Below are 121,140 nucleotides of genomic sequence, written 5' to 3'. Positions count from 1 at the left end.
AGCACCCCCTTTCTCCCCCCAGCCTTATTACAGAAGGCTACATTTGCTTTGTCTCGTTGTCTCCCATCAGGGTATTTTAGGGGAGGACATATTGCGTGCCCCCCTCTGCTACCTACAGTTCTCCATCTACAGTAATTGCCCTGCTTAGTTTTATTACTGCATCTGTGACTGTGACAGCTCAATCAGTGGATTGCCCTTTCATGAGCACAGCACCCAAACAGTGCTTTGTGTCCGTCTGTCCCCATTACCGTTTTATATGCATGCACACCTGCGGGCAATTTTCCCCTCCAACTGGCTCCAAGGGTGTTTTAAAAAATAAAGCATTTCCACTGTGCTGAAGGAACCAGTGTCATAGTTTGAACAAAACAATAGTGAATGAAAGTGTAATTGTTTTTCTAGCAAATTAAAAAGGAGACTGCCTGTCTAGATAAACTAGTGGAATGTTAAACCCAGCCGGAGTAATGTGGAATAGTTTTGCATTGATTTCCATTAAGACATGTTTTTTCTGTACTTCTGTTGCTAGTAAGCTGTGAAGTCAGTCCGTGGAATGTGTTGCACACACTTTACAGTAGTGTATTGTTTCTGTTTACTGTTATTATGCAAAGCCTTTCATCACAAGCATCATAACTGCAGCTTTCAGGACATTCTTAACAATTTACTGTGGAAAATCATGTGAAGTTGTCATGGAGACACTCAATGGTGTGCGAAATGTCATCACATATGGTATAAAAAGCTATTATTGCACACCATATTTAAGTCTCTTTTGTTAGTCAGCTGTGAGAGTAGTATTGACGATATGTAATCTCTTGCCTGATATTAAATCCTATATATCCACCTTTATGTCAAAAAAGAACAGAAATTGCATTACACTTCATGAACTGAAAAGTATTGTTTGCACTTGTTGACTCTTTCAAAACCTCTTCATCATTGTAAGACCTGGCTAAAAACATATTTATTCTGCTAAAATTTTAGGAATAAAGACAGGATAGCAAAATATCTTTGTAAAATCCAGCACTTGAGATGGAGGTGAATCTTCAGAGGGTTTTCTTTTTTGAATGGCGGCTGTATTGCACCTGCTGGCGGCACTCTCCATCACAAGTGAACCACCAACTTTGAAGATCTCAGAGGGAGCAGAATTAATAAAAAAACACACTGTTATTTCTCTTTTTCTGTCTATTTCCACCTATAATGTTTTAGATAAATATAGTCTGTCTTCATTGAGCTTTACCACAGTTATCACCAGTGCCTAAGCCACACTTGCCAAGTCAAAAAGGTTTTGATTAGCTGTGAGACTGTGTTATTTCCATTTTCAAATGTTACCAAATAACACTGTGGTGGATGCATATCTGTGAGAAAAGAAAAGCCCTCTTCTAAGCAGGAAATGGCTTAAACAACTGGAAATATGACTTCCTAATGAATCAAGCCCGGACCTTTGAAGCTGGCACAAATCTGCCCAATTACTCCCACGGTGACCTGGGATTCAGGTAATGAGCAAGGTTCTGCACCGTGCCATTATAGGCAATATGTTAAACCAATAGAAATCATCAATGCCAGAGCTTTTGAAATTCTGTAAAAGCTCCTCTAATCAAGCCTTCACAGACAAACAGAACAGTACTCTCACTATTCTCTCCAGATGAAATCCTCCGACCTGGCAGAGGAGGAGGAAAGGAAAGAGTTGGTATAATGCCCTCCGCCCGCTTTTGTCTTTCTGAAAGGAGGCAACTCATGTGTTATTAACATAAGGTCTGTTACCTGAGATTGCTTTCTGTCTGGCGTGACTGAGCGGAATATGAAATGAGCTTCTGATGGACACAAGGCCATTCTATCCCCTTGTGGGCCATTCATTGCTTTCAAGCCATGCTTTTATTCTTCCCCTTCTTCTTCAGCACTCTTTTTGTCCACAAAAGCGTCTTTGATGCAATTTATCCCAGGTGCTTTAACCCTTGATGGAGCTTCTATAGAGGAAAATAGAGCTGCTACAGAGGAAGAGGCAAAGATCAGCACAAACCACTGGGAGAAACTTAAAATAGCAACTGTTTTGTCTGAAGGTGTGGATTGGATTGAAACAGGTGATATGAGAAAAAAAAACTACTGAACCTAAAATGATTTTGACATCTGACATTTTCAGAAGTAATTTGGTGCATAAGCATGTGTGTAGACAGTGCTGAGTATTGAAAAATGTCTTATCATTTTTAATGTAGAAATGTACATGGCCATTTCACAAGAACAGTGGCCAAATAGCTAACAAAATGGTGCAATAATGTGTATTTTATTATAAAAATGTCCACTATTGCAAACAGACAAATGCTGCTGCAAACTGTTTCACTGTCAGAGCCACATAGACAAAGTCCTTGACTTGAGGTGGCTGTGAATGTTCATTGTTTCATTTCATCAACCCCCTGCCTTTGCTCTGCCAGATGTTTTGTGGCCAAAATGTGCTGTGTAAAAATGTTTTTGCTGTCACAATGCAACCGTTCTGAAAGGGATTTTAGGGTAAGGGATTAGGAATTTCACTTTTAAAATTGCCTTCAACAGAACTGACTGCTGGACTCTGAGCAGTTTGAATTACATGTAGCAGTATCACCTCAGAGGGTGTGATAGCTTCTAAGTATCGTAGTGATGTGTCTAGCTGAAAAGTATCCACAATCACAGAAAATAATGCAGTGCAAAAAGTACAATTTATGCATGGATAATATGATAGAAGCAAATAAAACAAGTAAGAAAATCAACCATTGTTGTTGTTGTAGTAGTAGCAAAGCATCCATAAAACATGGATTTGATGGTATTGGCCTAGTCTATTATGTAATTTGGAACTAATCATAGGGAAAATAGAGACATTGTTCAGTTGGTAGTTAGTTAAAATATTTGCTAGCATAGCCTAAGCAGTCTTTTTGTCAGTGCTCAGCAGGTCATCTGAATACACAACCATGTAAAATGTATCTATAGGCAAGCATACAATTCAACAAATATGGAGAATTAAGTTTTCAACAATGAATTAAAATGAAATTAATATTACTTGGCTTTAATTTGGAGCTTTTTTTCATTTATTTTTTATTTTACACTTTTTCTATAATGAATGCCCAACCAGAGGGTTCTTCCAGGAAATTCTTAGAAAATTATTAGGGAATTATTTTACACACCCATAAAATAAAGTGTTACCATTGGAAATCAATGCTACTTTTTGGTTTCTTGGTTGGCTAAAAAATGTCCTCTAAATCTGGTACTAACTTGAGGCAAAGACTTTCTTCAAATGCCAATAATCATATATGATTTGCGCTTCATTAAATTGACAGTGGGCATTCATAAAATGCTGCTATAAACTTCTTTATTGAAAAAAAGGCCAAAGGTGTGATTGCTGGAAGCAGGAAAATATGGATAGGAAATATGGACTAGCAAGCTTCGGACAGATACACATCAAGCAAATGCATCTGGAATGAACAACAGAGTGAAAAAAATAATATTACAGGACTGTGCTACAAAGTGGATCAATAGAGGACAACAAGTGCTGGAGTACTGGCTTGATAATCGCTCCAGCTTTCTGTCCTTGACTCAAACAATGGTCCCTCTCTTATTTGTCAAAGGACTTCACCATGGTAACTAGTGCTGGCAAAGATACGGGAAGGGGCTAGATTTCCTTTGCTAAATAAGTATGTGTTTGAATAAAAAAGAGACCACTGAAACATATCACACATTAACTCATAAACCCAATTTTATTTATTTTTGAACCTTGATGCCTCTATGTCCCCATACAATACATTCAGTATATACATTTGGCCATGAGGGACTGTACAGAGATATGTTATAGTACTGCATACATACGTGGCACGAAAATGTACACAAAGGAAACTCATACATGCCACTTTACCTCAGTAAAGTGATCGACACGGGGCAAGTCAATGGCTGATGGTTGCTTACACACACACACACACACACACACACACACACACACACACACTTTAAGACACTTCTAAGGGAGGAGAAGGGCTCTTTCAGGTTCTCATAATAGAAATATACGAATGTGAGTGTGTGTCTGCTGATTGCAGCAAATCCCTCCCCGTCAGAACAACTTCCCCTCTGTCTCCCCCTTATTCTCATTTTCCCTTTTTTTTCCAAAGCTAAGGCCTCTCTCTAGGCAGTGTGGCCGTCTTATGCAGGCTCTTTCCTATAGTGGAGTAATACTCATCAGCAGCAGTAACTAAATAAAGAGCCTCACTGTCAACATTTCATCACTTAGACAGGGAACATTTAGAACATAAAGGATACATCACACATATAGTTTATTTCATTTGCATTTCTTCTTAGGATATATTCTCTCAAGGAAATACATAGGTCCAAATCGACAACATGCTATTTCTTAATAAAGCTGCAGAGGTTGTCTTATCACATGAACAGACACCCTCATATGGCATACTTAATCTGATGACAGCAACATCTGTCTGATAACTTACTGCACCAACAAAATAAACATCTGTATACATCCCACTTTCTGCAATCTATTCTCTTCAACTAATCAGGTAATTTTGCTGATTACATCTCTTCCTGGTGGACATTTTGTACCATCATATTGGTCATAAACATTTGGTGGAGGCACACACTCCAATCATTTTTCCTTCAATGACTGCAGTTCAGAGTTGCATAGCACAGAGCGGAGTTATAGCCAAAGCCAAAATGTATTTGACTTTGTATATAAAGTGGTCATGCTCACTTAAGTCAGTTTCTAATTCCTTAATGTCAGTCATTTTCAGCTTGGACCAAAGCCCCCCCCCAAATTTTTTTTTCCATTTTTACTTGGATTTGCTAATTAAACCACAGAATTTTGCAACTCATAAGACTGACAAAGGTTTCCTCTGAAGAGGCAGTTTGTCACAAGTCATTAGACTCAGCTTCTTGTAACTGGTCAGAGATATTCAATGCTGCTGTGGGCTGAAATATTATTGGTTCTGTTACAATAAACTACAGAGGGCAGAACACAAGACAGACACTGAAATTTCTAGGAGTTGCTGAAATAAAATGTGGTTAATGAGAAAATACAAGAAGAAATTTAAATGAATGAGTCATGGGGCTGAATTCTAGTTTCTTGAGTTCAGGGGAGAAAAAAAAAGGTACTGACAACCAAAGAGGTTCAAGCAAGGGCTGCCAGTTTGTACCAGCAGGGTAAAAAACACACCGGAACTCAGAGTCTGTGCACAAATTCTCGTGTGCATACATATTAATACCGTACACATGTTGGACACATGCATGCTCACTCACATTCACACATGTATAAACATCTGGTAGTAAAGGGTAGATGATAGAGAGATTTTAATGCGAAGTGGAAGCATGACAGAATGAAGGTAGGTGTTTTTTTCTGGTTCGGCCAGGCTGCGCTGTGATTGGTCCGGGGGAGAATATGTGATCGTCTCTCACGCGCGGCTTGACAACCCTGTTGGTCAGGAGACGCCGTGACTCATGTCTCAGAGTCAGGCCACCGAGGCAAACGTGCATTTAGCAGAACTTGAAACAACAAAAATGCAAAGCACCACAGTAAAAGAGGCTGGAGTAGTCCCAAAAAACACTATCACATCGGCACAGAACAATGAGGGCGAGGGGGTCGACGGGCCATCACAAAGGAGTAACATATCAGTAATAATTACCCCAGAATAAATTACAGTCACAGAACAATCGTTAAAAGCAGAACTGGAAATCAGCTGATCTTGCGGACTGATTTGACCCATGCATTATAAGGCATTAACCAAACATTTGTTACTGACATCACACAGTATCATATTAGTGACTATACATACAATTGCTGATCTGGAAAATCTGCTTGTGTTTTCATAAAAAAAAAATCTTGGATTAACTTTATTCAAAAAATCATATTACTAAAACCGATGATGCAATTTTAAGGGAGTTGGGAATGTCGAAGGGAGAGCAGATCGATGTCTGCAATCCCATTGTACCTATTGATCTGCAGATGGGCGAATGAAATTGATTTTCTGAGGTAGACAATGCAGACATATTTCATTCTCCCGATGCAAAGCCATTCTAAGGAGGGGTAGCGGGGCTAATTTGGTCCATTTGGACAGTCTCTGGTCTCTAGCCTCAGCCAATTGTACTGTGTCAGATGGGTTGACCCATCCATCATGATCTCCTGCCTGTCTCACCACTATGGTACTTACACTGTCATTGGTGTGATACACCCACTCAGTGATGGATAGCAGACAGCATGCACTATGACAAGATAGAGAGATCAGTCTGCACTGCTCACAGGCCTGCTATTTCCATGCAGCTGGGGACACACCATTCATACAAGGCCAGTTTATTCAATATCCTGACCACTGTATGGGGCCCATGTGGACAATTTACCTCAACATGCCTCATAAATGTCTCTTCCCTTACACGGCTCTTACAATCTTCAAGTCCCCTTACGAACAATTACAGTATCAACAGAGCCTAACCAAATGAGCAAAGTCAAACAAACTTGTCCATACCCAATTTTTCATGATGTGCACTCTTTTTGGAAAAAGGTACAACATATTATAATAAAAGGTACACCCCAGTGACAAATGTTACATTGTTGTACCTTTCTTTTTCTTTAGAGTGTTAAGTGCTAAGGGAAATCAGCTCAAGAATCAATGAAATGATGTTCAACAGATCAGTCAGTCTGTGATGTAATGAAGTTGGTGTTTGTCATAAATACAATAAAATAAAATAATAAAGACTTCTGCAACATTGAGTCTGTATGTGTAAGATAGTATGCAGTAGGCCTTCAAAAACAGGTCTGGAATCTGTTGGCCAGTGAGGTGAGTCAGGATCAGCAGTTTTGGGATGCCACTGTTCATCTTCCCATGAGCCTAATGGGCTCTGTCCAGAGGGACAGGAAGCTTGGAGCCACAGGGTGGCCCAGTGGGTACTGCAGGGGCCGACGCCTGCAGGGGACCCAGAGCACTATAGTGTCCTGATGGCTACAGGGTAGAGCAGGGACATGTGTTCGGCACCCTTGATGGGCAGCTTGCGGCTGGAGTAGAAATGGATGATCTCAGGCACGCTGTCAAAAGGGCAGCTGTTCTGGCCCAGGATGTACTTGTTCTCCTTCGTCCGCGACAGCTTCATGTGCATGAAGCCCTGGCTGCTTCTGGGGACAGAAGAATACAAGAGAGAGGGGCCGAAAACATTTAGTTAGTTCCATAAAAACAAGACCAGGAGTCTGCGTTTGACATCATATATTCTGAAGTGTCAATTTCCATCTTCAATAGCATGGAAATAAATTGTTTGTGTAAAACAAGGTGAAACAAGAGGCAATAGCGACACTAACGGTTGTGACCTAATGCTAATGTCAGTATCATGGATATATTAAAGCTATAGTGCATAGTTTCTGTCGCCCCATGAGGAATTCAAAGTAATGACAACAAAACTGTTGGCGCGTCCACATGATACAAGCCTTCCGTGATCGGGCACAGCCCCCACCCCTTCTTCCAGTTGCTAGTAGCCAAGGAGGACACGGAGGATTAAAAAAAAAACATGATGGACTCTTCAGAAGAGGTAATTATCTTCACTCGAGTTTCTGCGTGGGAAAGTCGCCGGACGACACAATCTTCTGAACATAGCCATACTGAGAAACACAGAGAGAGTTGTGTGGAGCTGATAGTCTTAATTAGCTTTGTAGCAACTCATTTGGCAATGGCTTGAATGTAACAGACGTTCATTAATATCAAAAAGTTACGCAGTAACACCGAAATTCCACCAACTGCGGAAAGGCTGTGGATCGGCTCCGCTGCGTGTCGGCTCCGTGCTCCTCCGTCCTTCAATACCCACCGGGTCCAGATTTGTTGCGTAACGGCTGCAGCCATGACTGACAGCTGTAGTCACGAGGACCCACAAGATCTTGCGAATTCATGTAGAATAGAACCACAAAACCAACAACTCTGGATGTTTCCATCCAGAGGAGTAGAGGGGAAACAACTCTGTGCTGTGTTTTCAAGGTGTAGTGCAGGGAAATATGATCCGCCGTGAGCACGGTGTATTTTATTTTGAAAATTAACCGGATGTTTTATTTTGTTTCTGTGCACGACTTCCTGTCCTGCACAATCTAAAACTGCGCTGAATTTCTGCGGAGCTCTCCGGTATCCGACAAAAATAGAAGCTCTGCGTATCTGCTCCGGAGGGCTGCGATCGCTGCGAGAGCTGGGACGGAGTCAGGACACAGCCGTTCCGCAGTCAGTGAAAATACACACATCGACTTTAATGGAAACCTATTGATCCGCAGATATTACGCAGTTGGTAGAAATTACCCGTAAAGCTTTAAGAGAGCTGGATACGGCACTGCCACTAAGCCTAACTGCCAATTTGCCCTAGTGGCCATGAAAAAAGTCCTCTGTGACCCACATACACCTTAATAAAAGACACTTCTGTTTTGAACTTTTGACAAGACACCTTGAATGGCAAGGAAGATCAAGTATTAGTCTTTGCATTAGTAACTTTTAAAACATGGAGGTTTTAAATTTGTAAAACTTTCCCCTTTCATGTGTGTGATTTCATACCAATGTAAAGTCTAAATGCCAAGCAGGGCCGCACAGGTGGGGGCCAGTGGAAGAAACACTAATGCGCATGTGCAGTGGGCCACACAAAACGTGGAAGCAAACCCAGAAAACTTGCTGTTTTTTTGTCAATGTCACCATCTTATTTCCTATAGCGCTAAACACAAAGTAGAGCTGAGGCTGATGGAAATGTCATTAGTTTTTCAGGTTTTCATAAACTAAAGTATTGGGGAAATTTGTATTTTTGACCTGATGGTGGCACTAGAGGAAAGGACCCATCATATGGGAACCATGAATGTCTCAACCAACTTTTGTGCCAATCCATCATGTCGATGTTGAGATATTTCACTGGATAAGTAAAAACGCTAAAATGACAAGTACTGTAGGAGTATCACAAAAGTCAATGGGATTCATCCTGGAGGAACCATGGACATGTGTACCAAATTTCATCGCAATCCATCTAATAGTTGTTGAGATATTTCAGTCTTGACTAAAGGGGTGGACCAACCGACCGTAACTGCTGTGCCTGGAGCCATGTCGATTGCATGGCTAAAAACCAATTTAAAGAGAAAAGTATGTCAGAAGCCTGAATATATGGGGAACTCAAGAGATCGCCCCTCCTTGACAGCTCCTTTCTCATTTACTCCTGTGCAGTAGTTGCTCCCTACAGTACGTGACAATGTTCTGAAAGCTGGATTACCCTTTGATAACTTTGACGCTGTCTGGGGAGGAGACTAAAAGGCAGGTTGCTTAAGGTGCTGGGTTTTACATGCAGAGCATAAGGATGAGGCTAATGAACCCCCAGGATAAATCACTTAAGCTACAGCAATAAAAGCACAGCAAATTAAAAGCTCCCTGTGTGTTTCTTGGGGCTTTCGATCAATACATTTTACAGCTTGCCAGTAATCTTCCGCTTTAAAATAGAAAATTACTTTTTTGGAGTTAAGTGATGCAAACAATAACCTTTAGTAAGGGACTGATACAAAACTAATGACCCCTATATCCTGCTGTAAATATACTGTTTTGATAAATCTGTCTTTACAAAAATGCATTAGCATAATATTTTTTTCAATCAGCAGCTAATGCTTCTTGCAATTTATGACTGCTGTAGGCTCAAATACGATGCACTCATATTGCTGCAAGTGGGCATTATGACCTGTCATCAACATAATGTGCAACAGTTCATTCCAGCTCACTAAACTCCCACTTACTCTACTTTATATCTCTTACTTCCCTAATCTGAAATGTAACCCGTGTTGCTGAAATGCAAATAATGAAAAACATGGCAAAAAGAAGGATAATAACAGAAGTTTTCCATTACACTGGAGGAAAAAGAGGAGAAACCCCCCAAGGATTACCATTTCTCACTAACCCTGGCTGTGACAAGCAGTCAAACACATCAGGTAAGCTTGAGAGCTCTGGCCCAATTGACTCATGGGGCCAGTAAGTGTTATCTGCAATATGCATTCTGTTTGTTCACAGATGGTGTAGAATAGGACTCTCATGAGGACTGTACACAAGCAGGATAAATCTGTGCAAGGTGTTAAGTAGAAGAGATATTATTTATTCTCATTATCAACAAAACTATGATGTGGCAACACCATTTTGACAGACAGACATAAGCATGCATCTCTGTTTTGATAAGATACAGTGAAAACAGGCTGGTCAAGAGTGTTGATGACTCTGAACCATGCTCCTCTTTTTCATGTAAATTTGTTTTTGTTACTGACTATTATATGGGTTTGTGAAAAGTCAATGCCCACTGTAAATGTATGCCCATTATGTGTGATGAACAGAAGCAAGAAGTGGGCTTTAGGCACCTTATATGTAAGGCAAGTCCATTCTTTACTTATCTCGTAATTGCATATGTAAAGCCTGTGGATGTGTTCTCTCCCTGATGCGCAGAGAGAAACCGGCACAGAGATATCACTGAAGTGGAAAACAGCTTAGAATGTACAGGGTTCAATAAAGGGACATCCATCAAGAATAACAATAAACGGATATAGTGATTCCTTCCTGTGAGGTTATGTTTTATGTCAACAGATGAGACCAATCCTTTTCTTTATATATGTGTGATTATTATTGTTATTACAGAAAATGAAAATCCTACGCAGCGTATATGGCAGATGATGGAGAATATTTCAAACGGAAATGTTAACATACTTTTTTATAGGTGAGCTGAGGTAGAAAGCTGCAGGCTTGCTGGGCTATAACTGAAGTAAACACAATTATCAGACCATCACCTCATTGCCTCTGGCCTCTGTATTTATCCATGTCATTAACAAGTTCATCATGATTTGAGGAGAGCTGGACAAATTTCTCTGGCCACAGGTCTACAGTCCTATCATTCTGCAAGTGGTGCCAGGAGAGATCATTTTAAAATAAATCTTCCCTGCAAAGTGCATTTGATGAGTCTTCATGTGGAGCATTGGGAGACTGGCGTTAGGTTACACAGAGCCACACTTAAAAGGCAAACACATCAATAGAATCATTTTTAGATTCCCAACTGATTTTCCAGTCAGTGTTCATGGCTGCTTATCACTTTACAGTCCTGCAGAGACAGAAACCAGGACAACAGAGCAATATGGCAGGGCTGTTGATAAAATGAATATGGGGCTTTTTTTGAGAAGACGGGCCTTTGTGGTGTTTCATATGCATGCGTTTGAAGTCTTCTATTGTCTAATCTGGATGAATCTCACTAGGGAGGTCTGCTGTCCTTGTTTATTGAGGTTTATGACTTTGATTTGAACCCTGTAGTCCTCAGAGCAGGAACAGCCTGACAGCAATCACAGCTTATCTCCACCTTCAGCATATTGGATTGCTCCATGAATGATGCTGTCAGTGTTATGAATCTGTGGCACCAGAAAAGGAAAATCCATCCGCCAAAAGCTAATAATCCTTGGTAGAAGTGATGACCTTTTTAAGCATTACTGGTCATCAGATATCCTGTTTGCCTATTATTTCATATGAGCACAAATTGAATGAGTCTACCTGGGATGAGCCAAACCATTCAGTAATACACAATTGATGGAAAAAAAAGGATGTAGTTAGTGGTGTGAAGCAGGCCAAGAAGTTTAAGAAACAAAATCTGCCATCTATATCCAATGTGGTTAATGGACCATAGAACACTGAAAAACTTGGCTTTGATTGGTTAAAATAAGCAGCAAAGTCAGATTAATATTGCTTTTGTGTTCTAGACAGGTTGTTTGTCTCGTCTGCACCACATAAAGGATATCTGATTCTTTTTCTGTCTAAACAAAATAAATAAAAAAAGACACCATAAAACCATGACATGTCTTTGGAAGAGGAGTTAAATTGCAGATGCAAAAACATTTTGGTTGCTTTTTCAATCGGCTATTTAGTTTCCCCTTGTCTGTGTTGTGGCATCAAACAGGTTCTGTTAGATAAGATTTTCTCCTTTCACTAACAATGTCTCTTCTCAGCCAGTGGAAACACGCTGTGCAGAGCTCTCTCTCGAGGTGAGAAACAGGATGATACTGTGCTCTGACAGACTTGTGAAGGGTTTAATGTGTTTCAAACACCTTGAAGGGTTTCTCGTCACATAGAGAAAAAAGAGGGAAAATGAAGGGTGGAGGGGTAGGGGGAGAGGGGCAGGTGAACAGAAGAAAGGTTAGGAGGGCAAAACAGACTGAAAATGCTTTCCGTCAGGCCACAGGACTCTTGAGGCTGGAGGTCTTAGCGACGTCTGTCTTTATCAATAATGCATTACACATACGTGCCACCTCATGCCCTTATACATTTTTCAGCAACCTCAGACATGGAGGATCCTCACCTTGGGTTTCTACTCATTTTCAGTGGCAGCAGGGGAGACAGGCTCGTGTGAGCAGGCTAAACTCAAAGAAACCTCTACCTGCAGTGTGGTGGCACCTGTCATTCCCACCAATCAGCCTGCTGGCTGTTTTCTAGGCTAAATCCGATTGATGCCAAAGGCAAAACATATAACATTCTGTGACAGCCAGGAGCTGACTTACACAAGCAAAAAACTGCAAGAAACATTCTCTATGTGAATGTTTTTACCCTCTTTCTCCTTCTGCAGGTGCTTTCCTGCCAGCTATTTAGCTAGCAAATGCTACAGTTGGCTACGTTATTACAACAATACATCTTACCACTCCAAGAAATCTTTCTAATCTTTTCACTTATGACACAGACCAAGAACAGACTGAGGTCCAACATGACAGTCACCTCTGTGATGTACATTGAATCTCCACTACAAGACCTGGCAGCAATTATTCAGTCCACATCCCAGCATCACTGTTCCCATTAGAAATGATACTTACTGGTGAGTGCAATTTAATGATAGTGATATAATCATCTTGCTACAGATTCAAATGTACAACACAAAGTGCTTAAAACTCATTACGATCTCTTAAACTAAAAAGCTCATGGCCCAGGACTATATGCATTTTTCCCCATGTGGCCACTGGCATGAATGGTTTGAGGGTCAGCTGTGGGATATGAATTAGTGTAACTACTGTACATGAATGTTAGTGAGGCCATTACTGAACCAGAAGTTTAAAACGTTGTTTCACCACACACTAAATCAAATAAAACTTTTATTTTAGATACAATATCTTATTACTGCCTGTTTGACTTTAATATGTGAACAAAATATTCAGCCATACAGGTTTCAGCACTTTGCCAGTGCCTTCTGGTCTTCCTCGCCAAAAACTTTCATTCAATATAAAGCCCCCAGCATTAAGTAAGCACATTTTCACCATAATAGAGATATGGATGGATTAATTCTCTCTAGCCTTAAACAAAATATATATAATTATAGGTTCATGCTCCAAAATTGAACTGGTTTATTAGAAGTGTATTAATCAAATTCACTCCCTGAATTATCACTCCTTATATCATCATCCGCCAATAGCAAAAAAAAATGTGTTCTATCTACATTGGAGATATTGATCTCTGTGGTGAATATAAGGTTTGTGTGTGTGTGTGTGTGTGTGTGTGTGTGTGTGTGTGTGTGTGTGTGTGTGTGATTCTGAACCATATATTCTGGTCTTTGTTTGCACTATACAACTATTGATTATGTATCCTCTGCTGGCTGCCTTGGATGTCCCTTTTGGCCATAGCTTTTTTGAGTACTAAATAATGTATTCCTACTCATGCTATCTAAAGTGATATTATTACATGTACGTCCCTTTTATCTGAAAGGAAAATTTAATTGGCCTGAAAATCTTTCTCAGTAACTTTATATTCCGGTAAATTAAAAGACTAAGGCTTCTAAAAATAAAATAAAAAATACAGTGTATAGAACTCTACCAGTCATAAATGCATTTGGTCTTTTTAAATTGTCTGTCAGAATGTCAGTGTAGCAGGTCTGTAGCTCTGCAGTTAGTAAGTTAAGTATTTTTTTTTTAATGAGTAAGGCAGAAAAAGACACGCAGTCACACAAGCATAAGCAGATGATCAGTAACTGAGACAGGACATTAGACAGATAGTCACCTATACTAGCATGAAGATAATTATAGCAGGGAAATGCATTATGTTTCCCTGCCAAGACATATAAGCCTCCAGCAAGATGACCAATAACAAAGGCTAATCAATGTTTCTTAGCATATTATAGTTTTATCTAACCTGAGGTCGCCTTGGAGCTATGGCGATTTCTCTAAATGTCATATGGTTGAGCCTACCTTGAAATGTAAAATGGACTGTATATAGGGTAAATGTGAATAGATCATTTGTCAGCAAAGTTATTAGGTTTTTAAAGCTGATGGCTCAAGCTAAATTACCAAAGTTGACTTTGGCAAGTTTTCAGAGGGCTACACATTTCTGGTTATGATTCTGACACCTGGTACTTGCACCTGGCAGTGAAAATCATAAAAAAAAAAACATAGAAGGAGCACATTACCGTCAAAAGAATGTGATGTGACTTCACCGCAGGCCTTCAAGCGGAAGTAACCTCTACCAAATGTCAGACTAGCCTAAACCAATCAGATTGGCTCGTTTGAACCCTGTGTTGGATGCGGCAGGGATCAGGGGGCACTGATGAAGGGCAACATTAACTGTGTTGTGGGCACATCAGCAAATGAAGGAGCCGACCTGTCAGAAGGGTTACAGGGGGGAAGTGGAGGACAAGGGGCGGGCAGGATGCAGGTGGGAGATAGAGGTCTGAAAGGTGAAAATTATTATCATATTGAAAAGGCAGAGTCAGCAGACTATTGGGGCACAGGTATACAAGGACCTTTGTAAGCAAGATGTTAGATTGGTCCACAATGTGTACTCCACCAGTAAGCATGTGTAGCTGCTACACTTCTGTGGCTCCACGAGTCTCTGGTGTGTGTTTTGACACAGACAGTCGGAATGTGTGTATCTGATAACACTGTTTGTGGCTTGTTATTTAGGAAAAGAAAGCGTTGTCCTTACTTAAGGGAGAGGGAGTAGTCGTTCTTGCAGGTCTCGCTGTTTCTCACCAGGTAGCTGGCCTCCTTACACAGCCGGAGCAGAGACTCTGCATCTGTTCGGCTGATTGCGCCATGGTACCAGCTACAGTGAACAATAGGAAAATAGTGATGAGAGAGAAGAGGAACAAAGGAAGGGTTATAATGAGCAGAAAACTGAACAAATGAAATGAAACAGCTAAAAGTGGTGTATTTGAAATAAATTGCAGTCATAACAGAGCAACACCGAGATCTGACTCACAACTGGCTTTCCAGGGGCATGGTGGGGTCAATTCGCTCCCCGAGAGAGGAGCTGCAGTGGTCTAGTGAAGTCATTTTGGTGTTGACCAGACAGCCACTGGAGTGTCGCTGCAGCGGGCGGGTTTTCCCCTCCTTGGTAGGCGACATTCGAGACTTCTCCACGTTATCAAACTGGACTGTAATAAAGGAAAATGCAACAGCTGAAACATTTTATTCGGGAAGACTACAATGGGTATTTTTAAAAACAGTGAGACCCTTAACAGCTATGATAATGATACAGCACAGTCCTGTCTGTATACTTCAGTTAGACTTCAGGTTAAGGTCACTTGGAAAAGCTTGTGTGCTTAACAGGAAGAAGACATTTTGAAATATATCTACTAAACTAGAACAGAGCAATGAGGTGTGTGTGTGTGGGAACAGAAATACACACACACACACACACACACACACACACACACACACAGTGTCACGTTGTGTAACTCATCCAACTGAAGGACATGTACATACAGTGGAGGAGGCATAGATCAATCCTTCCACACTGTGCACACATCCCAGTAACACAAAGTACACACACGTGCCTACATCCTCCAAACAACTCAAACAACCACAAATCTGTAAATACACCCACATATGTTACAGTATGTGTGAACATGTATATTCTTTAACTACACACAAACATATGTGCAGAGTCATGCAAACAAGCCCAATTGGAAAAGTCATATGCAAAAATACGCACCCCCTGCACACAAACCCACTCACAGGTACTGCAAGTTAAACATTAAACTGGCTTTTCAAAACTCTCACGGTCAACATGGACATGATAAGCTGTCTTGGCAACTTCACAGGGAAGTGTTTGATGGTATGTGGGGGCTGGAGGTGACCTGTGCTCATGACGTGACTAGTGGAGGTCACTGAGCAGCTTCACAGCCAATCAGCACACAGGAAAATATTTACCTTTATCCACAAAAGCTAACATGAGAACAGAAGAGAACTAATTTCCACAAGGCCGAATGAAAGTGAATTCTCACTTCTGTCACAGAGTTATGGAGGCCAAAATAGTGAAACATTGGACGGTGGAGGTTGGAGTCACACTGTGGTTATCTCTGTTTGTGCGTACATGTGTGTTTTAGCCATTTTCCCTCTGTCATCCATCGCTATAATTGATGTCATAGCACCCTTGGCTCTGGAGAGACCCATTTAGAGCCACTGATACGCCTCTCAAGCAATAACAGCAACAAGTATATGACAAGCTTTAGCTGGAGATGGCTGCTTAGCGGGCTTAGGATCAACACATCAAAGCTGAGACTTTCAAGGAAGGAGTTAATGTAGTATGAAGCTCACAGCCAGCGCCTCTGATCGTTGCGTCTGTCTTTGCAGCTCTCGGTAATGGCCATTCTCGCGTCTAGTGTTTAATTACCTGGGCTGAACATGGCAGGTACTTTACAGACAGACAGGCACTGTGATCTTGACAACATGTCGATGGAGATTGGTCTGTCTAGACTCTGTATTCCAGTCAGAGGATTCCATTACACTTACAGTTTGTGAGCTCGCCAAGTGTTCCTGTTCCAGACTGAGCGGGAGGGCTGACAGTATCAATCAATCAATTTAGGCGAAACGAGACAACATCATGTCAACAAATTTCATTAAGCTTGTGGTCACCTCAAAGTGGGGCTAAACAGGAAAATATAGGATCTTCTGTAGATACTATAAATGTAACAATACATTTGTTGACACATCGTAAACCTAACCAAACCTTTTGACACATCGTTGACATGTTGTGTCTACTATGAAAGTAAACAACAAAGTAAATAACAGTAACTTTCTAGTGCTAACAGCCATCGAGAGAGATTCCTATAATTAAAAGTTGTCTAGAGGTATTTTGAATGGACCAAAAATATTTCTACTGAGACAGTAAACCTGTAATAGTGCTGCATCCTGAGATCTTGTGATGACACTATTTAAATAAAAAAAAAGAAATACTTTACTGGAAATTCCATTACATTTCCAAGAGAAATGTTGTACTTTTTACCCCACAAAACGTAACAGCTGTGTTACCAGTTACTTTACTGATAAAGATTTCACATAAAAACATATGACCAGCTTACAAAATACAATACATTGTTATAGATTAACCCAGTGGTTCTAAGTTTGTTTGGCTTGTGGCCGCTTACTAAAAAAACTTGTTTTTTGGTTACAAATTTGTGTAGAAGAGCTTTCCTACCCCCATTAATCATCTCTCATTAAACAACCTTATTGTACATTAAGTAGTTAAAACTAGCTCCATGTCACATGCTACAACAGTAAAATGCTGCTTACACATTGATGGATCAGTATTAATAATGTCATATATGGCAATATATAAGCCAAATGGCCGTTGTTTTTTTTTCCACCACTGACTGTAATGGAATATGATCCAACAGGTAAGGGTATTGAGACAGAGTGCTGCTGTTTCAGCTCTGACCACCAGGGGTTCCCCCTCATCTCCACTCAGCTGCATGTTGAACTTGCTGGCCTTGAGCTCACTGATGCATTTCCCTAAACATAAACTCATGGAAATGATTATTCCAAATGACTCCGCCTACCGTTGTTATCTTGGCCTCTGCACTTTTGTTCGTTATAGGGCTATGGCCGAGTCTTAAAATGACAGCAACAGTGTAATGCTGCATGACGGCTGGGTAAACTGTGGCTCTAACCTCAGACCTGTGGAAGACTATGAGCTGTAGCTGAACTTCCACAGGGTATGATGCTTGGACCGTTGGCAGTCAAATTATGTTCCTGTGTTGCATGTAAGTCCACATGACAGACATCATTAGTTTTCTACTTTTTCAGTCCATTCGAACCACATGCTGACTGGGAATACAGTGCGAGTAGGATGAACATACAGTATATGTGTAAGGGTGAGAAATAGCGTTTCCATGGAAACTGACCAAGGGAATGAGGGAGATGCATGTTTGCCCGGGCTCATCCCTGTCAACGCTGACAGATGACAAGATGAAGACGCGGCCAATTGCTCTCTCTCCCTCCTTCGCTTTCAATTTCTCTCTTCCTGTTTGCATATGTCCTCTTTTTCTCCCCCTCACCTTTTCTTTTGATCTTTCTATCTCAAACACTTCCGTCCTGTCTCTCTATGTCTCTGGGTCTTTTCCTCTGTGTTTTTGTTTGTCAAGGACAGAAAAAGATAGTGTGAAATGGACTGTGGAGGAATGTCTTCTCGTCTAATAGGAAAAAAGGAGAGAAAGAGCACTAGCAGCTTTGATCTGTTATCTCCACTGTTTCTGATGGTCCTAATGCAGGGCTATCAGTCACTGATTATGTCTGATCCTTCATCAAAATTGTTTAACTTTATCTCTGTACAGTATAGGTCCATATACAAGTTGGATGAAATATGCACTTTGAACATAACATGTTTTTTTTCAGTCCACCAGTGATCTACACATTGAGGCTGCTAAAGTTATCTGCTAGTGTTGCATACGGATGAATGTTGCTGTCTTGGTTTTCCCACACAGTCCATCTCTCAGTCTATCTACAGCCCACTCAGCCATCCGCCTGACCTTAGCTTTTCACATTTTCTCCATTCTCCTAGCACACCGACTAATTCCTATACTTCCCCAGATTCAACACAATCAGAGCTTTATTTGACCTTGATTAAACTCTTTTTTCACTCTACCTCCTAGCAAAAGTTGAGTGGCTATTCTCAGAGGAGCTCACCTCATCAACCTTCCCTGTCAGAGCGGAGTCTTTTCTACGGGTAGAGTGCATCGTTCTACAAAAAGAGTATTACCCTAAAGGGAGAGCCTCCAAACTAAACAAAAGCTATCATTTTATTTGTTCAAAGGTAAATGAAACCATGTCTGCTTTGATTGCGAGCCATCTCACTGACACTACAGCTTCAAACTGTTGTGGAATTATGTTTTAAGGCTGAATATCAATGGGAGAGAGCTAAACCCATTCCCCTTTCATTATCCAGTGCACACAGACGAGAGGGTGAACACACATACACACACACACACACACACACACACACACACACACACACACACACTCTCTTTCCCATACACGCACAAAGACACATAAGTAAATGTGCAGGGGCATCTGTGTGTGTTATCAGTATTGTTGCTTGTAAAGCACAGCAAATGGAATCTGTGTATCAGATTGAACTGTCAGTCAGATGGTGACTGATGGCTGAATGGCCTGCCCCCCTCAAACACATAGCTTCCTTTAGAGAGCTCTATAAAACCCAGAGGAGGGAGAGTGTGTGAGAGAGGGTACTGATTGGCGCAGACACAGATAAACACAGAGGTCAAAATGACATTTCCATGATTACACTGCAATGTAATTCAGAACAGCACAGCACAATACACTAGACAAAATAATGCCATGAGATCATGGAGAGAGAGACTTAATAGTGGCCATCAAATGCCACAAAACTAAACTTGTCAATGACCACAATATTCAAAACAAATAAAGTAAAAGAAACACCAAAGATGTAGTTACAAAAACGTCCATGAGGCTTCTGAACAACCTGACTACACCCACCTCTCCTCTGCACACATTCCTGAGCAAATTTCTCTAATTAAGCTGGCTAATTAATTCTCATTTACTAATGGAACTCCTATCAAAAAGGATGACTAGTCTGAGGGGTGAAGTGTGCCATCGACCGCTGTATTGTTAGGTGAAAATTAAGTCTTCTAGCCAGGACGTATGAAATGATTAACAGGTCTGCATCTCATTAAAATGCACTGCACACTTAAAATAGTGTTTAGCGTGGTATGACACCCCAGTAACTGGCAGCTTTAAAAATCACTCACTTTTATGTTGATATCAATTATGTGCATCATGAACTCAAATAATGATTTGTTGGACAGCTTTTAATAATGTATTTTTAGCACATTGCTGCTAAATCTAGAAGTTAATATCTGATGATTCCACCATCTAGAAATATGCTTTCTTCTTTTACATTTCAAGACAAAGGAGTGACCCTTCAAAGCTAGTTTAAATCTGGAAATCTTTAAATTACTTCTTTTTTTTTTTTTTTTTTAAGTCTTAAGATTAGATGAAGGAGAAGGTAAGATAAATGCTTTAGTGTGTATAATTAATGCATGTCAAAAAACAAAAGCGAAAAGCTCTTCATTATACTCAGAGAAAAGTGCCCTCAATTTATATGTAGATGTAATATCTGCCGTGTCAAGCCACACCGAAATTTTGATAATGAGGGCTGGACGGTTAAGGCAGATATCCTTGAACTGTAATGGATATTGTTTATTCTTGATCTATATTAGAGCAAGCCACAATAGCCTTTACATACATATACATACATAGACTCTTAGCTATTTACCCTGGGCGAGCCAATCTGGAGCATGTAAACAGTCCTGTGTATAATGGATGACTAATGTCTATTGTGTTACTGTGGGTCTGCCTGTACGCCGAGGTCAAGAGAGTGTATTGTAACTGTATTCACAGGGGTCCCGGAGGCCAACCCCCCTGTCTGCCACAGTGGCCTTTGACCCCAACGATGTAGAGTGGGGCCATACTGGCTCAGACAGAGAGAGGATCACTTTACAGCTGGATGCCAATCTTAAACCCACTGACATCACAGAGGGAACCAGAACCTTTCCCATGGATTTATGGATATAAATCAACTCCTTGCCCTGTCCTCGCCTATAGCACACAGTGGTGTCCTCTTACATGGTCTCACTCTAAGTCTTCCCACTCTGCCAGGGGAAATCCCATTCTTGGCATTAGTTCTGCTACATGTCCTTCTTCCCCTCGGGTAATTACAGCAGTCAGGAGTTTGAGTATGTAGAAGGGCTTCAAAAATCACCTAATGGCTTGATTGGTTGAAAATATGCGATTACTTGTCCATTGTGTTTTGATAAAATGGTAAATATGGCTAAACCTGAGGTGAAGACACTCAAGTCAAGAAGTGAAACTGCCTCAAATTAGTTTGATTTCTCAATTCATGTAGAACTGTGGAGAACAGCGGGCCAGAAGGACATCTGGGACGGTTATGAGTATGTTGACAAGAGGAAATGGGGGTCACAGCAAATGGCAATTATGCATGCAGAAAACAGTTTAGCACAATTAAAACTAATGAGCCTTCAGCCCTAAAACCTGCACAAGAATTAGTGATTTTCCGCCACATGTAATCCAGATGGAAAAGTGCAGTACAGTCATTCCTGAGCTACCACCTAAAGTCATATTACACAGTGCTTCTAAAAGATGTGAGCTCTCTCAGTAAGTCATCACTGACAGGTTAAGTAAAAGGGGACACTTTCACATAATCATAGACTGTGCCTCGGAACTGCTGCTGTTTTGTAAGGATGATCCAAAAAAACTGTTCTGTTTCCAGTTTATATAGGAAACCATATTAATATTAGTAAGTTGTTTTTTAAATTTCCCCTTAAAATGTCAGGGCACAACAATGTGAATGTAAAGGTACAGATATGCAACACATCAATCTTACATGCTACTGATTTAGGGAATGCATACATACTCAAACTGTTCCTTAATGAAATCATATATATTAATGAAATCATATATATATATATATATATATATATATAACCACATTATAGGGAGTGGATGGATGGAAGGATGATGGATTAATGGACTGACAGATGGAAAGGGGGGGTGGTGGGGGGAACTGATGGGAAAAACGCTGGACAATGTGAACACCAACACCCACCATGGTGGTGCTGGTCACAGCTTGTCTGTCCTGGTGAGGGCTGAGCTGTCTGCGAGGGAGACTCCAGCTCCTCCACCAGGGGAGGGCTGGTGTTGAGCTGCCCGACAGGAGGGGGCCAGGGTAGGTCCTTGATCACTTTAATCTCTACTGCAAGTGTCGCCCAAGGCACCAGAGGAGAGATGGAGGGAAGGAGAGGACAGCAACGAGAAGCATAAATGGACAACGACAAAGGGAGTGAGGAAAGAGAAGTAATGACAGGAAACAAGAAGGAAAACAGAGAAAAGGAAGAAGGGGTAAGTGAAAAATAGATAAGAGAAGAAGACAGTTTTGTGATCCAGGAATAAGCAGTAGCTAACAGGACTGAAAAAGAAGCAAAGTTAGTTCACCAGTAAGTAGGGTTGGGTTCTGATAGCGGGTGCCATATTGGATTTGGTTCCAGGTTGGTTAAAATATCTGGATTTCTAACTATGGGCTAATGGTCAAAGGTTACTTACAGATTTTAAATCTCAACTTCAATTAGGGATTTGGGAGGACTCAATAACTAAATTGCATAGCAAATTTGAATTCTATAAAATGCTATTAAACCCCAACCCTACCTGAAAAGTTGGGCCCTCTGGCCTCTCTTCCCCTCTTCATTGGCTCTCACTCAACAATCCTCACACTCCTGACTGAAAAACAGAGTGACTAATTTAAGTCTCAGCAGATATAGTGTCAATGCAAAGTTCTCAATCCTTACTTTTACAAGAAGTATGAAATGATGTATGACAGACGTTATTTAAGAGACAGGCCCAAATAATACAACCTTGAAAGTGTAGACTATAAAATATAAAGCTGCCTTGAGATCAGGTACAGATAGTCACTGATTCAGTACATCAGCATACACTCTGCTGTTACTCATAGTGCTGAGTTTGAAAAAAAGACTTTAGGCCTCTATATTAAGATAAACAACAAGGTAGACAATATCCTTCACTGGGATGTACAGTCAGAGCAATCCATCCTGGCAGTGGACACTCCCCAGGCTTTGCCCCTTAAATAATGTATGCCTTATGTCCAACCGGGGCATTACTAGGGTAAATTGAGGGCCCTTGCAAAAGCATATATGTCACTAAACAAGGGCCACTTCTTAAATTGCTGAGGATAATTAATAAATGGGAAGGAGAGAGGACTTATTTCATAATCTTTGAAAAAGCTAGCATTAGAAACCAAGGCTATTAAAGAAACATAGTCCAGCAATAGTCGAAAAGCTGGAAGTCAAAAGTGTTATGTGTAATTTGATAACTCTTTTTTACATAAATCTTCAGAACGGATCTTCCAGTGAGGAAACTGGCATTGCTATTAAGAACATTTTAATGTCACTGTCCATGGTGCTGGAGATGTTACTGCTTTATATGAAAGTAAGTACAAGGAAATAAAATTAGTGACTGTGATTTCAATAATCTGGGTTGCTACTTATAGTAGACAATGCCCTTAAACATGAATTAAGAAGCTTCAACAACAGTGGAAGTTCTTATAAGCTTCTTAAAGGTGCAGACAGAATAAATAATTGCTCCTCTAATTAGCCCAGGAATAAATGAAGCAAAAACCAACAGAAACAAAAGTACATACAAATACAAGAACAAAATAGAAAAAGATAGTAAAACTCACAATACAATTCCAATTAAAATGTCGAGGTGGGCTTCAGCCCGATCTAACTTTAAAAGAAGTGAAGGCCAAAAACTCACATTCTTTATTAAATGACATTGCCTGCTAATGATAAAGATTGAAATGAAAACATGGGATAACATTGGCAAACCTTCAGTGGTATAGCCTAAACTTAAAAGCTTAAAAGCTCTGATTTCATCAATGTGACAGCTATACTGCACATCAGTCACATCAGTCATGTAAGGGCGATGGCGGCCTTGTTTGACTTAGGAGTATGTGGGGTTAAATTGAAGAAAGAAGCAACAGATTGGCAGCAAAGTAAATCAGCCAGCAGATATTGAATACAAGGTCACTTTGGGACATCAATAAGTTGTCTCCACAACCTGGGTCTTATTTCTGTAGTTTTGGTCATCACTGCATTGGTTATAGTAACATTTACTCTACAATAATTACCTACAGTAGAAAATGTTAATAACTTTTAATTAAAGGCTCAAGATTTTCAAGTCAGTATTTACCGCTGAGTTTTACTTGAATGACAGCAATTATTTTTAAGTAACACCTCTTTAAAGAGAGTTGACTTAGTGCTATTTCAGCTAAGAGGAAAAGAATGCAGCTGTCTTCGAAATCATTAGTGTCACTGTGTTGTATTGGCCGGTATACAGCCTTGTTTTCAGTGGGAGGATGAGCATAATCTTATGGACTTGTTTGTCTTCTACCCTGCAAGGAATTGCAGCAGTGGTGGTACAGGACATGCTAATGAGAAGCAATATCTGCAGGCTAAATGAAGGAGGAAACTGGAGAGTATTCAATCCAACAAGCAATTAAATAGCTGGGCCCGTGGTGTCAGGGGGCTAATCTAGAGAAAGGTGGCTGGAAGGAGGAGCTGCTTGCTGTCTACCCTGATGGGAGAGATGGGGAGGGCTTGAGGGTGGGGAATGGAGACAGAAGGTCAGAAACTCTGGAAGATAATATAACTTCCACTACTTTGGGGTGAAGTAGGGGACTCTCTTCCTATGAGGTTAAAAGCCTAATACTCATTTCACATTGCAGATTAGCGTGTAATTGTTTGGGGAGCAGAAGGCTGCCTCCACACTGCAGCCTCACTGTGAGACGATTTGGGCGAGTGTGGCTCAGATTTGCTTGGATGCACAGCTGAATAATAGCATTTAGCACTGTTAAAATTAAGGCAGGCCGATTCAAGAGCCAGGTGTTTTTTATACTCTGGGTGACTGGAATCTCCCTCACGTTGTAACACATTTAAATGTACTGCTAGCCCCAAGGCCTTGAATAATCATTGACTCTATTTGCCATCACCACGCATGGATGAGTGAATCTTTACACCTGAGGACTAACGCCAGGGACACACAGTCCACAAAACGCTGCTTCGCTTTACCGCATTTCACGACGCTTCCACGGCCAGTGTGTTGCTGGCGTAAGATAACAACAGCAGTCCACTAGAGCTAATTTACACATCATCCCTAAAGGCTCACCAAATAAACCTGTTTACAGCTATATTAGCTGATTTAGATTTCGATTGATTATCAACTCTGTGGATGGTAGAGTGAACAGGATAAGTGTTAGAGACTGGAGGTGAATATCAGGTAGAACATGTACAGTAAGTTACGTTCAATATGATGTCTAAGTCATGTGGCTTTCCTTTGGTTATTATTTAAGTTGGTAAGTTTGTTTATTGTAAAGCACTTTAAGCAAAGCCTGTGAAGCAGAACACAGAAGGTCGCTGTCCAAATATTAAATACAATTAGGCTTTGATTATTGTAATCATTGGCAGCAGTGTTCAAGACACAGACATCACATAGAGCCAAATGTATGAGGACTAATTCTGAGGGAATATGTAAATACATCCAAAGATTACTAAATCTTTGTCATCTCATCTGACTGCATTTGGATCAATATGTCATCTCTCATTTGCATAATCCTTAATCCGTATACATTCACAACACCTACTGTTGACATAGGAATACAAGCTTTTATCAATTCAAAATCGACAAAGGACACGCCATTCAAGTTAACTGCACATAGTGGTCATGTTGGGACTTTGAATTGGGACATTTCAAAACAATGGGTGTCGTCCATCGCATGTCCTGCTTGCTTTGGAAATGTGTGATGTTGGCAGGATGTCACATGGACTGAACACCGCCAGGTTGAGCACCAGTCTGTAAGCTTAAGTGCTGTAAACGCTGCAGCTGATTAATTATTTGTTTCACAACCTGTATGTTGACTACAGTTCATCAAAATAACCAGAGCATACTTGAACAATGGACAAGGGTTCCTTTTTATCTGTGTTTACCTTCCCTTTGTTCTTCCAGGAGCAGACCGTATTTTTAAGGCCAGGTATTTGTTTACCCAGGCTTTTCATTAGCCCATGGCACTTCATCACTGTAAACAGTGCAGCACTAAAAATCACCAGCTATGCTTGTTTCCACCAACGCCATTTAATTTAGTTCTGCTTAATTTGGTTGGCTAATTGCATGCATATTCAAAACAAGCTGGAAGATTGCAATGTTTATGCTGCACATTATGAGCACAAGAGCTTGGAAAACAAAACCAGCCTCTTCTGAAGACGTGTTTGTTCCATCGGCACCCAAATCATTACAGATAACAACTGTGTAATGCTCCGGGGGAACTAAAATGCCACCTCGTAATTCTCTGCATACTGTATCAGTCACATTATACGGTCCGGCTCTCTTTCAAAGCAGAAATCTGTTTTGAAAGACTGCGTGTTTGCATTAAAAAATGAAAGTGGCGAGGCCTTTTCCCTGCTCTTCTATCAGGAGAGAGAAGGAAGAGATGCGTTAGTGACGGCCGGCCAGCAGGAGCTTCCAGGGAGGCTTGCTGGAGGAGCGCTGGGTTTACAGTGCTGTTGTGTGTGGCCAATGTGTGTGAGTGAAGATAAGACCTGTGGCAGCGCTCAGTGAAAAGGGGGAAGGACACATTTGAGGCTCATGGAAGAGGGCTGTCAGTAAGGTTATCAGCAGGGTGTTGCTGCAGAGGCCAGGGAGACAGAGCTGAGGAGTGACGGACAGCGTGGGGGAAACCGGATCAGCCAAGCAGAGAGAAACAGAACCATGGCACTCACAAAACAGCTGGCTTGAACCCAGGTGCAAATAACCAGCGCAGGACTGTAACTGAATCAATTATTTATTTTAGGACATTAGACTTAAGCCTCAGGTTTCTGGGTCGTTAAGCCCATGAAGATTCATTAAAAAACCATAAAGCTCCCCAAGACCTGAGGGAGCAAGCGACAGCGCTTTCTCTTATCTCCCGTGTTGAATGCATGGTACCCTGCTGGCCGGGAGTGCAAGTGAAAGGTGTTAGTAGCAGGTAACAGAGGGCAAGGAGATTAAGTGACAATGGCTCTTGATCCCACTCCTGCTGTGACGAGGCTCAGATTTCCGATGACGGCGTGTCCATGTCTGGGTGTGTGAGTGAGCGCGCCATATGACGGACATGCGAGCACACTTTCTCTTGCCCTCACATGCAGGCTTCTTCATATGGTCAAATTCTAATATGTCTTTCTCACTCTTCACCTCAAGGCTCATCCATCACCTACTCAGCAGCCAGGAGGGAGGTAGGAAAGAGGCTGTGGTGAGTGTGGGTTCAGTATAGAGATGTGGGTGAGGAGGGGCAGCAAGGATGAGTGATTAACCAAACCGCAAGTACACAGCCCCCCAACACTCTAACAAGGCAGGGAATTTACATTCCATTGCATACCTGTCAGGAGATAGCACAACAGTGAATAATAACACCAGACCAAGTGTTGTGAAGAGGCGAGCGAGCAAGCATGCAGGCAGCGATAGGGACAGCCGAGGAAAAAGGCCTGTAGCAGGGAGCATTAACTCTCCCTGCCCTATCATTAATGAAGACAAATAGTCTTTTATGTAGATAGCATTACCATGTTATACCATGGTGGCAGGCATAGGCAGCACTTGGTACTTATTTAATCCCTTCCCACCCTCTTTTTTTGTGTGCAAACACTCCACAGCTTAGTATGGCTGTGCATCTTTTTTTCATTATCTGTTAATACTTTGTTTGCAGACACTTTCATTTCCCACATAATTGTTGGAATATAAACTGTGAAGGTTTTGATTAGCGCAGAAAAGTGCCCCTGAAATCCAAACGGTGAGCAGTATCATTAGTCATTGATATTGCACTGCCATAAAGTGCTTTAGCAACTATAGAAACCAAACTGAGGAAAACTGCTCTCTAGAAACCAAACAGCACATGGAGCTATAGTTAGGCTGACGTTAAAACAGGCTGTCTGCCCACATAAGTGCTTGAATCAGGCCTGAAATAGTGACCTGGGGACATGCCAGCATCACCACAATGTAGCTCAAAAGGGCAGTCAGCTGTCAGCATTTTAACCGTTTTTAATCCAGCTACTAGCTAGCGGTAGGCTAACGTTAGCTGCTGACGAGTATAGTGTTAACTAGCGTCACGTGCAGCAATGTTTCTGTTGCCTGTAACGTCTGTTTCAGAGCATCAGAGAAAAGTGCAGGCATATCAGTGGCACCAGAATGCGGCACCGAAATCCGCGTTGCTATTCCTGCAGCAGCAGGATGTGTTACGAGGAAGTACGGCAAAATAGTAGCCTGTTAGGCACGACGCAAAGCTGAGTGAAGTGAAAATAAATGAATAAATGGTGGTATGCGATTAATACGATTAAAAAAAATTAACGCATTATGCTCGGCCCTTAATCGCATCGCGATTAACGCGTTAATGCTGACAGCCCTAGTTAATACCCATCATAAATAGTTCGTTTATGTCATATGTCTATGTATTTTTGATCATCTGAGTATGAAAATTAAACCCAGGTTGAAATAATACAAAATGTTTTTTTTTAATTCAATTTGTTGTTACATATTTGTACATTGTGTTGATTTGTTTTCAATTTGCACCCTTGGTGTGTAGCTTAAAAATGACCCTCACATCAAGCTTTTTTCCAAATACTGTATACTCTTTACTCTACTATATACTCTATAATGACTTTTCCTAAAGAAGACTCCAACAACAACAAAACAGTTCAGGAAATGCACCTCTGATAATGCTGTTACCACCAAACCCACATGGCCCTGGTTTGAGAGCAAAACTATCTAGTTACAGGTTCGACTAAAGAAAGTAAAGTATAAAACTCTTAATCAACCATGAAATCCAATCCAACCTGGATTACACAACTACTTAAGCAACCAGACCAGACCAGATGTCTCAAGCTCTAATTTACAGTAAAGCCCATGACCTCATGACTCCAGTCTAAAGTTTCATAAACCCCAAGTAACCCTGCCTTGAGTATGGATAAGACAATTCAGTACTACCACTGTGAGAAATGTGATACCAAAGATTTAAAGTTTTTATGGCATTCAATCAATTCAATCAAAATTCATCAACATGAGTTTTGTGAAACAGCTGTTCCGCTTGCCAGATTGCACCCAATGGTCCATATAGATGTTTGATATGGGGAACTCCAGGATAAGACAAGGCAAACCTGGCAAAATATGACAGTAGTGCCAGGAGGGATAAGACAGAGATGACTGGTAAAGTGGGATTGTCACAGTCCTAAAGCACTGGCTCACAAATTGACTTAAATACTGAAGCAGTGTATAATTTGACATTGGAGGTAAGCTGGTTGCAAAGATCAGAGCCTTGTGTGCAGGCACAAACGCTCAAGCCTTGAAAGGTGGGAAACTTTCTCTAAGCCCCTTGATGTCTACACTGACACCTGCCAGAGAAACAAGCCTGTGTTGACAAGGCTTGTCCCAAAGCCGTCTTTCTCATCATTCTTCCCTTTTCTGTCTTCCAAATAGTGGGGAATTACTTCTGCCTGAACAAAACACAACACAGAATGAAGACATGCAATAAATCAAAGGACTTTTTAGACTGCAGCTTTCATCTTTGAAAGACACCTTAAAGACTTGTCTCTCCAATTCCCAGCTAAGACTTTGACATCCAATGGAAATTAAATTAATCAGCTTCATAAGAGGGACGCTGTCTGTAAAAGGGGGAGTTGAAGGAAGAATGTGTTAGTAAATAGCGCCCTACACAAATTCTTCTGAGTGCTGCTTGACAGAAAAATAATGAGGGAGAGGAGGAAAGTGATTAAGAATGCAGCATCCCTTATTTAACTAATCACAGGCAGAGGCAGAATGGTGTGACTCTTATGAAGACCTCAGTGCCTAGAATACACAGAAGTAGACAGGAAACCGAAATTAAGCGACACAGAGAGATGATAAAGGAATAGACAGACCTATGTTATGCATTTACATACAGAGAGTTTGAGCCTGCTCTGCCAGAACTGTGTCCATCTGAACATGTGATTGATTATATTACTGAGTTTTAAAGGCTTCAAAACAAGACAAAGATGAGTAGTGATACTAGCTTTAAGTACGGAGCTACAGTAGAATAGTAGAGTGTACGCTCATCACCTGCAGGTATGCACTAAATACTCTCTCAAGCCTCTTTTTCTTCTTCCTCAAATGAGATTAATGAGCTTCCTACCATGTAATACCACATAAGAGACTTCACACACACTTAAACATATTACATACTACATTGAAATCCAGTTCAGCACCATATCTGTATCTCTCTCCACCCTACTACTCCTGCTGCTGCTGTCACTATGGCTCACCTGACCTGTAAGCTTTCTTTTATTATTTTAGGCTTTAGGCGTTTTCTTCTAACTTTGTGAATGTCATTTCATTGTCAATCATTCTGTCACAGAAAAAGAAGAGTTGTAGAAATCATTAAAATCCTCAAACCGCCTCAAAATAAATGTCCCAAATCATCTCTCACCGAGTCCAGAGTGAGTCCATTTTTAACTACCCATCAACAGCAAAACACCATTGGGGATTGAACTCTCTTGCATCCTCTACTTCTAATCAATTTTGCTTTATTGAAATGCCATAAATGCAATTCACTGTTCCCAAAGCTAACAGAAGGGAAATTAAAAAGAGAAATACAATAGAGGAATACATGGAAATAAAAAGAAAAGAGAGTAAAATATGATTAAATTATAATGAAGAAAATGTCCATTATTTTTATATTGCGTGTTGCTCTGTGAGATTACATTTACACTTCTATAAAGCTCAATCATTCTTCCAGGTGTAAAAAACTAATCACAAACTTGGCAAATTATTTTCCCAACTGTATTCCACAATGAGCCTGCATATTATTAATGGTGTCTTTCATTCAGCTAAAGAAGAAAAGGTTCATTTACTTTTTCATGTGGAATACCTAGCGCTGACTTAGGCATGAGTCAGGTTTGTGTGCAGAACATCTCCATAGAAGTAAATACAGTATTTTAGTGTTTTTTAAACTGCAGTGTTAATTACCACAGCACCCTTAGAGGCAGAGGAGTCAACATAGATTTACTCACCTCAGCCCCATGCCCCCATCACCCCATCCCTCCTACCTCTGAGCACCAAGAAGTGTTACTACACTTGTTACACTCATGTGTGCACTGAAAGGCTGATTTTCTTTAGTCCACTTCAAGCACTAGGCAATCACACTAGTAGCATCCTGATGATGTCATTCTAATCAAGATGATTTGCATTTAAAGTGGGTGACCTTTTCTCAACATACTGCTAGATTTGATTTTTATGGCTCGCATGACCATTTTGGCAGTGTAACCCAAACTTACGCTTGCTAATAACCCACAAAACATGCTTATGACACCAATTCTTAAGGACAATTTTAACCTGTGTGCTGAGGATTTAATCAAGCAATATTCAGTGCAACTTAAAAAGGTTGAGGCATCAAAGTCTAAAATGAATATACAGACAGAAAAGAGACACTCCCCAGCCCCGTCTCCAATGGTACCTGTGAGGGATTTAGAGGTGCAGTCCTTTCCTCCATGGGGACCTGATCCAGTGCCACTTACAGAACCCTCGTAGCTAATGCAGTCATAACAAAGCAGAGCTGTTCAAGGATAAAAAAGAAAAATATAAAGAGAAAAGGGGCGATGAAAAATAGAGTCATGGGTTGCTGATTTCCTTTATTATATCAGTTAAAAGGCTTGGCATAAATTTGGGGTGCACTTTTTATATTCCAAAGCCGTATTCTTTCCAGGAACAGCCCTGTTTGATGTTATGGCTGTGTTAGCCATGCTGAAGCTCTCAAACCACAGCGACTACCTGCACCTACATGCACCTGCACAACCAATCATGCCCCCCTGAGCAGCATAGGTATCATCTTAGCTTAAACAGGCAGCAGTGGGATCAAAACAGCAAACAGTAGACTGGACACCTGCAAGTCAACTTAGCGGTGCTTTAACAGAGGAGGAAAGAAAGAAGCGTTAGCAGATAGTTTAAAGCAGCAGCAGCAGCAGCAGCAGCAGCAGAACCCTCACAACCTGACAGAAGCCAAAATCAGATTTGTTAGAGCTTGAACAGCAGACACCTAGGTTAGTAAAGCAGAAGAGAAACAGTTTTAGAGTTTATTGTGTTAAAAGCTTGAAATGTACATAAATTAGACAACCCTTACAGAAATGCAGTCATCTCTAAATTGGATAAGTTTACATAATGCGATTCACTGTCTGAGCTTTTGACATCAGAACTTATGGTATGTAACAGAAAGAGCTGAAGGACTTTGCAAGCAATATGAAAAAGTTCAAATGTTGTTGGATTAGGATGAACAGATCTTGTTTTTCTGCCTATTTCAAGAACAAATGTACTCCTAAAATGATTCTGCAAGAAACAGCAAAGAGGTTGTGTATTTTTTCCCACAAAAATCTGTTTATTCTATGCAGTAGAATGATACTGTTTTTTTTTTTTTTTTTTTAGCTACTTCTCCTTGTGTCATATATAATGTTGATGGTTATTTGTGTATCGTACCTGCAAAGGCTTTGGAAATCCTCTCTTTCTTCCACTCCCAGGGCTGGTCATACTCCTCAGGGGGTCGCTCGTCATCCTGGGGCAGCCGGCTCTCTCTGGGGCAGCGCGAGCGCTCAGGGTCAGAGTCTCCGCCGTTCTCGGCTGGCTCATACGGCGTGTCGTACAGGGGCAGCTGCCTCCCCGGTCCTTCCTTAGGTCCTCGCCCACCAGATCGTATTTCTACAAACAAGGAGAAAGACTGGTCGTTAATGCTGGGTTTCTGTAATAAAACTTTATAGTTGAAAACGCCGCTGCGGGGCAAAATGCCGTCAGCATATGAGAAATGAGGATTTATGACAGTAGATGCACTTAGAAAACACTAAAGCAACACATTTTTGTAAAGCCTGACTTGCACATTTCTTGTATAACATATGATGAATGTGTGGTGATATTTCAACTGATTTGACTGGGAGACAAAATAGCATTCTTGTTGTTATATGGCTGAATTCACAGCCAATGACAGTTTAAAGGCTAAAGTGCACTAATAGCATTGCCTATCAGGTTAAAGAGTGTATTTACTTTGCTCTATCTTAAAATGAGGAAGCAGCTAAAAGCCCAGCAACCCTGTAAGTTGTTATGGCTGGTAATGAACAATTCCTGGGCATGGTGGAGTAATCTGACAATGGGCAAAAAGGAGACACAAGGTTAAAAAACTTAAATTGCTAAATTATAGGATGTTGGTAAGTTCTTGTGCTGAGGAAACCAACTGTCCACTGACGGCCAAAAGTTGCCTCAACGAAAAAGTGAACGTGACTTGGGACCTCATGTTTGCTTCTTATAAGGAAGCTGGATGTATCACAGTCAAACTGTAGTCTAAACGCATACTAACAAAAGTTAGCAAGGCATTGCAAGGCTTATGATATCAAAAGATGGCTACAGATGCTACAGGTTCACAGGCCTCTCAGTAACATGCATGGGTGCTGGTCATCTCTCATCCTCATTTTATATCTCAAGTGTAAATCCCTTACCGGCGACGGTCAGGACAAAAAGAAATCTGCATGTTGATAGGATGTGCGAGCGGTATATAAGGTGCTTCCTAGATGTAGTGAATGATGATGACTGTTTTCTGTTGCTGAACTGATGACAGAACGGGGAAGCAGAAGAGAGTGTTGAAATGAGGGGAGAAGAAGGGGGCCTGGGGGGCTGAGCACCTGCAAAAGTACACAGTGTAACCTCCCTGAGTACAGCAAAATCACACAACAGTTATGAACAGCCTTGCCCCGGGCTACACATGCCTGCTCTGTCAGAAGAGAGGTGAAGAGAAAGCATCAATTTCCTTTCTCACCTTGTTCCCTCTATGCCCCTAAAAATTTGCCCTTATTTTGTTATAGCACTAAATCCCCAGAGTTCCTCTTAACTCAGTGTTAATATTCTGGCTAGTGAACTATGATACATTGCAAAAACATTAAAAGTGAACACTGAGTATCATTAGGCTTGATGATATTTATTAAGATCAATGTTTTTTTCAAACAATAAAAAAAACACTAGCAGTCCCTAATGGCTACAATGTTCATTACAACCCAAATTACTAAAATGTTAGGAAAACCAAACAATATACTGGTGACTTTGCCTTTCTTAGAGCCTTAGCTAAAAATGTTTGTCCTGAGGGTGCTGTTAGAAAAAGGGCCTTCCTCCTGGCAATCTGTGCAATTGTTGCCAACATGTCATGCTCTGGACTAAATTGTTGTGTGAGCTGACAGATAGACCAACTGACTGACTACCAACAAGCATCAGCATACTGAAGCCCTGTCAAATTCCTCAAGATGGACAATTTTCATATAACTTTTCAAACCTGAGATGGAGGTAGGAGAGACAATCTACGCAACAACTTGAAGTACAATCTCTCGAAAGCAGCTCCTTTGCAGCGTGTGCCACTCAACCAAAGATGGACTGCGAGGAAGGCCTCACAGTGCCAGAAAAGAAATCGTTGGACCAAAAACCTACTAGTCTCTCAACGTGGTGGGGATTTTATCTATCATAGTTGTTCGGGCAAAACAAATTAGGGCATAATGGCATTACACTGTGCACACTTCACACAATGAAGAAAGGCTCCTCAGTACATGCACCAGTAAACAATCCTGGAACATTTCCACATCTCTGGCTTGTCTGTTGCTGGATTTTTGAAGTGTCCACACTTTCTACTGCATACATACAGTATATTTATGAATAAGACAGACACTGCCTCGAAGGATGCCTGGTCGTAGTAGGAGATATTTAATCTCATACTGCGGCCAAGTTATCTAAAATATTTCAAAAGGCTGTAAAAATGACATTGTAACATATCAAACTGTTAACTAAATAGGACTTTTCCCACATACATTTTGCACGTACGTTGAGAATCATGAATCCAGTGAATATATTAATGTTTTTGTTTTTCCATTTATGTTATAAATCTATTTAACATCACCTGACCTAAACTAGGATGCATGCAAACCCTTTTTAATTCTCCATGTAAGGAGGTAACACAGACCTAACTCCTAATGAAGCATTGTGTCCTTGAGAACTCTCCTCTCCTTTATTTGCCTCCGCCTCTTCCTACTCCACCTCCCCTCTCCAGTCTCCCTCTACTCATATGAAGTTGTTAGCAGCCTGCACCCTTCCTCCTGGGCCACATGAAGCTGTTAGTGGCCAGCACCTCCATAGAGTAATGCAATGTGAAGTGAATGAAATATTATGCCATACTACTGCATAATTGCCTCTTAGCCCAAGGGAGCTCTTGCGGAAAAATGAGCAATGCGTTGAGCCTAATGGAGCTACATGCTGGTGGTGGTGGGAGCGGAGGGGTGGAATGGGGTGAGGCTGCCAGGTCCCGTATCTCAGCGTAATCCTGCATTAGGCAAACTCACACTTTGATCTAGCAGTTAAAAGACTTGGTATTACGAGATCCTGGCATGATTAGGTCCTACCTTCCCTGCAGAAGAACAAATAGCTCTGGAAGAGGTTGAAATAAGCAAAGGGAGGATGCCAGAAGAGGTAACATGAGAGTGTGATGAGAGGAGGGTATTAATGGTGGGGTGGTGAGTAAATCTTGTGGGAAGAACCCTTTAATTGGAGGCACGTTGCCTTCGATAAACTGCTGCAGTGGATTGAGACTCTCTGCTCGCTCCCAGGAATGAGGCCTTGTGTGTGCAGTTAGGAGGCCTGCTGACTTTCTTCCCACTGTCTTTTTTAATTTCTTTCCTCCTTCCAACCTCCCGTCCTTTCCTCCTCGTTTCCCTTCACCATTTACTCTTTTCTTTCTCTCTGTCAGCTCCTGTTAAGGCATGCTTGGTAAGCTGGGTGGGGACACATCTGTCTAGGTAAATTACAGTGATTGGCATGACAGTGGGGTTGCATGTTGCAACACAGCTGCACTCTATCTTCTGTCCTGACCTCTACCCTCTGTTTAGGGTCACAGGTCAGCCACCACACCCTCCCTTGATAATGTACGTCCCCCTCCCCGGATGTCAGAGTTCCTGTCCAGATGCTGCACTTCCTCTCCAATGCTTTTTGCCCCTTGCCTACTCAGCCTTTACAACCCCTACATTCATCCCCCCCAAAAAGCTTGCAGTATTTTATAAGGTGAAGAACAGAAGATATTTCAAGACCATGGCTGCAGCTTGAAAGAATGCGCTCCAAATCTTTAGTGCTACAAGTATTTTAAGAAACAATTATACATTTAGAAAGTGTGCCACACTCCACAGGGTTTCAACAGTCATGTAGCAGCAGCAGCACTGACCGCAACCATCTATTTAGTGCCACTAAAAAAGATTTGAAGCAAGTGACAGATCCAAATCGTCCTTTTCTTTGGTTCATGAACTAGAGAGAATACTCCTTTGGGAGAGAGAGGAACATGTTCCTTGCAATATATCCAGGGGGCTCCTGTTCCACTTACAAAAGGAGCCCTCTGGGCATATTATCATGGCAGTGCATGGACAGGCAGAGAGCACTGGATTAAATCAAAAAACATTAACAGCAACCAACTTGGCAGCTGCATCCTGCTGCACATAAAGGATTGACCAAGCCATCTAGCCCTCATCGTCCAGACCACTCCTGTCTTACTCGTCCTCCCTTTCTATTATTGCAAACCAGTAAAATTTATTGCATTTGCAAAAAAAAGCAAACAACTGCATCAATGTGCTTTTATTGCAAGGCTAAAGCTTCAAATACGTAAAGGGAAAACACATTTATCTGCCTCTCTGGTTGACTGCCTCCCACCCACTCCTACTGAGCTAGAGAGAAGTGCTGTTGCGAAGCTCTTGCAGAGGCACAATGAATATCTGGATTTGATTGAGAGGATCTCTTGTGCACTAGTGAAGGATTAAATGCGATTGACTTTACACCCCAGGAAAACAATGGCCAGAAAATACCCAGGCTTCAAGGATTTGCTCTGCCTGCTCCCCAGGCTAAGTCACTCTTTAGGAAAACCTGAACCTGTGCAGCTATTGTCACTTCAGAGAGCCTGCAGAGTGCCTCCAGTTGAAGAGTATGACAAAATATCCATGAGGGAGATGGGTATCTGAGTATACATTATAACAAAATACTCTGCACTGTTCAATGTTTTAACAGATAAATGATGTAGCAGACGCTTTCTGATTCACACACTTTAATTACTAAACGTAGGCCTTCGTGCTGACCTGCTCATTAATGCTAATGCTAATGGCGTTTTCACACATGAAAGTCCGAACCAAGGTCCGGACCAAGGTTCATGTTTTTGTTACATTGTATACATTTGATCCGGTAAGTTTTGGTTTCACACTGCAGTTATGCAAGCGCACTAAAGATCTATACGTGACAAAACTACGTCATGCCGTCATCACATACGTGAGCTGCGTCGTTAGATGCTTATAATTGATTGGTTTGTAGACAGGCTTCCCCGTCCTCTCGTATCCTCTCTCTGTGTTGGAGTTTTTTCAGCTGACTGCTGCTCTCCCCTACTGCCGCGGCTCTTTTGGTTTTGTTGTGATGTTGAGAAGCAAGACACGGGAACTTTCTTTCTGGAGAATTTATTCAGAGACAAACGGAAACCTACACTGTACATTTACTACCACTTAAGAAATAAACTGCTGATGTATTCTCTGCTCCGATAGCCGACAGCTGTCTGCTCTGACTGCGTTCACCGCCACTCTCTCATGTAGGCTAGCCTACACACTAAGCACTGAGCTATTCCTTAAAGGAGCTTCCCCGGTCTTGTAACACAAGGAGAGCCTGCCAGAGCTTCTTGTATTTGGTCCGAAAGTCCGAACCATCCAAAAAATGCTTTCACACTATAAACGAACCGGACCATGGTTCAGTTTGGTCCGGACCGAGACCACCTCTTTTTATCGGACCAAAATTTGGTCTTTTGATCCGGACCGTGGTCCGGGGGAGGTTTCACACCTGTAATTTTGGTTCGGATCAAACTAAAAAGTCAGAAAGTCCGGAACAAATGAGTTATGTGTTAAAACAAAGATGTATTTTAGTAAACTTGGCCCAGCCAGGCTTGTTACATGACAAAGACACGTTTAAAAAGGCTAGGGGATGACTAACAAAGCCGCTGCTGCAGGGCTCATATGTAGCAGTGAGACTTTTCTGTAGCTTTGATTTCATTCTGTTTGATTGCCAAGGTCTGTGAAGAGCGAACAGGGTTGATCTCACGGCGGCAGTCAGAGATTTAAGCTATATCGGGGGCCACCCACAGGTATTGTGTGTCAGTCAGAGAGCTGGCTGACAAGTGAAGGTGTTTGCTCCTTGACCCGTGGCAGCCTGCTGTTGAGTGTCATTCCGCTTATTGAGTGAAGCTGAGAGGAGCCTCTCGCCGCAGACTGATCCCCAAAGACCTCTGGGAGAATAGTTACGATAAGCAAAGACAAAACAACCCTGTCTTCTTTGTGCTCACATTTCGCCCTAATTTTGATTTCTATGTCATGTCTCATAGTGTTTCAAGGAACAAAAGCAGCAAAGACAAAAGGAATAAATTAGCGTGTGCTTTTGTCATACAAGTTGTTTTTTTTTTTACAGCCTGCACAATTTCAACATTTGATTTGATATTTAGAGACAATTTGTAAAGTCTCTGCATTTAATAAGCTTTGATTTTTAGTCATGCTCCTGTCTTTCTGTAAACATGACAGGTTTTTCCATCTGCAAGGGTGTGTGTGTGCGTGTGTCTGTGCTTGTCTGTCTATGTACTGCTGCGTCTCCATCAGCCTCCTGCAGACGGAACAAAAGCAGCCATGCCGTTTGTTCTCTGAGTCTCCATCTTCCTCCTTGTTCACACTGTGCCAAGCTTGTGGTGGGTACACTCCGAGGCCTCTGCCCGCCTGCTACATATATACATATACTTTTGGAAAGCCTGGAAGCCAAAGCTCATCCATGCTTGGCCCAGAGAGGAAAGTATTTTGGGTATCTCAGTAATATTTTTGGGGTTGTTCTTTCGTATAAATGCCTTTCTGTTTCAGCTGGAAGCCTACGTTTTGACTGACAAATGACACATGGTGAAAGGCACTTGTAGGCAGACCCACAGAGCTGGGTCACCTCTGTGAATTATTGTTAGGAACTCTATCTAAACGATATTTGAAACAAGCCAAACATTTTTATTTATTTGTTAATGGACAGGATATAAAAACAGAAACATTAAAAAGAGTTAAAGATTGTGCAGCCAGTCGCATGTAATATCCGAGTGAAGGCATGCCTGTGTGGGTGTGTGCACTTGTGTATGAGTAAATGTGCTGTTCCCCCAGATGGCCGGAGGGAATAGAAGCTGAAGAGTGTCTTCCACAACACGCTGACATGTATATGGATTCATTCCCTTACTGGAGCAAGAGTAAGCCTAAAGAGACAAAATAAACAAAGCAGAAAACAAGAGGGAGGCGGGAGGTGACGGAAGTAAGCCAGACAAAGTAACAGAGACAGAGAGAGGGGAAGAGAGGAGAGCGTCGGAAGGAGACTGTGGGGATGTATGAAAAAAAGAGACAAAGAGCGACAGCGAGTGAATAGAAAAAGGGAGGGGAAAAATGGAAAATTAGAGACAGGCAGGTGATGCAAGTTTGTCACAGAGGGAGAAATAAACAAAGAGACTGCGACAGGAAGTAGGGTAGAGCGATGGGAAGAGAGAGTGGGAGATACAGACACAAGAAGAGAGTGGCAAGACTAATATATATGCACAGCAGTGATGGGCTCTCCATATGCAGCAGATAATGAACACGCCTGATTTGAAAGCTCACTACTGATGAAAATAACTGTTAAGTGACTTATGTGGTGCAGTACTTACAGACCACTGCTTCTACGTGCTGTAAACTTTATAACATTAGAAGGATGCTTTCCAAATCATTTTCATGTGGCAACACTTCAATGTAGCGTTCTTGGTTCTCGGTGTAATCAATGTTGCTTGTGTCTCTGACTTTCAGTAAGAGGAAAGCCATACTAAACTTATATACACGCATTACATTAAGGCTGGTATAAGCAGATATAATGTTTAACATCTTAGTTTAGCATTTTGGCATGCTGTCAATAACAAATGGGAATATCATTAGTTGTGCAGGTATTTGGGAAGAAACCAAAGTTTTGGACAAACATTCATTCAACATACATTCAGGGAATCAAACGGTTGCCAAGATATTTCAATAAAAACCAAAAATCTCAACCTATCAAAACAAAACTTATATTAAGTAGATATGTCACAGGACAAGTGAAATCCTTGACCTGCTGTGGCGCTAGATGAAAAGTCAAAAGATTTTGGGGCATCACCAAAATCTTTTAAATTCATCCTCTAAGGAAGTTGAATATCCTCGAGCAAATTTGATGGAGATCCATCTCATAGTTCATATTTCACACGTCGACCAGGAGATCAACCCTACCGACAGACTGACATTTCCATCGCCTGAGCCATGGCACTGGCATGGCTAAAAACAAGTTGAATTCAGCCATTAAGAAACAGCATGAGGTCAAGATAAAATTGAGAAACATTGAAAGGATGGCTAATTAACAAAGGCAGGCATCCAGTAATGAGTAATTAACTGGATTTGCTGTTTAGCATGGGGATGATGTAACACTGTTGTGGGGGAATCTCTATGATTTGATGCTGCCTTGTTGTGTAAGAATGGCAATGCCTTACCTATGTAACTGCCTTTTCACTGCAGGGCCACTGCATGGACGCTGGCATTGATCCTATGCGGGGCACAATCGCATTACAGCTCGTTAGGACTGAGGTGAAAGCTCATTAATAGGAGATAAATAGGGACAGCGGCTTGGAAAGGTGCCCGTCTACCTACATGAATCACAGAATAGCCCTCGCAGCTAACTCATGCAGCTCTGCAGTGAACAAACAAAAAGACAAGCAGTAGATCAGCATAATGACAAGGCGACAAGTACAGATGCAATTAGTCATTCGCTGCCGTCGATTGCACTGCAGTAATGGAAATTCCACTTGGATTACAGTCAAACACACAGAAGCGGGAATCTTTTTCTCGACACGCAGCGAGTAGGACTTATTGTGAATCAGTGACAGGATGCTTGGCTGATGCTGTTGGATGCAGAGGGTCCTGGAGCCTTGTGGGAGTGAAGCTATTTTTCTGCAGGCTGTGGTTCTCAGCTCTGCTTGCTCTGTGGCTATTGTTCCTGAGCTGAGATAAGACTGTCGGTGGATTAGCAAAGAGTGCACCCAGAGTTCAGGTTGTGTATAGCTGCTGGAGGGAGAATACAGCATGGGAATGGGATTGGTTCTGGGAAGGGAACTGAGAAGAGGAGAGGAGAAAAACTGAGGAAATAAGAAAGGAAAGGAAAGGCGAGCCAGCCGTGCCATTGAGTGCCTCTTGTCATGATGCTTAAATCTGCCTGTGTGATCACAGAGGAGGGGGACAGGGGAGTCTGATGACACGTGGATGTGGCTATGATGAATAGTCACTTCATGCCCCCACCCCATAGGGGGCATTTGCCCATTAATGGTGATAGGCCTCTGGCAAAGACCCACTTGCGCCCCCACCACTTTGCTGCTTCAACCTTCAACTGGCTCATATTCCCCCAGGGGATGTCAAGACTGCTCATCTACTCTTCTCTGTGGGACAGAGAATAGAATTGAGAAAGAGATGACATTGTGCCAATTTGTGACACAAGGGGAGCACTGTAGCAAAAGCTTTAGTATTATACAGACATGGGTCGGACAGAGGTCATGTATGTAAGAACAGCGACCACAGACATTTGCGTTTTAGCATTTAGAATGCCTGAGCAAGCAGTGTCTTGGTTAATTATTAAAATTCAACACTATCAGTAGCTCCTGGGGGGAACTGAATTTGGGATCTTTCAGCACAACATCATCCTGGTGCTTGGATTTCCAACGATTTTCCCTAAACACCCATCTGCAAAGCTCCACCACACAGCTGTACACTTAAATAGGCGCCTTGCTGCGAGTAAGTAGAATCTCATACTTTTACTTTATCCCCCCCTTTTTTTGGTGTTTTTCCTTATTGTGTGATAATCCGATAATCTCTCCCTGCAGCACATCGATGCAGACAGAAGCCGCAGCCGAGAAATCTGTGTTCTATCCAAGCTGAGCGGAGCTCACAGTCACTGTGCTCTCCTTGGGCTGTCTCTCATTAGCGGAGATGGATGCGTGCTGAAACGCTGACATATTTTACTTACAAACTGGGTTACAAACAGAGGACAGTAGCAAATCTTTTATGGTGGCAACATTACACAACCTGAACTATGTATGACCTCAGTTTTACTATTTGTAATATGCCAGCAAGCCTAAACTCTAGAGGCTCTTATAAATACACCCCACAAGCACTTAAAAAATAAAGAATAATGCCACTCATACTATTCCTGAACTTCAAAGTCAAGGCTCATTATCAAGCATAAAATGAGGATGAAACCGTAGCAAATAAAAAAAAATTGTGTAACTAGTTCAATATAGAAGCATAAATATTCATTATGTCAAAAAAATAAAAGAAAAGAAAAAGCAGTTGCATCACCGGGCTGAAAGGGAAGCAGATAGGGAGACGCTGGAACGCTTGGTATTGATTTGTTCCCTTTATCCAAGAAGGCTACTTTTGCTGTAGCAGCATTGTGACCTGTTTACCAATCCTTCCAGTCCACAGGACGTGCATGTTCTCATGCATTAGTGGGGCTCGGGCAATGCAAATAGTTACACAGCAGTGACCTCGCTCTCGTTCTACGTGTGTGCTGTTTTGACCTTCCGATGAGTGCAGCCTCTTGGTAGGCGCTCCCCACATGACTATAGGCGGAGAGGGTAAATACAGTAAGGGTGGATTAACACAGTAAGCTGTTAACAGTGTTTACACGACTGTGTGTGACCTAAACCTGGTCACCCGGCGTATAAAACACAACATGACCGCAAAGAGATTAAACAATGGGAAACACTGACGGCACTTTGTACCACAGGAGAGGTTGAGCCTCAACTGGATGTTTTACAAAGGTGTTGTTAAGTCAGGGAACACTGACAGATTTATGCGAGGGGCTGCCACGCATCTGAATTAAAATGCAACATCAGCCTTCCATCACTTTATTAAAGTCCACTTTTGCAAAATATGGTATTCAACTTTTGAAATGTTAAAAAGGCAATGTGTGTTCTTGGCTCACAAAATGGTTTAACTTCTATAGACTGGAGCCTCTTTATGTGAATATAAATATAATGAATGAAGAACACACAGTGTTTTGAGAATCAGGCATTTCACTACCGTTGAATTACATTGTTTTTGTCTGCCATGACACACCATGTACCTTAATGCAGACTTTTATTCAGCTTGTGCCTCTATAAAAAAGTACAGAATATGCAGCCAGACAAGTGGCTCCAACTGCATATTGTGAAACTGGGTAATGTTCATTTGTTTTTCATGTTTTATGTTTCTAACATAATGCATGCAAGGCAGTTCTACATTGCTCAAGGTCTGACATCCACTGTGCCCAGTCCGGATATGAACACTGCAATTAGCCACAGTCTAATTAAAACCTATCGTACAAGTGTTTGGCCACAGCCTGAGGCTGTATTGTCGTTTACTCCAGTTTAGCTTCATGTGCACAACATGCAAGCTTACTTAGGCATAATGATGAATATGATACACGTCACCCCACTTCTGCTCTGTCTAAACAGTGTCTGTCCACTCTGGTTCCTGTCTCTGTGTATCTGTACTGTACCCAGTGAGCTGCACAGGACTAAAAGTCTGAAGTGCTGGAGTGTGTGTGTGTTAGTGTCTATGCTGTCTGTCCTCTTCAGCCTCCATTAGATCAGACATCCAACAGCCCAGAGAGAAACGTCTGGAGTCCAGTCAGACCTCTCAGCTCTGTCCAACCTGATTCCCTCTGACAGGGCAGACGGAGAGGTGCAGGCATGTGACATATCATCTACAGTAGCTGTAACGTCGCCACAACCTTACAAACAAAACTATGGCAAGCATACATAATATGAAGGCCATTACATACTCAGATAGGTGTAAGCAAGTTTTGCTTTTGTCTTTGCAACCAAACCACATTAATCTAAACAAAAACAGGGCATCAGGCAGAGATGCTACTTTCACGTGTCTGTGTCTGTCAGTGAAACAGAGAAAATAAAAGGTCCTCATACTCATTTTCATGTGTCTCACCCACATGCCAACCAGTTGGCACAAATATGCTAACCAAGCAGACCTGTCGTTATACACTGTATACTATACTGTACACACTGGAAGAACGGACACCGAGTAGCAGATGGTCATTTGCATTATTTTCTTCTGCACCATTGTGGCTTTGAGGACATGGGAGATATGCAGGGTATTGAGTTGTCACAGAACTTTACCCACTTCCAAGGTGCATGGAGAGGGGAAATAGTCTGAAGAGATCATCCTGATGACAATGATGAAAGGGCACAAGCCAAAACGTGTTGGTCTCACAATAGAATCTTTATACTACAAGTGTTGCTGCAGTATGGCAGCTATGGAAAACCTTAATGCTCTGGATGAGCAGGATTTTAGAAGCTTGTCTTATATAGTTTTTTTGTCAAAAAAATCAACATGTAACGAAAAATCGTTACAAAAGTGTAGCAAAAAACAATATTCAGCATATTGGTTTTCTAGGAACATCCTTCCCATGCTGGTTATTATCTCTCATTTGTTCACTATAACCCTGTCATAAATATTGCAGAAGGCACGGGACAGGCATGTATTGAATTTTTGTTTTTATTAAACCCTTCCTGTTGTCATTCATATTATTTTATTACATTGTCCTACCCTGGCATTTTGTGGTTCTTATAAGATACTTGATTGATTTGTCATACAGCATACAATCTCAACATCTAAATTCTAGATCCCTTGTTGGCATTTAAGTCAATATTTCACAACATTGCATGGGATGATGCATAATTTTTTTTTACAAGGGATGCGTTTCGGAAATTTCATTAGCTATTCATATGGATCTCTGTTAATCAAAGGGCTTTCAAACTCATGGGGATGGTTTACATATCAATACTGCTGAGCACCTGTCCCTGAGGAGTAAACAAGACACAAGAGCAAGCAAGAAGAAAAGATGTCATTTTGATTGAAACGACAGGAACATGTGTACTTACGGTGACATAAAACTAAAGAGAAACAAAAACAAAACGCAAATCCTGCTGGGAATGTTGGTGACAGTTTGTAACAAAAATCAAACATCAGTTCAGCCTCACTCCAAATGAACTTCCTAATTCAAATCTTCTTCAAATTTGCTTTATTCACAGTCTACAAAAAGCTGTCCCAGGCGAGCTTATTTTCCTTAATGAGTCAACCACACAACAAAAACTCCAGAAGACTGAATAACGAATGCAAATTACCCTAAGAGCGCGCTGTAAAAAATGAGCTTTTGTAAACAAAACTGATTACCAAGGAAAAAACAAGATAGAATGTAAACCTTGACTAAGCTAGTTCTATTACTGGCTAATGAGCAAATCCTTTAACACCTCCTGCTGTACTGACATTCTTACACAGTATAGTACATACAGTAGTTTATACACTGCAGGAGTGGGGCTGGTTTAGAGGTGGCTGATTGATGGTGTGTGGGAATTAGTGTTAAAGATTTTTGGCTTATTCCACAGTGACCTCAGATTAAAGCAATGCTATGCCAATATAAGCTCGTAATGGGATAGTCTTTGTCACATTTGCATATTTAATTTTCAAGGCCGGATCTCTGTGATTGCTTCTGGAAATATGATGTATCTGCAGCAGAAGTCGGATTTCTGTCTTCTCTTTTCTTCAATACTGCTTATTTACACAACTGTTCCCTTTGGATAACATTACATTGTTATGTACTATAGAGTTTTTTTGTCACTCATGTTTGTCATATATGTGAAAATGTTAACACCTGCAATACTCATCAATGTCATACCAATAACATAATATTCATATGATTGTGTTGGGCACAGTGCAGCATTAATTATAATAAAAATATGCCACTGGAATCATAATCATGTAATAACCTCATCACATGTAACACTTATCGTAATCATAAAAAAGGTAGAAAACATTGAAAAAAAAAAAAGTTGGGGGAAAAAAAAAAAAAAAAAAAGCTATCAGATAAGATCCAGGAAAGACAAACACAGCAGCCTTCATTAGTGCCCATAGCTGAACAAGGATTACACAGTAATAATCCTATGTCAGTGTCTGCTGTGCAAGGCCACATACCTGACTTTTATGACGCCTCTCTGTTGGCTGGGCCCCAGGCATGTGGCTGCAGCGTGCCACGTGGGCTTCTCCGCTAACCTCGCCAGCAGCAACAGCAGCACCGCTAGTCGCTCGGGAACCTCTGCCAAAACATCCGACAGCGTGCCACTGACTTGAATAGCCTAAGTCCCAAAAAAACCACTGCTAATGAAACTACGGCTTAGAGAGGGATCTCTGCCAGCACAGTGTTTTAGGAAAGGCCGTGTCACTGTAGGAGAATAGTCATTAACATCTGACTGGAATCGGGCTTGGGAGTTGCATGGCAATGTCCCATAGAGTATCTTTGTTCCCTGCATTTAAAAGTCAATGTCAATAAAAATGGATGATGCTGAGTGAGTAATCTTTGCCTCATCCCCTTCCCGGATCCAATAACTTGCTACTGCTAATGTGGGAAAAAAAAAAAAATCACAGCAGAAGGTTGATAAGAATGCCAAGCTATGGATCACACCACTGACGTATTAGCAGAAGTTGAGGTAACACTACGTCAAGAGAGTCAAGAGAACTGCTTGCTTGACTGTGTCATTAAAGGTGCTCTAAGCGATGTTGGGTGACATCACTTCTTGTTGACGTTCGAAGTATTGTCAAACAAAACGGAGGCTAGTTCGCCTCCCCCTCCCTTCCGAGCACTAACCCCCCAACCCCCACCCCCAAATCCTTCTTGTCATTGGCTGTCATTCTTGTTATTGGCTGGAACACTGTTAGTTATGTTTCGTGGTGCAAGTTGGCGCAGTTTGTTTTTGTTGCTGTTTGTGGATCCTGGGCTGTCTACAGAGACCGCATTTCTTTACAGTGTGTTCAGGGAACAGGCAGCTAGCGGATAGTGAGGAGATGTTTGCTGTATGTGACAAAAAATGTTGTAGCCTAAAAAACGCGTGAAATCGCTTAGAGCACCTTTAACTTATAGCCATGAAGTTGCAATGTGGAGAAAATGCATGTATTTGTTAGAAAATCGGTTCTTTGATGACTTTAAAAACTAATTTAGAAAGGAAAGATTAGTAAGGTGATCAAAACAATTCTAGCAGATACAATTAACATTTTTTTATTATGGTTAAAAGTAGGTGAGGGTGACGGAGCTAGCACAGCCGGTAAACATGCAGTACTGATGTGCCCAACTCATTCTCCCACAGCATCCGCTGTTTCCTTCAGGAGGGTAATCAGCCTCCATGCGGTCTGGCTGCCTCCTTCAACCCCAGCAGGAATGCCTTCTTCATTGCCAAAATCCTTTGACAAAATGTGGATGCAAGCAAAACACAAAAAGCCTGACCGTTGAGCAGGATGAATCTCATTCTGTCACTAGGGCAGGGAGCACGTTATCACAGGGTTATGAGCAGCTGTCGAGCATGTTTCCTAAAGGAATGCTAATGTTGATTTAAGCCATCTCCCTCTATACGTCATGCTATTTGAAAGGAACACCACACCGCCCATTTTCTACCATAATTATTCACACACACACACACACACACACACACACACACACACACACACAAGAAACTCCACCTTGTAGAGTAAAACCATCCATTACTGAGGTCTAAAATACCACGTCAGGGCCTCGCAAGGCTGCATATCTGCTGTTACCCTGGTATTCAGCGGGTGAGAGAACCAGCAAATGGAAGGTTTCTGGATTCGTCTTCCAGCTGTGTGGGCGACTACACTCATACAAATCTATGTTAAAAAAAGGTCAACTGGCTCAAACATGATTATGAGGCCTGTAGTTACATGTACACATTTGAGGGCACACGTGACTGGCACAAATGTCAGTGCAATACACAGGTTGCATACCAGGGACAGACAACCGTTCACACGCCCATGGACGTACGTCACACCATCACAGTAATACCCCCCCCTCCCCAGTGTGCCAAGGGTGGCTGACAAGACCCATCCCGCTCAGAGCTGCTAACACATTCTTGCACCTGCTGCCTCCCTCCTGACTGCTGCTCCTCCGCTCTCTTCAGGGAGCGCGCACACACACACACACACACACACACACACACACACACAAGATTCCACACTGGTGAGGTGGCTGAATGTCAAACAGTCATAATCTCTCTGGTACGTGCAGTTGTGCTGTTAACCTCTGACAAGTGTAATTCTAACTTGGGTTCTCAGTTTTCTCCAATGAATAAAACATATTTTAGCTGTGAAGGAATCTCTAAGGGACTGGCAGGAAATTAGGCAGATGAAGAAATGTTAGCCAAGTGTGTCTCTTTGCCAAGTGTAATAGAGTTTTGATTTATGCTGAGGGGGGGTTGGGAGTCTATACTGTGTGTCTGTTTGTCTGTATATGTGTGTGTGTGTGTGTGTGTGTGTGTGTGTGTGTGTGTGTGTGTGTGTGAACTGTGAGCCAGACACAGGCAGAGAGACAAACTGACAAGCATGAAGGCGGACTATTCCAGCAGTGTATGAGACGGCCTACTAAACATATGGAGGAGACGGAGTCTCCAGTCCTGTAGGCGTGGAGATGAAAGACTGAGAAGTCTGACTTCTTGCACTTCCTGCTGAGACAAGGAGGAAGCTACCAGAATCCTGTCAGGAACAGGAGGGGCCAATTTATTCGTGGTTAGATTCTCCAGAACTTGTGAGTCTCTCCTTCACACACTAGAGCTAAAAGAAAAAAAAAAGTTTCTAGAGTGACATTATTGCCTGTTTCTGTGCGTACACAGTATGATCATTCCAGAAGAGAACAGCATGTTTCATCACTCGCTATGCTTGTTTGCTGCCTAATTCCTCTAAATCACAGAGGTAGACAAGAAAAATGTCGTAAGCGTCTTATCACCATGCTCTCTATGTACTGACATTTTCTACTGCTGTTGTGTAAATTCTTGTGGACACGCTGTGGAGGATGTGGCACCGGCAAACTCATTCTCCACTGGCTAAATGATGGCTGACCTTTCCACTGGCAGTCTGCGAAACAGGGAGCCCAGCTTACGAGTGAGTCCTGATAGGACACAAGGAGTGGAGTGGCAGATTCAGCTGAAGAATATTGACGACTCCAAGAACTCATGAATAAAAACATAATGGATGAAAAAGATGATGTAGTTGTTGTGGATCAGGGGGTTATTCCATCAGAACGGTTTTGTTCCTTTAAAATGGTTACATTTGAATGTCTGTCTGCTTGCATTAGCATGCTTCATTAATAACATGCATTGGCCATTCAGGGTATATTTAAACAGAGCACTGAGAATCTTTAGCCTCCCCTGGCTCCCGTCCTGATACACTTACATGGGCCGTGTAATGCCTGCAGGACAATTCAATTACAAAAGGGGCATTTGATCACTATTAAGACTTAAGACTCGCATCCTAAAAGCATCATTTATCACCATCAAGGTCTATTGTATGGCAATGGTAGATTAGGTGTCCTGAACATTTTCTGGTGGCTTTCAAGAACTGTTAGGGGTAAATGAGATTAGCCTTGTATGTGTCTCTCCTAAAAATGGAGCCCAGCAGAATTAATGGCACAGACTAGCTCGTTTTTATTGTTTTTTTTCTGGTTGAACACAGGCCATTTGTTTGCTCTCTTGTCATAATTGCACCGCTTCCTGTAGGGAGCAACAGAGGGAGATGAAATCAATCAAAATAAGCCCATCTGCAAACTTCATTTTAAATCATTCTCAAATCAGGTCCATGAACAATCTCCACATAACAAAATAGTAGAATTGTGTTGAAAGTAAACCTCTCCAAGATCTGTTTGTGCTGACTGAGACTTTGCCAAGCAGAAGGGGACCGAGTAAGAGATGACAGTGAAAAACAGGAAAGAAAAGAAATGGGAGGGAAGATAAAGATGCCAGAAAGTGAGACAGGGCAGTGTTTGAGTGGCCCCCAGTGCCAGCTGACCCAGTGTTGGCAGGTCTGGCTGCTGGGCCCACTGCTGCTCTCAACAGTGTCCAGGCACAGAGGGGAATCCTAGGTAATTTGTCCGCTTGTTTGGATAATCCACCATCTGCCACACTGCAAAGGCCTCAAGCCCATCCACAAGCCTTCATGTTGGACCCAAATGCTAAACATATGGGGGCAAGTAAAAATGGAGTCCAAGTTCCTCTGAGGGCACATAGACTGCAGAACAAGACTCAATCAGAAAGCTATAGTTAGAAGAAATATAAATCACCAAAAATGTCTGTACTGTACAAACAGAGATTCCTTAGGCTTAGGGTGTGCATTTTTGATTATTCCTGTACCATTTTAGATCTTATACATGGTCAGTATAGGATTCTAATTAATAGTGCACAACATAGCGGCCATTTTAGCAGCACTGGTATATTTTGTAATGACTGAAAAGAGCAGATTTTTCTTTCTATATTTACAAAAAAGACTGTTTTTACTTGAGGCAAGTGCGATAGTCAGCATTTTATAGGGATGCTTTCAAGGATCCGCCTGCTGTTGGAAAATTGGTGTTTGAAAACATTATGCCTACACAAATGTTTATTGGCATCCAATAAGCCAAGCATTAGCAGAGTGTATTAGACGACTCCATCTGCACCAAACATCACAGTTGAAGGGTAAAAGGTAAACTCCACTGGTTAAAAAAAAAAAAAAAAACACAATTCAGTTGTCTGCAAAAAATATCAATACTGTGCATCAAAAACTTGTGTTGCCTTGTCTTGCCTTGATTGAGCACAATCTCAACATAAATTGCAGTTTCTCCAAATGTGGACAGACTCTTCACATCACTCCCTTAGACCAAAGTCTATCCTGACTCTCTGATGTTGTAAAACAGCCCGATGCTTTGCTTTCTCTGATGAGAAATAGAGTGCACCCAAGAATGAATGAATCATATTCAAATACAGATTGTAAAACAAGTCTGCACCACCCACACAAGCATATTATAAATGATATTTGCAGTAGTGAAAAGAAGCAAGAGCAAAGGATACTCAAATGTCATGGAAAAACCCATCTCAGACAGGTTTGCCATCCTGTCAGGAATTATTACTTTCAATTTCCTGGTTGTTTATGGGGACAGGAAACAGAGACAACTGTGACGCTTTATCTTATACATGACTGGGTTCTCAAATGACCTTTAAGAAATAGGAAAATTACTTTTCAGATCCTTTCAGGTTGAGAGCACTACCGCATGGTCGGGATGGTGATACTCCAAGCAATTGTTGGATGCCAGGACGGGCAACAAATATATAACATTGTTCCTAATACAGCTCAGTTATTGTACTGTACCTCAGAAGAGTAGCCATCTTCTACACTGCTGCCATTGAATCCATCCTCTGCACATCCATCACCGTTTGGTTTGGGGCAGCCGCAAAACAGGACAAACGCAGACTACAACACACAATTCGGACAGCTGAAAAGATCATTAGTGCCCCCCTGCCCTCTATCCAGGACTTGTACATGGGTAGGACCAGGAAGCGGGCAGAGAACATCACCAAAGACCCCACACACTCTCTTTAACCTCCTCCCCTCTGGCAGGCGCTACAGATCCCTGCACACAAAAACAACCAGACACAAGAACAGCTTCTTTCCCACTGCCATCACTCTACTGAACACTTGATAAGTGGGGTCATCCCCACTTCTCTACATATTACATACTTATCATTCCAATATGCCTCTTGCACACTACTTTTCACTATTACTTTTTGCACATTACATCCCACTCCATGTGTACTTGTCTTGATATTATGTCTTATTTGTGTATTTGTAATTTTGTATATTATGTTGATATGTGTCTATATGTATATTGTTGTCTCTAATGTACAGTATGTTACTACTACATGTCTATTTGTTGAATGTATAGAGAGTTAACACCTACCGAAGTCAAATTCCTTGTGTATGTAAGTATACTTGGCCAATAAATTCTGATCCGATTCTGATTCTGAAGAGCAAAATAAAATGACCAGGTGAAATGATAGGGGAGAAATGGAGCAATGGAGCAATGCGTGAGACTTGGCAGAGAGAATTCAGAGAATGACTCACTTTCTTGTACGACTATCATTGCACTTCAAACTATTTTTCTATTGTATTCCCTTTGACAACAGTGTATTGTGGCACAATGCTTTGAAGTGCCGTGAAATGACACACACAGTACTCTCATAGTCACCGGCCAGTGGTGTGACAGTGGGCCTGGAGATGATTACTGAGGCTGTGCCTTAGCCTGGCAGCAAGGCTGAGCACTACAAAAAGTGCCACTATTTTAATCTAACCGACTGTGATTCATGGTCACTTGAAACAAATGACTATCATGGTAATCATTATAGGGTCTTACACTAACAGTATTACCTGGAGGACAGATTACTATGTAGTTTTTTGTGATTGTTGCAGGCAAAAATCCTTGATTATGCGGCACGTTTTCTTAAAAAATGCGATGGAATATGCAGAATATTTATGCAATTTTATGCGATGAAATCGCAGGAACTTGCAAAAATTGCGGGAACTTGCTAAAACTGCAGTTTCATCATGGCTTCATCGCGGGGTTTGCAGCTTTTCGATGATGTTCACGTCGCGTAATTACGTCACTTCATAATGTTCCCATGGCAACAGGGGAAAATGGCTGCTCTTGTGTGAAGGAAATGCAACATTTTTCAACTTTCTGCTAAGATATATGTGACTTTTTTGCAACGAAAATGTGGGAATTATGATATCATGCAAGTCCCGCATATTTTGCGCGGAAATCTGCAATTTGTGCAGCGAAAGTGCGCAGTATTTGAAAAAATGCGGCCCCCGCATAAATATGCGGACTTTGGCTGATTATGCATTGAATTATGTGATCGCATAATCGCGTTTTTCTGGAGGGACTGACTAGTTAGACGATCAAATAAATACTGCATAGTGTGCTCAGAAAATCAAGTCAAGTAGAATGACTTTCTCAGGAGGAACAACTGCGGTGTGTGCTCCGGAGATTTTCTGATCCAAAATATTTGTGAATTGAAGTTCAAATGACTACCCATAGAGTATTTTATGCAGAGATGAGAAACACTTTAGAAACGCATGTATTTCAAAGGAAGGACAGTAGTCTGAGCACTAAAACACTGACTTGGCTGCGAGAATATAAGTTTCAAAATGCTGAAAACAGTTCATCTTTTGAGGAGACGTATTGCAAATGACCTGTCTAGTCTATCTATCTGATGGACAGATAGACTTTATAGATCCCAAACTGTGACATGTCTTTGTTACCGCAGCGGGTATTAGACACCGAGCATCCATACAGAATAACAAGAAATGAATAATAAATCAAGTAAAAATACCAGAACACCTACTCAAAAAATATACTCAGGAGGAATTAAAAGAATGTACAACATACAGTATATACAAGTAAGTGACAGGGGCCAGGGAAAAAACGATCTGCAGCTAATTTTCTTTGCTGCTTTTGGCACATCATCGCTCTGTGGCCCTCTTGTGAAATACCGAACGCCTTCAGTGCTTGTTTCAGGACAGAAAAGACGTGTGTATATCGGAGTGTGTGTCAGAGAGGATGATTCACACCGGTTGTCTAAATATGTAATTTGACAAACACATTACGTAAAGTTTTCAGTGTCGTCTGAATGACTGTTGTGTTGTGAAGAGTGGGACTAGTTCATTTCCTCAGCGCTTACCGGTGCAACTTGAGCATCTGCATGTTCTCCCAGAATGCTGAATGTGTACAAATTGCTGTAATGAAGCTATTTCATTAGGAGGATGAGCAGTGCTGAATAAACAGGAACAACAAGGCAGAGTGCTTCATTGAGCCATCTGTGAAAGTACTTTGGCAAGGAGTGCTGCTGTGTTTACAACACTGATGGCTGGCAGGAGGACAGAGATGACTTCTAGCTAAGTGGAACGACAGTAATCTCCAACTTCCAGTGATCTACAAACAAAACTAATGAACAGCAGGGGAGTCTGATGAAAGCTGGAAAGAGGGACTCCATACCATAGGTCATTAAGATTAAACTAAAGCATTGTTGGGGTTATCTTGTTTTGTAAAGCATCAGCATCAATATGCGCTTGCTCAGCTTAATCAGGTAATCAAACCTTATCCACCAACTCTCCATAGGACTCAAATTATGGAATTATGAATTATTACAGAGAGAGAAACTACAGACATTTTAAAGATGGATAAGACAAAACGAAGAACAGAGGAAGAAGCTACTTTTCAGTTGATGTCCTATGATAATACAATATTTACCCCTCATGCTAAGATGTTTGGGATGACAAGATACGATATGATACAATACCAAAGTGAAAAATGCCCACTTCTGTCAATATAAATATATAAATAGGCCAGGGGCAATTTCAGCATGTTTTACAGACAGCCAGGAGAAATAGACTGAATATGAGAATGAGAGAGAGTGAACAATAGGGAAAGAAAGTATTAGCATTAACAGTTCTAAACCATTGACTATAAATGCAGTTATGCTCACACTGATTAGTATGTAAGTAAGTATGTGTTGCCAGGCATTTGTATTACCAGTGTGAAAGACTTTAAATTCAAAAGACTTTATGTGCTCTCAGACATTAAAGCAACACTATGTAACTTTTCCCGCTTCGGTCCCCCTACAGGTTGTCTCATTGGAACTACAGCTGCAGCTAAAAGTTACATAGCGTTGCTTTAAACAGTCAGGCATTTCTGTTCTCACATTGAGCGCTTGCAGGAGAAAGAAACAGAGTCCAAAGCAACTATATGGACAAATACAAAAACATGCCTAATGAAGGCCAGTTTAAACATAATACTGACTAGAAATTCACAGTGTAGGTATTGGGGGGAGGGCAAAGATATAGAGAAGAACTACTCTTTAATGAAATAGAGGAAAACCTACAAAAGAAGAATCAATATAGTTTTTTTTAATGGAAAATACAGAAACTGCAATTTGAATGTACATTATCCACTTTATACTGAGGACACCGCATTCTCCACATGGCCATTTTAACATTACATTTCATACTATTAAAAGGTTATTTCAATTGTCTCATGTGATCAGACATTGTTTCATGTATATAAAACATGTATGCATTTATAAAAAGGCTCCATTACTGTTCTGCAGTCATGTGCAAGCATACAGAAAAAAAAAAAAGAGTTCAAACCTGTGGCCTTCTGCTTAAACGGTGACCTATCTAATTACCATCCTACTCTGCTGCAACAAAGACTGTGTAAATCAGCTAATTGTCATCCACAAGTCATGCTCCACAGATGGGTACATGCTAAAGACGAATACATCCCCATCACATAAATCATTATTCTCACTAATGCGTCAGTCTGGATCGGCTCATTTTCATGCCAGAGTCACATTCTCCAGACATGTCATAATTACTTGTCTCCTGACATTTATTAAGTAACGTGCTGATTTCCCTTCTTCCTTCAATTGAGCTTAATTGACCGCTTTTAAAAGCCAAGCCGGTTCTTCCATTAGAACAAAGGCCAGACAGCTAAATGTGTCAGAGAATGAAAAGTGCGTGTGTGAGGACATCCCTGCACCATCCCAGCACTGTTGATTGCTGTAATGGGCTGGGGCAGCTGGTCTCAGTTTTCCTGTCATCCTCATCACAGTGGTGGAGGCTTGATAGTCAGCCAAACAGCAGCGTGTTGCTCGCCAGTCAGCCCTGTGTCTTATCCTCTGGTTGCACTACTAATGAACATCATCGTTAAACGAGCTGCACGTCATAGGGAGGTTCAACGATAATCCATAATTACCCAGTAGTAGGAAGTTAGTTAGTTAGTTATTAAAATCTTTACAACCTTCAATGCAGCGGCACACAAAACTCCAGCAATTAGTATACATGCATCTAATTTATGCACAGCACTTTGGTCAGCGCGAGCTGTTTTTAAATGTGCTATAGAAATAAACTTTACTTACTTACTTACTAATTTCATACCCGTCGATATGTGAATGACTCTCATGACATAAACATAGTCACTTAATAGCACTATGTTTTTCTAAGAAAATGTACAAAATGCATCAGCTCTAATGGTTGGAAATATCCAAGGGGCTCAGAGGAAAGCAGAACCCCTGCAGGGTAGGCTGTTTCTACGAGAGTTTGTTATTCTACTTTGCGCCTGACGTGCTTTTTGTCATGCTATGACAAGCAAAATAAAGCAAACATGAAATATTCCTCTTAATAGTCCTTTTAATGGAGGGAACCAAATGGGTTTAATCCACAACGCATCCATCTCAGGTCTGAACAGTTATCAGATTAACACAATCAGCAGTAACCGAACTTGCCCAATCTCTCATTTTCCTGCCATTTAAACACAGTTTACCGTCAGATTGCTGACCATGTGCCATGTCTCAATTACACCTGCTCTCACCCAGATGATGTTAATGCGCTTAATTCTTCATAATGCCATTAGATGTCACGCCCAATCCTACCATCACACATGAATTCAAGTTCAAGAAAGCAGAACAATCTCATTGCAGCTTCTTCCATTTGTTTAGCATTGTATTAGTAGTAGTGCCATCACATTAAAATATCTGTTCACTGGGGACATTTTAATTAAATGTGCCTTGACTGAAACGGTTTGTGCTGTTAGAATCTAGAGTGACAATCAGGGCTTCAGTGTCTGTCAGCTGGCATAATTGCAGTATAACTGAACCGGGGATGGTGCCGGCAGGAGGTGGACAAAGGAGGTGGAGAGAACGGCCGGTAATTGAGAGGTGGCTGGTTGGATTATTAACAGCAACAGGATGGTGGGTTCCTGCTGTGAGCTGGTAAATGGAGGGTGCCACTAAACCTCAAACTGCACCTGGGATACTGCACTGTAGGTGGGTCATGTGGGAAAAGAAACAAGTGCAATAAGGAGAGCTACTGTACAGTACATGGGCTCTTTAAGCTTTAGGTTTCTCCAAATGTGATAGTGTTTTGCATATGACCAAGTGATGCTAATGTAGCGTCATTTCCAAAGTCAAGGAGCAATCATTAGCTCTTTTTTTTGTGATCCAATTTTTTTATTTCTTTTTAAAACAAACAAGACAGTTTATGCAGCGGGCGCACATGTGCAGAGGTTTATTCCTTGACGCAGAAGGTCCAGGGTTCGAATCCGACCTGTGACCTGTCTTCCCCCTCTCTCTCCCCTTTCATATCTCAGCTTTCCTATCCAATAAAGGCAAAAACGCCCCCCCCCCCCCCAAAAAAAAAATAGACTAAACAGAAAGGATATGCTAATATACTGTATAAAAAGATGCCGACAACATAAAAACAAACAAAAATAAAATATACATTTACACATAAGGAGGAAACATACACATGCCCCCCACCCCTCCCCCCCTTCCCACACTCACCCACACACAATGAACTTGTCACTGAATGGTATCACCGACAGCATGAGACTGTACGTATACAATGTTAGCTGCTATGCAGTGCTCCTCATTGGATTTGAGGAAGTTGACACAAAAGGGCATGGGACTAAGCGAACAGTCAGTTGAAATTCTTGATTGTAGATTGGCAATAAAGTTATCCACATGTTCACAAATAGTGATCTCTACTGATTTAAACGTGTCAGCTCTGGCTTATAGTGTATGTGTATGTTTAATTTTGGGTTAACGGTCAAAAAAGTCAGTAGGTCTGGAGGCTGATCTTCACCCCACTTGACTTCAGGAATGTTTCCTTATCATATGACCTAGTCAGGCAGAACCGCTAGTGTCCTGTGGTCTATCTTGTTTATTTTGCAAGCATTTGAGCAATGCAGAACTAGTATAGACAAACTTTGCAAGAAATGGAAACACTGCTCCTAGTTCCCCTGAGTATGACATTTCATATTAGAAAGGAGAGGCGCTCTCATTCCTGCATTTTCACAGAATAATTCTCATGTAGTGTCTTCAATGTAGTTGAAACAGTAGCTCAATATCTAAACACCTGACAGAGTCCAGTCAGATGTCAAATCCAAAATGTTTGCATGGCTCCTAAATGTGAAGTCTGATTCATGGGATACAAAGATCTTTTACTCAGGAAATGACAGGTTTCACTTCATCATGAATGATATATTAAAGTGGCCATACACCAGCGGGATTGCCTAGTTGTTTGCCTTGACCTGGGAGGTCACAGTCTTTATCCTTACAACTGATGTGCTTCCACAGTCTTGTCTGTGTCCATCAGCAACACACTGAACTGCACCTGATAACAGCATACATGATCTCAACCTACCCGTACTGGGCTGGTTGCATTACATTATCATTATATTATCATTTTGTTGAAACGAAACGTTAGTTTTTTGTAAATAAACTGTGATGCTAGCAAGAGCGGTGTGCAGGATTATTTCCTTTGTTCTTTTCAACGCACCTGCACAAAAGAATTTTTGGATGTGCGAGTTGTTTCTTCAAAAAAGTTGAAATGAGTAAAAAATTACATTCTGACCTGTTTACTTTTAACTGGGCGGAAGGTCAGATAAGGTATGGGCCCATTATTTACTGGCTGCTGTGTTTCTATGAAATTATTTTACATGAGTAATAGGAATTAATTAGGTCTGTCATTACTAAGCTCCATCAACATAGTGCAGTGCAGAGTTAGGGGAATAATTAGCATGAGAAAGAACACACCACCGATGTGCATTATTTACAACATCTGCATTTAAAAAGTACAGAGATCAGCAGGCTGCTGCCCTACTATAAAAGGGACGCAGACGATTTTTCAAACATGAAAATGTCAGGTCGGGTCAGGGCCGTGCAGGATGAACTCTATGAATATAAATCAGCTATGAAGGAGAGTTGCCAATCCAGGAGCAGAGATTTGGCTGCTACACACTAAGCCAGATGGGACAGGCCATACACCAACTCAATGTGTCAGAAGTGTCTAATAATAGCCTGACAGCACTACTCCCTGCACTACTGACCTCTGGTTTTAGGTCATCAGACAAGGACAGAAATTGACATACAGAAGAAGCATTTTCCCAATAATTCAAACTTTTTCCCATTTTCTTAACAAGATATGGTCACATTTTTTACGAGAAAATAACTCATCTTTGTGGGACTGAATCTTCTACAGTGTATTATTTGCCAATGTTATCAAAAAAATGTTCACCATTTGCCTGTCCATGTCTCCTTTCTTGACAACATTGCTCATTAAAATTGTCCATTATCCACTCGAGTTACATTTACCAAAATGGAGACAAGAGCAAATCACAGGGGGTGCAATTATATTTTTAGCAATACATGGCAGTAAATTATAGAAATTCAGTATTTGTGTTAGCTTATGTGTGAGTGCTACATCCCCTCAGGCTAGTACCAGTGCATCCATTACCACAGGTGCAAATTAAGCCTCAACTGCAAGCTATTGTTCTGGCTCTGTACATAATAATACAGCTCAACATGTCTGTGATGTTTGCCATGAGGTGACATAATGAGTATGTATGATGATTCAAGAGGACACTTCATCACATCATCCTTTATAAAAAAGCAGACCTATGTTGGATGGTTTAAACAGAGCCAATGTTAAATTAGCATTTTACATTTTAAAACATGCATTTGTTTCGTGAATTAACTTCCAAAAATGCATTTTTTTTTTTTTTTTTGGGGGGGGGGGGGTTTACATATTAATGTGTTTGAAAATGTGTATTTTTTCAAGTTGCGGCAAATCCAGAAATATATACAGAAGATTCACCTTTTTATTGTGCAAATAGTGAGTGATTTTAACATGTGAACCTGAGAGTGAAATAAAAAAAATATATATTTAAGAGACAATCAAATGGCTATAGATGTACTGGAGTAAATAATGAAAATACATGAATGACAGAAGATCAAAAATCAGTTAACCAAAAGTGGAATGCATATGGCAGTGAAGCTTAGTGATGTAAGTAATAATAGGAATTTTGGTTCATTATATAATGTTTTTAAAGCACCTGAATCTAAGAATACACAGGGACAGACAAACTATGGCAAAGTACTTAAAGATGTTCTACAAGGTGATTGAGTGGCCCAAGAATAACAGGACTGCTGCTGCAACAACATCATCATTGTGGCTGTGTGTGCAGATAAACAAACCAACTGATGAGTATTTACAATATTATTGCTTGTGTACCTGCATCACATACAGCAAATATTGGCTTTATTTAGAGAACCTCGGGCTGTTTTCTTTGCTGTCTTATGTCGGGTGTGGGCAATAAACCGTTTTTAATTGCTGTTCAGTTAGAGTTACAGTTTGCAATTCTGGCAGTAGACCTACAATAAGAGCAGTAACAATATAATAGCTCTCTAGCTGGCTAGAGAGTCACTTTATCAACAGGACAACATCATATATATATATATATATATCACATACATATATATATATATCACATACATATATATATATATATATATATATACACACATACATATATACATATATATATACACACATACATATATACATATATATATACACACATATATATATATATATATATATATATATATATATATATATATATATATATATATACATACATACATACATACATACATACATACATATATATATATATATAAAATCCATTCTACATGCAAAAAAAAACATGTAAAAATGCTTAATGTGCAGCCTACACAGTCATTTTTTTAATCATATTATTACAATCTGTCCTTGATTAACTTTTTTTTTAAATAAACAACAGATATATATGAACGGAGTCTTTAATTTTAGAGAGGCCAATTGCAGGCGAAAAACCATTTATACACTCAAGTAGTGCAATCCTGTCCTGATAAACAGACCTATGTAAAATATGCCACAATTTTCTTCATTTAATCTATTGTAATGTACGGTTTTTGATCTACGGTTTGATATCTCTTTTCTCACATCACCACTTCTGTGAATGCTCTGTTGTAATCTACTTTGAGTCCAAAAAGAAGCGTCTAGGGAACAATTTAAGGAACTCTTCAATTCCCAGTTCTCTATCTAACACATCTTTTCTGGCCTATCACAGCAGAGTTCGGAGGCATATTGTTGTTCAGAGAGTAACGTTGCCAAATGGACTCTCTGTCGCACATCCGAAGGGCCAGTCTGAACTTCAGAACACGCCTAAAGCCTGTTCTGAAATGAGGATAACTCAATGTGACGGCCCATATATTCAGGGAAGTGAATACACACAGTAAGACCAGCAGCACTAGAGTCTGAGTTATCTTAAAGTCGCTTAAAGACAGCAGGCCATCTATTGTCTGTCAAATAGGGAGCACTATTCTTAAAGACAAAGTTCATTTTATGAATAAGGAACTTTATTCATCTCAACTCTCCTAGTACACTGCATTTCAGCAAGACAAGCATTCAACACTTTCCAGGGTCGCCTTAGCTCGCTTAGGTTATTTTAATTATGCATCAACTACTGATCAGAGGCAATTAATAGGCAGAGAAGCCTTTTGACTCTGTGGCTCTTAACCTTGTAAGGCCTTCAGTTTTGTTGAATAAATTATCAGCCAAAGGGATCTTGTGTTTGCATAGTGTTGTTTGTAGATTGAAAGGTCTGCTGTGTGGACAGCAGTGCACACTTATTTTAGACCTACTCAGGTCTTTTGGGTACATCTGCAAGATTTAGTGCATCTGCAGCCTTGGCAATGCCTCACTTCGTAGAAAACAATGATAACCATCAGCTGATCCAGTCCCAGATCCGTCAGTGGACAACCAATCCCATTAGTAAACATCATCAGTATGCTGACTGAAGTATAAGGATCAGGGCAGTATGGCTTAACAATAGGGAGCGTGATTTAGTCACAAGGAGCCCAGAAAAACAGGTTAGTAATCTCAAAGGAGAGACAGCTGGAGAAACAGATGCTTTGTTTTTTTGTGCAAGAAAGCACACATGCCGTGCGACCTTGTTTTACATTCGCATACACATCTGACCTGCCCGGTCCAGCCAGTATTTTACTGCTAGATAAAGAGCAGCTCCACTGAGGTAAGTGGAAGTTCAACATGTCAAACTGTGGGCCACTTAACAGCAGTCACAGTCTTATTCAGGGATTAAAATAAATCTATACTATTAAAAAGGGAGTTTCTCTAAAGCTAATAATGTACAACTTTTATGCAGTTTCAAACACTGTACAATAGCTACTTCATCTGTCATATCCCATTGTACTGCAGGGACAAACAGTTATACATATACAACATAAAATCAGCAGATACCCATCTATCACTGTAAGACTTGCTAAAAGTGTACATAAACTCGATACAAAAACATAATTCACAGCCTACATCCCTAAGGTTTCCTGCAATATTATTTTATTACAAAAATAATGGTTCAATACCTATTTTATATTATTCTGTACACAAGGGACCAACTGTTTTGTTGCACTTTATTGCAGAAACCACCTACCTTTTCTCTGGACAGAAAAGTAGGCTGCACGTGACCAGTTTGTTAGACTCAACTGGGAGGAAAAAAAGAATCCAGGATCATTATAGGTAGTGCAGAGACAGGCAGGATGTCAGACTCCCTCTCTTTCATTTTGTTTTAAGAACATGACCTATTTCTTTCACTGACTACCCTGTACATTTCGTCTTCTTTCCCCTGGTACATTTCCGTGCTTTAACAGAACAGAGGCCTGAAAAGGAATGGGAGTTTTCATTCCGGATCTCCTTTTCAATTAAAATGCCTCGCTTGCCAAGAGGAAAAGCAGTCCAGCTCTTATGCAATCTTCCTCCAAACACTGAAGCTAAGTGGCAGGGGTAAGAGAGAGACAGAGAGTGAAAAGAGGAAAGAGAGACAGGGATGAATGAAAGGAGAGCAGGAGGGGCGATCCTCACAAGTGTCTGGCACTGTCTGACCCAGTGAGTGGCTTTCCTTTGTCAGGATATGGAGAGTGTGGGTGGGAGGGAAGCGGGGTGCTTCCGTCTCCATTCACAAGCTTACTTCACAGACATGGCCACTATGTCGCCACACGCCTCCACACAGCTCTCGTAATTGTGCCAGGCAGCAGGTAAACACACAATCAGCCCATCTGACGTCACAGGCCCCAGCCTCTCATGATGTCCCCAACAGATCCATTACAGAGGTTTCCAGCAGTTTCTACCGAGAAGGATGCAGAGCTGGCAGAGATGGGAAAAAAAGGGGGCCTAGCTGGAACTGCAGAGAAACTTTGATAAATATAGGGGGTGATAACAAAACTCTCCAGGGAGCAGCAGAGAGGCTAGAATGAGAAATGGAGAACAAAGGCAAGCCGCAAGGTTTCCGAAAAGTAAAAGTGCTGCGGTGGCTGTGCATAAACCCCCTCCTCTTCTGCCGAACCCCTCAGCGGCCCCTGTTTGCAACCTCAGAGTGCACAGACGCTGCTGGAAATACTAGGTCAGGTGCGTCCAAGAAAGGCTGCAGACTGCTTATGCTGGGATTTTCTGCATGCCACTTCACTGCTCCAAGATAACCCGTCTAATTACTCAAGATTAAACTGCAATTAGTCAGCAGTATGCTGATCAGCATTATAGGAAACATCTCCACTGTTAAGTGACATATAAATTTGATTTATGTGTAAAAAGTTAAAGAATTCCTGCAATTGTTTATTTATGAACAAGCTAAAATCACAGAACTTGTGTTTAATGTAAGGAGACATGACTAACGTTTTTGACTTAGTCTTTTACAGATGTAAACATGGCAATTTCACAAGGCACTTTGGCAGGCTACTCACACACCTCCAGAAGTGCATACACAGATTCCCTTTACTGTTTGCCTGCAGTAGCCTGCATAATCAATACCTGAATGCATAAATGTAACATTCACAGCTAACAATCCCCATGGACTTTTAGTTAAAGATGAGGAGATGCTCCAAGGAGGAGAGGCCTCTACACATGCAATGCATCTTTCAAGTAGTGAGGAAAAGCCTGCTAAATTTTGCCTGGGGATGTATGCGAATGGGGCGAAACAGCGCTGCTGCAGGAAAATAAGGAACCAAAGGCATTTCATATGCCTTCTCCTTTCTAGCATACACAACTATACCATGAAAAATGTTGGAGTACTGGAGGAACTTGTATAAAAAGAGTCATGAAATTGAAAATGTATGGTATACATCCATTTATCAATCCATCAATCCAGGCTTGGATGGTAGCAGTCTAAACAAAGGAACCACAGACACTCCTCTCCCTAGCTACTTCATCCTGTTACTCCTGGGAGATCCCAAGGTATTCAATGGTCAAATGGGATATACTGTATAATGTCTCTGCTGTATTCTGGGTCTGCCCTCCTAGTTGTACAGTATGTGCCTGGGGTTCCTTGTAAGGGAGGCATCCAGGGGGCTTCCTAGTCAGAGGCCTTGACCACCTCTTCTGAAACCTTTCAGATTTCCTGGCTATTTCCAGAGGTCAGAGTTATTCAACCTATCTAATCTTTCTTTTGGTCACTATACAAAGCCAGGGTTTTCCTGCATAGAGGATTTTTTGCCCCCCCCCCCCCAAAGACATTAGAGCCAGCGTCAAAGGAAAATCCCCAGTGCAAAGTTATAAGAATTGAGAATAAAAATAGCAATTCAAATTCTCACTGAATGTTTTATTTTTTTTAACCAATTTTGTCAATTGGGATTTCATTTACTGTACGGGGACTAATCATGCTTACTGCCGTGCATATTCATCCCCCAAAGGTCCATTCTGAGCCAGGAAAAACCCTGAAAGTTCAGGACCATACAGTAGGTAAGGGTTGGATTCACTGGTATATCAAGAGCTTCACCTTCAGGTTCAGCTCCTTCTTCACCACAACATGCTGGCACAATGCTTGTTTGACTACTAAATCTGCACAAATCTACAAATCTTTGCTTGTCGATCTCATGATCCAAGTTAAGCCTGTTTTACAGTTCTGCGGAGGCTCCACGCAGACCTTTCGCCGTAGCCTACGTAAGTGACCTGATGTTTATACTTGTGCGCTGGTGTGTGCGTCGAGCCGGCATGTGTGTGTGTGTGTGGGGAGTGGGTGATAGAGCGAGGGATCAGTGAGAGAGTGACGGTGATTAGCTCCGGAGCGAGTACCGACTCTAGAGTCATAGTGAGAGAAACAAAGTGTCTCCCCTGTGCTTTCTGACCACTGTGGGAAATCTGTAGCAGGAGAAGGAGAACCAGGAAATGAGTCAGGGGAAATGCAACGCTACCAAGCCATGGCCGAGCGACGTGCGGCGCTGCGACGTGTAGTTTCATTTTTCGAGAGGTGCACGTTAGGCAACGGCGTAGGGTCCGGCGTAGACGCAGAGGGGTCTGCGGGGGTACGCCGTCGATTCTACACACGACCATAAAACGGCCTATACTCCCACTCATGAACAAGACACATGATGCCGGCTGCAAATGTTTGGCTGTAAATTGCCCCACAGCGTGCCAGAGGCCACAGGTCGATGGAGCCATTTTTTGAATACTAAAATTAGAAATTCTTATCTTTGTGTTTAGAATAACTTAGCAAGCAGCTCACTCATTTGGGTTTTAGGCTACTACCATTCATGTTCGATTAAAAAAACACTCCACTTAGCCTCCACATTATCATCTCACCATTTTCTAAAAAGCAGTCAGAATCTCTGAAATCAAATCTCTCTTGGTGTTTACTCCCCTCAACACTGCTGACCAGCACTATCATGTTTATTTGATTGCCCTTCAAGATGCCTTTAGTATTGAAATCACTTGCAGTATGCTCTGGGTGAAAGACTAATACAGGATGAGAAGAGCCCATTGTTATTCTGATGGTCGTGTAGACTCCACACTCTGCCTTTCTCTGGTCAGGAAATGGCCCACCTGGTGCAATCCAAGTATAGAGGCTTTACTGCTCAAGTGTTTTGTTGTGCTCTAAGCAGAGGCTGAAGAGGGTAAGGGTCTCTTCAGATAACCCCCGAGGAGTCTTGGTACGTTTCCTTTCTGGGAAATTCATCACAGCATTATACATCAATGCACCGGAGCAGCTGTGACAGCATATGAGGGTACTCCGGTACAGTAAAAACCTGTCCAAGGGTAAACAAAAAAAGAAAATGAGAGCAGCAAATAGTAGTGAATACACAACACTCAGTATATGCATGTGTATCCTGAACACTTGCATGAGTACACACAACCTGAGGGAAAGCAGTATTGGCTGGAAGTCAGACTGCCTTGGCCAAATGCTTTGTTTCCAAGAACCACATGAGAAACAGTTTGCTGTCAGTCTTTCTTCTAGTTTGATCAGTGTAATCACATTAGCCTGCTTCATTCTTTCACACTCGGAGAATCTGAGCTAACACACTGCCTGACTAATTAAAAACAACACATACAAGAAGCATTGTCCACAACTTCACCCTCTCATTTAGTGATTTTCAGATGCTCTCTGTTTATTAGTGCTAAGAGGCGAAAATAACACACATAGTAAAATGTTAGTGGGTACTTGCACTTGAATGAAAATTACTAGAGTATGCAGCACATAGTTTGTTGATAACTGTGGAGAATTGTTTTGACCGAAGTTATTCACTTCAGTCTGCTTTATCCGTACCATTTATTCTGTTTACCAAATCCAAACCAAGGAGGCAGCCAGGGGACACAAATGCAGCAGAAAAGAGGGGAGAGAGAAGAGGAAGACACCGAGCCAAGTCTTCTCTGTGTGTTTGTGGGTGCTGATGAGCTTGGCTGAGAGGATATGGAGATGGTTTCCTGCGGGGCAGCAGTCTGCTCTGAATGGGCCAGCTGTTGTCTGCTCATTCTGGTGTCCCAGTGCCCGCCGAGCAGCTAGGCTCTGCCAAAAAGGACAGACAGAGCCTCACTACATTGCACACAGTGACAATGCCTGCTTTTACAAGGGGTTCCATTCAGAGGTGACCAACAGGCTCCAGGATAACTGGGGAGAGCATATGCTCTAATCAGGGCAGAGCTTCTGCTTCTTCATCAGTCTTTTTCCTCGAGACACAGTCCACCTCCATTCAACCCCACAATTGGCACCGCCTCACCCAGCACGGCTACCCTGCGGGTGACCTCGGGGCCTTCAGGGAAGTGTTGATGGGCTTGGTGTCCCAGCCTGGATGCCCTGCGAGCAGCCTGCTGACAGTGACATGTGGGCCTGCTGACGGAGCACCGAGGGGGAGCCGAGAGGACCACGGTGAAGCAATGTAGCCAGGCATCTGTGGACTTGCGTGGGGTAGCAGAGGGTCAACCCCAAAGCAGAGAGGTGGAGAGTAATGGATGCCTCTAGTTTGTTTGTCAGAGAGTGCAAATACAGGTGCATAAGGACAGAGCATGAGGACATAATGGACCAATTGAGTGCAGTCAGTCAATCATTCACTTCTGCAACTACTTTCCATTTCTGAGAGTGGCAGACATTGAATGTTTTCAATCTGCTGGGAATGAATCCACCCTTGCAGAATACAAAAAAATCAGTAGGTTGAAAGTAAAGCATCGCCTTTAGAGGCTCTGAAGGAAAGCTTAATAGTTTTCAAATTAACCTTGGTTGCTTATCTCATTGAAATGATGAGTGTGATAAAAAGCATATATGCTCTGATCACTGAGATACTCTGGTATCATCATGAATAATAACCTGGCCCCAATCACCCCACACAATCAGTGCAAGAAGCAAAATAGGCAATGGAATTGTCCTGAGTAAACATGGTGATTGATTATATTCACAAGGCAATAATCATTGGATGTCATGATGTAATTACTCTTTAATCTAACTTCTAATGAACTCCATTGTAGAATCCATTTTTCATCAGAAAGAAATTACACACTGCTTATGCCATTTATAAGATGTACTTGAGTGGCTTTACTAAACTTTTTTTTTTTTGCACATATTCCAACATTGGCCAGACTACATATTACAATGTGTGCATAAACACAGTATTTTCATTTTGGCATTGATGGCACTCTGTTACCAGATACGTTAAAGCACCCTTATTCTGATAATATTGTTTAATTTGTTAATGTTACCATTTGTCCTTAACAGAGCGGAGTACAAAAACGCATTACGTTTGAGTTTACGAGCGGCACCTGAATGCACCATGAAGTCCCATCGGAGCCCACACGCTTTGATTTTCGTTTTTGTTTACATAACTCCCAGGGAAGGGAAAATGTTGCCACACCGGTGACTTCAGGGAAGCATAAGGATTGTTCTGTTGCTTCTCTGTCATCTTCGGCTCTGGCAGTGGCTATGGTGTCTAGAAAAGCGCAGCTGCAGGCTACCGGTAGCGTTACCCTGTGTCTTAAGCGGCATGCTACCTGCCGCTATGCTGTGTCATCTGTTGTGTTGTTTTGTTTTGGATGCACGCAAGTTGACGGGGATGGAGAGAAAAAAAACATAATATGAACATAGAATGAAATAGATCGGCCCCATTGTCACCGATACCCAAACCAGCTATTTGTGTCAGTATCAGCCCAATATCCAAATATCAGTATCGGATCGGTGCATCCCTACTTACCATAGTTATAATGTTGGGAGGGAAACAAGGACTACCTACATCACCCATACTCATGCACAGAGACAAAGATGCTACATACAGACCAGTACTATGAGCACCACCACTACAACAAAGCACTCACCTCGGTAATTCACCTGCTGCCTTGTGTAAGCAACACATCTCTTTGTCTGCCACATCTGCTCAGGCTTAATGAGCTCTGAGGCCTGATAATGATATTACTGCCTGCAGAAAACAGCACAGAGAAGAGGTTTCTTTCCTCTGTGTGTATAGGGGACAAGCCAAAAACAGACTAGTTCATATGCTGTCAGTAGTCATTACCGAGACTGCAACAATGATGTGCCTGCATATGTGAAAAAAAGACAACATGTATATGGACATGTAGACATGTTGTCTGCAGTCATTACCACAAATACACTGACGTGTTTAAGCACACATGTTGCTGCACTTGATGTGTCACTTTGGTTCTAGATGACCAGTGAGGTGACGGGCCAACTGTAAATCTGCTATTAACAGGATGGAAGATTTCCTGTGGCTGTCAGTGAGACTTGAAAAGCGGAAATATCACTAGTTTAGATTTTAAGATATTTATTGCCAATCTCCTCACTTGTACTCCTCCTCCCCCAAAGGTTTAGATGCTTGTCAGGGCAGCCGTTGTCTGAGTCACACACAAGACCAAATATAATACAGCCTGACAGTGCTCATTACAAATATGCTTTGACGTTAATGCAGGACATGACATAGCAATCCATGTTTGATATCTTGTGTACGTCTGTGGGTGGTGTTTCAGAGAGGCTCAATATATGCAAACCAGACTGCTTCATTTTAAATTAAAATGTTGTAGACATGTATTATTCAATGGTGCATAACAACATCTACATTAGCATGTGTGTCAGTATGCTTGCTATATCCATCTAATGTTGGATTTGCCCTAGTTGTCCACATAAGCCCATTTCAGGTAACAGCAGATTGGAATGTATTCTGATGCTTAATTTTGTTAGAAACTTTCCAACTTTTGTCTGGGCTTCCTAGTGTTAGGCTCTGATTACAAAGCAATAAGCTAACAATAACATATGCCTAGGTGGACAACAGGTAAAGTTCAAAGAGCCCGTCCTCACCTTATATCATCATCAAGCTATTTTCAGACAATAGAATGCTACATGGTCAGATACAGCTTAAACACTAAACTCAGATGCTATCAGGTAGACCTAACAGATCTCAACTCTCTGGATATACTGTATTTGCGTGAGTCAAATAGTGTTCACTGACAGCCAACTTCCATATCTCCTAGAAGTAGTCCAGTGTGAAAGATTATGGAAGGTATTAGTGTTTCTGAGAATGTAAACAAATGCAATTATTTGTGAGACTCAGATTTTCTGTGTGTGTGTGTGTGTGTGTGTGTGTGTGTGTGTGTGTGTGTGTGTGTGTGTGTGTGTGTGTGTGTGTGTGTGTGTGTGTGTGTGTGTGTGTGTGGGGATCTGAATACTGTGAGTGTCAGTAACTCACAGCAAGTGACGCCAAGAAGGTTAAAATAAAAGTTAGGAATTAATGTGTGTGTGTGTGTGTGTGTGTGTGTGTGTGTGTGTGTGTGTGTGTGTGTGTGTGTTCAGCCTTGCTTACTCAGCGGCTAGCCTACAGTTAAGTGACAGGGTGCCTTGTTTCTTCAGAGGATGAGTCAGACCACAGATGACATGTCTGGCTGGTTAAACAAGGACACATGCCTTTCGAATGTCAGACTGATGTTATTTACATCCAAACCGCAAATTACATAAACTCACAGTGGAAGGCAGTTTGGCTGTTGAATCTCATGTTTGTTTGAGACACATTTATAATCTGGGTGAGGAAGATAAATGAGAAATGGCCATATTTAAAAGCTTTGGTTGAAGTACCCAGGGGTTCTAACTCCTAACTGGTCATTGGAGCTTTGCACTGATGATTCTGTGATTGTAATGAACTCCCAGAGCTTTGTGATGTGGACTAGAGAAACTGTATGAATGTCAGGTAAAGTTTCTTGTCTGTTTGATATACATCAGCAGATGCCTTGGACCAGAGAATCTGGATGTAGACAAATAATTAAAGCAGAAAAAACAGTTTTTCTGCTATTTAGAGTCACTGCTGTTGCCAAGTGTGGCCTCAGTTCTTGATCTAAGTTGTATTTTCCTTTTAGAAGGTTTATGGTTTTTATGGAGAAGCTGAGCTTTTCAAAAATAGTGTGCATTAGCAGTTGATAAAACAGCTTAGCGGATAAACACTTTTTCCAATATCAAGAATTTGATGCTTTACTTTTAAGCCCACACAGGTGATAAGTCCAAATAGTGCTATAATTGAAATCACAACAGCTATGTGTGATTCACACAACAATAACAAGTCAAATGTAGGCAACATTACTTAACACTGGAAATAAGGGATGCACAACAACTCTGCTTCTTTTTTACAAAATGGTCAAAGTGACCAGCCAACTCCTATTGTGACATATCACATGACTAGAAAGAAAACTCATGGTGTACACGTACAACAAAAACTCACACAGACGACATTCAGGCGGCATGAACCAGTGCAATCAAAAAGCCTAATTGTCCACCACAGAGGCTCCAGGTCCAGGCCAGGCAGCCTGTGTTTCATCCCCTGAAGTCCTAGATGAACAGAGGCCACCTTACTGCTAGATTTCTCTGAGGTACCTTCACACTCACACTGAAAACCTCAAATCTCTTTCCCTCACTGTCTTTCTTTCCCCACATTTTGTGTTGATCTATTTTTCGGTCTCTTACCATCTCCCTCTGTGCTATAAGTTCAGACCACCTACCATGTAATTCCAGTCATGATTAATCCTGCAATGGGTCTGACAGTAGGAAGATGGATAGAGAAAGAAAGCGGCAGAGAGAGATGCAATTTAATCACACCTTTTTTGTGTTATTCACACAGCACATAGCAGCATAGAAATTCACTGATTAAGGTTTTGTTTTGTCCATGTTTGAGAGATTTGTGTAAAACTTATTGCACATTTGGACGACATACCCTCTCTTGTTGTATCTAAATTACATCCACTGGGAAACAAGTGTGTTTTAAGTACTGTATAACATCATCCTTTCAAAGCTTAATTGAAGACACACAATGCATGGGAACAAGACTGAAATGGCCAATGAAGAGGAGGTCTTATGACTTGCCAGAAGAAAATCAATCAAGCGGCAAAAAAGTTTGTGGGGAGCAATATATCAAACTACCCAAACTTAAGAGATGTGTTTTCAAAATCAGCCAATTATTTTTGAAGCCTGGATTTCCTGTAAAAGCTGCATACAGACAGAAAGTGTGAGAGAAAGACAGAGCAAAACAGCAATAGAGGCAAAAGGAAGCAACAGAGAAGCAGAAAAAGCACCAGTTGAGCCAGCCTTTAAGTAGCTCTGAGCATCCACTGTTCCACATCAATACGGCGATCAGTATTTCCAGATCACTGCGCTGGGGGTTAACCACCACACTGTGCTTTGGACAAAGGTCACCCAGGATAAGCTTGCTGTGAGGTCCAGTGACCCACCCCGAGGAGCCAGACTCTGGGCTCCAGACTGGCCCGGGCTACCTTAATCACCATGACCAGAAAGTCAATACTGTGCACGAGTCAATTACCCAGGGAGGAGAACTCATGGCGCCACGTGATCCAGGAGTTTCCCTTACCCAGGCAACCAATCTTTCTGACTGCCAAATCATAGGAAACTTACTGGATTCGGAGGAGATCTTTACATTAATAATTCACTCTGTCCATGGCTGCATCTCATCTCCCTCAGTGCTACCGTGAGTGAGACCACGTCGATGCACACAGCGGGCGAGAAAATGCAAATCTCGAATGGAAATGAACCTCTCTCGCTAAACTATCTCATTCTCTGCTTCTTTGCTCGCTCTGTCCTCTTATTTGTTTCCCCGCTCTTTTTCCCCCCATCTCCACCTCTGTCTCCTTATTCATTCTGGTCCACTGGTGATAGCATTCCTGTGCTGTTTCTATCGCCGTTTCGCTGTCACAAATTCTCAATCTCCGACACTCACTTTCTCCCCGGCGACACAGTCGAAAAATAAAAACTGTGGAAAAATGACAGCTTTGACTATACTTTCTGGCTTTCATATAAAAAATATTTATGCCAATTTAAATTGGTAAGTAAACTATTCTGGAAAAAAATACAAATTACACACTATGAAAAAAGGTTATGTGCTTATTTCTGGTCTACTTGTCTATAGTATTCAGGTGCTCTCTTCCTCTCTGTTCTCTTTCCCTTCTCCACTCACCCATGCTGCTCTGATGCTGACAGAGCTGTAGTCTGTTCTCCCTCATTGTCATCCTCTCTCCAAATGATCTGTCTTTTTCCATCTCCTTGCTCTCCCCTTGCCTCCATCCCATTTTGCTCTTGCCAGTGGTATCCTGGTGGTGATGGAACACCTAGTATCCCTCTGTGAGCTGCTGTCCTTAATGAGGCTCCTCAGCCACACACCGTATCAAATTAACAGGCTGCACCAACTTATTACAATCCCAACCCACCAGCCGGGCCCCAGGCAGGCCCAGCGCCTCACCTCATTGCATTGGCGATCGCACTTGTGATTGATAAGATGTGGTGTAAACAAAGACAGAAGGGCTGGAGACAGAAGGAGCAATAGAGAGCTAGAGACAGAAGCAGACGAATTTAAGATATACACATCTCTATTTTTCCTGCAAAGAAAAATATCAGCCTTTCCAATGAGTAATTATCCTCTTGATGGCATAAGTAATGAGAGGGAAAGGTCACAGATTGCCTGAGTAAAGAATATCCGTTTTATATTCGTCGAAGCAACAGTAATTATTGCCAAAGATTCTCAAGGCCTCACTAATGACTAAGGACTAAGGACTAATAATACACACCGGTCATTTGCAAACTTGTTTCTATTTTCTTTAAATGCCTGCCGCAAAACTGTTCATTTTAATGATTTTACGTACTAGTATTTTGGCAGCAGAAACGTCCAAAAATGTCTTTATTGGTTCACCATCAGGCATGAAATACTCCTCTTGGAAGGGAATGTATGCATGGGAGAGTGTGTTATGCTGTAACCATCCATCTGGCTAATTGGATCTTGAATCTTGGAACACACACTTGACATGCTCTGATAAGGTTATAATCTCCCTTGTGCCTTTATGGTGCTGGTTCACTATTTTAATTAATTAGTCGCCTCAAGTTTAAGCATGGCGTTACTTTATAACTGTGAAGAGAGAGGAATGTCAGACAGCGTGTCCTCGTGAGCAAGCAGATGCAATGACAGTTGGGTGATACAGCATTAATTGAAATAGTACATGTGTGTTCATTGTAGCACTGAGATGTAAACAGAAGTAAAAAAAAAAAAAAAAAAGGAAAAGGTAAATGTTTAAATCAAGCTACAATAATGGTTGGATTACCCTGCGGGGAGAGATAACGCTGTGTGTTTCTGGAAGACAAACCCAGAGAAGGTCATTCCTGAATAAATGTCACCAATAAATTGGTTCCCAGAGAGAAAAAAAAGACCCCAGGGTTATTTTACAAGACAACAAGGCTCCTATAAAAGAGCTTAGTCCATAGTCTATCACTGTGAAAACAGGAATGTCCCAGAGTATTGTGTCCTGGCTAGACTGATAGAGAGGACCAGAAACCCAGTGAGAGAAAGACAGATGCAGGCAGAGAGAGAAAAGGAGATTCGAAATAGATGGAGACAAGAGGGAGTGGGCAAATAGAAGGAGACAAAAGAAAATGGTGAATTAATATATAATAAAGACAAAGAAAAGGAATGGGAGAGACAGAACAAAACACAAAGCGATAGACAAGAGAAAATGTTAAGAGGCTACATACAAGAGAAAATAAGAGAAAATACAGACAATCTCTGTGAGAGATGCAGTGCTGGTTTAAGATGACGGCTTCATCACTGTGTGCTGGTTCTTCAAGCCTCCCTCATTCAACCCTGTTGTCAACAGGCTTCCCCAGCTACATTACTCACACTGCAATAGTAGTTACAGGATGCTCTCCTCGGACCGCTCACAGACTTAGACATAACCCATTTCCATTTACCTACCAGATGAAGTTTCTGCTACATATCAATTGTGAAGCATGGCAAACGGATATTGCGACATATTTTGCCTGCTAACGTTACCATCTGATTGTTTTCCTGACACTTTCAATGCATTATCAGTTAACATCTTTAACAAACCGAGTCTGTGAATATTGAGGATCATTTTTTTTAATTTGCTGAATCATTTCACAACTCTTAATCTGGGATACCATAATTTAGCAACAATCATATGCACCTCAAGTCCCTTTTACAAACACAGCAACAGATGTTATATACAAAATCAAGCGTGGGGTCAGGAAGAAATGTGATTACTGATCTGCTGCAGCTGCATGTATACACAGATTTATAATAACAGGAAGTGCATATAACTGAGTGTCTTCCTCAACTCTCTTTCTATCCCTTAATTTGTCTTTCTCTCTCGCTCTCACACACACACACACACACACACACACACACAAAGCCCCTGTGTGAGAGAGGATATCAGTCCTGGGTTATGATTGAAAAGCCTCATCAAAAAACACAAGGACAAGGTGAATCCAGATGTATTGATCCTGATGCACTTAGACTGCAGATGAGCATGTCCCAAAACGTAAGGTTAGAGAAGAGGTCTACTCCAACACTGGCGCTGAGCCTGGACTTCTATCCTATTAAGACAGTTTGTACAGCATTTACCCAGAAGGCTACAGTGGATACGATTTATTTGTTTTTTTGTTGCTTTGATTGATATTTTTTGACAAGTACAGTTTACTGGTGTACAGCCTCAAAACTTATGCCATTGGATCTCTCTCTCTCTCTCTCTCTCTCTCTCTCTCTCTCTCTCTCTCTCTCTCTCTCTCTCTCTCTCTCTCTCTCTCTCTCTCTCTCTCTCTCTCTCTCTCTCTCTCTCTCTCTCTCTCTCTCTCTCTCTCTCTCTCTCTCTCTCTCTCTCTCCTCTCTCTCTCTCTCTCTCTCTCTGCAACAAAGATGCAAGCTACAGCCTTAAATTCCATCATCACTTTAGGCCAAATGGACAGTTGAAATAGCAAATTAACCCAAAGTGTCTGTGTGCACAAGTGTGTATATGAATGTGCGTATTAACAGACCACATGTGTGTGCTGCAGGCTCTGAGTAGCCAGCAGCGGGTATGAATTCTGCCCTGTCCTCCTCTGCAGTGGCCCAGACATGGATTAATGGTGTCATTAATCTTACCTTTAAAATGAATGACTTCAGCACCTCCAACCTGCGCCAGAGTGGCTGCCCAGTCCATCCCCCCTCGTGCTCCAAACCCCTCCTTACCCATTCAGCTGTAACGGATGGATAGTGGGTCTGCCATCCTATCCATCCTTGGCTTGGCACCCCATGGCACAGCGGGATATCAGAGGCCAGCAGCAATGCTGTTGCCAGTACACAACCACAGCCAGTTCCTCAGCCAGTCTTGCTTCTTGTTCTGTGTCTGAGTGTCCATGTGTGTGTCTATGTGGAATGCAAAGCGAAAATATCCTGATCATAGAGAGAACAGGGTAGGCTGCCTAAGTGCGAACAAATATATTATTATGAGCAAATTTTAAGTATTCTCATTGATTAAATTAGTAACTTGAGTAACTTTAAGGCTATACAGTACGTGCCAAATGTGTGAACCCTGTGGTGATGCAGTTGCCCTTTGCAAACCCTCAGTCAAGATAGCCTTAAAGAAAAATCTCTGAGCAAATCATAAGGTGCACTATCACAATCACGCAATACCCGCTACGTTCTTCAGTTCTGGGTTCCTTCAAGATACATGCAATTTTACAAAACATAAACAGCACATGTAATGCTGTGCTCCAACCAGTACTGCATGTGTCAATATTTAGTGGAAATGTCAGGTATATTGACAGCTGTCCAGCCAAAGCCATGCATTGTGTGAGTAGTCTGAGCTATAGTGCTGGGCAGCATTCATCACTAAGTGAGGGGGAGGGAGGTTATCAGGCTGGAGCTGGAGATTTCTCATTTCATCAATAAGTCGTCAGTCTTCCTGCTCTTCCCTTCTCCTCCCACCTCCTCTACCTTCCACTCTTCAGCTTCCCCAAATGACCCTCCACGCCAGAGGCCACTGTCCTTTATCCAGTAGGCCAGTCACACAAACATATACAGCCATAACCCTTTGCACTGTATGTCAGTGTCAAAATCGTGGAAACACGCAAAACTATTTTTAAACCATCAGTTTAGCCAGGAAATGTTTTTCAGCCGGATACAGTTACACAGCTCAGTACAACATTATTCTCTTATTCTGGCCACTAATAATCACATTACACAAATTGCAGCTATGTTATTTGAAGTGGATAGTGGTGCTACATAGTACAGCAATTACACAAAGTCTCCACATGGTTCTTTGAAACGTCTTGACTGTTTTTCAGTTCCTCCCACAAAAACAGTTATTAGTTAAATGTGCAGCTGAGTCACTGGTTTCAACCAAGGAAAACAGAAAAACCACGCTTATTTACAAAGGGAATGGTATTTAGCAGAGATATTGCTTCACAATTTTCATGTTAAATGTCTTCTTTGCTAGAGCTTTTCTGTCCTGTTTACTCCTGTTTGTTCCAGGCTCAACAGAAGAGTCACACCAAGTTGGTGGAGAGAGCAAAAAACTATGAACGTTTGACTAATCTACAGTATAAAACTAGAAGGGAATCTATAACTGCAAGTTCGCATATTTTCATTGTATCATGAAACTGAGTATCTTTGGTTTATCACATATCAAGCTTAGTTCTATCTGTTTTGAATAGGACCAACAGCAAGATTGTCATCAGACTACACCTGCCTGCCACAATGAATAGTGTAGGGCTGTGCGCGATTGAAGAAATTCTTAGTCGACTAACACTCATTCAATTGCATCGACTAATCGATTAGTTGATTTAATCGACAGATCTGTAAATCTGAGTTTCTCTGCAAAGAGTCATGCAAAAGCACCACTTTAATTCTTGTGTTTACCAGAGATGTGCTCGTACGTTTCTTGGAAATAAGTCATTCGGCATGAAAAAAGCATAAAACATGACTAATCGACTAAAGAAATTTAAGTTGACTAAGACCAAAACGACTGATTAGTCGACTAATCGACTAAGAGGGAGCAGCCCTAGAATAGTGTATAGTGAAACACCATCACACCTAATATCTTGAGATAAATTATTATTTGCTAACATTACAGAGTTTTCTAACAAACCAGCTGAATGAAAACTGCAATTCCATTCCAGAAGTTGCACTTCACTCCAGCGATATCTTATTACTGTTCTGTTCCCCAGCAGTCATTTTGTTGACAAGACCATTTTTTAAACATTAAAATAATATGACTCCAACAATAGCACTAAGCCAAAAAAAAGACCACCTGACACCAGCTCTGGCACGGTGGAGCATTGGTTTTGCATCACTCAGTAGCACTCTGTCAGATCAGCGTGTAATAACTGTCAGTCATTTCTCATGGGATCATGTACATGTGACAAGCGGGTAGCTTGCTTCTGACAAAATCTGGCAAACACTGAATGGGGCGTAGTAATAACTAGTCAGGGAGCAGGGTGGGACAGTGGACTGTTTTCTGTTAAATAAGTGAACACCCTGTAGTGAACAGAACATCTTAAAAAAACTAGATCATTGTAGCTATGTAACTAGTTGTGAACTCAGGGCCATGTTTTTACCTAAAAGGAGGCAAAGGAGGAGGCTTTGTTTCAGGGTGTCTGTAATAATAATAATAATAATAATAATAATTCTCTAAATGATGACCTAAGAGTACTTAGGTCATCATTTAGAGAATTATTGCTGCACCTTTGTGGCCCTAACCTCTAGCCCAACAGCAGAAACAAAATGTATTTCTTTTGAGGCCCTGTCAACAAAAGTCATCACCACTCACAAAGCATATATTGACACGTCATACAGCCCAAACACATAAGGTAAATAGACATCCTACTGTGAGGCTTACTTGTGTAGCTTCCTTGATAATTTTGCAGCTCAGCCTCTCCAATATTTGTCTTCAAGCTAATACATGACATGTTATGATTTATGGTTTTATTTATTGTAGATGCAATTTCAAGTTTTGGATGCCTGGTCAAGTTTGTTAGTTTGGAGGATGCTGTGAACTCAGCCATTCGAATGCTCTGTGAGTCAGTGCCCTAATGACTAAAACACACTTCCTGCTAAACACAGTGGCTCACATGGAAACTTCTCCCACATCTTGTGCAATAGCATAATAAATACTTTGTGTTCTATTGTTTTATTGCATTCTATTGATTTTCTTACATTCATCATAATTCATTCATCAATGTGAAAAGTGAAAGCTTATGGACATGTTTTAACTACAATATCAATTTTATAATGAGTTTTTTCCTGAATTATCAGTGCCCCTGTATGTCTTATTTTATATTTACAAAAGTCCCTAATCTTGTCTGTAGATAGTTAATAACAACAAAAAGGTGGTGAAATTCTTAGTAAAGATTAGTGTTGAATCATTTGAGGTGGTAAAAAAGAGCAGTGTCAGTTGATTGCATGGCCCAAATACCTTTAAACAGTAGTTGTTGTGAGGCGCGGAGAAGGAGGAGGGTGTTAATTATTCACTTCCCCGTCCAGTTTGCAGCTACTGGCCTTGCAGTCCATGTTTATTTATAGCTGCCTATAATCAGCTAGAGTAATGCATAAATGTGTTGCTGAGGTAATTTTTAAGCAATCCTTCAAATGCACCATGGCAGATGGAAAAGAAAACCAAACCAGAGATTAGAGGATACGTGCAGGATTATTGTATGCTATACTGACAACACACTAAACCAAATTCCCCATAGTAATGGTGCAGACTTCCAGAATTACCTTTGAGAAGTGCCAGTGTCGGTGCATGCTCCGGATATGCCTCAAGTCACAGCTCTGGGCAATAAAAGCAGGGTTACAGGCCAAGAAATGTGCCGCCGCATGTACCTGCAGTTGCCTGGGGTGAGTTTTCACTCTTGTGAGTGAGTGAGGAGGAGATGGAAACCATTCAGCACACCATGCCTCCATTCTTTTCTCTTAAAGTGTCCCCATAAACTAACCCAATGGTGCTGTAACATGAATTTGTTCCCACTATCTCTGCCTCCAGGTCTCTCTCCAGTCACTCTCTTTGCATTTCTGTTTTTGTCTCGGCCAGTCTCTCATGGTTCTCTTTTCCACTCTCTTTTTGTCTTATGTGACTAGATTCCCTTTCCCTTCATCATCGCTCTTTCAGCGTCCCCACCTCTGAACGTGTTCTCTCACCCACTCAGGCCATTGCCAAAACGTTCCTGGCATTTAAACTTCGGAGCCAACAGGGGGCTTAGCACCACACTATCATGAGTAATTGAAATAATCAACTCCATTGCTAATGACTCATCTCCTTGGCACTGGATGCTATTCTCCACATCTTTGGGAGTGTGGTGCAGGAGGTGCCAGTGCCCGGAGACATTTCCCAGCACATTTCTCAGAAAAAGAGAGAGAGAGAGAGAGAGAGAGAGAGAGAGAGAGAGAGAGAGAGAGAGAGAGAGAGAAAAAAAGCCAACAACCATCTACTGTGAGTCAAACATTATGGAAACATCAAGGTTTTTCCCTCCAGGCATTCTGGCCCTGTTGCACAACTCTCCTTCCGCTAAATGACTGAGCATGACCTGAAAGATTGGATGTGGACAAATTGAGGTTACAGCTTTGACAATGTGTATAATAAATTGACCACTGGCATAAAATATTTCACACCGGAGGGGTTATTTCTGTCTGATACCCCCATGCACATTCACACACCTCAGCACACACTTTAGGTGTGGTGGTGTGGTTATGGCTTGAGGACTGGCAAGTGGACTGGACAGCAGTGTGTTTGTACGGGAGAGGTCAATCATGCAAGCTGTTTGAACAACTAGCCTCCTCTGCACTGTGGGAAAACTCTCACATGGCCGTTTGCCTGCCTGGCTGAATGGGGAGTATGACGATGAAAGTGTGTTCAATGAGAAATGCCTTGACACAGACTGCCCTGCAGAACTAGCCCAGCCCCTTGTCAGTGTAACAAGTCTCAACAGCTACAACAATGTATGAGTGAACAAAGTCAAGTGGAGCAGATAAAGTAACACTGCTAAAGCTGATATTTTCTTCCGACAGCTCCTCTTGTGATTAGGTGCTGTTGCTTGTGTTGAGGTATGCAGGGAATGGCCATGTTGACAGCTGAGGAGGTGTAGGTGTGTAGGTGTGTGTGTGTGTGTGTGTGTGTGTGTGTGTGTGTGTGTGTGTAGAGGTTGCTGTGAACATATCTGTATGTATTTATGTGTGAAAGACAACAAGACAAGATACAGAAAGAAGATTATGTGCGAGTGTGAAATCTGCTGCAACCTTGCACATATTCGAAATACATACACCCACATACAAGATATACACCTTCAATACTATTACTCAACATGCCAGAAGACTAGCTGACAATGGAGGGAGAAAAAAGGTCCTCTCTCTCAGGCTCTCCAGACTGATCTCATGAAGTGGCGTATTAATGACACGCCAATTCGTATCAGAATCAGAATCACTTTATTTGCCAAATGCATCAGCAGACACACAGGAATTTGACATTGCAATCAGTAACACAGAAGCGTGACAAACAATATATGCGTATAGCTGCATTAGCATGCTTAAAACAATTAATATGTATGTATTAGTAAGCCATTATTGCCATGTTATCAAGACGCGTGCTCGCTTTTTACCGTGTTTATCAACGCCATTTGGCCTCCATTGACTTACGTTACCTTGCCTGTGTGAATTGACACCGTAGCGAGTAGTACGAAAGGGCGAAAATCTGCATAGGGAGGTTGGTCGGGGCGGAGGATGGGTAAAACACAGGACTTTCTCCCAGGAGAGCGGGGATCGTGTCCTGCGTGTGACGTTTCTTTTGTGTCCCGCGTGTGATGTATCCTTTCCACGTTTGTTGTTTTCCTAAACCCAACCCCGTTTTTCTTTTCCTAAACCCAACCATAGCCTCGCGATAACATGAAGCCTCGAGATAATACACCACGTGGCTTTAGAAAGTGCCGTGTATGTTTGCGCAGTGAAGTTGCAGACTGCCGTCCGCTGTATACAGCGTGCACAGACATGCGGATAGTTCAAAATGCGTACAGATAACACGCCACTTGGCTTTAGGATTGTGGCGTGTATGTTTACGCGAAGTCATGATGTCATGTTGGGCACCCTCACACACACACACACACACACACACACACAGATACAAAGATAGCACATGTACCACATGCTGACACATGTAAACATGTCAAACATTTGAGGCACTCTGGAAACATACTCAGGAAACGACAGAAGACAGAGTGGCTGTGCATGTCTTCACATAACTGCAGGCGGAGCCCCGGCCGGCAGCCCGCGTGGAGCAATTTGCGCGGGGGTGGTGCTGGCTTTTCAGGTTAAGGAAGTCATGACATGCCCCTCCAGCAGGCCCATAAATCAGTCGGCTCAACCTCACTAAGGATAGCTCCTGGGAAAGAGAGAGAGACATGGGGCACACACACACACACAGGCACGAGCACCAGCGAGTTCAGCACACACGCACACAAAGTCACGTACACATACACAATGGCCTGCATGCCCCCACACACACACACACACACACACACACACACACACACACACACACAGCAGGAGTGCACACTTTTTTATGTAAACGGCTGTGGCCTCAGGCCTTACATGCCACACCTTCCACTATGTGGTTGAGTGTATGTGTTTGTGTGTTTAAGGTGTGAATGTTGTTATCAAGGAATTATAATTGTATCTTCAAAACAGCACATCCGGTTTCAACTGAATTTGACTTTACACCTTGAAAACGTGTGACCTTTTGTGATTTAATAAAAAAGCAATGTGGTTAATTGGTCACTTTGATTTAACCAATGTGGGTGGGGTCTCAGACTGGGTGGGGTCTCAGACTTGTTGCATCTATGCAGTAATCTCATTTGGTCAGTAGGCTTTCAAATTGAAGTTATGGGAGTAAAAAAAATAATAGAGGAAGCGTTTGGAACATGAGGAAGGTGTAGTTGAACAACGCCGTGTGCCTTGAAATTCATTTCTCTTGGGGAGTTATAGAGGATAAGTAGCCTTGAAATACTGTAAGGAGCTTCTTGCATACGTCACACTTCAGTGAGTGGAAACACATAAACAGCAAAAATAGGACACACAGACATCTGATTAGCCGTTTATGGCCAGTGGATGTTTTTGTGCAACACGCTTTTTGTTCTCTATAATAAGAAAATGAATTGCCTTGCTGTAGCTTGTAGATAACATTGCTTCATTGCTACATGGTAAAGCATAATAATCAATCACCTTGTTTAACTCATGAGCCTGCAATGGCTTATAAATGCAAGGGAGAGTGGAGGAATGTCAACAGCTCTTTATAATCATCATATGAGTACACAATGACCTGGTACTTGTACAGAAAGCACCTGCGCCAACTGCTGTACAAATTGTACAAATTGAGGTAGTTAACCTTTAGATTTGGAAGAAAGTTTTTTGCATTCAAAAGATTTCTAGTAACCTACATCAGCAATACTATGCAAAACAATAGAGGCTCTAAACCATATACACTCCATCACTACAACTTTCTAAATTAAACTTTGGAAGCAAAATCCCCAAAACGTTCTCTGGATAATTGCCATAAGGTAGTACCTCATGTAACTGAGAGCTTTATGGAGACTTCTCAATCCATGAATCATTTATGGAACATCTTAGTCATACTATTGCTTTGCAGAGTACCTACAGTCAGATCATCCCCTAATCCTTGCTAAGTGCAATGCAAAACCACAAGTGATGACTCAACACTAAATATACTAATCTGAGATGTCTAGTTCCAAGAGGTTACGACATGCAAATGCTTCTGCATGTGTCAGAAAACATGGAATATGGAGCTACAAATAGGAATTTCCCAAGTCGATATGCAAGATTGATATCCAGGCCTCTTATGTCGGAAATTATGAATAGATGTAGTAGTATTAGTAGTAGTAGTAGTAGTATTAAATTACTGAGATTGATCTGGAAATTATAAACAACTTAATTACCACAGCAGTGCGTGTGAGTGAGTGAGTGTGTGTATGCCTTCCTGTCAAGTGAGATTAAAGCTGACAGCAGCTCAAAGTAAATCTTGTATTGAACTTGAAACTTAAAGGTTGTCTGTGAAGACAAACTAAAGATGTCAGGCAGTCTGATTTATTTTCAGTCTACTTCTAAGAATTAATTGAAAACACTTTTTATGAGAACCTATTTGTTACACACCCTTGAATTTTACAAGTTGAGACAGCTAAAGCCCATTTTACAGTATGAGGAGGTAGACTAACCGTTTTATAGATAATATGACTCTGGCTGGTAGTAAATTAAAAACTTGCTCTGACAACCATAAATGGAAGAGTTTCTGTTGTTTAAGCATGTTTGGGGTTTTGTGTCCATCTGCACCCATCTGTAAAAGCAAGTGCCGAGAAGAAAAGAAGAGGGAGGCTGTTAGAGCTACGGCTAACTAACTCAAATTTACCTTGGTTGTATGTCACGATGGGGCATAACTCTTTGGGTTATCTACAGCCAACAGTCTGAGAGCTGAAGAAAACTTGAGTATTGCTAACAATGCAGGTTGTCATCAAGTACAAAAACCTTGCTTGTGGAGTGAAAGGGAAAAGAGTCTCTCTTCTTTTTAGCCAACTAAATTGCTGTGCAGTGTGCAGTCCTGCCTGACCAATATACTTTCAGAATTAGAAATGCAGCAATTACTCTATATCCACGGTCAGTATGCTGGTGTATTGGGGCACACATCAGACCTTGCACAGTGAGAAAACATGAAAGAGCAGCGCCTGACCCTCATTACATCATTGAGGTGCCCTTGGGCCAGACACTTAACCCCCATCTGCACCAGTGGGCCTGAACTGGGCAGCATCCAAGTGTGAATGTGTGTACATTTGGAGGAAGGTGTTGCCTGAAAAGAGCATTCATGCTCTGTGTTTCTGGCCTGGATACATGGATGTTGAAAGAAAATCAGCAACACTACATATGCTACCAATAATGAACCAGTGAAACCTAAAATTTGGGTTTTTGGTGCAGTTAACCATGATTATACTTTTAGATTTTCCACAATCATTATTATGTATTATGGATGCTAGGGGTGTGCAAAAAAATCGATTCACATTCGTATCGCGATTCAAGCTCTACCGATTCAAAATCGATTCATAAAATTCCAAAAATCGATTCATATTTTTTTATTGTATGTCTACTGCAATCACATGGGAAAAGTAACTACATTTACATACTGTGAATCGGGTTTTTTTAAGATTATGTTTTTGGGCATTTTCAGCCTTTATTTGGATAGGACAGCAGAAGACATGAAAGGGGAGACATGCAGCAACGGGCCGCAGGTCGGAGTCGAACCCTGGCCCGCTGCGTCGAGGAGTAAACCTCTATATATGGGCGCCCGCTCAACCAACTGAGCTATCCGGGCGCCCGTGAATTTATTTATTTATTTATTTTTTATCGAAAATCGATTATGAATCGAATCTTGAGCCTAAAAATCAATATTGAATCGAATCGTGACATTTTCTGAATCGTGCACCCCTAATGGATGCTATAAGCATCATTAATATAACATTTTAACCCATATTCATCAATGTGGCATGTCTGAGCTACTTGTTTTAGACATTGGATGGAACTATTCTGTAGACATTTCACATCACTGTCCTGTTCGCAGATGAATGTATCAAATATTGTTAAATGTACCCTCTTCTAATAATGCCATTCCTACCTCCATTATTTAGTGCTTGTGAAACCACCAATCCATGTATTAAATCCATGGATCATTTTGAATATTAAAGGATGACAGTAGAGCCAAAGAAATCCACTATCAGCTCTATTTAACAACTCCCTGCCAACTCAGTCAAAACAGCAGACAAAACAAAAATCAATGGATATGATGGATGATTGCAAGGAGGCTGAAAACAACACTACTTCAAGTTTCAAGGACAGGAGCAACCAGAAACAACAACAAAAACTAAACTGAGGACTTCATCAGATCCAACAGACAATAGCTGCCAGCATAGTTTAGTTTGTTGATACAGCCAAATGCAGAACTGTGTCGGGATGAATTCAAAAAGCACAGAAAAACCTGGAGTCAGTTCAAGATTCAAGTGATGCCACAAAAGCCTTGCTCAGATTTCCACCTGAGGGAGGCGATAAATCTTGAGTTTTTGTACTCAGTTGAGGCAATGACTGAGCCAGAGGTCAAACCAGTAAGACAGATGAAAACAAGAGATTGTCTAGAGGCCCATTAAAGGAAAATTGCTGAGGAGGGACAGAGACATCCATGTCCTGCCTTTGTGGGAGCAATGGAAGCGAATGTGAGTGTGAGTGTGAGTGTGAGTGTGTGTGTGTGTGTGTGTGTGTGTGTGTGTGTGTGTGTGTGTGTGTGTGTGTGTGTGTGTGTTTATAAGAGTGCAATATGTGCGGGAGGTTTAGAGGTATCCGTGAATCGCTGATGATATGACTGGGTCAGTATATCAAGGTATACATACTGATATCTGGTAGTCATCCAAGTTCCAGAAACATCCATCTGAGGTCTGACAGTCATACAAACATTTTTACAAAATTCCTTTCTCTGGTAAGAAGGTCTATGAGGAGAGGAAAACAGCTGCCACATGTTTTGCTCTCTCCACATTTTTCATCATTTCTCCTCTTTCTGCACATTCTTTGTTCTTTTCTCACTTAGCCACAGAATGAATGTGCGCAGTGAGAAAGTCGTGTGGAGAATGTGGTTCGGCTGAATTCTTATGTTAGCACACAGCTATTGTTGTCCCTTCCTGGAAATCCCAGCAAGTGGCTGTCTCAACATGCACACATTTGAGCGGAAAGAAAACATTTAAAAATCACCTCTCTCTTTATTGGACATCTAAGGTGTGTTTTTAAATCACTTATGGGCTTGTATAATTTGTGGGGGCAAAATCACTGCTATTGAAAATGTTTTCAAAGCAGTCTTTCATGTCACACAGGTCATTTTTGCTCTGCTGCACCTGTCATGTCATGTCGACATTAGGCCATCTGAGCCTCTTCATCAATTCCTAGCTTAGAAACATATGGCCATATCAAACAGCATACTAATGAATAGTCCACTGGGACATGCACTATGAAATCATAGCAAAGACACCAAATCAATTACTTGTCACTTAACCTGCAATTACTGAAGGTGTGAAGGTATACAGAGGTTGCTGGGTGACACAAAATAGAGATATTAGAAAACTGAAAACCTGCCATCTACCTGCCATCATCTTCTGGGCCTCATATGGCTCCATGTAGCCATCATTCTCGGTCGTCACTTTTTCCGTACTGGTCTGAGTGCCACCAGCCTGCTCAGCATCGAAAGGGTCGGCATAGTCTTCAAGGATAATGAGCTGCAGAAGAAATGAAAAACAAGGAAAAGTGAGATAGAGGGAGGGGAAAAAAGCAAGAGGGGAATTCATTTTGCTGCTCTGTTGAACAATACAACATGGGTAGGTGTCAGGAGAGTTGCATTACAGATACTGGTGCGGCCCAGGACAGGACCAAGTGATATCCACTGAGGCAGGCCGAGAGATAAAGGGAGAAACACATACATAAATAACACCTCACCTCTGTATGCCTCAGCACACCACCACAATGCGTCAGCTTTTAGCCTTACAGCACGCTCTTTGCTACCGCTGGTCTGCCTAATTACATGATAGTCCAGTGACAGGCCTACATTTCAAAAGTAGAGGAAAGAAGACCACAACTGCTCAACTTTCTTAAGAGAAACAATTTGGCTGATTTATGCCGAACTGGCAGTGAGCCACGGCTAATTGCAGTCTTTCTCTTTTGCTGAGCATTTTGTGCAGTAGATGGCAATTAGGTGGACGTCCCAAGACCCAGAAATACAGCTCAAACCTTCAGGGAGCAGAGCAACAGCCCGCATCTATAGTGCCTTTGGGGGATATCTGTTTCCTTGAAATGTTTGCTTCATCTACCAGGACACCGCTTCAAAAGTAAAGATCTACCCTTTGAAAAGGAAATAGCAAGTAAGCCATCCATCCTCTTGGACATTGGATCTAATGAGGGGGTGTGACTGCAGGGGTTTGGGCCTGCTGTTAGAAAACTGACTTTTTCTTTGCTGAGGCTCCTGAGAGTCTAGTCCTGCCAATCAGTTGGGACAAGGAGAATGTTCTGTAATTAAAAAAATGTTTAATTCTATTTTATTTGTAGTATCAAGACCACACTCTATAATTTACAAAGACCCAACAATATCCCACGGGCAAGCAACTTGGAAATATTTTAGTTAAAGATTTCAAACAAATAAGAAAATGCGTATGCATACACCTAAGCAAGCATGTAAACACGTACATGACTGGCACTACACCCTATGAGTCATGTGTGAGAGGAAGGGATTTAGTTTCATAATAAACAAGCTCATCACTCATCTGGTGGACGGGGCTGGGCGGGGCAGGCTGGAGGTGGACCGAGCCTCGTGCACGCCGTGCTGTGCCTCCACCTAGCCAGCTTTCCTGAGACCAACCACTTTCCATCTTTGCCACAGAGGGAGCACACTTCCCAGAAGCACACCCCATATGCAGGCCACCCGTGAGAAGGCCACAGAGCGACACACACACACACACACACACACACACACACACACACCTGCCAAGCCTCAGGAAAGCAAGCAAAATGTACAAGTGTATCGAAAATCTGGGATTTATGTTCGGCTGGGAAAGCACCAACATTTTTACAGTACTGATCGAGGTCAATTGTCATTTAACGCACTTCTTTTTTTCTTTTTTTTTTTACTTCTTGGGAAATTTCAAGTGTTAAATGCTTAAACGTTCACTAGGGATAATTTGTAAGCCGCTTAGTGACAGAGAAATGCTGGCAGGTATATTCCTGTACAGATCATCTCCACTATACATGGATTAGGCAATAATAGCAAGGAAAGTAAGTACCACGGATGTGTTTCATAGCAGCTACTGTGTGTTAAATCCAACTTCTTCAATATTCCCTTTCCATTTGTTTTGGGGAAAATAACTAGGACTTTTTTCTGCCACGGCATAATTATGGGTTACTCGAATGTTTTGCTTCTGTGAATTCAAGCAGAGGGAAAAATCCAATACAAACACTGTCCTAGTTTGTTTTTGTGGCACAGAAATATACATAATTCACCCAAGTTTAATTAAGATTCAGCCATTCAAATAAGCAGCATATTTGCAGCCCCAGAGATCCCAAAACTCTGCATATATTGTATTACAGCCACAGTGTCATTACCATCTCACACCTTGTTGTTGTACTCAGCCATCAGTAATCAGCATGTGCCAAACCAACCTCAGATACAGTCACTGCAAACACAGCCCAAACCTAAGAATAAGTTACCCTCACTAAAGAAAACACATGAATCACCTAAATAGGAGGGATGAAGGCCAGTGCCCATTTTGACTGCGGTCCACATACTGTAACAGAGTGGCTCGAGGTTTGAGACCATAGCCCACAAACGTGATAAAACACTCCAAATGCTGCATCTTAAACTCTCTCCAGCAGCTTCAGATGACAGAGGTAGTTTAGATATTTGCCCACTATGAGGTTTTAGCAGCGCTCACACCTTAAACTTCCAACAACCACTTCATGTACCTTCATGAGCCAAAGGATGTTTGGGCATGTTTCAGGAAATAACGGCAATCACTTATTGAGTTATGTGTGGACCCACTCCAAACACATGACATCATCTTTTTTCTTTTCTGTTGACATAATGTAGGAAAAAAAGGGCAGGGTATGTGATGAAAAATTCTGATATTAATTTGGGATTAAATTCAATCATGGATACAAACCAAAGCTTGGATTCCAGACGCAACAATACATTTTTAGTTTGGTCCTGATATGCAACAGCTTTGCTTTTGGTCACTATTGTGGTTAACATTTATGGCTTGGAAATTTTGGATTGGTAATGTCAATATTAGCATGGCACTAGAAGGCAGATATGGTAAAGATAAAGTAGGTATGTGCCTTTTTGCTGTGCCAAACAATCAAAATCAGGCTAAATCAAAATATAATAGGCATGCTAGAACTCTGGAAGGAAAACAGGAATTGGCAATCAGCCACAAGTGGCTCTTGGTTGTTTTGCTGTCTTAAAAAGACCTCTGCAGAGGCTGAGCCAATATTTGGAATAATCTTTTTGATCGTTAAACCTCAAAATTCAACAATATTCAACAAATGGGGAATTTAATTTTCTTTCACCCACACTTAAGATTTTCTTTTCGGTATTTTTTTTTTTTTTCCAACCTGGTTTCCAACCCTATTTATATATGTCTATAAGTGACTAATGGGAACATCAATCTTTCACATTAGTCCAGTATTAAGCAAGATCGTCATGGAAAGGATTCCTACGTGAGCGACCTTTCTGTTAAAGAGTAAGAAAGTAATACTTTTTTTAAACATAAAAACAATACCTGAAAATGACTGTTTATTTCAATGGAGTCTGGTGGGTTAAGCAATAGCGGAGCTGTTCCTTCTTTAAAAAGATTTTACTGTTTTAAAAAAAGGTCTATTTCCGTAGAGATCCTTTCCATAATGTTCTCAGACACTTACAGTATAATAACAATCTGAGCCTGACAGTGGCAAAAACAGCACTTTTAGTGGACGAAATTGACGATGCACATTTGCCCTATAGGATTACATTGCAGCCCGGTTCGCGGCTGCCGGTCACAGCATTTTCGCTTAATACTGAACAAATTTCAAAGATTGTTGTTCCCATTAGTCACTTACACCCAAAAACATAGGATAATAATAATAAGGTCCAGGTTGAAAAAAAAAAAAATGAAGTTACCCTTTATTAAATCCCTGCCGCCAAGATGCTCCTCCATCGGTCACGGATCATGGAAAGTGAAACTTAAATTTGTAATGGGGTGGTTGGATGTATTCACGCACTTTTAAAAGCTTCTTTATTTTCACATTTTTATTTACAGCATCATATGTTGATATTTATATCATAATAGGCTGCATATTAACTTATTGGGAGAAAACAGGCAGGTCTATGTAAAAATCTGACATTGAGCACGGGTCCCCATATAGCCAAGATGGCATGATCCTCGTTTCATAACGCCTCTGCGAAGACTCTACTGTAAGATTGGCAGTCGAATCAGGCTCCTTCCATCGAAGCATCAAATATTCGACTATTCAGAGTCACCCCTAGTATCTACAATCAATATTTCTCACTTCAAATTCTGTTGGTCTGATTTAAGGAATACATCTACAGCTGCTAACAATGTGAACATCTTAATTATGGCCCCGGTGTCCACATATACTTAAATAAGGTTGCTTGTCATCCAAAAGCTAAGACTACAAAAAAGGATTTACATTTTTCAGGCATGTGTATATTTAGCTCCGAGTTGAGCAGTAAAAGCTCTTTTCAGCACCTGGCTCATGTTCTTGTTTCAGTCAGCAGGGACGGACAAGTTTTCTTTTCTCATAAAATGCTAAGTTTAAGCTGATGACAAACCAGTTAGCAGCCTGACTACCGTTGAATAAAAATGAAACAGAAAGAAGTTGGTCTTGCTATCTCACTTTCATTTATAATTATTGAGCAAATGTGTTACAAAATATGTCATTATTATGGTAGAAATGGTGATGACTGTTTGTTTGTTTGAGAGGTATCTTTTTTATTAAGGGGGAATTTCTCAGCCGCACGGTCATTATCAGCTCCACCCTGTGTGTCACATACATACCTTTACAATCCAGTACTGTGTACAACTACAGTGTTCTATTGTAGCCCATTAGCAGGCCGCAATGTTATTAATTTTAGCCTACACAGATCCTTGCTGGGCATCTGGAGATTTGAAGCATCGACTATTTCGATCAACAGACTGCCTCTGTAAGGCGCCATCACCCAGCCCCTGCAGCCTAGTTCATGTTTGAGGGGAGGAGGTGGTAATATTTCCAAATTGTTCCAATGTGTCCTTCCTGTCCCACTGCACTAATGACTACTCGACAGCGGGAGGAGCGTGGGGGTTGTAAGGAGAGGGGATGCTAGAGAGCGGCAGCGTCGCCTGGGGACACACCATCTGCCTTGTGGCATGCCAGGGTGTGTCACTACTGCAGCCAAGCCACCCTTGTCATGAAAGCAAAATTCCCCCTCAGCACAAGACTGCAGTGCCTCAATATATCAGGTCTTTGCTAAGTCGCGCTGTAAGCCTATATGAATCTCACAAAGCCACCACACAGGCTTAGGCCATGTCCCCCTGGTAGCTCGGTCCTTTACTTGTCTGCAGCATAGAGAGAGAACTCACTCAATTATTTTCATTCCACAGCTTAGATCCCAGGTTGGCCATGTCTTACACCTGCCAGAGGTCTGGCAGCTCGCAACAAAGAGAGCAACAGACTTCTTGAAATGCACTGCAGCTCTCAGGCGATGAAGCTGACTTCAAATCAGTCGGAACAGAGGGGGAACATTAACAAAGAAGGCAGACTATAAAAGACACCTGCCACTTTGGCTCAATGCTAGATCTTGACGATGCTGGGGCTTGTAGGATTACAATCCAGTTGGGAGAAAGTGAGAAAATATGGGCTACAATTCTCCTCCTGCACTCTTCATGGAGAGAGAATAGGTTTGGCCTGGATCCTCAGATAATCAGGAGCAAAAGAAGGTAAAAAAAATAAATAAATCAGAAACTCCATTAGTTGAAATTTGAGGGAGGATGGCTGGACATTTGTTTATAATAATTTGAAAAAAGGCTGCTAAAATTCTCTTTGTCTGCATTTTGACTTGAGCAAGCTACATGACTGGAGTTGGCATTTTAAAACTGTTACAACCAGAAGCAAATGCAATATATGTAACAGCAGACTGATGATTTTACCAGGCTATAACCAGATAAACACCTTTTTTAAAGACTGATCTCACTCTCGCTGATTGAGTTCAGTAGGAATATGATATTAATGTCATGACTGGTCTGACTGGTCCAGGAAGGATTGAATGCGTCACAGGCTAGTCAAGGTTGAAGCCCCCCTGAGACTGCCAGGAAAGTCAGCAGGCTGTAGAGTGAGGGAGGAGGGAAAGAAAAGAAAGAGAGAGGACTGACGTGTGTGATTTATGTCTCACGCCACGAGGGATTTCAGCCACTGATAACCTAATACAACTCAGTGCTTAGCAGCTCAATTGCATTAAAGCATTTCAAAAGGCTTTTTGTTGCTGCCATTGCTCTTTTGTTCTTCAGTGTAACGAAAAAGAAAGCATGTCACCATTGTGAGGACAGAAAGCCACTCTAAAGAAGAGAGGAAGGGAGAAAAGAGAAAGAACACAGAAACAAAAGATGATGGGGCATTATTTAAAAAAAATCTTTTTTTTACAGAAGAAAGCTGCCATGCATAAAGTATGTTTACTCCTGTTGGATGGAAAACTGTTCAAATGTTCATGTAAAAGCCAGACTCAGCAAGCTGAGCCTCATTGCAGTGACTCTGCTGATAGCTCCTCCACCTTATCTTTGTCTGTAAACATAGGATGAATGCTGTGTGTGTAGTGTGCAGTCATCCTAACATAACTTGACCACAATTTTCTAGAAAGAATGTACTGGAAAGAAGCACTCCCTCAAGGCAATTTATTTAAGCAAAGATGATCACAGCTTCTTTGTTGACATAATGCAGTTACTATCAATAAGATATGTTCATGTTTCTAAGAAGGCCTGCTGGGTGTTATATCTACCAAACAGATTAGAATGATGGGAAATTGTTTGCCTCAAGGAGAGACAGTGCAGGAGTGCATTTCCCACCATACATGCCTGACATTAATTACACTTTATTGAAATGTTTCCAAAGAAACAAGGTTGCTGCTTGAGCTCCTGCGTCTCTGTGAGCTTGGAAGAGTGGTGTGCCTCCTCTAAAGGCCTACTTAGGAGTCTGCAGAGGCAGCTAATCAAATTACTATATTTGCTATTTACTATATTTGCTTTTCACAATCAGTCACAAGCTACTGCAGTCCGCGCATCAATGAAGAGCACTTCACTTGAGATAAACAAACATTCTGTTTATTTCCAGGTATATTCATTAGCTTTTCTTTTAATCTAATTGGAGAATCATTCAAGAGCAGCTTTAGTAAGCATGAATTCACGGACAACAAGATAAAAGCATGCCCGCCCCACACCTCTTCAGTACATGTATAACCTGATCAGTAGTTGAAAAACATTCATTGGCTTATAAAAAAAAAAAAAAAACATTCTTTCTATATTCCTTTACTACCACTCAGCCTAAAAAGTGAATTTTCTTGTGACCATAACAGCTACCATTAGCAAGCTCAGGATTTATAGAGTTTATGTGTGACATACTGTATACTTTGTTGTATATTTTTTAAGAATTAGATTTTGCATTCCCTATGCACATCAACGTGCTCAGCCATAAGTTTCACATGTGTCTCCCTCAGCGACATCTGTGCTGTTCAAAGAAACGGCTCACTTCTGGCTGCCGACTTATTTATTACACACCATCCCCTTTAAGATTCAGACCACATTAAATGTTGGTTCTTCAGATCTCTGCACTCTTAACCATGTGAGGTGAATTTTGCACAGCAGTCAGGGTGAAGCTGGTTCTTTTGGCACAACTGATTTAGCCTGTTGTTGATCATGGTTTGCATAGGAATGCTTCCAGATGCAGCAACAGCGACACTGATAACATGCACCACACTTCTGGGAAAAACATCAGAACAGCATTTAATGGTAAGGGGTGTTAAAACACACTGTGTACACCTGGATAGTCCCCACTTCACCACTGCAAGTATGGGTTACCGTGCATTATGAGGCTTTTATAGCACCTACGTATAGTCCAGTATACTGTGGGTCATAACACTGCACATATGCATTCACACATCAGGTATGTGTGTGCATAAGACGCACAAATACAAACACACACATGGGAAAAGGAGTGGACTAGGTCTCAATCAGGGCTGAAGTAGTATGTCTAGTGTTCATTATCAGTGCTCATTCAAATCAGACTTCCAAAGACATTCAGTCTGTACAAATTATTACTCGAGAGGTCCCAGGCAATCACGAAGAACTCCTCGAAATTTTACTTCAGAGTTTAAAAAAATCCAAAGACCTGTAAAAAGTGACATATCATTTTCTGTCATTTTAACTTGAAAGACAACATGGCAGTCTTTCTTATTGGAAAACTAATGTATAACGTCAAATCTCTTGTCTCTTACAATAACGAGTAAAAATTGATTAAATCATCAGTCATAAAGTCATGACAGCATCACGTTAAAAGGACTAAAAGCTCCTAGGGGTGGGAATCACCAGAGGCCTCACAATACGATATCATCACGATACTTATGTCCCGATACGATATAATTGCGATTTTAAACATATTGCAATATTCTGCAATATATTGCAATTTATTATCTTTTTTTCCAGCTTCAAATTTTTCCCCAATTTCAAATGATGTCCCTAAAAGGACACTTTGTCAACAAAGAAAAAAATACATTTCTCCGTTTGTTCATCTCACTTCAATTTATTGCTGCAAAATGTGATTGTCAAGCAGACAAACTGACCAACACATAATAAAAGATCAATACTTGGCGTCTGTGTATTGCCACGGAAAATATCGCAATACTATGCTGTATCGATTTTTTCCCCCAACCCTAAAAGCTACTAAGGCTAAAGGATTTCCTACAAGAAAACTACCTGTGTCTACAACCATCTTTAACATCCCTGAGCAGTATTCTGTCCAGAGACAACTGGATTCACTAACATCACATCTTTTGCCTCTCTCATCCCTTTGGTATCCTTTGGTAACCATCAATATGCCATTTAACAGAATCCTCCAGCATAGTTTTTGGAGTTAGCATTTGTAGTGAAGATGCCTTATGTGAATGTTATTATCTGCCCCAAAGCATCTTAAAAAGCCATTAAGAGTACATTTTAGCATCCCAGAATACCCCAATACCCAATTTCAGCCCTCAAGACACAGAATGCAAACATTATGAAACACACTAATACTAATAGGTTTTAAAACTGTTAATAGGCATTTAGGTGTCTTTTCTGTACTGTTTGGTGTCCACAAAATTAACTTGTTGCATTGCTGTTGCAAAAGCTTGTTTTGAATAATAATAATCAACTACAATTAACAGCAATCAAGGGTGTCCACTGAAAAAAATAATTCAGGATTTGTTATGCTGAAATTTGACCTGAAAGATGATTGTAAACAATGTGTCATTGGGATCCCTCAAACAAACAGGCTAAACTGCACTTGGAGAAAACGTTAAGTCCTGCATCCCCATCCATTCCTTTCTATACTTGAACAAATCGCCTAGCTGCTTTCACAATTATAAGTAGCTAAATAACCTTACTTTTCAATAAATTCCTACGCTAGCTGCCCTCCTCTCCTGATTAATGAATGTATCTTCCTTTAGCACCCAAGGCAGCGAAGCACAAAAAGCACCCCAACTTGTCCTTAAGGACCTTCTTCATTGGAACACACTCCACACAGCCATTTACACCTCCAGTGGAGAAAGGGGTGGAGGCCGTGGGTTGCACCCTATGAAGGTGCTCTTAATATGCGACAGATATTCAAGATTAAGTACTTCACGACGCGCTTGACAAAATCCAATTTCCTTCCTCTGCCCCCCCATCCCTCCGTGATAGAGTTATTAGCAGTGTTTCTGCTACATACAGCAGCACAAGAGTCTATAATAATTCATAATACACAATGGAATGTTGGTATTTTATAAAATATGATAATCCCATGCCCCTGTGAATGAGCGATTTGTCCTCAACATGGGCTACAATAATTTCCCTCATCACTACAGTTACAATTATTATGCACTAATTAGTTTTTTTTATTTGAGGATGAGGAAAAAGGCTGAAAATAGGAATAATAAAGTTGTTTGTCCATCAAACTAGGGCTGCATCTAACAATTATGAAGAAGAAGAAGAAGAAGAAGAAGAAATACTTTATTGATCCCCAAGCGGAAATTAAATCCTTTCACTCTGTTTTTTTTTGTTTTTACATTACACACAGGCCAGATATACACACACACATGCACAAACCTAAATACACATTAATGGAGAGATGTTGAAGGAGGGGGCTGCCAATGGACAGGGGGTTTGGTGTCTTGCTCAAGGGCACCTCAGCAGTTGTGGTGAACTGGCACCTCCCCAGCTACCAGTCCACACCTCTGTATTTGGTCTGTAAGGGGACTTGAACTGGCAACCCTCCGGTTCCCAAGCCAAGTCCCCACAGACTGAGCTACTGCCACCCATTTGTCGATTAATATAAAAAATGTTCACATTAAAAAAAAAAAAAAACTGGAATCAGAAAATTTTGACTTAAAAAAAAAATTATTACTCACAGATGCATAGATTACCAAAATAGTTAACGATGAATGTAATGGTTGACAACTAACGGATTAATCTTCACAGCTCTACATCAAACACACAAGTATGCTGACACATACCGTGGACAATGCAATTCACTCTCATGTGATGCTGTTACCACACACAATCAAAAACACTATTCTTTATCACGGCTCCTATAAGTTAGAAACTGACACAATTAGGAAAGTAGGGCTTCATGAAACAACATGAGGAGATCCACTGGGACGGGGCTTTGACTTTGGGAGAGTGATTTATAAAGCAGGGAGAAAAACAAGCCGCAGTCGGGCCGCAAACAAAGCTACAGATTTTGATGCGAGGATGTCTTGATTGAGGCTGGAAGCTCTGTGGCCTCAGATAGCCTTTGTGTTGTGAGGATGAACGGAGGTCCCTGCACGTCGCCTACACTGACAATAGAGTGAGCGCACAGGGTGGACTCCTATACCACTGCCATTGCTACGTGGCTTCCCACCTCCCAGAGCTGGATAACAAGAGGCTAGAGAGGCTACATTAAGAGGGGTGAGGGACAATCACCAGTCTGTTGCCACAAAGAGCCCTCAGTGGAGCATACAACAGCTATGTGCAGTCACCATTTGTCACTATTTCCCGACATCTAGATTGCTCATGTCGAAACAGCTGAGAACACTAACCCTGGTTTTATTTTAGCAAGCAAGCAGCAGCCAGACTACCCAGCCTACACACAGGGGCGAGCACAAACTTGTCAAGTTAAAAAGGGAATGTCACCAAGTTGTAAACACTTCCTGACAGGAAGGGAGGACTTCCTTAATCCTGGAGCAACCAAGCCATTCCTTATTTTCCACCAAACAACTGCAGATAGTGGCTCTCTTTCTCGACTCACGTTCCTATCACAATAACAGCTCATTTTAAATGTGACACATAAAAACTTTTGGAGTAAATCAAAGCTCTAAGCAGCATTACAACAGACTCAAAATAGTTTAGTGGACTTGTTTCTCATTCACAGAATGAGATGAAATGAAAGTCTGAAATCCCACTTAGAAAAATGGAAGTGTTCAGCTTCCTGGTGGGCACTCAGATCACAGGGCAGCTCTGTTTGCTAGACGGAAGTCTGGCTGCCTCCTGCAGTGTGACACAAAACAACAGCCTGCGCTCACACGCAGGAGATAATAAAAGGCAAATCGCATCTGCGTGACCTCTACAATATACTGTATTTTGATGCAAAAATATTTGGTTACAGATTAAATTTGCATAGTTTGGAGGGCAGAGCTACTGATTTTGCAAAACAGTACAAAAAAAGTCAATGCTTCATGCAGTGAATCTCAGTTTGTCCCTCAGATGGCATGCAAGCTTGGGGCTCAATTTGTTTCCTTTTAAATCGGTGTGTGACGTTCTGCCGTTCGGACTCTCTCCTTCTAGAGCACACACACACACACACACACACACACACACACACACACACACACACACACACACACACACACACACACACACACACACACACACACACACACAGTCATTAAACCAAACAGAGCCATGTGTCGTACAACTCCCCAGCGACCAGAGCTGCAGCACCAGTCTGAGAGCTAATTGTGACCTGGTGGAATCACGTGACTGATGTTCCGGTGCAAAACTGGAAAAAGCTAATCGAGCAACAAACACAACAGACTCCACTGGGACTCTTTAAAGTGGAAAGAAGGCTCCCAGATGGAGGGGAAAAAGAAAATAAGCAAACAATGGCTAAAGGCCATCATTTTCAAGACCTATAACTTTCAAGCACATGTGGTGGGATGGTTGCATACAAAGCCTAACCATGACTAGTTATTACACTCAGTGATGCTGGACTACAGTACCATCAAGTAAATGTAATAGGATTTGTGGATTCCCCAAAATGATATCTTGATGAAAAGCCGAACCTTTCGGTGCTAAATTGAATTACCATTACATTATAGCTTCCAGCATCCTCCGCTACAGGATGACTTCATCCTCCTGCCCCACAGAGGCGGGGCTTAAACATGCACACTGTGAGGCTCTGTGCTCTTTCCTACCGCTCAAAGTGTCCTTCCAGAATTCTTGTTCAGGTCGCAGGAATCCATTGTGGTGCTCTTTAGTCACTGACAATAAAGACATAAAATAGCACTGAGTAGGCGATGAAATATGTTTGGCATATTGTATTCTGAGCATTGGATAACTAAAACAAGAAAATCTTGTAATTTTGCAATAACCGGAGTAACTTCGAGAAAATGCCTTCGATGCTTAAAATCGTGGCATTCTTTGAAAGCTCAATGGGTCAAACTGGAAACAAAAATCTCACAACCATATCTGCTACTTCATGCCAACAATATCACAGTCTAGACTTTACTGTAGCAGTATGAGTCAGAGTAGCTATAGCAACACATTGTCTTAATTTACAAAATTGATTATATTTATCAAAATAATTATCTACTCTGCCCGCCACTGACAGTAACACATTTGTCACGACTAAGCACAATTACGAAAAAGAAAAACAACAGCTCCAAAATCCAAGACATGTATAACACAGCGTTCACACCAATCTGTAGATTATTTCAACCTGGGTATCACATCGGCACAGCAGTGGAAAATTACATAAAATCATAATTGTTAAGGCTATGTATTATTTCTATTATGTATTCATTCTGCTTGGCGGTCTAGGTGTGTACAATACTCTTCATTTTAAATTATCTGAGTAAGAAAATATCCCATTATGTCCAACGATATGACTTTTACTCGGCCAAATAGCACGAATACAGGTTGCACCTCACTGACATCTGGGCCTGTATAAACCTAACCAGCCTCCATCTGATACAGAAAGGGAGAGAACTGCACTTGAAAGGGGTGCTATAACAAAACATGATGGGCTCTGATGTGTTCGTCTATTGTCTGGCTCCCTGACGAAAACCACTCTCACAGACACAGGTGATATTGACGTTTGTGCTTGACATTTCTCCTATCACTGACAGAGAGGAGAACGTAAAAGGCCGGTGGGATACATTTATAAAACTCCCCTGATGTCTGGAGTGCCAGGGTGAAAGACCCAACGAAGATATTTTGGTTGTGGGGAAATTAAGCTGAGCTGAGTTCAGCCATGCTCTCCAGGCATTGTAATAGGCCAGTCAAACCAACCTGATCTACCCACGCTAGGAGACTGTGGCTTGGAAGGTGTGTCTGGTGGTCAGCTCTTTCGCATGCTGCAGTGCACCATCTCAAGTTCAATCTGCTCATTACACATCCAATTGGACTCAAAGGATAAAACAAGGGATGCCGACAACTTTTCCACAATAAATTAAGCCAGACTCAACCTGTAGTGGACATTCTTTGCATTTGTATGGACTGCTATTTATTGTATTTGACATATTGTATTTACTATGAAATACAATGCCTGATATTTACCCCAAGACTGGCAACTACTTCTGACTACTACTTTGAGGTTGTTAAATCAGTCATGTTTTAAATGATATGATTATTATTTTAATCCACATATAGAGGGTTGAATATATTGAAGTTGATCGGTGTATGTTTAAATCAGAGTTTACATTCACCAACTTCAATATACACAGCCTCCCCCCAAGTCACTGTGCTAGGCCAAGAGATGGCCTAGCACATTAAAGCCTATGAAACCACAATTTGTAATTTGTACACATATTTTTTAAATGGATTTGGCTTTTAGGACTAAATGTATGAGTCATGAGATAAAATAAAATGTGCTTTCTAAATGGCCCCATCAGTTCTTCTTTGACCTACTGTAAGGCCTACCTTTCCCCCAAATTTCACTGAAATCTGTTGACTCAATTTTAAAATATCTTTCTAGCAAAAAAACACACATCCATACAGGATCAAAAACATAACCTTCTTGTATGGGATACCAATGGTTTTCCACTTCCAGCATACTCTTTTGAAATACTGAGCCAGGTCTTGTAAAAAGGCGAATGGAAGGGATGTAGCAAAATAAGCACAGAGGAAATCTGTCGATCCAGATGCCTCTCTTGGCTGTACTACAACTGTTGGCTCCTGATCCCAAATTCTATAGATAGATATGCAAGCTGGCACGTAGGATCACTGAGTTATAGGGACCCCAAGCCATGGCGAGAGCCAAAGTTAGATTGGAACGGCAGTTTCCAAGGTGCACAGACAGAAACTGATGATTACGGGCTGCACTTCATAAGGATGCCGCAGCCTGTCAGCTCCGCGCTACTGCTTTTTGTTTACAGATTTCCGAGTGGAGCCCGTCATCACTTTTGCGTGTCCTTGAGAGAAGTTAGGTTAGTGCTGAGAAGAGCGATGAGCTGGGAGATGAGGCCTTTAATTAGCTCCAAGGAGGGATGATAACTGATCATCTTCCTCAACTCATTCTACCATGAAGGGCTTGCCACCATAAAAAAACAACAACATCACAATGCCTTGAAAACTCAAAACCACAAGTAACAATCTGCATCAAAATGAAGCTCCATATAAAGTGCAACTCCAAACGCAGACAAAATATCAACTGAATAAATTGACACCTCTTAGATGATGATTGGCACAAAAAACAACACAGGATTGGAACGCTGTGAGATGAAATAGGACACCTGTGAAAATGTAGCAGCACATCATATATTGCAATATATCATAGCATAGTAAAACATATGTATCTTGCTTTTTCCCCCATGAAATCCTGATGAATAGAAATGGACTGGGGGAAATTCACTTGATGCCGCTATTGGCATTTCAGGCATTAGGTAAGCAATGAAATAATTAGCATTCATGAGTCAAGTAATTAAAACATCAATGTAAGCAAGCAGTGCTGTTAAGACACTTGTGTGCTCTTTGCTCAGTCTCCAACAGTCAGCGTTTAGTCTGCGCAGTCAGAAAGACAGTTTCTGTGAAGCCACTGATTCCATTAACAATGGCACTGTCGTGCATGTACGTGCGAGTGTGTGTCTAAGCGTGAGCTACAGAGTAGGCCTACACTTTTTCTTTTCTCATCACTGTCCAGATGTGAGAACACATATTGCGAATTCAATATACTTTCAAACGGTCAACTCTAGTCTGAAGGGCGGGCGTGAAACAAACTGCAAAGAGCGCATCCCCCCACTGAAATAAGTGTCTTTATAATGGGACTTTTAAAATCATCACCTGGAGAGTCCTTCAACGCAGGATTTACAAACAATTATCATGGCCAACCACACAAACTGTAATCCTCACAAAGGTTTGAACACAAAGCCTCCCAACACTCTTTGAAGCAACTGTGTTAATAGCATTTGAAGTTTTGTTCACTGCAAATGATTCATTCAATATTCAAAAAAGTATCTAAAATGAGACCTATTGTTGTACATATTCTCATATTTGACATTTGGAAAATAATTAATATTGAAACAAAATAAATGGAACAAAGAATGCAAGGTGACATGTTTTTTTGGGAAGGCATTTCTGCTGTAAACTTCCCTTTCCTCCTGAGGGTATCAGGTGACTGACTTTTACGAAACCAAATTAAGGCTTACTGATTATTATGATGGATTATACAGCACAGACAATTTACAAGTCCGTGGAAGTTTTTTTAATATTCTACAAGATAGATGGAAACAAACTCTAAAAAGGTGGCAAATAGGGCTGCCACCTCTTAGTCGATTAGTCGACTAATCGGTCGTTTTGGTCTTAGTCGACTAAGATTTCTTTAGTTGATAAGTCATTTTTTATGCTTATTCATGCTTAATTACTCATTTCCAAGAAACTTATGGGCACATTTCTGGTAAACACAAGATTTAAAGTGGTACTTTTGCAGGATTAATTGTGGAGAAACTCAGTTTTACAGATGGTTAATAAACTACATTTATATTGTGCTTTTCTAGTCTTAACCACCTCTCAAAGAGCACAGCTCTGTCGATTACATCAACTAATCGATTAATCGACAAAATCATATAAGTGTTAGTCGACTAAGAATTTCTTTAGTCGAGGACAGCCCTAGTGGCAAAACACTAGATACCTCCAGTTTGCTGACAGTGTACAGACACCACTGGGGACAGTGTGAAAAGAAAGGGACAACGTGGATGACGGGTACAAAACAAAAACACCAATATAGAGCTGGGCGATATGGAGAAAATCAAATAGCACAATATTTTTTACCAAATACCTCGATATCGATACCGCAACGATATTGTAGCACTGACTATTGGTGCTTTCACAAAATATTTACACAATGAGATTTTTGATAAATAATCATCAGTAATGTGGATATAATGACTAAGTGGGCAAAGGCAAATAATAGAACAGTTACAACAGTCTGGTAAGTTCAGAAAATGACATCACTTTACTGTAATGCAGCCTTTAAAACCAGGAAAAGACAACATTTATGCCATATTACAATATCCAAAATCTAAGACGATATCTAGTCTCATATCACGATATCGATATAATATCGATATATTGCCCAGCTCTACTCCAATATTATCTGTTTTCCATCACACTTCCCTCTCCACTACTTTACCATTTTATTTAACCTTCAGTAGCTGACGAGAAACCCTTAAACCCTTCTCTCGACATATTGCTTAAGCCCACCAGCTGCCAGTACTGATTTAGCTCGTCCATAACATCATTCATACTGGTAGGTGTGAGGTATTTAAACCTAACTTTACAATCATCTGCCTGTCTGTTAAAGCCATATGTGCACATGGAGAGGGAAAGAGGAGAGGCAGAAACAACTGTAATCCTGACTGGGGGAAATCCAAATAAGCTTCAATTAACATGAGACAACTATAATCTGTTTAACCAGCTTGATCAGCTGCAGTGGCTGGGTAAAAATGACAAATTCTGGTTTCTTGCTTGTTTTACTGATAACACATAGCTGTATGATTATTAACTGCATACTAAGTCCATGAGGGCTGCTGGCTGACGGTTTGGGAAAACAAACACCGGCAAAGAAGATTTCCGAGCTTCACACGGTTCCTTATGTCTATGTTGAAGGCATGTGGGAAATATAGGTGACAGTAACAGTTGTGTTTTGTGTGATCACAACTGGGGCCCTAAAAGCGCAGTCTTCGTTCACGCAGCACTCTTGTGATAGGTTGCAGATACTGTGGAATATAAATAAAAGTGCTGAACCAAAACCAAATGTGAACTGGCCACAAGTCACAAGACAGGTGTGAAAGTGAACACAAGAGCAGGAGGAAGTAATGTGAAGATGAAATCAAGATGGCCACAAACGTGTTAGTGATTGAAACGTGATCTGAGGAGCAAACAGTGGTGCACAGTGTGTATTTTCACAGGGCTGTGCTTTCTCCTCTGTACATGAGCTATGCAGCCATTGAAACATTCCTCAGCGGGATCACACTCATCATATGGTATGTCCTGTCCTTAACCTCACTGACACTGAACATCCCAGGTTTCTCCAAATGAACCTGGTGTGTATGAATTCCTGAGAGGCCTGACATGACAGTGTGCTCCAAGGCACAGCCTGCATGCATTCTGCCTGCTTGTCTCCACATTCATTTTGTGCTGATGAGTGGCAACCAACTTCCTGCATTAGGCAAAACCTCAAAAAGGTAAAAAAAAATAATAAAAAAAATAAAAAATAAAAAAAATAAAATCAAATAGGCGAAAGGCTTGTGCTGTTATATTCTGAACTCTGTAACAAGAAAGGATGAAATTAGAGCCATCTATCCATAAACCCAACACTAATTCCCCCCCAAGGCAATGGGCATCGCAGCAAAAAGATCATTCACAAAACTGATCTGTCTAGTTAAATAAGATTAGATCCAAGTTAAGTTAGAGCCATAGTGAATACGTCTAGATCACATTGTTGCTTGGGAATTAGCTGCAGATATACAGTGGTGCTCATAAGTTTATGAACCCATGCTAAAGTTGACTAAAAAGAGGAATAAACAAATCATCTTTTGGAAATTGATCTCAATGCCTTAATTAAAAGAAATAGGAAAAATCCAACCTTTAAGGACACCAATTTTCTTTGTGAATGAATAATGTATCCTAAATAAATAAATGTTCTTCCTTAAAATACAGGGGGCATAAGTAAGTACACCCCTATGTTAAATTCCCATAGAGGCAGGCAGATTTGTATTTTATTTTTAAAGGCCAGTTATTTCATGGATCCAGGATACTATGCATCCTGATAAAGCTCCCTTGGCCTTTGGAATTAAAATAGCCCCACATCATCACATCCCCTTCACCATACCTAGAGATTGGCATGGTTTTATTTCAGTTAGCCTAATAGTTGGTTTGATTTGCATTGAGAGATGATTTTATGGAAAGTACCCCATGCCAATCTCTAGGTTGTTGGTGTCTTTAAAAGTTGGAGTTTTCCTAATGTTTTTTAATTAAGGTATTAAGATCAATTCCAAAAGATGATTTTTTATTCCTCTTTTTAGTTAACTTTAGCATGGGTTCATAAACTTATGAGCACCACTGTAAATGGGCACAGCACACACATTTCACATTTTACAGCAAGTCAACTGTCACAAAGTAAGCAAATGATCATCATTTTCAATACTAAAGCAAGTCTGCTCTGATATTGAGATGTGTGTCAACACAGCACATAGGCTGTTCCATTCACAGCACTCCCTGTAGTGAAGGTTAGTTATTAGACAGAGGTGGATGTCGCAACTCGTGTGGACATCCGTTGTGCGGTTGTGATAACAAGTTCTGCCGGTTCTAACGATTCATTTCATACTACAGGAGTAGGCCAAGTGCTTCATAAACAGACCATGTTAAATCTGAGGGGGGGAAAGTATCTAAGAGAGAGAACTGTAATTCTGTGCTTTCAATTGAAGGAAATAGGCTATGTTAGGCAAGATTCATTAACGGGGGAAAAAATACGCTTTGTGTGTCTTCAGGGTTGTAATAAATAACATTCCAGGCAAGTTACGAGTTAAATTGTTGCCCTACTTGACACAGATGATTAATGTTTGGACTAAACTTCACCCACCTTCTCCTTGTTGTCGTGGTCCGGGGGAGGTGAAGTCGGTGATTTAACACTCCCTACAGCAACAGCTTGGGTGACTGTGACACCGCCGCCTGGAGCTGGGCTGCTCTTTTCGATTGTTTCCACCTTGATAAGTCGGTGTTTTGGTGACACATACTTGATATCCGGCGACCCCACAGTGTTCAGGCTCGAGCCAAATGAAATATTTCCACCTGGAGTGTACGGGTCCTCGAAGTCCAGTTCCTTCTGTAGTTTGTAAGCAGCGAGGATGTCCGGTTGAGCGGGGCTCGGGAAGGTGGCCCCGGAGCTTGTTTGTTGGTAGCCAGGCGCAACGGGCACACCGGTGTGACAATGTCTGTAGTCCGGTTTCGGAAGCGCCGGAGGGGTTGCTTTGGTAGTTTTGAATCCTAAGTGCTCCTTGAACCACTTGGCCATGCTGCCAGTGCATCGCTCTCAAGTCAATGAATGTAGTTTAGTTCCACCTTTCCTGCCAGCGGAGCCCGAGTCTGTTCGTCAAAGTGGGTTTCTCGGGTCACCCGCGGCCAGCCGACCGGTGTCGGAGCAAGTCGCACGAGGCTGTCGGTCCGGAGAGGAGTGCGCGAGCAGGGGAAGCGCGGCCACAGGCACTTTGTGATCTGCCCTGCCGCAACTCTGTCACTCACCGCTCGGCTGCTCTCCACGTCAGGTTTCCAGACTACGCAACATGGGAGCGCTTGTGCAAGTAGAACACACGCCCCCCACAACCTGCCCTCCCTACCTGAGAACATTCACTGCCACCTACCGGACTTCTAAAACCCCGCTGACAATACATTCACCGCTGCATGAATGTGTCTCTCCTTTTTTTTTTTTTAAACCCAAGCTCCGAGCCCATCTGATAAGGACTTTTGGTGTTAAATGCAAAAGGATGTAATAGGCTATATTTATTGACTGCTAGAGGTGAGGTGATGCCAATAGTGGAAGAATAAAAATGATTACAAGTTTTGCTCTAACATCCTGTCATTTTGCAAGTTTCTTATACGGTCCCTAACCCCAATCAAAATCATCGGGTATAGATCATTGTATTGTTATGTTGCATTTAAATACTAGTACAATTATTCCTTAAAATGGATTGGGATAAATAAAAAGAAAATCTTTGTTTATATTTCCTATTTCTCTCCAGTGTAAACTCTACAATATGTTTACAGAAATGTTCTCAGAAAAAGTAATAAACCTGTTTGCCTAAAAGCTCCTCAGGTCAACATTTTTTTTCTCAAGGGTAAAGTGTCCTATGCTCATTGTGCTCTCATGTCCAGATGGCCTCTGCAGACTGTTTTAATTGCAAATTGCATTGCAAATGACCAGTGGAGAGGGATGCTGGAGCCTAGATTAACTCTGGGCAATGTACAAGATAAGTTCATTACACCAATCCATGAGTAGCTGAGGTGAATTGTTCAAAGCAACAACACAAGTAAACAGTTCTCTCCAAGGTGTCTTTCAATCTCTTTGACGCAGAGGGTCATAGGTTCACATGCTTTACACTAATTGCCTTTGCAATCAAAGGACAGATGAAGAAAAATCCCATTTCCCTTCCCAGAGACACACTTCAGCAACAGTCTGCATTAACAGGAGTCATGGCTGCAGCACAGCGGCTTTTTATGAAGCAATATTTCTTTTTAATAACACCACACACACACACACTTTCGAGCAAGTCACAGTGTACAGATCAGAGTTTAACCCTGGCAGGCCCCTGGGAAAGACAACTCCATGCTCCAGAGCTCAAAACAAAATCTATTATTTCTGTCCTGAAATCCTGCCATCGCTGCACTTTGGGCGTGCAGAGAGAAATTTGACCAGTGTACTTTTCCTGCACTTTATATAGATAATTTCACCCCACAGCCTGGACATTAATCCATTTAACTAGTGCATTATACATAAAAAGCTTTAAAGGAAAAGAAAAAAACAAGCAAAACGGATTCAGATGGTCCTCAGTTTATTGCAGCACTGGTCGTTTTTGTTGCCAGCTCTGGGAAAAACAATCTCTCAGAACAAAAAGAGAAAGGCTTGTTCCAGTTTCCAGCTCACAATATACACACTGTAGGTGTAACCCCAGTGCTGCATTTACACATAGTATGTGATATAAATATTGCCGGTGCTGGAGAGTAATAGCCTGTCTCATGTTGTAGGTATTAAAGGATCTGTGGAGGCAGTAGCAGGTGTGTCATTTAGGTTGCCGAGCTTGACTCACATCACAGATCTGTTATTGCATTTCTACAATTGCCTTCACTAATTTCCTCCAGCTGCTGTCACTGACACCCTTTAAAATGCAAATCCTGTAATCCAGCACCTCATATAGTCTTTTAAATAGCCTACGCAGGCAGATTGCTTGCCAGGAGAAATTCATCTAGAAATGTATAGGATTTTGCTTAAGTTATCATAGCCTACTTAAAATGATGCGAGGGATGCAGAGATAAAAGACACTGAAAAACATTTAACAATAAATTGATACTTGATACAGGATTGACAGGTACACCAGCAGAAAGTGTTTCATGAATACCAAAATGTGTAGATGTCCCCCTTTCTACTCTGGTATTTAATGTAGAAAGTCATCAGTTATTGCAGCAGCCATTTGACACTATGAACTTGACTGTGAATTTGTCACATGCAACCTGTTAGCTGCTCTGGCTCCCAGCTGCATGGCTTAGTAAACTATAAACAACTAGTAGGTTGCAGATCCTGGACAAATCTTTCCATATGTGTGTCAGTGATAGGGATGCTGGCATGTATATTGTAATGTCATTTATAAAAAAGCATACCATTTTTTATTCAAGATGACAGCTTACGTTTGCTATAGGCAAATGTTAATGTCTTCAACAGTTGCTGCTTAGCTCAAACATTTGACATGGTGTGCAAGACATGTGACAAGTTTAGTTTGCTCTTAAAGTCTGTTGCTGTCACAGCAGAACCAGGTAGTGCCACGAGGGCTAAGACATCAGAGAAACAATTTATCAGAATATAACAACCCTATATGTTAGGGCTACTTTAGTAACATAAATGTCTTCTAACCAGAATTTGACCTACATTCCTCTCTTCAGTCCTCCTCTAAAGATCTATTTCTATTTTGACCCTCTATTTTGTTATATTACTATTGGTCAGTTTTGCCACACCACAATTTGGACCACTTTGTGCAGAATGTATCTGATTGTCAAAGTACTTCAGTAAAACAGTGTTCACGTGCTGTATTATTGCATTGCTACTGTGCCAGACTAGGGTAGAAGTGCCAACTGGAGTAAATGACAGCTTTCTTTGTAACATTAAAGTTTTTGTTCTTGTTTTGAAAACAGACGGATGGACCATTACACTGCTGATTGCTTAGGCTATAACTGTGTCAAAGGAAGCAGCTGAAATACTGTTTGTGAAAAAATGATGTGCAAGCAACTAAAGCTCTTTGTACAAATGGGTATGTTTATGTTTCTTTCCGAGAGTATCCAACAAAGCCCTAGATTGTAAAGCAATGATCAACTATGAAGAAAACGGTTTCAAATGGAACTACATTTAGTTGAAAAGTGTCTCAAATTACTTCTTTTAGCAAGGTCTTGTAAATCTTCAAAATGTGGTTTCAAACTGTGCTCTTTCTTACACATAAATTATTTATCCAAACATTTATACCATGTCTGGTAAACATACAGTATTGTGCACATTCTAGTGGTCTCCATGGAAACATGCTTAAGTGATTTAAGCAGCTGCTGGACATTTTAAGTCAAAGCTAGAAAAAATGTGTGCTTTGCATCAGATGCCCCCCCCACCACGCATTATTTGCTTCTCCTGACTGGAACATCTGTGAAGGTGTAACCGTCTCCAGTCTGTCAACAACTGTATCACCAAGGTCCTTAAGCAAGGAAATCAATATCTAATTGCTCAAGTAGACAGCATATGACTCCGGTTGCTTTGTGACGTTCCCACTGTGAATTTACTGTGGGGAATAGTACGAACATAAGGTGAGAGCAGTGCTGATAAACAGGAAACACACTCAACAAAACTTCCTGAATTAATGAAGGCTAAATGGAGAATCATATATTAATATTAATAAATCAGTCAGGCCAATGTAGAAAAGAAGCAACATTTCTAAATACCTTTCAGCAGCCAGTTATCTTACCTGTTATATGGCACATACTGATCATTACAAAGATGTCTGTAAGTACCACGTTAATTACACTCCAGGTAAAAGAAACTAGCTTTTATAATCAAGCATACACACATCCAGTCTAATGTCTGATGACTTAAAACCCCTCATTAACCTGTCTTCTATTTGTTATGTACAGCTCCAACTTGTGATTAAGAGGGTATTAAAAAAAAAAAAAAGGCTCTTTTAGCATTTACTTTGATCAGCCAGTCACTCTATTTCATTAAAGGTGTGTGCATGACTGATCAGACACAAAGTGTACACTTGCATCACACAAGCACAAGCACGCAAGCAAACAGAGGAAGTGGATATAAAATTGATCTGCATGGTATCAAGACAACGCAGACACAGTAGAGGTTAGATCACTATGTAATATTAGTCCTCACTAACAAAGTCATGTTACCCTGTGGTGCTCCATCTTTTGAGTTTAAGCCTGTGTGTGGATCAACCCTCCCCATTTCTTCAGTCTGACTGTGCAGCTTTGTTTGCTCTCAAATGCCTTTCAATCAAAGTGCAGACGGGGATCTTAAAAGCTAGCTCCTTTAGCTTCTCATCCAGCAACTATGTGGCTGTCACCTTTGCTTGTTCCAGAGAGCCTTGCCACTACAGAGATGAAATGAAATAGTAATGGGCGCCTCTGCTGTGAAGGAGGACAAGGACAGATTACTAATCTGATTTATGTGTGTGGTCTCCCCATCTGCCCGGATGCAGGTGTGCATAGATATGAGCTAAACATACATTCACTGTTTTATTACGGACTTTGATGGTGACAGTGGAAACAGGTGCAGTATATTGCAGTGTAGTGAAGCTTGACCTCTGTCTCGTGGAGCTCTGTGTGTGTCTTCTCCCTTAAGTGGTAGTTCTATTTGGCCATGGAATTCGTTAAAATAACCCTACTTGAACAACTTATGCCTCACTGACAGTCAGTGGAGGAAGAAGTATAATAGCATCATAATAGTATAATATAATTCATTATTATATTATATAATAGCAAGTATTAGCTGTAAAATGTACTTATTATGTCCACTTTCAAAGTGTTATTAAATTACTGGAAGAAGTTTGTTTATTTTGTTATTTTATTTGGGAATCAATCATATTGACACTAGTATTCTGAGAACAATTAGTATCAATAGTAGTTGTACTTCAGGTTTTGATCCACCCACCCCTATAGCAGAGCTACTAGCTGTGTTTGTCCCCAGCAGAGGAGGAAACATTTTGTACTTTCATTGGTTAGATGGCTTTAGCACTAATTTATGTGTGGAAAGAGACATTTCATTATGTATTCCTAGGATCATACCATTCTTGTTCATAGTGTCCAATCATACTCTGCCCTTCTTGTCCTAACACGCATTACTGCATGCAGCTCAGTTGATAATGTATTATATTCAAACTCTGCAGGTTGTGGTGATTAATAATATTACAGTGCTTGTCTGAACTTTCATGTGTATAGCCCGAAAACGTCCTCTATATATGACATCAACAACTTTGTGAGATTTTTCTGCTGCTGGTTTGCATACTCAGTATGAGTATGAGCTGTTGCAACCCGAAATCACTTGGATAGTTACTTTTTGATTGATGTCAGACCTATAGCATAGATCCAGGCTTAGATGACCTATTTTTTTAATGGAATAATTCAAGGAATTTCTCTGGTCCTCCTAAAAGATCATTCCTCACACTCTTGCACAATTCATGAAATTCTGCTATTGCAGGGTAAACAGTGTATGTGCAGACTGGCTCAGTGAGGGAAATAGATGTAATTTCATGTGTTTGATGTTGGCTGAGTGTGACCCTTTCTCAGAGGCAGCTTCTCTCCCTTTTGGGAGCCCAGCCTCCGGGCTGTCCTCTGATCCAATCATGTTTCACTGGACTCTCCCTCTTGTATGCTTTTTGCAGATCTAACAGCATGTAACAGTAAAACTTGTAGCCTTGTCAATTATTTAGGGGATGCGTCTCTGAATCCTCCTAAATATTTTCTGCTGTTCTTAGTTTAATAATTCTTCTGTCACTCTCTAGTGGAAGCCTTACAATTTGTTGGCATGAGAAGCACTCCAGTCGACATCTTACCTTTTGAACCCAGTTAAGTATGTCACCCAGTTTGATAGAATCCACACTGTCAAACCGTGCAAATAAGGATTTACTGGGATCCGAGTGTGTAGTTTGAATGCTTAAGATGCTGCGAACCCTTGCTGAACATGAAATGATAGGGCACACATGAAATGCTGATGTACAATTTCTAAAGATGACCAACATAAATCAGTAACAATATGCACAAAATAAATTAGTAACATATTAGAAACACTTCTACAGATGAAATGAAGGACTCTTCAACTTTTGCTTTCTGTGTTGAAATGGTATTCTTGAACAAGACTCTTTGTGGGTATAAGTGTATTCTGTGTGACTGTGATGGATCAGAGCAGCATGTTTCACAAGCCTGCCTCTTCACTCAGTGTGACACAGTCAATGGCCTCTGACGAATGAAAATTTACTGATAGCACTCTCTCCTCACTGTCCCTTTATAATACACTGCAGGTATGCAACGCCATATTTAGACACCATATGTGTTGTCAATGGATAGTGCTACTGTGAGGTGAAAACCTTGCCAGTCCAATTTTGTTATTTAAAAAAAATGTAATTGTCATTATAGGGTCATTAAGTCTTTTTAAAATTAATCATATAGTTTGAAAACGTTATGCTTTATACTGAGGTTGTTTTTTGTTTGTTTATATAAAGTGTAATATTTCTAAAATGCAAAATTTTCACCCAGTATGGATAATCAGCTACATATCTTGTTTTTTTCCCCTCACTCTCCCGCATCAACAAAATGATTATTATGTCGGTCAGGCTTCACCTTGAATACGATTTCATTATTCCAAAGCACAATCACCAAAGTGAGAATTGCCAACAGTTAAACTCATATTGATTGCCTTGCTGGAGGGTAGAGTGATTGGATGCACCCCACCCCCCCCAACCCCCACCCCCACCCCCCCCCTACCCATCACACCTATCCTCATTTTCTTTTTCATTTTAATTTCTAATGTATTTCTCAGACGAGGAAGGTCTCCAGTTGTGCAGGTAAACTGTGGCTGGTGTACGATAAGGTGAATTTGGCAATCTTAAAAGCTGGTCTCATAGCAACCTATTAGTGGCAGTCTCATGGCTGATAGTGAAACAGGCTCCCAGGGCTCTGGGCATATACTGTAGAGGGGGGAATTAGCTTAATGGCAGAGCTGCAGAGAACTGTAAAGAGCTGTAGAGAGTCTCTGGGGTTCTCACTGAAATACTCTACAATTTTGGGGGACTGTAAAAGCTGAGAGATGTTACCCTGCGGCTTCTTGCGTTACTGCTATTGTCATGCTAATGCCCCAGCAATGACTGGCTGTGAATGTGTCATAACCAACCAACAGGCTGATTGGGGTTTCCATGTCATGTCAGAGCCAAAATGAATGATGAGTGTGTGCTCAAGTCTTGACTGACATCTTTTCACCCTAATGGCTGCCTCTTTTATTTTTTCCCCTGTGTGGTCAGTGAACAGCTCTTAACAGAGCATTCAACAGTGAAGGCAATATGTGCCCCTTCCCTGCTCTCCTCACACAGATGTAGGCTTCCAGGAAACAACTGAAGACAAAGAACATTGATGGGCCTGCTTGGTAATTAATTGTCAAACTGATACTCAGTACTGTGTTTCAGCGTGTGTGGTTAAGTACTACACCAGGAGCTATTTCCATAATGAAAATATCAAGGCTGCAGTTGGCCATGGTCCTCCATAGCTAACATTTTGTGTAATAATAGATATCTTTCACGCATCAGTTTCCAAATACATTTAAAAAGTAATTTTTACCATTATATAATACTATTTTTTATATTGTGTGCAACAGATGACACTTAACACCTCCTGAATTATAAAGTTTGGTAAATTAGGATAGTGATGATAATGATACGTATTACTAGCTTCTTTCATATAAGTTAACTTCATATGTGATTGTCTGAGTGGCCACTGTGATTGGATTAATTATATATTGATCTGTGACTTGTGTTGTTTTAATGTGGTGGTTGGCTTGCTCCCCTGAATCTTTAGTATATCAATAACTAGTTTGTCTTGTAATTGCATATTGATTCAGCAAATTCAACGTGGCTGTTAGTGTAACTTTTTTTGTTTGTTGGTAAATTCCCTTTTAGACAGAACAAATCCCTGCAGCCTGATACAATCTTCATTTTCTTTTTAGAGGTGTATGAAAACATTTACTCACCATCCAGGTGCATAATTACTATCATTAGCATATCTTTGGAATTTGTCGAGCACTGGGATACACGGGCAGTATACCGTTTACACGCGAAAACAATGCCTGAGTTGTGGAGATGCAGCTGCTGAAAGAATCTGCTGCGAGATTTCACATGCCACTAAACATGAACATCCAGCATTCTTGAGTACCTCTCTAACACCTTCCCAGACAAATTAGACACAGCTCAGTAGCACTCAATGGGCTTCACCCCTGGGAAATTATTACAAGACAATGGGCTTCTCATCTTTGTTTTACGTTCTGAGGGAGAATATGGGTAGAGTGAGAGAAAAAAGAGTTTTGAGACTTCCCCTTTAAAACTGAGACTGGCAGTATTCGACAATCACAGAGCTGTGAATGATAAGTAATTTCCTCACGGGTTTGTCAATGCGCAGGAGCAGATTCCTGAGACTCCATAGAAGTGGTGTTTTCAGAGGGATGATTACATCCTAAAGATGATGGATGTGTGCTGGGGTAATGTGGGAGACAGGAGGATGTCCAGGCTGCTTAATGGCTGATGACTTGCCACTGGCAGCCATAACCACAGCCTCATTACACACATAGCACAAGCTAAACCCTTCCTGTGGCATGAACAGTAGACAGGTGATCTCAATAGTCTTGCTCAATTAAGCATCAGGATTCACACCCCTGTCCTTTTAGGTGGGAGTCTGTTAAAGACTTGCAAACTATAAATGAGGATATCATAAAAAGAAGTGCCTAGAATCAGTTGCGAAGGCTGCAGCTAACCTCGCTCTCTGAGGTGCATGGGCAAAGAAGATGAATTTCCCTCTTGGGAAATGTCAAAATGATGTAATGATATTCAACACATCCAAAAGTGAGACTCATCTTACTTTAGGGGATATTTTCCAGCAGCTCATCCTTGGTGTGAGCTTGCAAAGGTCTTATTTGCATATGATTTTTGGACAGAGTAGGCAGGCAACGTCAATCCCTGTTATCCAGATGCACTGACCTGTTTCAAGCTGTTGTTGACCCAAACAATCCAGAGAACATTTCCTCAGCTACTACAGTTCAGTGAGTGGATGAAGAAGACAGTTTGAGTACCGAGTCAGAGAAAGCCTGTAATAATAAAACTGTTAAATGTTACTGTTAAACAGAGAGGAAAATAATTAAACCGACAGTGACAATGCTAACTTGCTGATGTTTAGCTGATATACTACTACTATTTCACTAGCAAGGACCATGCCACAACAATATGTAATTTAAAGATTTGATGAATGCTTGATATATATATATATATATTGAAGGTTCAGAGAATAGGAATAAATTTGGATGGTGAGTGAGATTGAAAAGAGATGTCATCTGATTGGTTGGTCCGGGAGGATGAACTGGAGACCGGGTGGAGTGAGACTCAGTGTGGGGGTTCCATCTAAGATGCTTTCACCCGAGCTGATTTCGAGGAGTCGTCATCCAAGGTGCCATGCTGCTTGCATGGATACAAATTGAAAAACAAAATCAGCACAATAGGCAGTAACGTGGGGCATCCAGACCCCTCGGGGTACTTGTATAGTTAAATTCATCCTTACTGGCAGGGTTCTGGGTTTGTTTCTCTCTCGGGGGTCTTATTCTAAATGTAGACTCTGAGATACTGTTTGGAAAAAAATGTATGGCATCCAGTATGCACACTGTCCACTGAGTAAATCAGTGAGTCTGTTAACCTGATGGCAAAGCACACACTAGACAATACAAGTGTATATTTCCCAATGAAAGACCCAGATGTGTTTTCTCTGGGAAACAGCCACCTTGGCAATAACCAGCAGTAGTTTATTAGATGTATCTTTATGTGCTGTGAAAGCTGGGATAGCTCCAGGTAGTTGTCTTACCCTTGCCTCTCTCTCTCTCACTATTGTCTTGGATCAGCTGTAATTCTAGGCCTGTTAGGCTGATAGCAGCCGTCTGAAAACCTCACATTTTCCACATAACTCTGAGCAATGTGCAAGGAGAGTACAATTTCACCAGTGTACTTCTCACAGGTGTAGTGGTCAGTGGTGATGCTCTTATACATTACATTCTTGCAGTAAAATGTTATGTTATTTTAACCCCTTGATCCCTGATGTTGCCCACAAATTTTCTGCGTTGTTTGCCACACCATTCAACATTATCACATCTATGTCTTCTTTGTTTCATGACTTCGTTGAAAATACAGAACATATTGTGTCAAACCCAAGATTCCAATTTTAGGTCCAAAAAATGGCATTCTTTCAGAAACATTTCTGTGGAATTCAGCATGACCATGACGTATGTTTGTTATCTTCTTGGAACCATGACTAGAATTTAAAATGAGTTTCTGTGGATTTGAACAAAGCTTGGCCATGCAACATGTCTTGGAAAGGTTAAGCAATACACAGTTGACACGTTCATTACGATATTGATGCAACCAACCCTCATGTGCTCTCGCAAGAGTTTGGTAAAATTGCCACATTTTATATTAAATACGTGGAAAAAATGTCATTTTGAATACCTGAAGGATAGATGTACAGAATAGACTTGGTGTTTATGATTTGCACCACTCCTCTCCTCAGTGCAAACAATATAGTCTATAGTGTCCAGATAATGACATTTGAGAAGGTGTTTTCTGCGCAGGAATAACTTGAATCCTTTTTGCACAACCAGGCCCAACTGTTCACATACAGCATGGCACATGGCTGCACACCACTCTCAGATTGGGGCTTTAATCAGATTCAGTTGGGCGGTAACAGGCTCATGGTATGACAATTGAGTTTGTGACTTGTACACCAAAACCAAAACTGACTGGTAAAGTAAATGAGTTATGCTTACTGAAAAATAATAATAATGCCAAGGTCAAAACAACAGTCCTACGGTTGTTTTAGTGTGAGGCCTTTTTTGATAGAAAAACTAAAACAAAGATCTAGGTATTAAATATATTAAAGCTTTTGGATAAAAACATTTAACATTTATAAACTCTGACAGTTGCTGTAAAACAACTTGCAGTGATACGTAAGAGACAACATTATCCCACTGAAAAAAAACCTTTAGGATGAAATTAGGAAATAATTTAACCCAGCAGTGCTAAGTACACACAAAAGAAAGGTACATGTTTTGTCATGTGTGCGCACTAGCTTTAGCATGACAGATATTGAGTTCTAAATGGAGCACACCTTTTGTGTTTCCCTCAGGATACAATCCCTGTGACAGCTCCTCCCCTGAGAGAACAGTCTGTATCTTCACTGTAAGAAAGTTGTGGGAACAACAGAGGGACAGACAGTGAGAAATAGAGACACATTTTTTTTCTGTACTAAGAATATCCATATGCACCAAGGTAATGCACTATGGCATGAGGGCCGTGACTTCTGTAGTTTATTTCGTGGCTCAGCAGAAAATTGCATCCCTGTTAAGAAAACCAAAACCAAACGTACAGTATATAATTGCTAACATATTTATTTGTAGAGGGAGATATTAATTGTACAGGGAAATGTTTAATGGCTCATTTATTCTTTTGTTCTTTCATACATAGTTAAGTTGTAAGTCAATGGCACATTTTGCCAAATGAGATTTAGTGCCACTACTGCAATTAGTGCTTCAGACAAACATGTGACTGGACATCAACCTATAGTACGAGACTGGAGCAATCCAATGACCAATCCATACATTAGGCGTTACATGAACCAGCCTATTCTTCCCCTACAGAGTTCCATTTTTATCATTCCCTCGGATGGATGCAAGCCATGTCCCATCTGAGTGAGCATAATTAACACCCGGTGATAAACCAAGTCCCGGGGGAGCTGTCCACTCACAATATATTTAATTGAAGTAAATTATATAAAAGGATAAATTGTGAGTTATATTGAGCTGCCTTGACCAAAGGGTTCAACTATAAAGTATTATACAAGGCACAGTCATTTTCTTTGGAGCATTCATTAAATAAAATGGTTCCAGGCGAAACCAGTGCTCACTCATTCACACCATCCTACTTAGGCTCTTTTTCTAACAATAATGTGTGTGGATATGCACTCATGTGTCTGACTATGTGTGTATTTGTGTCTCTGACTGCACAGTATTTTTTCATGCTAATAAGCCACTTCTGACAGTCTTTACTCACCTTTCTCCTTCTGAAAAAGCACCACAGAGGTCAGGGCTTCTTCAGACAGGCTGCTAGGTTTCTGATCCACTGACTTCATCAGCATGCACATACAGTATGCATACAAATGCATGCAAATTCAAGCGAACAATTTCTACACATACGCAGAGCCACACATAAAAGAAGAAACTAAAGTTGATTGACGTATACAAACCCACATTCACCAAACAAAGGCATGCACGCACGCACGCACGCACGCACGCACGCACGCACACCTTCATACACTTCATGTGTCTTGATTGCTTCCTCAACACTTAAACTATATTTAAACCAAAAAGATCAAATCACAATGCAAGGAATACACATGTCCAAATTGCTTTCCCTGGTTTCAGATCACTGCGAGTGAGTATTAATATGAATCGATACGTAGAAATATTTGGGCAGTTGGACGACATTGCTGAATTACATAATGTTTCATCGTTATAGAATGCAGGCCCATGAAGATACTGTAGGAGTTAGAAAGGGTCCTCCCAAAAGTCTAGACAGTGGTTATGGTGGATGGTTGGACTGCCTCATTTCAATGTCTCAGAATAATCTGCAGATCACAATGGAGACAGGGAAGGTTCTGTGCAGCACTATACTCTGTCTGAAAGTAAGGGTGCTCCGATTGATCGGAAACCGATCGTTATCGGCCGATAAAGGCTTTAAATAGTTTGATCGGTGGTCTCCATAAAGGCCGATCAGATAGGCCGAGCAGATGACGCACTACTCGTGAGAAAATGTTCTATACGCAGCTAAGTTACACACCAACCAGATTTTGTCAAAAAATGCTGTTGCTAAGTAACAATGCACAATGCTTATAGGAATCACGTTACGTTACTGCTAATGAATCCCTAACATTTCCGGATTTTGCTGCTTCATAATAAAAACATTCAAATACGAAAATAACGGAGGACTTTTATTGTGAAGAACTTAGAGGAAATGAAACCGTTCACAGCCGGGGCTTTGACCAGTCGAGTAGCTAGTTTTCAGCGCTAGTCCGGGACGCCGCCGTGTAACTAGCTAGCTAGCTAGCTGAGCTGAGGTACAGACGAAAGGAAAATTATCTGTTAAAAAATGTGGCGACATATCCCCGGTGTTAAGAGGCCCGCCGCGGAGTCAGCAGTAGCTATGGATGTACAAGCTGTTGAGGGCGAAGTAAAGAAAAAGAGAAGGTACTTTTCAAACAAGTGGCGCATTGACAAAACGTACAGCGAAAGACCGTGCACAACATTTCAGACCATCCTGCCAACCTGTTTACATTTTAACGTCAATGTAGACTGTAACGATGTTTAAGTCGCTTGAAAGCTGCTGCCGTTTTAAATCTGTTGGCTCTCTGCTGCTCAGTTCTACCCCGCGACTGACGACACACACACACACACACACACACACACACGGTGGATGCAGGAAAAACCGGAGATGAGACGTACAGGATGACCTAAATTGAGGACAGCTGCACTTAATACATCCATGAGCTACACTCGTTATTGTAAAATCAATGATAAGTTAAAGTCCAATAAGTCCTTTATCAAACCGTATGAATGTGTGTCCCAGGCCAGGATATGAAATTAACTTACAATGTAAAGATCAACAAGCTACTGACACATAATAAATACATTATTTTAATAAAATATGTATTAATAATAAAACATAATTTAATAAAGCAATTCAAAATATGATAGTGCACTCTCTTTTATAAATTTGAATTCTGGAAAAAGTGGCTGGTAAAAAATTTAAGTGGCCCCTCCCTGCTCAGAACACACTAAAGACACACTGAAGAACACACTGACAGTTTTTTTTGTAATTTATTCCGAATAAAGCTTTAGCTATATGTTAAGCTCTAAGCTGTTTAAGGTGTGTTTCTAACAGAGGAAGTGGAATGTTTCCTGTCAATAAAAGTAGACCGTTGACAATTCACAATACATTATCTTCTGTTAATTTTAATACTTATGCATTGTTGTTAAGAATATTAAAATTAATATATGATAAATATGACATGATAAATAGAAGGTTTCAAATAGACCCGGTAATCGGTGATCGGTCATCGGCATCGGTCGACACGGCTCACAGCAATCGGTGATCGGTGATCGGCCCCAAAAATCCTGATCGGAGCACCCTTATCTGAAAGAGAATGAAACCTTTTAAGATTTTTAAGATAAGCAGTCACCAAATGACTCGTTCATGGCACAGAACAGGGACAGAAAATGTATTGGTTAATTTCAGTAAGTAACAAATGAAATTTGTGAATGAGAGGAGCAGAGTGACTGGGACACTGAGACATTTATGAATGAAGAGTGACAGTCAGTAGTAAAAGAGGAAAATGTGAAAGAAAAAATCATCCATAACAGCTGCATTAATAAAAGAATATTATCTGTGACTCATTTTAATTCACAGTGGGATTTCATTATAACGTGCAATTCAGCTTGTGCAGTTATCAAGAATGACATACAAAGAGTGTGCAGGTAAAGGGCCAATGGTGTGTTAAATGCCACTTTGACACGTGACTCCAATCTTTCACCACTGACCTTTTGATGAAAGTAAAGCCTGTCTGCGTTTGGAGCTCCCCTCCTGCCTAGAAAAGAGCTAAAGTAGTCTGCACAGCTAGTCTTCAACATTACCTGCTCCTGCTGTACAATGATATCCTCACTCACAGGGCATACCAGCAGGTTTCTTTACTGTAAACACAGCCATGTTAATAGGGCTGCAACTAATATTAATTTCCATTGATTACTAAGAATTAGCACCACCATTAGGCTGTCATTTTTGGTTTTTAGTAGTATATATAGTTTCAACTTATAGATGGATTGCCATGACATTTTGTACAGACATCCATGTTCCCCACAGGATGAATTGTAATGACTTTGGTGACTTTTCATCTACTGCTATCAATTTGTCCAGTACTTTGATTTACCTGCAGAACCAATGATGAAATCAAAATTAAGAAGTGATTCCTCAACTATAAAAATCGGCATCAGTTGATTTTCTGTCATTTGACTAATTGATTAATTTTCTAATCATAACATCCATAAATGCTATAGAGTTACAGACATCATCTTTCATCATGTTACTAGTTCCTCCTCAGCTAATAAATTCTACAGTGAT

General features: G+C 41.1%; 1 protein-coding gene across 5 annotated transcripts; it reads right to left on the bottom strand.

Moving 5' to 3' along the window:
- Window positions 1-3,684: 3,684 nt before the first annotated feature.
- Window positions 3,685-106,312, bottom strand: zgc:158464 (uncharacterized protein LOC791139 homolog). Of its 5 annotated transcripts, XM_035999308.1 has the most exons (8): window positions 105,510-106,312; window positions 86,518-86,650; window positions 32,354-32,572; window positions 31,341-31,439; window positions 21,870-22,016; window positions 15,186-15,360; window positions 14,910-15,029; window positions 3,685-7,114 (listed from the first exon to the last, which is right to left on the bottom strand). In XM_035999308.1, exons 1-8 carry the CDS (start codon window positions 105,939-105,941, stop codon window positions 6,928-6,930), a joined length of 1,512 nt encoding a protein of 503 aa, XP_035855201.1. In that variant the 5' UTR covers window positions 105,942-106,312; the 3' UTR covers window positions 3,685-6,927. The 5 variants fall into 5 exon arrangements, with proteins under 5 accessions (XP_035855201.1, XP_035855203.1, XP_035855202.1 ...); XM_035999310.1 differs by lacking the exon at window positions 31,341-31,439 and having other exon boundaries at window positions 21,870-22,013; XM_035999309.1 differs by lacking the exon at window positions 31,341-31,439 and having other exon boundaries at window positions 105,510-106,311.
- Window positions 106,313-121,140: the final 14,828 nt, after the last annotated feature.

Source organism: Sander lucioperca, chromosome 3, assembly GCF_008315115.2.
Source record: "Sander lucioperca isolate FBNREF2018 chromosome 3, SLUC_FBN_1.2, whole genome shotgun sequence".
NCBI classification, from domain to species: Eukaryota; Metazoa; Chordata; class Actinopteri; order Perciformes; family Percidae; genus Sander; species Sander lucioperca.
This window is presented reverse-complemented; position numbering and strand designations above follow the sequence as displayed.

Excerpts from the sequence above, each read along its gene's own strand:
- zgc:158464 (XM_035999308.1), bottom strand. The coding sequence starts at position 105,941 with ATGGCCAAGTGGTTCAAGGAGCACTTAGGATTCAAAACTACCAAAGCA. Across the intron at positions 86,651-105,509 it reads ACCACGACAACAAGGAGAAG|CTCATTATCCTTGAAGACTA; the intron begins GTGGGTGAAGTT and ends TTTCTTCTGCAG. Across the intron at positions 7,115-14,909 it reads GACTACTCCCTCTCCCTTAA|AAGCAGCCAGGGCTTCATGC; the intron begins GTAAGGACAACG and ends TTCTGTCCCCAG.